General features: G+C 37.4%; 6 protein-coding genes and 1 long non-coding RNA gene across 8 annotated transcripts; 4 read left to right on the forward strand and 3 right to left on the reverse strand.

Annotated features, from left to right (window-relative positions):
* Positions 1 to 2,312: 2,312 nt before the first annotated feature.
* On the forward strand, positions 2,313 to 10,586 carry LOC120332795 (uncharacterized). The gene has a single exon (XM_039400110.2). The coding sequence runs from the start codon at positions 3,466 to 3,468 to the stop codon at positions 7,318 to 7,320; it is 3,855 nt and encodes a 1,284-aa protein (XP_039256044.2). The 5' UTR covers positions 2,313 to 3,465; the 3' UTR covers positions 7,321 to 10,586.
* Positions 10,587 to 22,862: 12,276 nt separating this feature from the next.
* LOC120332363 (histone deacetylase 8-like) lies at positions 22,863 to 25,750 on the forward strand. 2 transcript variants are annotated; one of them, XM_039399594.2, is made up of 3 exons: positions 22,863 to 23,144; positions 23,915 to 24,081; positions 24,568 to 25,750. In XM_039399594.2, exons 1-3 carry the CDS (start codon positions 22,915 to 22,917, stop codon positions 24,795 to 24,797), a joined length of 627 nt encoding a protein of 208 aa, XP_039255528.2. In that variant the 5' UTR covers positions 22,863 to 22,914; the 3' UTR covers positions 24,798 to 25,750. The 2 variants fall into 2 exon arrangements, with proteins under 2 accessions (XP_039255528.2, XP_039255527.2); XM_039399593.2 differs by having other exon boundaries at positions 22,865 to 23,144; positions 23,915 to 25,750.
* Positions 25,751 to 27,113: 1,363 nt separating this feature from the next.
* On the reverse strand, positions 27,114 to 40,369 carry LOC120332288 (CBY1-interacting BAR domain-containing protein 1-A-like). Its single transcript, XM_039399501.2, has 10 exons — positions 40,206 to 40,369; positions 39,850 to 39,982; positions 38,570 to 38,671; positions 36,872 to 36,940; positions 34,757 to 34,858; positions 34,169 to 34,279; positions 33,146 to 33,259; positions 32,477 to 32,594; positions 32,109 to 32,186; positions 27,114 to 30,900 (listed from the first exon to the last, which is right to left on the reverse strand). The coding sequence occupies exons 1-10, from the start codon at positions 40,256 to 40,258 to the stop codon at positions 30,749 to 30,751; spliced, it is 1,032 nt and encodes a 343-aa protein (XP_039255435.2). The 5' UTR covers positions 40,259 to 40,369; the 3' UTR covers positions 27,114 to 30,748.
* Positions 40,305 to 43,530, reverse strand: LOC120332287 (intraflagellar transport protein 81 homolog). Its single transcript, XM_039399500.2, has one exon. It carries the CDS (start codon positions 43,401 to 43,403, stop codon positions 41,424 to 41,426), a length of 1,980 nt encoding a protein of 659 aa, XP_039255434.1. The 5' UTR covers positions 43,404 to 43,530; the 3' UTR covers positions 40,305 to 41,423.
* Positions 43,531 to 60,226: 16,696 nt separating this feature from the next.
* LOC144431432 (uncharacterized) lies at positions 60,227 to 77,866 on the forward strand. The gene is made up of 9 exons (XM_078119572.1): positions 60,227 to 60,580; positions 61,394 to 61,618; positions 62,194 to 62,439; positions 63,503 to 63,754; positions 67,409 to 67,672; positions 70,639 to 71,028; positions 71,983 to 72,378; positions 72,985 to 73,080; positions 73,682 to 77,866. Exons 1-9 carry the CDS (start codon positions 60,559 to 60,561, stop codon positions 73,795 to 73,797), a joined length of 2,007 nt encoding a protein of 668 aa, XP_077975698.1. The 5' UTR covers positions 60,227 to 60,558; the 3' UTR covers positions 73,798 to 77,866.
* Positions 77,867 to 81,138: 3,272 nt separating this feature from the next.
* LOC120333343 (uncharacterized) lies at positions 81,139 to 88,058 on the forward strand. Its single transcript, XR_013479919.1, has 4 exons — positions 81,139 to 81,269; positions 82,474 to 82,562; positions 86,432 to 86,468; positions 87,120 to 88,058. It is a non-coding gene; the product is annotated as an uncharacterized LOC120333343 (long non-coding RNA).
* A 3,424-nt stretch (positions 88,059 to 91,482) lies between these two features.
* Positions 91,483 to 92,693, reverse strand: LOC144431315 (uncharacterized). The gene has a single exon (XM_078119295.1). It carries the CDS (start codon positions 92,636 to 92,638, stop codon positions 91,538 to 91,540), a length of 1,101 nt encoding a protein of 366 aa, XP_077975421.1. The 5' UTR covers positions 92,639 to 92,693; the 3' UTR covers positions 91,483 to 91,537.
* Positions 92,694 to 117,625: the final 24,932 nt, after the last annotated feature.

The raw sequence follows: 117,625 nt of genomic DNA on the forward strand, positions 1-117,625 counted from the left end.
GGTACTGTGATATAGAATAAGGCCAGTCACTCTTATTTCTTTTGTAATATCCCTTTATTATGTACCGTATAATTATTACCGACACAGAAATAACTTTTAAACATAATTAAGTACTTCGTTGAGATTGGATATGCCATGATGAAACAAGGTTACTATAAGTTAGGGGAAATGCTATAGATAGATTTGTATATTACGGTACAGTATTAGGTTTATTGATTTTTGCTTCCTCCGGAAACGGCAGAACTGAGTGATAGTTTTAAGCAGTCAAGTCTTTTCTGCTTTTACAGATCAGTGTTAGGAAATGTTTCAGGTTTTTGAAGTCTTTGTTTAGAGTTTGTTTAGTTTCCGGTTTTGGTTAGCTCATTTGTAATAGTATAATTGAAGGCTTAAGCCTGTAAGCGAAGAACAGTAGGAAGAGGCTATTTACTGATGCTGTAACTTGATCAGTTGATGGTAATTTAAACATACCGGTAGCGTATCGTGGCTTTTGATGCGTAACTGTCTGCGCAAGTACTGTCTGTTTTCTAGATGATTTCAAATGAAAATTGACATACAATTTCCTTTTTCTGTTCGTTCGAATTGTGTGGAAAACTGGCAAAGCATTCTTTTCGCCTGTTGTTGTATGTGATATTATACTGTTAAAGCATTTTCATATCAAGTCTATGTAAAATTAACCTTTATAACTGTGTAACTATAGGAGGTCAGATAGGTTTTATTCTCATTTTTGTATTACTGCAGTACTGTAACGGCCTAGAGATCAAGGCAAAGCATGTAGAAAAGTATTACTTATCCTATAGTTCTGTAGTTCGTTAGTAGATGGTAGAACAGCTGTTATCATTTTTTTAAGTATTTACTATTTTTTTATTAGAATATATTAGCAGACTAAGTTGTGGAGTTTGAAATATAGATTATACAGTAACATTGGTAGCGTGTGAAGGGATAAGCAGGCATAATGAAGCTTCATAACTCTGTAACTTTAGGCGACTGCCAGTAATAACATATTGTTCTAAATTTTCTGATTCTATTTAGATATATAGAAATTTTCTGTGGTTGATACTCATTGCAGTACGGCACACTATACAAATCGGGTGAAATTGTCCTGTTTCAGAGAAACCCATTTTACAGATGATCAGACACCCCTCCTTTGGGAGACGGCTGGACATTGTTGTCCCTCAATATTGGTAATAATACAGTATAATGAAGTTGCGCAAAATACTACAAAAAAGCGCAATCTAGTAAGGTCATCATTGAATTCCTTGGGTAAAAAATGAGCCGATTTACCGAAAATAAAAAATCATGTGAAATCATTGGTCATGTGACGACCACGATTAACTTGGATTATTATTGAGACAAGCATGGTGTGATATGATGCATCTCACGTGGTCCCAGACGCCCGTTGTTTGTGATACCCCATAATTCATTTGAAATGTTAACTATTTAATTCCTTTCAGAGATTTCTTTCTGGTGTTGTATTATGGTTTATTGTGAAATTTGTAGCTTCATTGAGTAGATGTATGAAATTTGCTATAGTTGAGTAGGTAGATCATAGTAAGTCTGAATAGTCTTTGATTTAGTCGGAGTTTGTTAGTTTTCTGCTTTTGTAGATAGACTGATTGGTTTTCAATTTTTGCCTATTGAACTACTTTTGTCATTTTGAAGAAAATCAAGCATTATCATGTTTAGTTAGTGCCAAGCGGTTGGACTTGTGTGTGGTAGTTTTGTTATGTTGCCTTTTTATTTAAGAAAATTATCTGGTGGAAGAATGTGTTCATACAGACTTTATGTTTGTTTATATTTTTTGTTCGATATTATGTTGGATGTTGTTGAATTGTTGTTGAATTTTTAAATTTGCTGAATATTTGGTTTCATATTTATAGTCAAAAAGTTTTTGTAGGTGATAAGAATCATATAATCTAGGTTTTTTATTTCGAGTTTTATTTATTTTTTTTTGAAAAATATGTCATAAATTTCGAATGTACTGGTAGCAATTGGACCACTGTAACCATTGTGGAGTGGCATACTGAGCATATAATAAAATTACTTGGGGTTAAAATCCATGTAATTAAGTTTGGAATAAGGTTTCATCTTTGAATAAAAGATTTAGCGAATTGGAACAGTATCTCGTAAATTTTCACCTAATTTTTTAAAGGCCATACTGTGATTTTGGATTTTTATATGTTTTAAAAAAATTATTGCTTCATAATATGAGAATTCTATTTTCAAATTTAGGATCTTGTTAAATATATTATTAATCCCATTATTTTATTACATCCTTTTTTTGTTTTATGTTGTGGTCCACTATTTATGGTTGAATTCAGATATTATTATTTGGACGGTATTAGTAATGTAAAACATTTTATTAACATTGCTTTGTTTTTTTACAATATGAGAACTTGATTCAAGTTTTTTATTTGATTCACCGTTTGTGTGAATTGCTCAGATTGATAAGTTTTTAATTTCCAAATTATTTCTAGAGTCAATTATATTGATTGTAACTAATTTTCCACCGATTCAAATCGACACCTCAAAACCAAACAGTGCTAAGTCCACTTTTCCAAAAAATGACATTTTTCAATTGCTGATTTTCCTAGACTTAGCTCTAACATTTTGGTCTATTTGCCTTATCTCTAGGTGCTCTAGATCTCAAGACAGCTATGGACATAACCCTGCTTTTTTTAGGGGCATTTGAGAACTAAACAGAGCTGTGTCTACTATAGTGGACTTAGCTCTGGATAACTGCATTGTAAGTTGGGGCTAAGTCCGTTTTTTGGACATAGCTCCTCTCAAAAAATATAATACAAAGCGCTAAGTCCATACCAGCCTCTATAATAACATAATAAAGGGGCCCTAAGTCCAATAAAATTGTTTCTGGTCCAGAAAATTGAGAGCCAAAAAGGTTCAAGTCCAAAAAAAACCCCGCCAAAAAAAAATTGGGGCGGAGCACAAATTTTTTTATACCATCTAAATATGGCCTTCATTGTAACTTTGGTGGACCATAAAAACTAGACATCTTCGATGTAAGGTATTAGAGAAATAAAAACAAAAAACAAAAAAGCGTTTTTTTGCGTTTTTCTCAAAACTAGAAAAATGGACTTAGCCCAATTTGGATTTCATGCGTCGAAATGTTTGGTTGATTATGGCGATCCATGGTTACGTTGAAACTCTAACTCACCACATTTCAGCCAATCCTAATATTCCTACTGTTAGATTTTGAGGGGATTTCCTGTTGATATGGCTATATATGTATGAGTACTGGTATTATATTTGAAATTACAGTGATTTATTTATGAATTATAATAAAATGTTAATTTTTTTGCATAGAGTACGAGTACACCTAACCAATTTTCTTTGCAGATCATTAGATAATACTATTGATTAGGCAAAACTTAAAATTTTTGAAATCTGAAAAACCAACTTTTTTGTTTTCATTATAGCATTCTGGTTTACTTGTTACAGATTACAGAAATGTCAACCGGCGTTGTTATACGCCTCAGAAATCTTCCCGTTTCTGCGGGAACGATTGATATCCGTAGATTCTTTAGCACCTTATCAATTCCGGATGGCGGGGTTCATATTATCGGAGGAGAAGACGGCACAGCTTTCATACTATTCACCACAGATGAAGATGCTCGCCAAGCTATGTTACGAGATGGACAAAAAATCAGTGGTGATAAAGTCAAACTTATGTTGAGTAGCCATACTGAAATGAGGCTAATGATTGAGGAGAGCCAGCGAAGGTACGAGGAATTGAGAGGTTTAAGACCACCGGAACCACCAATTACTAATTTGACAAGTCGATCATCAGCCACTGGAGGGGGTGCACAAAAAGGCCAGGCCCAACCAGACACTGCCGATACAGTTTCTGATTTATATTGTGAAATGAAAGGCATGCCTTATAACGTTTCCGAGGAGGATATTGTAGAGTTTTTCCAGCATTTACCAATCTCAGCGATACGTTTTATGCGAGATGAAAAAGGCCGACAATCTGGTCAAGGATTTGTAAAATTTAGGTCTCCGACTAGTAAACAACAAGCACTCAAAAAAGATCGTGATTTTCTTGGTCCAAGATTCGTTCGTGTTATACCTGCCACAGAACGTCAATGGGTATCATCTGGATCTCAGATGTGTGATACAGTACGCCCTTCAACTGATGAATATAGCAGAAAAAGGGGTCAAAATTTGACACCGACGAATGAAGGTACGCCGAAGCGGTCTCGAGCTTTATCACCAATACGCTGCGATAATTGTGTTGAGTTACGCGGGCTGCCTGTGACGTCATCTTACAAAACAGTTCAAGACCTTTTTTATCATTTAAAATTTGTTGAAGGCGGACTTTTTCTTGAATTGGATGGTAAACATTGTCGAGGTCGTGCGTTTGCTGAGTTCAGCACAATTGAGGAATATAAGGAAGCTCTTTTAAAAGATGGCGAAATGATAGAAGGAAAACAAATTCGCGTTATTTCGATTTCTCGACAAGTTATGGCCGAACAGATAAAACAACATAAAAAATACTTGAAAATGAAACGAGAGGAAGAATATAAACGAGAACGAGAAGAAATTGAACATAAAGAAAGATTGAAAGAAAGGCAAATGAAAGAAGCGCAGTACGAAGAACAGAAACGTAAGGATGAAGAAGAACAAAAAAAAAGACGGGAATATCAAATGAAAAAACAACGAGAAATGGAAGAATGGTTGGCACGGCAACATGCTAAAGAAGAAGAAGAAAGAAAACGTAGAGAGTTGGATCGACTTTTTGAACAACGCAGAATGCAAGAAGAGGAAGATCGTGCTCGGCGCGCAGCGTTAGAAGAAAAACGCCGACGAGAAGAAGATGAATTAAGAAGAAAAGAGGAGGCAGAAATGAGAGCGGAATTTGAAAGGAAAAGACAAATTGAATTACAAAGACTCGAAGCCAAAATTAAAGAAGAGGCTGAAATGAGAATTAAACAGGAATATATGAAAAAAGAACTGGAAAGCATGAATCAGAATGGAAATGTAAAAGAAGTTGAAATGGATCTTGAAGACCAGAACCCGAGCCCTGCCGTGCCGAAAGAGGAATACGTTGAAGACTACCCTCCACCACCGAGTGACGCTCTTCTGCCTGTTAAACCCGCAACGTCTCAATACTCCTCCGCTTCGAGTGATTCTGGTTTTTCACAATTTTCTAGAGGTTCATCTGGCACTCCACAACTTCGTCCTGGTGAGCCGCCACTAACAAGTCACGCATCAGTGCATCCGTATCAACCAATGGCGTACCAGCACCGGTTCACACCCCCGCCTCCTTTACCTAGCCCTGGTACGACTCCATTGAACCTTCCAGCATTACCACCAAGCACGGCACTGCCACCTCCATCCGTGGCACCACTGAAACTCCCCACGGCACCGGCAGTGATAATTGCTGCCACACCTCCACCCCAGATGTTGACAAGCTTGCCTCCACCCCCTTTGCCACCAAGTATTGGGTTAGGTCCTGTTGTCAGACTCCCGAGGGCACCGAACCCCGCACTCCCACCAAGAATTCCAACCCAAACTGGCAGTGTGGTTGCACCTGCTACATTGCCGCCACCTAATGGCCGATTACCACCGACTTCATCTACCACAGAAGCAAGACCGCCAGCTCCCCAAATGCGGCCGCCACAACCGAATGATCCAAATATTCCCACAAAATTCGTTAGAATTGCAAATTCACCTTTCACGATATCCGAGCACATGATTCGTGAGTTCTTTCATGGACTGCCGATCGCTCCCCATGGTGTTCAATTTGTGATAAAAAACGGAAAACGTTCCGGACACATTTTCATAAAATTCATGCATGAAGTTGACGCTGAGAGAGCATCAAGACAAGACAAAGGTCATCTCGGAGGTCGTGAGGTTCTCGTTCAGAAAACGAATCCCACACAAATGACGCAATTACTGAGAAAATTCGAGTCTCGTAATTTGGAAGATCTATTTCCACTCTCAGATTTCGCTGGTACAGCAACAGCAAATTACAAGCCGCAACCACCAGGGGGAGCCATGGGGCTACCACCTAAACCTTCGCATAGAGATGATCTCAACCTAGAAATGAATATTTTAGTAGATAAACTAACGTGTGTGAGACTTGGTAGCGTCCCGCCACACACTATCCCAGAAGATATAATGCGAGCGTTTTCTGGCATCAGCATAATGCCAAACGGGATTCATATTCTACATACGCCTGATGGTAAATGTAACGGAAATGCTTTCATTGAGCTCGTAACTTCAGAGGATTGTGTACGAGCAGCAAATCTTCATGCTGTAGCTCAAATACATGGATCTTTGATTCGAATTATGCCAGTTAGAAATGGGGAAATGGAAAAAGAAATAATGGATCATAATATGAAAGTCTTCGGGCGCCCACCGCATGGACCCCCACTGCCGTCAAATCTACCCCCACCGCATCCTGATGAGTTGCGCTTACAGATGCCCCCCTCGTCAATGCCTGATTTACCGAGAGGCCCAATGGACATGTTAGGCCCACGTCCTCCACCCCCTGTTCGGTTTCCTGAATATGATTTAGCTTTACGTCACCCCGAAATACATGGGCCCCGATTCAATGCCCGGGAACCCCCTCGGCCTTCACTACCCCCAATGGAGCCACCTGGTGGTGGAAGAAATCGTGGACGTTCACCCACCCCACCACATATGCAAATGCATCGGGGCCCGTCCCCAAGAAACATGCCCCCAATGAGACCCCGGTCACCCCCAAGGGGAATGTCTCCCTGTCACCCAATGGGACGCAGGAGCCCCAGTCCGTCAATGCGGCCCCCTCCCAGGGAGATGAGCCGACAAGAGATGGAACACAGGGCTGAAATGGATGATCTTAATCGTAGAATCGACCACGAGAGGGCAATGTTGAGAGAACGCGAGCTAGCACATAGACGGCCCCCATTTGATATGCGCCCTCCATTCCCCCCTGGCGGTCCACGTTTAGACAGACCCCCTTTCCCTGGCGACGGGCCACGTTTTCCTCCCGGTATGCCCCCTCCAAGATTTATGGGGGACATGCCGATGCGTCCCAGACTCCCTATGGACATGCCACCCTTCAGAATGCCAATGCATGGACCCGTCCCGGTCAAAATGTCCAACCTATCCTTCCACATCACCCAAGAAGACATTTTAGAATTTTTTATGAAATTCTCTCCCATCCCAGACTCTGTTAGACTAATGTACAATCCAATTGGGAAGCTAACAGGTGAAGGACTGGTCGCTTTTCCTAGCCGTGAAGCAGCGGAGGCCGCGATGTCAGATTTGAATCAAAAAATGTTGTTAAATCGTAAAATAAAGCTTGTGTTAGCATAGGTTTTATTATGTTTATACCAAGTTCATTTTTAGCCCTTTTTTATCAAAATTTGCGAATTTTTTTGTTTGCCATCTTAATGTTAAACTAATTTGTACTTGTTAAATCATCAGTTTTAGTAATTAGGAATGAATTATCCGAAATGTTTCGAGACTTGTCCAATGAATTTAATCTTAAAGTCTGAGAAAATGTAGAAATATGTGTCAGACTGTTCACTGTTCGCAATACCGAATGTGCAAATTAGCAGGCTTGCAAAGGAAATTTATCGATACCATATATTGTTTTGGCCCTCACAGATATATTAAATGAGGTAAAAATACTTGAAAAATTACTGATAAGAAAAACAACAAATCTGGTTAATAAGATATATTGAGAACGGACTTCATAATAAAATTGAAATTGCAAAGGGACTTTACGGCCACGCTGTATATCTATCAATATATATATCTATCAATATATGTCAACATTTGGCGGATTATTTTGTTGGGAGTTTTAGGTAGCATACTGCAATTTTGTAATCTGTGTTAACATTTTTACCATAGCATTGCGGTTCATATTCGAAAACTCGAGGCATACTTTTTCTGTTTTTAATTCGCCTATTTACAAACTGATTCTCGCATGAGCGTTTTCTGTTACTGAAATATTTTTTTAGGTCCATTGTTTATAGCGCAACAGTGCCTGTAGATTTGTTAGGCAATAATTTAGTGTTTTTTAAGTTTGACTAATATACAAAGCGCTACTCTTTATGTTGCAGAATATAAATCGTTAGGCCACTTGGTGTCAGCATTGCGATGAATTTCATTCTGAACATTTGGTTTATTTTGCGGAAAAATTATGTGATCGGCATTGCTGAATCGAGAGATTTCATTGCTCCCAAATAATAAGTATCTCCTCGCATATTGTGATATATCAATGGCCGCTTGTTCAGGGCAAAAGGCATGCCAATTTTTGCTAATTTCAACATAAAATTCTGCAAACAAAACAAAAAATTATTCTTTAATTTCAATAAAATCTTCCCAAAGATCACGTCGCTCACTATGTTATATATCTTCATTTTGTTTTGCTAGTATGTATGCTACGGCCACACATTCGCTTGTCTCTCCGTCGTCATAGTTTTGCAAAAATGATGTGTTTAGACTGTATGCTTACGATCAGTTTACCTGTTATTTATTTAGAAGATAGATACTAACCTGGTATGATATCTATAATAGCATTAAAATTTGGATTGATTAGCTGTCCAGAGATTCTTTTGGCTTTTTATTAATCAGTCAATTTGCCTAACTCACCTTAATTTCTGTATATGGATACTTCGGATGATCTAATTCCAAAAAATTGATAGTTGGAAGAATTTACATCGGGAATTCAGTTAATTCAATTTTTTTTTTGTTTAAGCCAACTTTAGCTATTGGGTTCCAAGAAGCTACAAATAAGCAGTTATTATGTTAGGACAGGGGTGGGCAACTTCTCTGGTCGGCAGGCAAGATGTGGGAAATGAAGTCCTCGGTGGGCCGGATTATTACATGAATAGTATTCAATATCTTAATCACATATTTATTCGCTAATGCAATAAAGAAAATTATAAATCGCGATTAAAGTAAAGTTTAAACTTAACAAAAAATAGAGACCAAAAAACACATAATGAATTTATCATAATGTACTAAAAGTGTAATAATGTAATACCATAATGTACTGATGTATAGTCAGCGGGCGGGTCAAAATCTCGTCGCGGGCTGTATGTTGCCCACCCCTGTGTTAGGATGTTACATTATTTTCGAATTACTAGATTTCAGGGTCAGCAATCCTAAATTCTCCAACAAGGGCGAGGTTGTAGGGTGTACAGTAATTCCATAGGATTAATTCTTGAGTAAAAATTATCCATCCAAATGACTCGAGACAAATCTTAGATGCTGATATGGTTATAGATGTGATTTTTCATCTCGCTGGAATTCCATCTTATATGTTTGCTGTAATTAGAAACTCAGAACCATCACCAATTCAAATATGCAGAATTATTGACTTTTGAAATCGAACATATGTGCAGTTACTTCTAATTCATCTCAATGTTGGATTAGATAGATAAATACATTTGGCCAGTCATGTTTTTTTTTAATGGGCTATGGAATTACCGTAGGTCTGTCTAGTTTTATAGTACTGTGCATGCCAAATATTTGTTGTGTGCCATTCCATTACCCGTACTGTTCCATTTCACTGTCATGTGACTGTATTAGTGTGGATATATTTTTAGTACTGGTTAAGTTTTCAAGTTGTCCCAAGTGTCTCATCTGATACTAATTCACGCTTTGCACTCAGTAGCCGGTAATATCTATTGATATGTTAGGAATTACCATTCGAATAAATGACAGTATTTTAGCCTTATTAAACACTGATTACTTACAATGCTATTTTTGCTTGGATATGTTTAGGCTGCCAATCTTAAAAAATATGTTGCCACATCTTATAAGACTGTGCTGTTTATGGGTTTATGTTAAACGCATGTGTTATATTTTCAGTATTGTTTTTAAAAATTGGGCATCAAGTTGAATATTTAGAAATTCCTGTTACATTTTCCTAAAAGTATGTCTTAACGCCATTTAACTTCTTAATGAAAATTGTCGATATGAATTGAAATTAGTAATTGGTTTTACCTTTTAGAGTAGTGTAACATTTTTTTGGCACAAAATTTTGTATATATATACATAGTCTACCAGTACGTTTCATTAATAATTGGAATTAGTTGAAGTGAATTTTATGTTGTTGTCCTACCCTAGTCATTTTGAATACTATGTTAATCACAATCACCTTACTGCAATTTGCATTTTTGTGTTGTGAAATTATTTAGTATTTGTGATGTTTCATTCATCGCTACCTGCCAATCTACCAGTACATTACATTAAGAATTGGAAAAACCTAGAGTGATTGCTCTATTAGTCGCCACTACCATACTCAAAGGAAGTTACCGCTTTGGAAAAATGAATACTATGATTAAGTCACATTTCTGATGTCAGCTTATAAAAGTTTTTGTTTTATTATGTTACTTCACCAGTCACTACCTTCCTCCCTCAGTGATGTTTTATTAAATATGCTAGTTAAATTATCTATTGCCTAAATATTTGCATGATGCATGTTGTTGTGCTTTTATTGTATTGTTTTGTATCTTCGAGTCTTGGAAGACACTAAATGGATACTACAAGGAATGGACCTACTGGCCGCAACACAAAGGATTATGTTATTATTGTACATATTGTATATAAATCAATTGTAATGTATACTTTGTTGTTTTTGGTTTGATAACTGTGAGAAAAGGAGAGACTTATTCCGACGCGCTAGTTTTTAGTGAGGATATACTGGTGTAGATCATGTTAGAACAGCAGTTTCCAGCGGGGTCACAGCGTAGTTGGATAGGAACCATGAGAATAGGTGCAAAACTGTTTTACTTTTCGAAAACTCCCAGTTCTTCCGAGTTACTTATCGATCTTGATCGGTAAGTATGTTGATAGGTATTTGTTTGTTTGTCTGTTAGATTGACGCGATATCTCACGAAAGCGAGGTTGAATCACCTCCAAATTTTGCATGTGCATTCAAGCCAATTGATTTTGGATGAAATATGTCGTATAATTAACGAGTTAATAATTAATTAGTGGTGTCGCTATGGAGTAAGTAATTAACTTTTGATCGATAAGTCTTCGGTCTCCGACCGATATTCTCGTTCATTACTTGACAAGGTTAGTTTTCGCTTTTTTTAGCACGAGTTGTTCAAACTTATTGGGATTAAGAATGATAAACAGGGGGCTATATGTGCTAGAAGCCTACGGGAGGGTGCCACAAGCTATGAAACGTTGGGAACCACTGTGTTAGAAACTAAGACTTGCAGGTTTTCTGTCGCGATTCCTCAATTTGTTTATTCTCTTACTTCCCTTCTGTCCCGCAATAACTTAGTGTCAATGGTGCTGTTATAATCAGTAGGATTTAGAAGCTTTTGTTAGGGACTAGGACCTTACCATCGCATAATTTAAGATATTGTTGGCCAAATGTACCTCGTCAAATCTTATTTACAGGTGAATAGAAAGTTAGACTTTGTCAATTATGGAATTTGTATTCTGCGTTTCCTACTATATTTAGGATGAAATATTGTGAAGTAACAAAAATAGTGTTTTCTATTAGAGCTGCTATGCTTAAGACAAATATTCAAGTTTGGTTGAGCTCTGAGAATACTTCATTTTATAACTGGTTTAGAACGTTTATTCAGAAAAATACATTGAAGCTATGTTATTTAGTTAATTACGCATAAAAATCCAATCAAAACAATTATTTTTAACTCTTCAGCATTACCCAATTCCATCTGTATCTATCATCGTATTACCAGCATTTCTCAAACTGTTTTCCGCAAGCTTCTTCGCCATAGTAGCCATCCCATATCAGTGGCGCTTATACAGACTCTATTTTCAGTGAAGAAGTATATATGGTTGTATGATCATAGGACGATTTGTTACATCATGTTTTTAGGCGTTATCTTTTGAATTGATTTCTCTATCATGCCTGGTCCCACACAAGAAAAATTTCACTATTACGACACAACATTACATCTATTTTTACACTGGCAACTGTCACACCATTTTTTTCTGTTTTTCAGGATTGCGACGGTTCTATCGTACCATGTGTTTCAGGAATATTCTCACATTGTAGTATTGAGCGCTTATTACAAAATCAGGATTTTTGCTAATTAGCTGTTAGAAGTTATAACCGGCCTCCCGCATATGTGATTGTAGAGTTGTATTTACATCTATCATTGACAGAGAGTCTGTGTTAGGTAGGGTGTCAGCTACTCTTGTTGCTTTTATGGGGCCTGAGCAGAGACGGAGTAACGTTGCGGGCTTGCTTTGAGCTAATGGCGATATGCTGTTCGCAACGAAATAAAATAGCAATTCATTTACCGGTATTCGTCAGAATAGGAAGTCTGCCCTGATTTGCCCAATTGCATATAAACCGCTGCTAGGTATGGCTAGCGGAGTTATATTCACCTATCTAGTGTATAATTAGTTGATTAGCTAAAATTGATCTGGCAGAAGACACACCATGGGGATACGCAGAAATACTTGGAAATTATGATATAATTTGAAATGTCTTAATGGATGAGAGTGGCATTTTATTGGCACACAATAAGGCAAGATTATGCATAATATTGGGGAACGAACCGGATATCAATAGTTATAAGTATAGAGATAAATGGTATCTTTTGAAAAAGATAGATGGCTCAATCTTATAACAAACAATGTTGGGCAGTTATTCCAGAAGCCCGAGGACATCCTATCTCTATGCAGTGAGTTTGAAGGTCTAATTATAGATCTGAAGTATGAATAAATATGGAAGTAGAACTAACACCGGCAAAACAAAATGATCTGTGAGGTGTAGGAATTCATTATAAGTAGAAAGGTAGTAATTTAGCTTCAGGATTTGAATGGAAACTGGCAAAAATCCTGGGCTGTAGTCAGGGAGTGGAAGTGGTGACTCCTCTTCAGCCCGTGGGCCGGGGCCACGGCCCATCAAGTTGGGCCTCGGCCATCAGGCTATGGGTGGCTAACACAGACAGTCCCCAAACTCATAATAGAACTATAATGTAAAAAATCTGGACAAAATTTTGCCCTAACCCTAACCTAGTACACATACTACAGGAGTTTATTTTTTGGTTGGAATATTGACAGTTTTGTAAAAATTGAAAATTTTGGTAAGATAATTTAATTTTTCCTGACGAGGCCGAGGCCCATAGCTTGATGGGCCACGGCCCATGTGGCCCAATTAGATGGGCCGTGGCTCTGGCCCATGGGTCGTAGAAGAGTCACTAACCCTGTAGTAGTCAGGCGCGTAGCCAGAAATTTTCAATTGGGGGCTTCTGAAATTTTTTTTTGCCAAGGTAGATCGAAACAGCTGGCGGGTCCGTCTTGGGGGTTTAAATGCTATCTATGATACAGAAAAATAACTTTATTTGTTTTTACATTTTAAAGGGGGGGGGTTCACCCGCAAACCCACCCCCTGGATACACTTCTAGCCTAGTACTAGTGGAACCTCTGCCCTGACCGACTAGCAATAATTATTTACAACAACTGTGTTGACAAGCATGTTGCAACCGGTTCCATTACATTTGAACCCACGACGATTGCACCTATGGGAATTTTTGTTGTTTTACGGATATTTGAACTCATACTAACCCATGGGTTTAGCACCCGCATATAGATTGAACCCGCGAATATACACATGGGTTCAAATGTACGGTCACCGTTGTAACCAGTTTGAGTTTTTGTAACCCCTAGTTTAAACATAACCTAGGCCTGTGATTTATTTTCCCCTCCCCCTCATAAATAAAATGTATTTGAATATCCACAGAGCTACCACCCTCTCATTTTGGAAACACCACTCCCCCCCCAATAAATGAAAATCTGGCGAAGTACTACATACGGGTCATTTAACATTCATGCAATGGCACCTGACGTCATGTTCAGGGGTGCATTCATATTATATGTATAGAAAAAGGTCCTTATATTTAATTATCTGCTTGTTATTATCGAATTGGTTCCAACGCATTGTTATTTGTTATTTAGATTTAAAAATACAGCCCCGTATCGCGTTTTAAATCCTTTTTACTCAAGAATTTTATGAATCAGTTTATGCTTTGTAGCTACACATCAAAACAAGTACCGGTTGCGGTATGAATGAATACCAATCTAGGCAATTTATTGATGGTGCGCCATTTTCCGTAAAATGCCGTAATTGAGTGATGAGCGAGCGACGTTGATGCGAGGCAAAGTTGTATCCATATATGGGTATAAAAGGAATTTCAGACGTTCCAGAATTAACTATAGTTATCCCAGCATAGAGGGAATCAAAGCAGGCACTTACAAATGCTTACCGCTTACAAAATTTGTTGTAATCGCCCTGAATTAGTTTTGTTTCAGCTTTATCATGACGTCATCAATAACGCGTATTAGTGGTAGATTAAAAAATGAGATCAATTTTGTTTTGTTTGAAAACTGATACTGTTATATCCCTATGGCGTCAAGGATATCATATGACGCGATGTGGAACTAATTTACCACCTATTGCGATTAATTAATTGGGGAGACGAAATATAGATATCGTCAACGATAAATTCAGGGAAGATGTGAATGAAGCGGAGCACTGCGATTGGCTGGCGCTGTTAGATTATTTAGCTACTGTTTTTAATATAGATTTGGTTATTATAGTCTTATTTTCACATTTTTGGCCGAGAGAGGGAAAACCGATAAAATGATTTTGATCACATGACGAAACCACGATCTCTTGTTCGGTTCTCAATCTTGTCATGGAAATTGGCCCGATGCCAGATTTTGAAGCATCACAGTAACATTTTCTGTCGGGCCGGTTGGGATATTATTTAATAAATATTTTAAAATAACGATGCGGAAATATTTATCGCACTTTTATTGAGTTATTTTGATAGTATCTGTGTTGCATTGTTTTGTCACTGTTGTATTTGTTATTACACGCAGTACATGAGTAGCGGTACATAATCAGCAGAGAATATTCGCGCAATTAATCAGAAGAATGGCTGTGAGGAACTTCCCAAATAATGTAAGAACTACGATAAATGAAATCAAATATCATCAATACCTATTGTTCAAAACGCTGAGGCGCCAAGCATACAGAAAGCACTTAACTTTTTTCAATTTTCACAGAAATGAATGTTTTGAGAGTATTTTTATCTTTTACCTTTTTATATGCGCTGCTATTGTGTTTAGGTAGTTCTCCTAATAGTGGAGATTTTGATAAAACTTGAAAATGGAAAAAGCACGCGACGTGCTCGACTGCAAGGTTAATAAAGATTAATGGGTGCCCCAGAAGTATGCGCACCAAGATGTCGCACAACCTGAACCCAAACTGGTACACACACATACTATTTTCAGGTTGTGCGCCATCTTGGTGCTCATACTTCAGGAGGTCCGATTAATGTTTAGTTTTACACTCCGAGAATCGTGAACGATAGAATTTATTCTCCGATTCAGCGTCCCAAAACAGAAATGGCTTTGGATAAGACGGAAACGATCTTTCATTTCAAAATTGGAAGGTATATAATCACGGGATGGCAATAATAGTCCACCGGGCAGCTGGTTTTAGAGGGCAGCATATTAATGATTTTGTTCTTACGTATGTGAGTTTGATGATTTAATCAATAATACAAACATTTCACTCTCACTCGACTTTTAATAGAGCGTCATTCAATCTGTTCATTCCCCGAATTGTTTTCAAAGTTGGGTATCAGAAACTCGCCCCGGGCAGCAGAAAAGCTTGGTACGCCTCGTGTACAATACTAAGGTTTTATGTAAGAAGTTAATTGTAAGGATCAGCGGTTTAGATTAATATTATACGTTACTCTCAGGGAAACAAAATCATTAGCCAACAGGATGCGATGAAGATTACTGTCATACGCGGGGATTACCGTAGTCACTACGAGCTTTCCTTATGGGAAAGTCCGTGTAAAACAAGATATTTCTTTAGTGATGTTATCAAGCGTGGGTAGAAGTTTTCGTGAATGTTATTTATTCTCTAACACGCGGCGGCGTCCAAGGAACTCATCGCGTTCGTTGTCAATGCCGGACTTTCTCCTAAAATCGACAAGCATTGTCAGAGAAACTGCAAGTCACTGATACGCTAAGAGAAAGATTTATTGTTTGCTCAACCAGAAAACATTGCAACAATTAAAAATATACGAATTACACAAAGTTATTTGGCATGGAGCGATACGGTCATCAGTTAGTTCCATCCAAAAGAGAGTAGTAGGTGGCTCTTTAGTTAATCTTGGGCTAGCGCTAGACCATAAATGATTCACTTAAAGCAGGGGTTCCCAAACCGCCGGCCAAATCCGGCCCGCGTAACGATTTAAAATGGCCCGCCGAGCTTACGTGAAATACGAGTGTTGTGTTCAACAGATTATATTTCTACCTTTTTGCGATCTAGATAGCGCTAATTTATGTCATTATCAGATTTCAAGCACGTGTTTATTGTAACAATTCAATTATACCAGTATATAAAATATAGATACTGGTGTTAGGATTACATAGGGCAGTGTTCGTATTTCTCCATTAAAAAGTATCAAACTTTAGAGATTTGTCTTCTTTTCCAACGAACTATTCCAGCTCTGAAGGAATACAACATTAAGCGCCATTATGAGTCAAACAAACATGTTTCAAAAAATGTCAAATGAAAGTGAATCCACTTTTGGGCGCTACATTCTTCCGGCCCGCGAACATCTTTCCGATTCTAATTTTGGCCTGCGGCCAATAAAGTTTGGGAACCCCTAACTTAAAGTCACCATGTCCCAAAAACGACCTGGCAAGCGGGGTTCAGAAAAAGGTTGATACTTTTGTTATTGCATTACGTGGACCAGTAGAAAACTCCATATCGAAGGAATGGTGTTTTTGGTTAATTGATAGAGTTTGAGTCGAGATACAGACTTCGAAAATCTATTTTGACAGCCAATATATGACGGCGATCCATATATATTTGTTACAGTTTCAATATCACGATGATAGATACCATGTTTCCCCGAAAAAAAGACTTATAAGTCCACCATGTTTCCCCGAAAAAAAGACTTATAAGTCCTCCCCTAAAATAAGAAATAGACCTAGTCGATAGCGCGAAATATTTTTTTTGACCTAGTCGATAGCAAGAAAATTAATCTAAAACGTGTGAGCGAGAAAAGGAAAAGGACTTCAAAAAACTAATATCCCAGTCGGGAGTTTAGCATGACCACAACAAAAACTAACTAGTATGCCCAGTACGTAATATCACTATACCGTGTGTACGGTTAAATCCATCTGAAGATTAGCCTTAGTCAGGCAAGTATCACTGCGAATTTTCTTACGTCGGCCAATATACACAATGGAACCCATTGTTTTACGTGCTTGTGGTGGATAAAACGTTGTTATACAATTTCGAAGACTTATGTATCCTATCGACTATTTACGCTGGCCGGTGCTACACGTCACGAACTCTTTAAGTGTTGGAATTGTTAGTCAGATTATGTCGGCATGTATCCGAAAATTAAAAGTTGATGTAATCGGTAGGGAGATTAGACGGACCTATTGTATGAAACGGAACAGGCCAGCGCATCTATGACAATTGGTTAGTCTGGCAAAGGAGTTCAGTAGCCGGGCCCTATATCGCATGTTTCTTGTCAAGAGGGATGTCCGCTTGTATTGACATTTGGTTTGATTTGGCATGGAGTAGGTCAGATATTTACAGGTTATCGCTAATTGGCCGCATATATCATTATTCTGTCGGTATATCTTATCTGGCCATCGGTGAGATTAATTAAGGTATACTAATCAATGCCTCTATGTCAGTCCATGTCATTCGTAAAGTTGTAAACGCTTCAAGATGTACATAAGTCTATTCTTGATACACATTTTTTCACTATTCATCTCTCCGACTTTATCAACGGATGCTGCTAACTGTATAAAGTCGAAATATATTCGCATATTGAAAGTGATATTTTACTTTGGTTTGAGCTGCACAGGGGTGACCGTACATTTGCACCCGTATGTCCGCGGGTCAATCTATATGAGGGTGATAAAATCCATGGGTTAGGGTTAGTATGAGGTCAAATATCCGCAAAAAAATATTTTCATAGGTGCAATAGTACGCTGGTGCAATTGTCGTGGGTTCGAATGTAATGAAACCCTGCACAGGATTGGATTGAGTTCAGCATGTGTCTTGACTGAGGTCGCACATGAGAAGCAGTGAGTATTTTCGCCTGTACGTTGGTGTATTTTCCGCGTCTTTTTAATTTTTGTTTATGTATCTACACGCAGTTAAGTCTATTGTTAGATTCTAATCAAGTATTGCACAATTAAAATAGTCTTTGGGATTTGTCGCATTCAGTTTTGAAATGGGATCTTCGTTGAAAAGGATGAAAAAGAAGCCACGGGACGAGTTTGTTTATGTTTCAACTTTCAATTAAAAGTGATTATCAAGTGTGAAAAGAACTCATAGGTTGAGGAGTTTTCTACCAGGACTGCGAAAATTCACAGGTTACTCCCTGTTGAGGAAAATGTGACTCTGGCTTCGAACTTGAGAAAACAAAATTTTGATAACGAGAAACTAGGCGTACGCATGCCTCCTTTGGCAGACTGTTAAAAATGCTTGGTAGAATAAATGCACTTTAGGTTTTGGTAGGAAATATTTGCTTGAACTGTAAATTTTGAATGTTAAAAATGGTGTTTCATGAGAATCTGGCTCTTGGCGATAGTTTCCGATAGGAATCATTCGAAAATGGTGACTGTACATTTAAACCCATGTGTATATTCACGGATTCAATCTACATGCGGTGCTAAAACCCATGGGTTAGGGTTAGTATGGATTCAAATATCCGTAAAACAAAAAAAAAATTTCCAAACGTGCAATAGTATGCAGGTGCAATTGTCGTGGGTTCAAATGTAATGGAACTTTCGAAAATGTATGAAATTCGTGGCTATTTTGATGACGCTAGTTTGAAAACGTACCATGGAAGAGTAACGGGCAAATTTTATACTTTTTATAGTTAAAAATGAACGTTTTAAGACCAGTCAGGAATCTAAAAATAGGTTACTGTGTCCTCATGCTATCGAAAACTTTTTTCGTTTTCAACGTATATATTGCGCTTTCATGGCATCATTTGCGATAAAGTTCGATGGGTCCCTCGAAAACCAGTGAAGATCTGTCAAAGACTTCGTCTACGTACGTATGTGAAAATACGATAAATGATTGTTATTAGGGAATTGCCAAAATTAATAACTGGTAGAGTGAGACTTGCTTGAAACTTGGATTTTAGCGATTTCCTAATTTTTATCGTATCTCAAATGGTCTTTCAACACCCGATCGTGCACACTTAAATTTATACTTTATGTGTGCGTTGTTTTTACTTATATTATAAAATGCATGCATTCGCGTTGGCTGTGGGCGGAGATGGCTACTAACCAGGAAGGGAATACTAATTAGGTTTGTGGATTGTTGTAACTCGTATGGTCAGCGTTTCGTGGGCCTTCCGTATATAGCATATTGGACTGCTATATTATAATAATTAAGACTGCAATAGTACAGACTAAATTCTCTCTTGTGAGCGAAGGAATCCACAGACGGCCAGGACTGCTGAGACAAATTGCTTGTAGCACACATATGTAACGGGGATATACACAGTACGTAACATACGTACGTACATTCGTTTTATCAATACTTTCGAAAAGCAGGGTCTCGGCTAGGATAGATTTATTTTTAATTTTATAGTACGCAAAAAATAATAATGAAGAATTCTGGAAAGCAAGCAACACCTTCGGAAAGTTTATAACATGATAAATGTAGTCTTTAGCGAAAAAGTCAGTCACGGTCGGAGTTGCAAACAACATTTACATATAATCAAAGCGCTATGGGTTATACTGGGTTCATTCAAGAGAAGGGCAAAGTAATCGTGCGACAAAACTCGTCTTACCTTCGGTTACCTCGGCGACTATGTAAACATCTAACCAGCCACTTATACTCGTTGCAGGTTAGGAGCAAATTATGAGAAATGCGATAATGCTCTCGCCTTCAATCATACTTTAGCAAGATAATTAACGACCACGAGGGTCTGCGCAGTACCTCGACGTCCTGTTTAACGAGCGCCTTCAGACATCAGGCACTGGTGGGTTTTGATGTTGACCGTACATTTGAAACCACGTACATTTGAACCCATGTGTATATCCGAGGGTCCAATCTATATGCGGGTGCTAAAACCCATGGGTTAGGGTTAGTATAGAAGAGCCCCGAATAGGTTTCAAGGCCTAACAATTTCGATGGAAATTTTAAAACTAACCACGTAATAAACTTGTTGAGAGACATTTAATTTGTTTAGTCGAAATAAACGTAACGTATTATGATATATGAACAAAAAACCATCTGTCAACAATATATATGTAATGTTGGATTTATACAATTTTTTCGTTAATCATTGTAATCATAGGGTCGGTCACCCCCTAAAAACGGAACCTGGGTTATTTGTAACATATTCTGCAACACTGGTACTTGATATTGTCGTCTGGTATGAATGCAATGCCTATTTATCGATCGATATCTGGTGTATGTACTGGTTTACCAAGGAAAATTTGATGCATAAAGTCTGGATTCTGCGGCCCCGCCACCGGTCACGGTTGAAATTTAGGCTTCGAGAGAAAATTTTACTTTTTCGTTGTTACTTTCGATTAATGTCTTGTGTCATAAAATGTTGCGATAGTTCAGCAGAGATCAAATTTATTCAGATTTTATTTACAAGAATCCGCCTGATGTCCTTTAAAATTGATACAGTGAGATGTAAGATATACGTTGATCATTCACACAAATACAACCTAACGTAAAAGATAGAAATAGCGATGTAACCGCGATTGCTGACTCGTAATGAAATGTATGGAGCAGAGGGATGTAGCAATTGCGTGTGACTGTTTTATTATGGTCGCTGCATGTCTGGGTGAACTAGAACAAGGCTACTCAACTCTTTTCGCCAAAGGTCCGCACACAAAATTTAAAAATTAACGTTGCGCGGTCATTCCAAGAATACATTTTAACTGGTTCCATTACATTTGAACCCACGACAGTTGCACCTGCATACTATTGCACCTATGGAAATGTTTTGTGTTTTACGGATATTTGAACCCATACTAACCTAACCCATGGGTTGTAGCACCCGCGGATATACACATGGGTTCAAATGTACGGTCACCATTTTAACTATGCAAACGAAATTTCAAATACATCGACAAAGCACAAGAGCAATGCTCAATATCGCGCTTCGGTGCCGATATGACAAGGCTCCAGTTGTGTAGGGGAGGGCATGATATATCGTAAAATATCCCCCCCCCCCCCCCCATATATGATTAAGTCTTCCAGCGACTTACAGCTGCGGTCCAAATTTGTCACTCGAATGGTCCGCCAGTGGGCTAACCGTGAACGAGACCACTGCTGCGATTTGTTTGCCCGTATTCGGATACAGGTAGGCTTGAGTTCGTTTTGCTTGTCTTCCTTAAAATTATAAATCAAATGGAACCGTTATTCCGTAGTCGTTGTTTTGCATCATTCGCGGTAAGGTGTAAGAACAATAACGCAGTTAGCGGGACAAGTAAGGTGTGCTTCCGGAGTGTTTGATGCAAATCTCAGATCAATCACGTGATACAGTTACAGCCAATTAAGCACCGCTTGTCGCGTAGACGGGGCGTGGTGTGGGAGGAAAAGGAATGCGCGCGAACAGGATGCGTGAAAAAGTGATGCAGGGTTTGAAATGAGAACATAAGTTGGTCATTATATTTTGAACGAAGTATATTCGTACGTAAATCTTTGCGCGAAGTTGAATCCAGACAGTGTAATTTTAGATAGTATGACAAAGGATCGGCGATACTGCATGAATTTGAATTCGTTATGACTTATGATAATACTCTGCAAATGGTGGTTCACATAATCAGTTCTATTTTTGCTATTCAAGGGACCTAATAATAATTTTTGCACATACTGGTAGGGTCTTACTACCTACTGAATACAGCGCGAAACAGCGCAAAAGAGCGCGAAACAGCGCAAAAGAGAGGAAAACAGCGCGAAACAGAAAGAAACCAGCGCAAAACAGAGGGAAACAGCGCAAAACAGGAGACGCAGTCATTACCACCTCCTGCCACGAAAGAACCACGGCGCCTCTCGCCATGGTTTTATGGCGCTATTTCCGGCATATTTACAAGGTTATGTACCGGATTATAGGTCATCATGCGAAATTTTATCTACCTTTTTGGTGCTCCAGAAGTATGTGCAGCAATATGTCGCACAACCTGAATCCGCTACACACACACACTATTTTCAGGTTGTGCGCCATCTTGGTGCACATACTTCTGGAGGTCCCTTTTTACCTAACCCTAACCCTAAAGCCAACCATATCCATATGGAAAATGTTCTAAATTATGGTACCCAAAATGTGTCACCAGCAGGGGCAGACCTGCCATTACAGCATTACTGGCTACATACGCTGGTTTGTGTTTTTAATTTGCTGCCGTGGTACTCCAACTCAAAACAAGATTCCCCAAAGTCATTGCAAAATTTTTTTCTGCTTCACACTGTTTCCCTCTGTTTTGCGCTCTTTCGCGCTGTTTCCACACTGTTTTGCGCTGTTTCCCTCTGTTTTGCGCTCTTTGCGGTGTTTCGCGCTGTATTCAGTAAGTAGTAAGACCGCATACTGGCATATTCGCCTACTTTACATCAAGTTGTGTAAAGGTACTAAAACCTATAGGCAGGGGGGTATATTCACATGGCTAACACAGACAGTCCCCGAACTCCTAACCTAGTACACATACTACGTGAGTACCAATTTACTTAATATTAAATGTAGTCAGTATTTGACCTTCTCTTGTGGCCCATTAGGGCAGTGGATGGCCCATTTTGAGAAAATCCCAGAATAGAACCATGAAATGTGATATTCTATGTCTCCATTACCTTCATACAAAAGTAGCCTAGTTGCATTGGATTGTTTCACATTTTATTCTTTTCTCTTTTCACAGATGTTATATTTATAAATTTAATCTAACATGGCAAAACCAGAACCAATCGCCTACATCTGGCATAAGGACTATGTGAATGAGTCTGACAGGTATATTCCGACAACAAATCGTAATGTCATGGTTCATTTACTCATTGAAGCATACGGATTACTGGACAATATGATGACTGTTACACCAAAGAAAGCATCAATCCAAGATCTGGCTGCCTTTCATTCGATGGATTATTTGAATTTCCTGAGTAATCCTAATTCTAATAGGTACGAGGTTCAATCTACTGTAAAATGATTTGGGTTAACTTTACCAGGAAATTAGGGGAAGGTAGCAATCAACAAATCAATTTGGTTAATTGTATAATCTAATTTGGGGTCTGGTATAGTTTAGTACCACATCCATTTCTAGTTGGCCTGGCTCAACAATTTTTGCATATGTCAATCCTAACCCCCACCTGACTACGTCACCGAAAAATTACGTCATTTCGACGTCACAGTGGCGTAATAAGGCTCACCGAAGTATGCGGATGGTCCTCCAAAACACGCAGACGATAACCCGAAATCGAGCAAGCTATTTCTCTCGTTTTCTCGTCGCAACGAACACGATAGGAGAGAGATCGCCGGCTTTAGCAAGTTCTTATCGGCGGCGCAGATGCCATTTCGGGCGATCGTAATTATACTTTGGCAATCCCTATGACGTGATGGTGACATCGTAGTGGCGTAATTTTTGGATGGCATAGTCAGGTGAGGGTTAGGACTTAGGAATAACATATGCAAAAATCGTTATGCTACGCCCACTGGAAGTACTTGTGGTACTAAACTATACTAGACCCCAAATTTGTTAAGTTATTTCACTTATTTGCATAATTTACTCGCTTGCATCAGTTTGAGTGGATTTATTCAAAGCAAGGTCACAAGCAAACTCTCAGAAGACTCATCTGAGAAAGCTGTGTGAAGCTACTGAAACTATATAATTACGGTCCTGCGTGTTGATTGACGCAAGATTTTGCTATAACCCGATTTTTGTCTAATTTCAGAGATGAAGATTCTATAAATGATGAAAATGATGACTATGGTTTGGAGTATGACTGCCCCATTCAAGATGGAATAATTGAATACTGCCAGCGAGTGGCGGGAGGAACAATAGAAGCCGCAAGAATGTTAAACAATGGTTTTTGCAAAACGGCGATACATTGGCTTGGAGGTTGGCATCACGCAAAACGAAGCAACGCTGCTGGGTTTTGTTATGTTAATGACTGCGTATTAGGCATTATAGAACTTCGGAAAAAATTTGAGCGGGTTTTGTACATCGACTTAGATTTACATCATGGTGATGGTGTCCAAGATGCATTCTGTGGGACTAATAAAGTTTTAACATTTTCAATTCATAAATTTGAGCCTGGCTTTTTTCCGGGTACTGGGTCAGACAAAGAGATTGGTTACGGCAAAGGCAAATACTACACTGTGAATGTTCCTTTGTTAGATGGCGCTAGAGATGACACATTTTGTGATATTTTTGATAAAATTGCACCCACTGTTTTAAAAAAATTCAAACCTGGGGCGATTTTGTGCCAACTAGGTGCTGATGGTCTTAACGAGGACCCCATGCATTCATTTAACCTAACCCATAAGTCACAAATTCATTGCATTAGAAAAATACAAAACTGGGGTATTCCCCTTTTAATTTTAGGTGGGGGTGGATATAACCCAGCAAATACAGCCAGGACTTGGACGAGCGTAACTGCCTCGTTGATTGGTAAAGAGATTTCGGAGGATATACCAGAACATGAGTATTTTCTTGAGTATGGCCCTCACTATGAACTGCCTGTCTCACAAAGTTTGAGAAAAGATCTTAACACAAGTAAATACATTGCGGAGGTTGTTTCTACTGTTGAGAATAATCTAGAACAAATTAATTGATAACATGACTGGGAATCGGGTTATTCACATTTAATTCCAAAGTCTAAGCCATTTAGAAATGACCCTAAATATGATGCTGGTTCCGACTCCAACGCCCTAGATCAATTCGGAAAATTAAATGGAACACTGTGACTGTATATATCTGAGTGGAATTATTAACTAAAATTTTTTGGCGCTCCAAGAGTATGTGTATCGATATGGAGGCAACCAATTTTGTTCGCCTACTTTACATCAAGTTGTGTAAAGGGAGTGAAACCTATGGGTAGGGGGTATGTTTATTTGGCTAACACAGACAGTCCCGGAACGCGTAATAAAAAAAATTATGCCCTAACCCTAACTTGGTACACATACTACGAGTGTACCAATTTTTGTATTCTTACTAAGCTCCCTAACTGAGTATGGGCATCCAGTGAAATCACAGTAAATTGCTTTGCTATATTGGGAGAAAATTATATCAACACATTTGCTGCTTGTTGATATAAACCAGGTGAAGTTACATTTCGAGCAATTTTTACCAGAATATGTAAATTACTAGACTTGCATTCGATTAGTTTTAAGTTATAACTCTTGGTATCTCATTGAAGTCTCTTTTGAAAAACATTTTCTAGTTTCTGTGGGCATCCACGTTAATGCATTAGTCAATAGTTTTATTGCGTTTTGTCACCTCATTTCAAAACATTGAAATGCATTGCATTTAGGTTCTACTCTTTTGCTAATTTCAGTTCTAATTAATCTCCACCAGATATACACTCTCGCCTCGTATTTTGCACTAATATGTACTAAACTTGGAGATCTTGACCTTTTCACTGTAGCAATTTATGTTAAAGTGTTTACTTGCTATGGAATTGTTACATCACAAATCGTGATTTATATCAAAAGTTTAATGTCTGTTTGTTTTAGTTTCATATTATCATTCCCTGTTTGAATTTGCAATAAATTTATTTTTCCAATTTGGACGTTTATAAATGGAGATGGGTTTGTTGAGAGGTCTATTCAGTTGGTTAGGGTCTCCGGATTTACATATTTATCATAGTTGATTTACATATCATAGTTGTAAAATGCTTGTCTGGAGAAGTCGTCTAACCTTGGTCAGACGAAACGTTACATGAATTATATTTATGTAAGTGTGCAGCAAGACTCTTGGAATTAAATAGAATAGTCATTACTTATCGATCTTTAGATTGGTAAGTATGTTGATAGGTATTCGTCTGTCTGTCTGTTAGATGCACGCGATATCTCACGAAGGCGTGGTTGAATCTGCTCCAAATTTTGCATGTGCATTCATCATATCTCAAACCAGAAGCCTATTGATTTTGGATGAATTATGTCGTATAATTAGCGAGTTATTAATTAATTGGTGATGGGACACGCGGTGTCACTATAGAGTCCTGAATCGAAACCGCAGTTTCTATCGATAGGTCTCCAACCGATATTCTCGTTTTCACTCTTGCTACAGCCTACAGCATCCTTGCGTTATACGCATACGGATCCACCTGCGCAAAGGCATATAGAACAAGAAAAGGTAGTTAGTTTCCCGTAGCCCCAACTGTTAGTTTTCCCAGAGTAAAGGAATGCGGATTTTACTTGTCAGCTCAGCATCACCCAGAAATAAATAAGATCTTGAAAAGCCAAATTATCTTATCTAGTTAAGTAAAGCTTTGATCAATTTATGCACATGGGTACTCTTAAGTTCACATTTTTCTGCACAATTCTGGCTGGGCTGAACCCACCGAGAAACATCCAGTACACTGACTACCAAATCGCTGATGTTCCTGTCAAAACGCAGCTATTTTTAATTCTGATGACGCCATCAAACAAATCCCATGGGGTCCGCAGAAGTTTCTGGAATAAATAAAAGTGCTTGTAGTGACAACAATAATCTTTAACCCTGAAAATGTCAGAACAATAATTGGCCCTGTAGCTAAGGAGAAAAGCGATATTTTTCACAAGAAAAATACTAACAACAATATAACGAGAATATCGGTCGGAGACCGAAGTCTTACCGAGATTCATGGACTCTATAGTGACACCGCATGTCCCATCACTAATTAATTAATAACTCGCTAATTATACGACATAATTCATCCAAAATCAATAGGCTTCTGATCGGAGATATGATGAATGCACATGCAGAATTTGGAGCAGATTCAACCTCGCCTTTTTGAGATATTGTGTTCATCTAACAGACAGACAAATACCTATCTACATACTTACCGATCTTAAGATCGATAAGTAGTAACAAAACCATCCATAGGTCACTTTGTGCACGATATTACCTTAAAATATTCCAGGCCAACACATGTAAGCACAAACGCATTCATTTCATACTCATTTTATTTTAAAAATAAAAACACCATTTTATTTGGCGTCATTATTACAATGCAATAATAATACTAAATATGCAAACACACAATACAATGGTCTAACATAGACAACAGCTATAAAACGAGAATCATCAAATTTCATGTCCAAGTCATGATTCCTCCAGAATAAGTCGAGATTATTTTTCCAACTAGTAAAAATCGCGTCTCGCGTAGTTTTATACCACAATGACTAGTGTAACAATTTTTGCACATGTCACCCTCACCCGACTACGCCATCCAAAACTACGTCAATATGAGAGAGATCGAATAAGTTCGTTTTCGTCGACGCAGATGCCATTTCGGGTGATTCGTAGCTATTTTATATGATGTGATTGTGACGTCGTAGTGACATAATTTTTGAATGACGTAGTCAAATCGGGGTTAGGAATGACATGTGCAAAAATTGTTTTGCCACGCCCAGTAAAATATATTGTGGTACGAAATTAGACGAGACTCTAAAATTTAATCGTACACAAATTATAAGAAAAAAGTTTACACAGTATTACTGGGTAAAGCAAGTCGTGGGAGAACCAAGACTGGTTATTAAGCAGCGACATTCGAGGTTCTGTTGCTTTGGAAAACTGTCAAGCCACAAGCTGAAATGCATATTCAAAAGTTTGACAAAATTAGGCCTAAAAATTGTTGGCGTTTAAAGGTCATCGGAAACGTTAAAATATTCTAAAGCATTATGTGTACCAGGTTAGGGTTAGGCCATATTTTTATGGCAATTTTCCTTATTTTGATTCTATTACGAGTTCAGGAACCGTCTGTATTAGCCAAGTTAATATACCCCCGCCCATATGTAAAGTAGGTGGACAAAATTAGTTACCACCATATTGGTACACATACTTCTGGAGCGCCCTTTCCATAAACAAGAGCTCGGCAAGATTTTGAAAATTGTTTTCAAACTGGATAGTCATAAAATATTGTGGGACATCTTGCAAATTATAATTCATTCAAATTCCATGTTGATTGAAACGAATGTGTGCTATGATTCCAATCATGCCCAAAAAACAAGTGATAATACAGCTCGTTTTTTTTTCAAAAAAAGACAAAATTTAAAAAGTAAAAATAACAAATTAATTCAATAATAAAACGAGGTTAGCATTTTCACAGCTGAAGAACTTTTAGGTTTTTAGTAATAAAGCAGTGTGTTATAGTTTCTGACACCAAATATTGAAGATTTTTTCCTGTTGTAAAGTATGCTAATTAAGAGGACGGAGGGGCCTTTGCATCGAAAAGCCCTGCCATAATATTTCCCAATACAAACAGGCCTGCTCAGGAGCATAGCCAGAGGCTCGGAACTCCTCCCTTTTGAAATTAAAAAAAAAAACATTTTTTTGTATTATACTTAGCAATTTTTCATAGATTGAAACGCTTTTTAGACCCTTGAGACTTAGAAAACCTATGTTTTCCGGCCTTCCTGGCTACGCCATTAGGCCTGCTTCTCGCAAAAATTAAAAAAAAAAAGTTTTTATGATGCCTTTTGCTCCAAACAAGGCTTCCTACAAAAAGCCACTGATATTGAACGATATGTTGAAAAGTTATTTTTTATCATGAAGAATATTCAGTAGCAACACAGCTAGACACCCTGACAAGATAAATTTTTGTTTCATTTCTTCCAAAATACAGCAATTTAAAATGTAGTGAAGCCATGGTTTGCACGAAATTAGCATTTTTTATGATGTCTTACACTCAAAGATAAAATGAACTCCAATGTAGCATTTTGTAAAATCAACTATATTAAAAAGAATACATCTATGTACCATCATGCATGCAGATGAAATACCAGTAATTTTAAAAGTGAAAACTGTTTTTTGATGAAACTAATAAAAATACATTATCACAAAGAATACAAGTGTAATAGATAGGGTAAGATACATATAGTGTGAAAAAATTTAACTATTAAAAATTACAATAAAGTTCTATAAGCAGCAAAGATCATATCATTTCATCAAAACTGACAAAACTCTGCTGATATCAAGCTGACCCAACATCATGTTTTTCCCAAGAGAAAAAAATAAAGTCCATTTCGTTTCAAATAGAGAAAATTTTAGAATTGAATAGGGTAAAGTTAATATTTTCAACTGATTTTTTGTTTTCCTAAACATTTGTTGACTTGCGGGTTAAATTTTAGCGCTCAAACGGCGAACGAAACCAAAACCTGCCCTCTAGTGGATCATAAAACAACCACCTAAAAATTATACAAAGTCATCTACTTAAATAGGATGTATACACTTGCCGACATTGTAAAATATACAAATAAAAATAATAAATAAACAAAACCATCACAGTTAAGAGATTAATAATAGGACACAGCTTTTCATTAATTAAGCGTCTAGTTAATTGATATACAGCAGTAAAGTTCATGAACTGTGTGACTAAGAGTAACGACCAAGGAAGTTTTTTCAAAAAAATTGCTTTTCAATCTTATCCAATAATATTAAGCGTTGGGTTTTTAGCCTCTCGTAGAGAGTGATTGAAATCGTATAAGGATAATTAATGCTTACGATACTATCTGTATAAAAACACATTTCATTCTCATTGGTTGTAGAATAACTCTCTTTAAATCAGGGTTTCCCAGACTGGGGTTCAAGGACCTCCAGGGGTCTGTGCTGCATGACCGCAACAATATGAAAAGGGTCTTATACATATACAAATAGAGCAGGGGTTCCCAAGCTTTTTTCAGGACGACCCCAAAGACAACTTTCAAGTGTCCAGTGCGACCCCAGGTCAATATATATATTTTTCATGAACCTTTAGAGCTTCTTTCACTGGACTATTGAGTTTGGTCATGTGATGGTATTAAGTAAAATAAGCTAAAACCAAACAGTGATGTCACAATATTCACCTACATTTTCTATAGCATAAGCATATAGCGATGCATATGGGCCTGTTTTACATTAAGCCATGGTTCAAACTGCTAAATTTAACATGGTTTGTCAAATCTTAGATGAGTTGTACATCCATCCTCTACCATAACTCAGCGACCCCACCAACCCCATGACCTGTTTGCGACCCTACCTAATTATCACCCCGACCCAAATTTGGGTCGCGCCCCTTGGTTTGGGAACCCCTGAAATAGATCATAATCCTATCGGATTGCCTTCAGCCTACCAGTATTTAACGTTAGTATGTATTGATTCAGTCTTTCATGAGTTTTATTTCATCAAAGAAACATTATCCTTCCTCGTGGGTTAGGAACAGAAATTGACACGGCTTAGGATGGGGCGTCCAGTCCGTCAAAAATAAGATTTACAAACAGTGGTTCGCGGCCCAGAGAGTTTGGGAAACCTTGATTTAGTATAATCTGTGAAACGATGATTCGGAAATAAATTACACTCCATAAAATTTAAAATGTCCGCATATATATGTTGTTTATATGTATCGCTTTTGAACGAGCATTATTTAAATTTGCACATCCTTGGTTCTCGAATGCATTCACTATGGGCACTATTATATTATTATGATGTAACATTTCATTTTATGACTTCATATTTTCCTTTATGATGTCACATTTTGCTTTATGACATCATGTTTATGAATTATGACATCACTTTCACATCAAAATCTACCGATGTCCACCATTTACCATGGTTTTAACCTTTGTTGATGTTGTGGGGGTGGGGAATCCCCCTCCTCATCTTCTTCATCTTCCTCCTCGCTCCCGTATTCATCTTCTGTGTATTCTTCATCCTCGTCGTCGTATTCTTCCTGGTCTTCATATTCTTGGTGTTGCCCTAAATGAAATTATGAAATTTAAATGGGAACACTGTATTTATCTGAGTGGAATAATTGAAGGAAATTCTTTTTAAATATGGCTCAATCATATCACAATGGTTGAGATGTGCTAGTAGGTAAGTTGTTCAGCTTTTCACATCTTAGACTTTGATAGTGGACGAAACCATCTCTCGGTTATATGGACCACCGTACACTAGCACAGGACTCAACTGGCGGACCGCGGTCCGAATCCGGACCTTTCGAGTATTGGATTTGGACCGCACCTAATTATTTATTTTGGATCATTAGCCCCACTTTTTGAATTTCCCATTATAAAATGACTTTCATAGTTTTGTATATATATATACGAAAAGAACTATAACACCATAATAAACAATTTTAATTTGCTACTAATCATTAGTCGGTCGAGGAAGTGCTCGTTTAAGGATGCCGAAATATCATTTCTGTAAAGACCGGACCCAAATATTCTTGAAGTTTTGTTTGCGGACCTTCGATAAAAATAGTTGAGTATCCCTGCACCAGCGGATGTTTTCGCGCCCTACAATGGGGGCGTAGACAATTTTTTGAGGGAATGCGAAGCTAATTAAAAAAAAAAAGATTTGAGCTTGCCTGCCTTATTTTGGATATTTACGCTCCTTCCACATATTTTCAACATTCGAATAAAAAATGCTTTTGCCCTACTATCTGTTATTTGTATTTAAAAAATATGAGAAGCACTGATCTCGTTATTCATGCCCATGCAATGGAAACCGTGGCATGAAGTACATTCCTGACCTTCTTAGCACAATGAGACAATGTTAATGATATTATACGAGACTTATTTTAGCATATTTTATTCCAGGGCTTCCAAAACTTTTGAAGTTGTGACCCCTTTCAATAAATTACTATTTTCCGCAACCCCTGTTAACGTTTGAAATCTTTAAACAGTTAGATGCGAGCGTGTCGTTTCTTGGGTCTTATGATCAAAGTCGGTATTGTTATGCAGGCACGCCGTTTTTCTGCTCTAATGTATTCTTTCGAAATCATGAGATTTATGTTTGGCACTAGTTTTGATAATTGTGTTTTCAAATCAAAAGTCTAAAAAAATACAATAGATGCAGTACTTTGTGTAATATTGTTGTACTCTTTGTCGCCCCCTAAAATTTGTTGAGCGCCCACTTGCGGGGTCGCGACCCCCAGTTTGGGAAACCCTGATTTATTCAACTACCTCGTGGTCTTGTTGGATCATGAGACATCGGTGTTGTATCTTGTCTTTGGGGTGTCGTGTATAAGTCTCCTAATGGTCCTGGAAACAGCGAAGGATTAGTAACTGTTTTTTATTTATTTCATGTGTATGAATGCCTTATATCGATTCTTGCATGATGGAAATAAATATCTATATCTGTATCTGAAATATCCGGCATAGAACACAGTAGTACAGGGGTTTCATTGATTGTGCCCTCATTCATAAGGCTTTTAGCATGTTGTTCGCAATATGATTAAGTCGTCTTAACTATAGGTTGTTGACTTTCCTCTCCTCCCAGATAAATAGGAAATCCGTATCCTATTCATACATATTAGAATTAGATTTCTTACCTTGCTGGTATTGCTGGGGTTGTTGTTGTTGTTGAGCGTTCAAATCCATTCCAGCTGTTTGTCGGACGAGATCAAGTCTGACTTGGGCTTGAGTTGGACGGAGAGAGTTTCGGAACAACTGAGACATGAGAAAAAAACATTATTGTGGGTGCCCTCTCCTGGCCCGCGAGTATCTTTCCGTTTCCAATTCTGGCCCCTGGTCAATCAACTTTAGGAACCACTAGAGCAGGGGTTCCCAAACCAGGGGTCGCGACCTCAAATTGGGTCGGAGTGAGAAGTAGGTAGGGTCATGAACAGGTCATGGGGGCGCTGAGGTATGGTAGAGGATGGATGTACAAAACATCTAAGATTTGACAAACCGTGTTAAATTTAGCAGTTTGTACCATGGCTTACTGTAAAACAGGTCCATAGGCATCGCTCTATGCTTATGCTATACGAAAATGTAGGTGCTCATTGTGACATCACAGTTTGGTTTTAGCTTATTTCACTCAATACCACAACATGACCAAACTCAAAAGTCCAGTGAAAGAAGCTCTAAAGTTTCGTAAAAAAATATATATATTGACCTGGGGTCGCACTGGACACTTGAAAGTTGTCCTTGGGGTCATCCTGAAAAAGCTTGGGACCCCTGCACTAGAGTAAAGTATTTAATAAAATGCATCTACTCACCACAAGATGATCATCGAGACTCATCTTTTCCAAGTCGTTGTAGCACATTGTGAATCTCTCGAGAGCTTTGGCGTGAAATAACATCTCAATTTGAACAAAATCCAACAAAATTTTCTAAAAAAATATAAAAACAGTTTTAAAAACATTCTTAGATTCAAAAAACGTGCAAAAATGATTATAATATTTGGTTTTGGCCTCCTAAATCATCCAGAAATCCGTAAAATTTGTCGCAACTTGGCTCAGTTGTTATTTAGGGGGTCCAAACTAGAGCTGAGATCTGAAGCCCAACCCGACTCGAAATTGTGGCCTGAAATGTCAATCATTATGTTTAGATCGGGCTTCTCTATCGCTGACTTTTTTTTAAATGAGGCGTTTTGGCCACGAGAAACTGCAAAAAACAGAAGTTGCCTCATCAACACATACTGTACTGAACTTTTTCGATGACAATTAAATGAACTCCTAAATAAAATATGAAATTTCGGGTTTGGGCCTGCAAATCCAGTTAATTAGACAGGCTGATTCGGGTTTAATGCCCACGGGCCTGGGGGGTCGGGATGAAATTTTTGGGCCCGATCTTACCTCTGGTCCAAACGCGTCGATTTATTGAGGGTATGATAAATTGAATAGACATGACTAAATCAGAAAGGTTCCTTTCATTCAAGTGATATCTAATTTGTTCAGAACTGAGAATAACTCAATATGTTTCACCAACTCTTTTCATTTCAGTGGGTGGCAGTCAAACTAGGATAAGATGCATGGACTCGATGGTGGAAGAAGGTGTAACCGCCCAGTACAGGAACCAGCCTGAATTTTGTTCAGAAATGGGTGCTCCCGAAGTATTCGTACCAAGATGGCGCACAACCTGAACATAGTATGTGTACCAGGTTAGGGTTGTTCAGGTTGTGCGTCATCTTGGTACAAATACTTCCGGAGCGCCCAGAAATGAGTCTCTTTTACACCTGAGTAATTCTTGTGATCTAGCTTTGAGCAAGATCAGAGAAAAAACAAAATTTTTCTTCCAACCTTAATATCTGTGACTCGCTTCGACTCAAAAGTATCGATAGTTTCTTCAAGATTCTTCGTGCTGCGTTCCACATCGATTGTAGCTCGTTGAAGTTCAGTTTCAGCTCGAGTCTGAGATGTGGGAGTCAAAGAAAAATTCAGTACAAAATGAAACCATTCCAACACGGAACGCTGAAGCAGTGCTCCAGTTATAGGTGCAATGGACAAGTAATGGTTAACATGTAAAGCGAGGGTACAGGTAAAGCTGTGCGAAAGAGAGTTGAGATGGTTCGGAAATCATTATCGCTGCTTTTAAAAAAAAATGAGCTATAATTAAAACACTTCCTAAAAAGAAGATGATTTTTCTGTTGCAAAAAATATATACAATTCACGATTGGTAATATCCTGTTGAATACTTGTACAATTTTACAAAGGCGTTCACAGTCCAAAAACACACATAACGCTGAGGAAATCAGGTGAACTCGAAAATCTTCAAAGGTTTGAGAATTGAATTTTCGTGGTATTAATCTATAATAAAAACAATGAGCCAAAGATTTGGGTCTGTCAAAAATAAAGTTGACCACACTAGATTGTCTGTATGAAGGATACAATCTGTTGTCTATCACTCGGTGCTTTATTCCGGTAGGAATCCAACTGCTTATGTTTTTGCACGACTCGTCCACGAGACTTCATTGTGTTGTTGAGGTCAGTCTGTAACAAGAATGTGAAAGGTGTTACATTGACTCACTGGCTGTTTTATCGTGCCAAGCGTTAGAAATGAACTTGCAATTGAGCTCCTGAATATCCTGTTCGAATCCTATGTAAGATGATTATATGATTATTACTTATCGATCTCGATCGGAAAGTATGTTGATAGGTATTTGCCTGTTTGTTCATTTCACTTTCGTATGTTACGTGATATCTCATGAAAGCGAGGTTGAATCTGCTCCAAATTTTGCATGTGCATTCATCATAACTCAGACCAGAAGCCCATTGATTTTAGATGAATTATGACGTATAGTTAGGGAGTTAGTGATGGGACACGCGGTGTCGCTATTGAGTCAGAGCGAAGGAATCGAAACAGCAAGATCGATAAGTTGGCGGTCTCAGATCGCTATTCAGTATTTATCATGAGGGGCTTGATGGACTGCTTACTGCCATAAGATGAGACGTCTTTACTCTCCCTCCAAGATGAATATCAAAATCCTGTTCCTATAGTGAACGTGAAAAAACCATGGACAATATGATACCTTAAGTTGCTGAATAAATGGCGCTCCAGAAGTGTGTGTACTAATATGGAAGTAACTAATTTTGTTCGCCTACTTTACATCAAGTTGTGTAAAGGAACTGAAAACCAATGGGCAGGGGGTATATTCACTTGGCTAATACAGACAGTCCCCGAACTCGTAATAGAACTAAAATAAGTAAAATATGAATAAAATTAGGAGCATACTGTAACAATTAGTAGCCCGATATCTCTCTACCAAGCAGATATTTTGAATGCTGAGCGGGACCACCTATCCATATCTATTAAGACTATTCCTATATACATAGAATCATATAGAAATAGACCAATTTGGCATGAGCTGCGAATCTGCGATATATCAGAAATTTCAAGACAAATACAATAGAACTATACAATTAAATTGGTGATTATAAAAAATAGCAGGGTAATAGAAAATATTTTTACCAGAGTCAGCGTTCAACAATATTGAATAAATGATTGCTTACAGATAATCCCTATTGATTTTGGCTTACCATTAGCCAGCAACCAGCAATATATTTAAACTAGTAATGCACATGAAGAGATAGGATATTGTACAATTTTCATTTTCAATGGTTGGCATTTAATGCCCTATACCACAATATGTTCTCAAAGTGCTTCATAAGGAGCCACAGCGCTCTGTGGGAGAAACCTGGGGGCTATCTGTTTACTTATTAAAATACCGACTTTGCTAATTTCGTAACTGTTCAAAAAAGCAATAAACCTAACAGCAATAATGAAATATTTTTTAAATACGAAGCAGAAAGATATCCGAGTCATTAAATAAAGTTATTTTAATTTACTCAGCAACATTAATCGGTAAGTAACAATAACAATGTGGTTTTTTGTTTCTATTTTGATAAATTCATTGTGAGCTCCTTGAATATTAGTCAAGCTCTACACATGCTCCATAACACCAAAAGGTTGATAACCCCTTTCCTAAACTACAAACATACACCATATAGAAAATCCAAAAACTAATCTAATCTTAATCTAATATTATCATTTCAAAATTTGATACTTTAAGCTTTTGACATCTGACGTTCATACAAAAAATAGAATTCAATAAATTATTGCATGTCAGTGACTGCCTGTATGAAGCCACGTTCAGAGAGAAATACATGTAAAAACATCAAATAAAAAAGCACATGCGACTTTGTTTAACTTTTCACAATAATTCTGTTAACTCCTCTATTTCAAAACATCTTAAATGAAATATAAAGAGTTCAATAAATCGGAAATATTTGAGAGTTGTTGGAAGCAAAAACATGAAATGTTATTATTGATAATTATTTCAGTTTGCATCACATTAGTTGAGTTGTTGGGCACAAAATGAGTCAATTTTTGTCGATACTGACACCTTCACAACGGCCGATATTGCATATATCGCTAAATCTGTACCTTTTTAATAAAGATATCATTATGAACAAGTACTATCATGATTCATTCTATAAACATACCTGAGTGTGTTTACATGAAGATTTGTATTGGCTTAATGGTTGAATGACTTTTCCATCCATTCTGTCAATCTGAGAAAGCAAAAACTGTGATTAGGTGCCTTTGTAAACAGGATGGATTAGTTCAGGGGTTCTCAACCTGGGGTTCCCGAGAAGATTTCAGGGGGTACTTGGATGGCAGTCGAGTTTTTGTGTGTTGCTGTTTTTTAATATCTTTTATTACTACCAGAGGAAAATGCGTGTCGATTGAAACTGGATGCCAATTGAAACATAGATTTTCCCTGATCTTGCGTTGTTGTGATTGTGACGTAAACAATGTGAAATTCACGGCTTTGCAGGAAAACTGAAAATTACAAATACAGTGTGCTGCAAGTCAATAAATTGTTGTTTCAACAATGTGTTAGTCAAAATATCACAACTTTGTTCGGTGTCAGATTACCGGGGTTCGCGTTGATTGTTTCGTGAGTCGGGGGGTACTTGACAGAAAAAAGGTTGAGAACCCCTGGATTAGTTGTTAAAACATTGGACTTAACTATCTTGTTGTCGCAGGTTACACACATCGTGTTCAATCGCCATGCCAACTTCCTCCCCAAAGATAAAAAAAAAAAAAATTTTTTTCTTCAAAAATAGTAGCTCATACTTATCAGTGCCTCCTCCGGAAAGTATTGTATAAAAGTAACAATCAGCAATGCAATTACGACATTTGCAACTATCATTTTCGACCCAGAAGAAAAATAAAGTAAAAGCTGAATTATCTGTGGGAGGATTTTTTCAAGAAAAATTTACTAAAAGCAAGGCCATGTACACTCACTCAGAAGTAAAAAAAAAACTCGAAGAAAGCTCAGCTGTTCCACCTTCTAAGAGAGGGGGTGTTTATTGGGAATAGGGCAGGGGAGAGCCCTCAATATGGAAAACTAAAAACCGTTTATTTAGAACAGCTGCAAAAAAAACATACTGAATTATGGTGGCACATAACACTTCGAGTAGTTGAAGTGAATATGATTAGGTCAAACACAATATCATGTAGAAGTGCACATAATTGAAGTGGCGTTCCAGAAGTATGTGTACCGATATGGAGGTAACTAATATTGTTTGCCTATTTTATATTAAGTTGTGTACAGGGACAAACGTATGGGCAATTCACTTGGCTAACACAGACAGTCCCCGAACTCGTAATAGAACTAAAATAAGGAAAATCGGATTAAAAAGATGGCCTAACCTTACCCTGGTACATATACTACGGGAGTAACCATCAAAAGTTTAATAAGTGTTCAAGTTTGTAGAAAAATGATTTCAGCCCAAAGATTTTTTTTGTCTTTGGAAGCTCGAAACCAAAATCTTTTTTGGAGAGAAACAATAAACAACAATAGTACCCAGTCCAATAGTAATAAAAAAAATCAATCCTCTGGACTAGTGGTTTCCAAAGACTGAAGGCCAAAACTGAAGGATAATCGCAGACCAGGAGAGAGGTGCGCCTGCAAAGAGCTGATACCGGTACCGGTATGTATAATCAAGATACCAAATTGTCAAGATACCGAACTGAATTGTTACTATTATATCTAGGACACAAAAAGAAAAAAACGAAATATGTTAAACTATTTTACTCAAGTTCGGCAGGCCATATTGGATTGGTTTAGGAACCATTTGAACAGTACTAAATTTGTTTTACCTGAGAATCAGGATTACAAATGTAAAACTCACCAAAGCTTGCCTGTAGTCCTGGACAGCAGAGATATGTTCCGCGAATTGAGTTAGTGTTACTTTCAATGGTCCTGGCTCAGTGTTGGCGTAATTCAGCATAAACTGGTAAAAAAAAATGAAATTCGTAAAAAGATATGAAATTTATGTTAAGTTTTATACTTTTCCTCCTAGGTAATCTGAAAAAAATGTTCTCAAAGATAACACAGGTTTACACAAACAACTATTTGTTTGAGTTGGAAGATTATTTTCACAAAATTTGGTAATTAAACAAATTTAATTAAAGTTGACTAAACTTTATCCTGAGTCAGCGATCGGCAACCTGCATCTCTTTGTTCACGAGCTGTGGTTGCCGAGAATCAAAGTGGCTACTGGCTACATCAGTTTATTTTAAAATAGTGGGGATTCAATGAAAATCATAAAGAGAGCATAATTTTTTTTTGAAATCAGCAAAATCGAATGCCATGGATATCAGATAGAATTGGGCAATGTATAAAGAAAGAGTATAAAAAGTCTAAATACGAAGTATAAAGTATAAAAAGTCTAAATACGAAAGTGAATCATTGAGTATTGAAAGAGCAATGTGTTTTTTTATCAGCAAAAGCAAAATCAGCTCTCTGATAAAATTTGAAAAAATAAAAAAACATTTTCATTTCCAATTACTATAAATTCGGAAGCCTTTGGATAAATAGTTACAAAAAAAAACTATTTGTCCCAGCAAACTGCAAAACAGTGCTGGCTACTTAAACAGAGCATTGTTTGTAGGATAAGTGTAAATATGGCATAAATAAGTGTAAATCGGTGCGGCGGTGTGGCTCAACGGGCTAAGCGTTAGGAATACGCTCGCCACCGCACCTCTAATTACTCTGCGTGGGTTCGCAGGTTCGAATCCCATGCAGGGATGGTTATGTGCGAGAGGATTGCTGGACTCCTCGCCGTCGCTGGGTGGTTCACGTAACCGCTGGTCGGTTACGGCTTCCTCCACCACCAAGTCCATGCTTCCGAAAACAAACAATACAGTAAAACTAATCCCATACCCGACTTGGAATGGTAACCGGACGAGAGGCCGTGGTTCGCCATATGGATAAGTCGTCTTATCGGCTTTCCTCTCCCCCGGGATAAATATGTAAATCATATCCATATATATATATATATCATGTTTTGTATAGAAAATATTATACTGGTAGTTGTCATGGAATTCAGTTGTTTAGGCTCATTACTTTTTACTAAGCGCACATGCTTGATTTGAGCAATTCAAAAAAATTCTATGTCAACAATCCCACCTTTGCCATTTCATCAAATTTATCTCTCAATCTGCTGCTTCTTCTGTTCACAGCTCCCATTTGTCCACAGATTGTCCCAAAATTCTTCTCTACTTTGGTAACAGCTTCGCGAATAAATTTCGTTTGATTGTCCCTAGAAGATATGATATCAAATTATTATGAAGACAAAGGCAGGCAACCGGACGAGAGGTCGTGATTTGCCACGACTAAGCCTTCATACGGGATTCCATTGGAATAAACATGTTAATCCTCATTATGACTATTTGTTATGCATTCCCATAAGAAAGCCAGGATATCAAAATGTTTTACTTTTCCAAAGCTGTGCTTTCAGGAATCATTGAAAACTTAGTGCCTACCTTGCTCTCGCTTCAGGAGTCTGCGCCGCAGAGTTCTTCGACCGATTCATCATGAATTGCTAGTTTCGATAAAAATAATTTAAAATATATAATATAGAATCTAACAAAAATAACATTTTTATTAACAAACATGAACATCAAATCATAGTCTACTTAGTACTGTTCCTAATATGCACAAAAGAAAAGCAGTGAAGTGGAAATAGCAGCACTGACACTTGCTTATTAGGACAAGGTCGTTCTGCCCTGGTTGCTTCAATGGTTTCTGGTTGTTAAAAAGCCAGAATGGATTAAAAGTCTGACCAAATACTGTATTTTGTAAAATACTTCAATATAGGCGTGTTTGAATATGTACAATTTTGCTAGGAAGGGTTCCCAACTATTTAGATAATAAAATCTGAACTTGTTAGGGTTAGCCCCCAATTTGAAACAACATTGCATTCAGAGTAAAAACCGAAAAATTCACATTCAAACCTTGCACTCGGTATTACACATTTCCAAAACCGGGAACCAAATAAGCATCTAATTAGATTCTTGGTAAATTAAGACGAATCTTTTGCTAGCCTTATGCATGGTGATCAGAACAAATTTAAATCACATTGCAGTAATAGTGAAAATAAAATAAAATTACGAATTCATTTTTGTTACCAATATTAAACACTTTCTGAACCAGATATCAGAGAAATGTCTACAATTTATAAATGTTAGCTCATTAGAAGATTTTGGGATAAATCTTGTACTGGGCCGATGACATTTTACAACAGTCAGATAAGCAACACAAGGTTAAAGGCTTTGAAATAAAATTATACAAAAAGGCTAATATTTCAACATAACTTGACATGCACAAAGTACTACAATAATTTGTGTACGGTATCTAATAAATCCCCCCATACCCAGAGCAGAGTGTAATGAATTGATGCTGAATCAAAAAAGAATTCTAGTTCTTGTAAAAATAATAGTTCCTTTCATTCCTTTAATTAGGGATTCAATAATCAATAATAGGTCTTTAAACCAAGAGTCAAAGGACATCAGCAATTCTGGAGATTTTTCATATTGCCCAGGCTATGTTGCTTTTTACTATTTTCATTGTCTTAAAGTATTTGTTGAATTCAACATCAAAATACGATACCATAATACAAAAATTTGAAGCTTATATAGGAGTAATGTACCGTCCCCTGGGCCCAATATCTTCTCAAAATACAGTCATTTTGATGAATAATCCTAGTTCATCATCTTTTTAGCACAGTCCAATTTACATTGCATTATTTTATCTAGATCCGACCACATTAACATTTGTTTTTGATTCTGATCGTGATTTTCACGAACTTGCTTCTGAGATTCACGAAGTGCTTTTGCTCTATTTTCTTGCTCTTGTATCTTTTTATTGTAAATCTCTCGATAGGATTTCTGTTTATCTGCTCCAGTCGCGGACATGTACGTCCGTAATTCCTTATTTGCTCGTTCTAATTGGACTTCGATAATTTTATTCATGCTTTTCAAGTAAAAATATCGGCTCTCCGTTTCTGAGCAGAATTCTCGTAATCCTGTAACTGTCTGTTCCAATTGAGCACGGTTTGACTCAAGCCCGGCAAGAACTCCATCGTAATGCCCCTTTTTCTCAGTCCATTCCTGCATCAATTCCTGGTTCTTTTGACGTAAAGGTCGTAGTTCACGGATCTGCGGGGCAAGGTCAGATTTCTTGTCTTGGATGATTGAATTAAGACGTTTTACGGCATCTGACATGTCATCTAAAGTACGATGTTTTGCGTCATCAAGTTCACTTTTCATCGACGATACTTTTTCCAAGTCATCTTGGGTATCACGAAAACCTGAAACTCCACTTTTAAGTTCTCGAGTGCGGAGAGTTTTTTGCGCATCTTCGTGTTTTTGTTTTAGAAGCTGTTCAGTGCGAGAGAGAACACCATGCTCTGCTCTAAGGTCTGATAACTCTTGTCTGGACTTTTTGTAATTGTTACTTTTTCCACGTAACTTTGAAACATAATTTTTAAACGCTTCTCCACGGAGAACTTCTCCCCCCATTTCAGTAAGCTGTTGTCTCTTTTTTTTAACATCACTTTCCAGTTTTTGAAACTCTTCTTGCGTTTCTTGCAATGATTCCGACACAGTCTCTTTCTTATGTTGTAGGATCGAAGCTTGTTGGCGATACATTGTCAAATTATCTTTCGCTGGGTAATTTTTGACCATTCGTTGTTCGACAAGACTGTTGATATTATTTTTCATGTCTTGAATATCTGATTCAATCCTGTCCAGATCGTTTTGCGTGATCGCAGGCTCCAATGCAACTTGTTGTAAACTCTGTAAAAACTTTTTCCGACTTTTCATTTCTTTCGGTAACTTTTCATCGATTAAATATTTATTGACACGGTTGTCTTCTTCCATTCTCCCAATTATCGATTCGGGGTTTGCGTTCGAGCCAGCCTGTCGTGCGTCTTGGAGACTCTGTCTAGCGTTCTGTAATCTTTGTTCGCTGAGTTGTAACTGACGTCGTTGTTGTTGTATTTTTAACTTCAAATCATCTGCTCGTTCTTTTTCTTTACGCATGTTTTGTGCAGTGGATAATGCTTCGCTAAGATTTGGAAATGTTTCAACTTTTTTACGAAGTCGAGTTACACGTTTTGAAAGGTTTTCTTTCTCTTCTTCCATGGTGGTAATATCGCTGCGGATTTCACCGGTACCATGACTTTGTTTTTTCAGATCAACGTACTCCTTGTGGCAGTTCAGAAAATGATCTTGAAGTTCTTCGTACCGATGCCAAGCCTCTTGCATTTGTGCATCCGAAAAATCTTGAACAAATTCAGGAGGAAGCTGTAACTTCACCAAAAACTTTGCTAAGTAGGCACGAGTTTTCAGTGAATCCAGATTTGTCAGGAGATAAAATAGAATTGGGCAATAAACTTCCTTTTCCCCCAATACAATTCCTTGTCGAAAACTTGAAACATCGGCATTTGGAGGCGGTGAATATTTCAGATTTTTCAAAGCATTCAAAATTCGACCTGCTCTAGCGTCCGGAGCTTCTTCCCGTATATCCCCTGCATGTCTGCTGTCAATATGGGCTAAAATATCATTCATCAACTGAATAAGCTGCTCAGATCCAAGCGAATGAAACGCAATCGCACTAAGTTCCTTCTCAAAGGGCTTCTTATTCAATATTTCAACAATTTTCTTCACTTGATCATTCATTTTTGTTGTTAATTTCCAAAATTACACATAGAAACTTCACAATTTGTGGACGCTATTCTGAGAAAAACAAGAACGCGTCAACGAGAAACGTTCAGGAATGCAGGTTGCTAACAAACATAGAACGCGGTCAAGGGTCACTGAACAGCTATAATAAATAATTCAGAGTCTTCGATGCACAACGGTGCTTAAATGAAGCGGTTAATAAGGACAGTGGAAGTTTCCGCCGGGCATCGATTTCCTGGTTTATTTCCGTAACCATAAACAATCAGCAACAAGTTCACAATACAGTAACGTGAAAATTGCAATTTTTGAACCGCTTAGAAACTAAGTTAGTTCAAATAAATATTCCGCAGGCTGAAAGACAAGTCGGCTAAAATGGGTATGTCCGCCATGTTCATACTGAAATAGCTATGTTCCTACCAAAATGGCTATGTCCCCACTAAAATGGCTATGCCCGCTATATTCCTACTAAAATGGGTATGTCCCTACTAAAATGGCTATGTCCGCCATGTCCATATTAAAATGGCTATATGTATGCTATGTCTTTACTAAAATGGCTATGTCCGCCATGTTCATACTGAAATGGCTATATGTCCCCGCTATGTCTTTACTAAAATGGCTATGCTCGCTATGTATGTATGTATGTTTATTCGTCTCGTAAAAGCAATATAAAAGAGTAAGTAATTATAAATACTGAAGACGGGATGTATGCACAAGACCATATTGGCCTAAAACACAAATGTGCGGCATGCACCCCTTTTGATATATGTTCCTACTAAAAGGGGTATGTCCCTACTAAAATGGCTATGTCCGCCATGTCCATACTAAAATGGCTATATGTCCGCTATGTGTTTACTAAAATGCAGTGGCAGCGCGTGGTCATTTTGACAACCGGGGCAAGCTACTGCGGGACCAAGTCACCCCCATCTACGGGGACAGGATGAGCGCTGTAAGTTCTCCCATCATTTCATGAGTATAAAAACCATTCCATCGGTAACAACCAATCGGCAAAAGCGACAATTTTTAACGATAAGAAAGTGTCTTTAAAACCGGTCCAAGTCAAGGGATTAATATATATAGACATTGTTTTTGAAACCTCTTTCAAAAGGAAAGGCAATATTTACCCAGATAAATACAATGACATATTAACAGAAACTTCGGGAAAGCAGACAAAACCTAAAATAAGGTTTAAAACGTTACTACGAAGAAAGAAAAGATAATGCAAAGATAAGGACATGCGTCGCTCACTCATAGATATATATGCTGCTAGACTTCTACTGCTTGAACATATATGCAACACGCCGCGGTTTCTTGGAAGCAAAATGCTCAATAACACGCTGATTAAAGTCATGCATCCCAGAAATAACGTCTCTGTGAATGGATAAAACAGCCAAGGAATTTAATCTATCTTGCTTCATTGTGTTTCTGAGATACGTTTTAATACGCTTCAGCGTGCTGAATGTTCGCTCTGCGTCGGCGGAAGAAATAGGCGTCGTCAAAACGATGTCCAGAAATTTTGCAGACGCCGCAATGGGAGTTACTAGAGTGTTATCTATGAGGAACCCATAGAGCGCGCAAGTTGATGTGATGTTCAAAAAAGTTTGATTGGTGTATATACATCGCAATTCATTTTCCAATTTACCCACGTTTATCATGGGGTAAAATTTGGAGACAGTAGCCAACAAATGGATGGGAAATTGACGTGCAATTTTGAAAAATTTTTGGGGTTCATCAAAGAGAACGCGGCAAGGTGTTCAGTGCGCAGACGATCGCCTATTTGATTCACCAGAATGTCACAGCATTCCTTTGCAGACAAATGCAAACGCTGCGTTGTTTGCCCGCGGCGTAAAGAAGCACTCCATGTGTCGTCGTATATTATTGTTTCCCGGATACGAGATACAGCATCGCAGAAGTCTGAAATACACGACTGCACAGACGCTCCATCCATTAGCCTTGACTGCAATGCGCCGTATAATACATCCACGTGATAGAATATTGTGGAGAAAAAATGAAAACTCACCATCTTCTAGCAGACGCTTTAGACCTGCCGCCTCCCTCACAGAGCGTTCGTCCCAAACCGGAGAGCTCTGAATGCCATTGAAACATTCAATGAGCTCAGACCTAATTTCGGACACGCCCTGCACCACGCGTGATTGGAAGTTCCAACGTGTTGGTGCACAAGCTGGGAGACGGCGGCTACATATCTGGCGAAGGAGGTCAGAGCGCTTCGGCGAAACGGAAAAAAATGAATAAAAACCCCGAAACATTTGCAAAAAATATACGGACGAGAGGGGTATCAAGAAACATATTTTTAATAACGAGGTTAAATTGGTGTGCATAACAATGTAAAAAATGCGCATGAGGAAAATCCAGTGGCGGCGCGTCAATAGGGCCAACCGGGGCAATTTTTCGGTATAATAAAAAATATTCGAAAAATACCTCAATATCGGTTGCATAAGTTTGAGCTATCAATTTTGACTTCGCGTTGTAAGGCTGTAACACTTCTTTCAGTACAGCCGATATCCCGCAAGCCGTGCGATCAACGATTGGTACAAAGCTGTGAAATCTCTCGGTAGGTTTACCATCTTTCACAAACCGAAAAATCACAGCCAGTTGGGAAACGCACGTGATTTCAGTTGGCAATTCTCAATTTCCAGAGCCAAATGCTGTAAATAAATTTTATACATTGAGTCGAGCAAATCATTTTGGATATCCTTAGATGTCCCTTTCGAAACAGTTGCGGCATCAAGATGATCTCTCAATACTGTATCAGGGATGCGGTGTATTCCACCATATCCAAAAATACCCCTCTATTAGAAGAGCCAGCCCGTTCATCGTGCCCACGGAGGGACAGCTCGTGACAACCAATGAACTTCAAAACATCTATCAATCGACCGAGAACATGGCGGTTTTTCTCGACGTTTTGGTTGTGCCGACGAATAGAAACCGCGCGTCCTTCATCCAACCGTGCTGCAATATTAACATTTCCGAATGTTCGGTATTTTACTGCATTGTCCAGATGCTCCATAGAAGATTGATGATCCCTGGCACGCTCGGAAAGATGTTTAAAATCTCTAAAACCAAATTTACACCAACGTGAGTCACGGGCGGTAGCAAAAGTAGGCAATAAAAACAAAAAAGTGCATTTTTGTCCTCGCTGTAACACAACCATTCGTGTTTTTTATACCAAGTTTTTGCGCAGAATGTACGCCGACGCTTTCCTCCGTCATGGGATTGTTCCAGTGAACATTTTTTTGGTTGGTAAGGCCCAAGACGTGGTACCTCTAATTTTTGTTCCAACGGCAGCTGCGAAAACGGAGTGCGAAGTAGTGCATCAACCTTATTCATTATGAGGTCTAAGGCCAAGAAATGCGAAGCCGGAAAGAAGTGAGGAGCTTAAAAGGAATGTGGAAAATCGAAAGCAAATGGACTAAAGGTCTCTAACTGATTCAAATAGCGAAACAAGCGACAAAAACGAAGGCGAGGAAACTATCAACTCTTCAAGCAACCAACGAACGAGAAGGAATGCGTGAATATGTCAACACGTTGTTGTAAGAAACGTCGGCATTGTGTCGTCATAATTTCGGGGCTAGCCCCGATGATTTAGTAAAAGAAACAGAAAACAAACGAGACAAACGCGGCGAGTGGAAGATAAAAGAGAGAATACGATATACAATGAGCAACCGGGGCAAAATCGGCGTCGCCCTGTCGACGTTCGGCGAAGGCTTTGCGAGCGAAAAATGAACCATGTCGGGAGAATATGGCTAGTGTAGACAGTGTGTGCAACCGATATTGAGGTATTTTTCAAATATTTTTTATTATGCCGAAAAAACAACCGGGGCATTGCCCCGGTTGGCCCTATTGACGCGCCGCCACTGCTAAAATGGCTATGTCCGCTATGTTCCTACTAAAATGGGTATGTCCGCCATGTCCATACTAAAATGGCTATGTTCCTACCAAAATGGCTACGTCTTTACTAATATGGCTATGTCCCTACTAAAATGGCTATGCCCGCTATATCCCTACTAAAATGGATATGCCCACTATGTCCATACTAAAATGGCTATATGTATGCTATGTCTTTACTAAAATGACTATGTCCGCTAAGTCCATACTAAAATGGCTATATGTCCGCTATGTCTTTACTAAAATGGCTATGTCCACTATGTTCTTACTAAAATGGCTATATGTCCGCTATGTCTTTACTAAAATGGATATGCCCACTATGTTCTTACTAAAATGGCTATGTCCGCCATGTCCATACTAAAATGGCTATATGTCCGCCATGTCTTTACTAAAATGGCTATGTCCGCTATGTTCCTACTAAAATGGGTATGCCCGCCATGTCCATGCTAAAATGGCTATGTTCCTACCAAAATGGCTACGTCTTTACCAAAACGGCTACGTCTTTACCAAAACGGCTACGTCTTTACTAATATGGCTATGTCCCTACTAAAATGGCTATGTCCGTTATGTGCCTACTAAGATGAATATGCCCACTATGTCCTTACTAAAATGGGTACAACGCCATGTCCATACTAAAATGGCTATGTTCCTACCAAAACGGCTACGTCTTTACCAAAACGGCTACGTCTTTACTAATATGGCTATTTCCCTACTAAAATGGCTATGTCCGTTATGTGCCTACTAAAATGAATATGCCCACTATGTCCTTACTAAAATGGGTACAACGCCATGTCCATACTAAAATGGCTATGTTCCTACCAAAACGGCTACGTTTTTACCAAAACGGCTACGTCTTTACTAATATGGCTATGTCCCTACTAAAATGGATATGCCCACTATGTTCTTACTAAAATGGGTACGACGGCATGTCCATACTAAAATGGCTATGTCCCTACTAAAATGGCTATGTCCGTTGTGTGCCTACTAAAATGAATATGCCCACTATGTCCTTACTAAAACGGGTACAACGGCATGTCCATACTAAAATGGCTATGTCTCTACCAATATTGCTATGCCCGCTATGTCCCCACTAAAATAGGTATGTTCGCCATGTCCATACTAAAATGGCTATGTCCGTTGTGTCCCTACTAAAATATGGTGAGGGGCGGGTGTGTCATCCTGGATACAATAGTAAAGGTGGTTAAGAGGTGTGTCATGTGGGTGTGTCTCAATGTATTATCATAAATGTGATAGTTGATGTGGGGGAAGTTAAGGGGTGGGTATCATGAATCCAATTTAAGGGGGTGAAGTTAAGGGTTTGACATGTAGGAATGTGTCATTAGGAATCCGATAGTTAAAGTGGGGGAAGATAAGGGGTGTGGCATGTAGGTGTGTCTCGATGTATTACCAATAATCCAATAGTTAAGGTGGGTGAAATTAAGGGGTGTCGTATCGTGAATCCAATTTAAGGGGATTCAAGTTAAGGTGCGTGTCATATGAGTGTGTATCAATGTGTCATCGTGAATTAATAGTTGAGACGAGTGAAATTAGGGAGGTGGGGGGTGTCATCATGGATAAAAAGTTAAGGTAGGTAATATTAAACGGTGTAGCACAGGGGTCTGCAACCTTTTGAACTCAGCGTGCCAGTTTATGAATAATGAGCACCTTCGCGTGCCAAACATTTTTATGTGTATGGTTTGCATAGCCGACTACCTGATTTGAATAGTAAGCGGATGAGAAACAAATTCATTTTATTGGATAACGTGCATGGAAATTATCTTACGAGAGATTTTCAATTATGGGCAAAAATAAAGTAATTATTATCATTGTCGTGACATAATTGTTGTGATTCAGGGAGAATAAGCACCAACTAAAAGTATTTACGGCCTAAATAACACGTCACGCTGATAAAAACAGTCAGGAATTTTAGCAAAATTTGAAAGGAGGAGGATGATCGACTGCACACGCTTACTGCACCCTACACCGATTTTGGGTACAGATTTCGGCCTCTCGTCGATTGAAGTTAAATATTGCATGTTTTTTCATTGAATTTGTCGATTTGTTATATTCTGTTCAATTGTAGAATGTTTGTCGCACTACGAAAACAAATATCTGAATATGGGTCAAATCGCTTGGCGTGCCATGAGAAATCCTCTCGCGTGCCACAATTGGCACGCGTGCCAGGGGTTGCCGACCCCTGGTGTAGCATGTAGGTGTGTCTCAACGGGTCATCATGAATCTTAACAATTAAGTTGAGGGGCACGGAATGTGGGCGTGGCATCATGAATACAATAGTCAAGGAGCGTGACATGTAGGTGTGTCTCAATGTGTCATCGTGAGAATGTTAAATTGTCAGGGTGGACCAAGGTTGTTGGGTCTGGGGGCCACAAAATTATTTTTGCATTGTTCGCGGGCCACAATAGTGCCAAATATAGGTAAACGGTGTAATACAAAACAAACACTTTTATTGTGCAAACACATTGATCAGTATTTGTCATTTGTCATGTATATTTATTTAAGTTAAAACAAGCAAAAACCACCGAAAAACTTACTAAAGCACGCAAAAATCTTTCTATATTTAGTGTAAGATTTCAAATTTTTCATAACGGGAAAATTGTTTCTGCGAATGTATATACTTTCGAACATCCATAATATGTTCAAAGCAAAATCTTAACTTTGTAAAATGTTCATTGCTCACAAGATTCCAAAACGTCGTTTTAGATTATATTCTTTAGACATCGACACAATTTGCTGACATATCAAGCAACAATTGTTGTTTTTCCCTCCCACATCCAGTTAAAAATCTGTTTAAATTTGTCAACTTTCTTTTCAAACTCATGTTTACAAAATAACCGCAGATTGGTTGATTAACAAATGTGAGGTACAGTAGGGTAATTACTAAATTTTCTGACATACAGACAGCATTTTTTGTAATATCGTTTAGACCAGTGGTTCTCAAACTTTTTTTTTTTTCGTGGCCTATTTTTGTTGCCCAAAAATTCTTGTGGGAGAAATTGCAAGAAAAATCAAAATCTTTTTACGATGATGAACACATAAACGTTTATGTGGGCTGTCTGCATAAAAAGCCCAGCGTGAGTTATATTGTTTAGTTGTTAGACCAGACATAGGCAAAGTACAGCCCGCGGGCCAAATCCGGTACGTTGGGTATTTTAATCCGGCCCATCTGATGCTGCCACAACCAAACTGAAATCAAATTTTTATGTTTTTCATGCTCAAGGAATTTGTTGAGATTGCGATTAAATTTAATTTTGGCACTAGGCTCATTGTTTTCCACCTTTGCTTTATAACACTATAAATATTGTTCATAAAATGTAGCCCTTTGCGTCACACTTACATGGCCCGCCAGACTAGGTGGGCAAAATTTTTGGCCCCTGGTTCAAAAACCTTGCCCAACCCCGTGTTAGACCATAATATTAATATTTAGTTATCTGAAGATAAAAGATTATTTATTGCAGCAACAAGAGCAAAAAAACATTATGTATTTATACCAATGTGGGCCCCTTTTTAAACATAAACTGTTGGATTCAGATTTTAAGCTTGATGGGAAAAATTCTAAGTGTAGACATGGGCCACATTAATGGTCCTGCGAGCCACCTGTTGCACCCCCCTGGTTTAGAGCAGTATGTGTTGGCAAATTATAATCTTGTGACCAACTCCCATGTTCCCCTTCAGGAAATGCCAAACTGGAAAGAAACTGTCTTCATTCAGAAACTCCTTAATCATGGTGTAATAAATTGCGTAGAAATCCTTTTGAATGACAGTTGTCTCTTACATATAGAGCTGGGCATTTTTGAATACCAGATGATTTCAGAATCGAATATTTTTTTCGAATCGAATCTCGAATACTTGGGAGTCAATGGGAAATATGTAATTGTATGCGACTTTTTTATTGAAAAGTGGTCTTGTCAGCAAATGAATTACTGAAAGCATAGAATACATCACTAGGATTAATTGCGGAGCGTTCACACACAATAACAAAACGCTAAGTTATCAATAACTCACTACAGAAAATAGTCATAGATCGAAATTGGATTGAAAAAATATGACTTCAATAAAAAAATTGGGTAATTCACCTCGACCATTGGCGGAAAGTAAAAAACAAGATGGAGATGATTTGAAATTTTGCTCTGAACCGATTCAAATAATTTACTATTCGAATTGATTCGAATATTCGATTCAAAGTGCACAGCCCTACTTACATATCATTAAATATCATTGTTTTGTGTAGGGCCTTGTTCAGAGCGAAAAACGTGAAAAGTGTCGAATGCGAAAAAACATATCTGAACCATGAATCACTTACCGTACTAAGTTTATTATTAAAAAATGGCAGTGACACATTAAGACCAGCCAATGTATGTAGTCGCTTCACGTTATCTTAGAATGGAAATTTATCTCATCTAATCAAACAAGGCTTTGGTATAAGTGTTTGCACAAGTCAGTCATCCGGTTATTTTAGTGTGTCGAATATTTCGCACAAATATACAGAAGATAGTATTGAGCTAACTATTGAGCTGAATTGTATAATATTTGTAATGATGTGTTTCACACTTCAGGTTTGGATTTATTTATCGTTTTATCAATAGTTTGGTCTATTAATTATACCAAGATTGAAGTTGTTGAGTTATAACAAAAGTAATTTGATTGATAGATAAACTCTAGTTATCTAACAACATCTATACTTTGTTTATCCCCCGCATTGTTTTTGAAGTTAGATAGAAGGGCCATCGTTATCAGAAACTCACCTTGGGCAGCAGAAAAGCCTCTGCTTACAGTTAATCTGTGTTTGTTGGAACCTGGGAAGTTGGTTTTATTTTATTTTGCTTCGTTTTCTTTTTGTCAAGATATCTGAAGTCACATACCAGTTAAAGGGGCCACAATGTTAAGCACAATACTGATTTAACTTTTCACTTTACAAGGAAACTCCCAGTTCTTCCTCGTTTCAGTGGTTGATAAGGTTGTTTTAGGGGGTGTTTTCACTTTGTTGAGCATGAATTGTTTGAACATAATGGGATTTGAAATCTACTAATCAAAGTAACAGACTCTGTGTGTTAAAAGCCTCCAAAAGGTGGTTATGAAAGGTTGGGGACCACTTTCTTAAAGTATAAATTGCTTGAAGCAAGATTTTGAGACTCAAATTTGAATTGAAACAAATTTACAGGTTACCACTGTAATGCCAAGAGATGCTGAAATGCTACTTTTCCGACCATATAGTTTACTTTTGTATGTGGTTAGGTTTGCTGTAAAATTTAATCATTTTTTCAATAGGTTTAGGGTGTTCATAAAAGTCTCTTTACAGTTTCAATTTTGTTATGAAGTCAGTTCTCAATATATTTAAACCAGGTTTGTTGTTTTTTAATCAGTAATTGTTTAAGTATTTTTACTTTATTTAATACATCTGTGAGGGCCAAAGCAATATATGGTATCGATAAATTCCCTTTGCAATTATAAAAAATTTTGAGACTTTATGAACACCTATATATAATAGGTTTTTTTATGAAGTGTAGACTCGAATGTCATTAGTTTCAGGAAATTTTGTTGCTCATACATATTAATGTATGATTAAGTGTGCAATTCATAACTTTAAGTTGCCTGATGAAGCATGAAGCATCAACCTTTGACTGTATGTTTATTGGATTCAAAAATTCAAATTCTGGAATTTTCAAGCCTTCTACATTTATTTTTGAAAGAATCAGAAACTGATAAATGCCTTAATGCCCCGTAATTCCTTCAAATGGAAAATATTGAGAATAGTTAAATGAGTGTGTGCATTATTTTTACATCAGCAATTAGGAGATAGGCTTATTATGTGTCCTCATTTTCTCTCGTTTGTGAACTTTGATCAATGACATGAAAAACTTTTGATCTAACTTGGGCCTTTGATTATCTGTGTTTCTCTCAAATCACCATCCATGACCCGGGGGAGACACCACAAAATGAAGAAGGTTGTCTGTCAGAATTTATCAATGCTCACGGTTCGTTTTTAATTTCTTTGTTCTCTATTTCTCTTCTTTTTATATATCACCTCACATATTCCAACTGTATCAGTTGCTTCGATATTTTTTTCTTTTTTTAAACATATTTCGATATAAAGTCATATAAAAACATCCATTCTCACATTCATCAACATTTTTTTGCATGTGGAAGGTGGGGGTGAGATGGGGGTTGGGGCAGTTTGGAATTGGTGAATTTAAAAACAGAAAATAATAGTTAAGTTTTTTTTTAATGGCTTTGATGAGAAATTTATGATAATCTCAATTAGGGCTTGCTAAACTTTTCAACTCAATTGTAAGTAGAATTTTATAACCTTGCCTTAACTACTTTACTCCTGTCCCAATAAACTTGTTGGCAACTGTGGGAAGTGACTTTTATTGATTGTAGTTATTATCGCCTTGCGTATCTGTTAGCACTAAGAATGCAATTCTTAGAAAATGGTTGTTGTTTCTTGACACATGTTTGAAAAGAGAAGAAATGGTACTGTCGTAGTATGTGTACCAGGTTAGAGTTATGTCATAATTCTGGAGCACTTCGGCACTTTAACGTTTAGTAATTAGATAGAGCTGATTTTTCCAACTTTTTGGGCTGCAGACCCCTGTTTGTGATATTATTTTTGCGGACACCCAACCTATACCTAATTATGTGCGTAACCAAGAAGGAAGGATAATGATCCATTTGGATTTAGAACAACACAAACGACATTAATGTGATGAATCAATTTGTGACAAGCAAACTTGTAGGCCCAACTCTACGACAACTAATTTAATTATGTAAACTTGGATAGTCTCACACAATTATTTGGGTTTGGAGCCTCTTTCTTGCATCAACAGGGCTCAAATGACCTTGGTAAAGTCGCACATGTTATCGATTGGTGATAACTCAATAACAATCAATTATAACCGATGATGTAGCTCTGTGACAGAGATCTACCTCACAGACGTTAGAAACAATGGTCGTCTACATTTACAACAACTACAAGAGGCAAAAGCTGTAATTAGAAGTATAAGTTTGAATAAATGGAAATTTGAATACCAATCGTCGACCATCGCAGCACACTTCAAAATGTTCATTCCGACAGCAGATTCATATCCGAACTTTTCTTCAACGCGATATCATCAATCAATTATATTCAGACTAGACATTGCAGGCTCTTCCATCGTCTTCTTAAAGTAGGCTGTCACCCAGATGGTGAATGTGATACTTGCTCTGTACAAGAAACTGTAGCCCATTTTTTACTATTTTGTCCAAAGTATATTAATGAGAGAAATACTTTGATAAATCATGCACATAGTTTAAATATTCCATTTCGAATTAAATACCTACTATATGATTCAAAAGTTATCCCCTTTGTAATAAGGTTTGTTCATTCAACCCGCAGGTTAACATAGACATAGCTGATATACATATGTAATTTTTTATATTTTCGCGAGGCTTGTTTTTTACATTAATTCCCTATCATACTGCAATGTATTAAAGTAGCGTGTTGCATTATTGTGTTCGGCTTTATGTGGAACTGTTTTTGTCTAGAAAATTATTTTCAGTCTGGCGCACATAATCCTGGAAATTGAAAGCGCCATATCTTATAATAATAATAATAACAACTTTTTCACTCCCACTGTTAAGGTCTCGTAACAATTACCATTTGAGATTGTGTTACCTTAAGACTTTATCTCGTTTATGAATGTCTATGTAGCAGCGGAGATGCGTTTAATGTACATATTTCTGACTCTTAATATTGCTGCGGAACCCCTGTGTAGTCGTCACGAACCCAGTTTGGGAAACCCTGAGGTAGAGCATTGGGTAACTCCTGTAATGTGTGTAGCAAGTTAAGGTTAGGACGTAATTTTATTTCGATTCTCCTTATTTCACTTCTATTACAAGTTCGGGACTGTCTGTGTTAGCCAAATGAATATACACTCTGCCCATTGGTTACACTACTTGATTAAGATAACACTACTTAAAGTAGGCGAAAAAATTAGTTACCTCCATATTGGTACACATACTTCTGGAGTGCCGAGGATTTAAATGAAGTGGAAATAAATCGAAAGTTAAGAGATCACTTGAGAGTACCTAATATGTCACATTGTGTATTATCTGGTACAAATTGTTTCATATGTTTTCTATTTATTTTCTGTATCATTTATCTTTGATCAGACATGTCTGAACATGTCTTCATGCTTAACCCCAAGCGCCTGATGAATAATTTAATCGTGTTATAGGAAAGTGGAACGGGGCTTGCAGAGGTATGCCTTGGGTTATATGGTATGGTATAACTATGGTTTTTATGTATAGCACGGAGGCTCACAATCATATTGGAATTGAAGCGAGCTTATATATCATATTTATCTGAGTGTACATTGTAGCGATTTAACCTGGTTAAATTTTCTTTTAATCGGCCTAGTCCTATCGCATATTCATTGCTCGGTTCATAATAATTTGGTCAATTAGGCTTTGTCCAGATTGAAGTTAACTTGACAAGTTATGAGAGAAGAAAAGTATTTGATAAATGATAGGCATAGAGTCTAGAAAAGTGGTTTTCAAACTTTCATAATCCGTGGTCCCCTTCCAAGGACTCTTGGAGGTAATAAATTACTCTATTTCTTGGCAAATAAGACAAATTCTATTTTTAGCACTAAAAAAAAAGGTTTTTCCATATAGTCCTTCAATAAGACCGGGTAGAAAAATTGTTTTTCTGTTGATCAGTTAGGCACTAATAAATTTATAGGGTTAGAAACAGATCACGTTTATTTGGTAGAATAGGACTGACAGAATTAACTATTCTTAACAATAAAAGCGGTAATTTTAAGTTGAAAAGCGGTAATCATTTTGAATAACCTATAATTTTATTTGGTTAGAACCAGATCATGTTTGTTTGGTAGAATCATACTCACAGAATTAATTATTCTTCAATAATAAAGTGGTTATTTTCAAGTTGAAAAGCGGCAATCATTTTGAACAACCTATTAAACCTACCATTGAAATAACTATTGAATGCGGTGTGATAAGTACTACACTGAAGGTCCATGGGTTGTTAAAAGTTGTGTTTTCCTGTCTGTGTCGTTTTCCCTCGAATCGGCAAAACAGAAAGATTATAAATCACTTTATCTCGGTGCCCATGTTTCTCTTTAAAATACGAATAACAGGCGGGCGTAAATAGGGAGTGCTTCATGAAACCAGCCAGTTATGATTACAAGGGAGTTTTTATGAAGAATGTGACAAATAACAGCTGCCAGTACAAAGTCAATTAAATACCATGATCGGCAGACCCTTTGGGGTCATCCAGTACATAATAAAATATATCAAGCTGAATATAAGGTTAACACAAATCATGTTTGAGAAGACTCCTGCGGAAAATAGGCTTACCTGCCCAATAAGCCCCCCTTCCAAATCAGGCCAAAAATTAGGTCTAGAAAAGCGACGGGAAATACAGTATCTGTAGAACACCCTTTGCTTTAAGGCTAGAGGTGTGGCGAGTGCTTTAACTGTGTGCATGTATAATATTTAACGATTGAGAAATAACAGACGTTTATTGTTCTCATGTGATCAGCGTTTGTGTACTTTTGTGGACTTTGCTCAATAACAACTCTCAACTTTTGAACCGTTTGTCCCTTCGATTACCTGTGTTCCTCTCAAATTACCTAAATTGGCGTACCAGGGAATGCACCAAAAAATGGAGGATGTCATTGAGAATTCATTAGAAAAGTTTATCTAATATGCTTACCTGCTACTGCTATCTGATTTCTTTGTTCTCAGTTCTATTGCGTAACAACTCGTATATTTCGCAACCTTCACCTGTTGCAATAATGTTTTTCATTTTTATGGCTCTTGCACAACACACTTACACATAGGGTTGCTGGCAGTCAGTTTTAAAGATATATCTATTTATCCAAAATCTATTTATTCTATCCAAGATGAACTGTAACATGGTGCTGTACCTATGGTGATATCTGGAAAGAATGATTGTGAGAAACTAGTTTAATCCTCGCCCAAAATATTTTTTGCGCAATTCTATGAAGTTACTTTCATTGATTGTAGTTTATGTGATACTGCTTTTCAAACCATCCTTACCTGACATGGGCAAACTTTGGCCCGCAGGCCGAATCCGCCCGCTGGGTAATTCAATCTGGCCTGCCTGATGCTGCAACAACCAAACTAAAGGTTTTGATGCTTTAGATCAGGGGTTCTCAAACTTTTGGTGTTGCGGAGCCCTCGAAAATGTTGACTTTTATTCACGGAGCCCCAAAATAAGTGTTAAAATTGTTACTTTCAGATTAATATTCCTGAGCAAGTAAATTAAAAGTACTTCACTCAATTTAAATGCTGAACCTTTTTTAATAGGGTTTATACAAGTCATAAATAAATCTAAATTTCAAACCTAAATTATATATTCTAAAGCTGTAAATTTGACACTTGACAAACATACTGATAAATTAGGGGTCGAATCTTTTCCCCTTTTGACACTTTTGGAAGACTTAAAAGGCCGCTAATAATGTGCGCGATTGCATTTTGTTACAATCGTGTTACAATTTGATTTTTTCCTCAGCATGGCGTGTTTTTGAACCTTTAAACATTTTTACGCCAGTGTTTATTCTCCCTAAATCAAAAATTTTCCTCGACATATACATGTATTGTTACACAATGACGACGTTAATTGCTTTTTTGTTCTCTGGGGAATTATGAGTTTAATGTGAAAAATATGTTACCATGTTATAGTCATCCGTGACGAAATGCTAAAAATAATAATTAATAAAGAGGTAAATCCGCAACTCAAATTTCTTGATTAAAAAGCGACATTCTAAAATATTAAAGCTAAAACTTAAAATGGAAGATGATACGTTTGGTTTCAGCAGACTCACCTCAGATTGACAACGCGTTTATAGACATTGTAAATCACAAAGTTTGGTGTTATGTTAGGTTTTCATCGTAGTAACTGCGAAATCGAAACACAGTCAATGGTGCGCGCGGTGTACCCTTTTCCCATTTTGAAACTTCCGACGGAGCCGAACGCCGCATCAATTGTGCGCGCGATCCGCGATGTACATTTTTTTTATTCTAAAATTACCGACGGAGCCGAATGCAATAAAATAAATGTCAATTGTTCGTATTTTGACCTGACATTGTGATTTTTTAAACGGCGATATCTTGCTTAAAAATGATCTCAAGTGCGAAAGAACAAATCAAGTTTGACAAATCCCAAGATCGCAAAAATTAGACTCCAATTTATTTATAGTTGTCAGTTTATCACATATTTTATGTAATTTTAGAATAGTATTCTTACATTTTAGTAATCCTAATAGTAATCTCGAATCAAAAGTGAGTAACGATGAGCACAGTTACATTATAACGACGAGACAAGTTAAATGCTCGCATCGGTCATGGATTGTATATTTTAAGCAACAGAAATCTCGTTATCCGTTTTTTTAATCGCGAAGAATGTTGCGCGGAACCACCTCCCTCTTAACAATCCTGGCTGCGCTCCTGCTTATAAATAATGTCATTTTTCAGTTTCACCTTTTTGCCATATTTCGAGAATATATTGTTGTCAGATTTTATCAAAGCTGTTATTGCTTTTTTGAACAGTTACAAAATCAGCCAAGTCAGTATTTTGAAAAGTACTCGAATAGCTCGTGGAGCCCCTGGGGCTCCGTACGAAGCACTTTGAGAACCTATGCTTCAGATAACAATAGCTCAAGGAATTGTTGAGATTGCAAATAAATTTATTTTTCGCACAAGGCTTATTGTTTTCCACTTTTGCTTGAGTAATACTGCAAATATTGTATATGAAATGTACCGTGACTTATTACGTCACACTTACATGGTTCGTCTAAGTAGGCAAAATTTTGGGCCCCTGGCACAAGAACCTTGCCCACTTCGATCTATACCAATATTTGAAATATAGTATTAAGTGATGGCCTTGTGGTTAAAGTGCCAGACATGGCTATGAAGTCTTATCTGCTTATTAAAAAGCCCAGCACTTGACCCAGAGTGTACTCACTCGAGTAGGCAATGCTGAACTTAAAAGATTTTAGTTCACTTTCAAATATAGTGGCCTCTTACAGTAGACGCTTATACAGGGCCTTGTTCGGGGCAAAATCATAAATAGGCAAGCGTTGTAGACAGTGGCGTATCTAGGGTGTGGCAGCCATGGCCCGAGCCATGGGCGCCGTTTGGACAGGGGCGCAAAAATGGCAAAAAATTTGGATTATAAAATGTTTCATTAAATTAATTTCAAATTGGAAATAATTGAAACTCCTATTTTTCCTCAATAATAACGTAAAAGTATCTCATTCAAACGACAGTTCTTAAAAATTGTCTGTTAACAATCAAAGGGGGTGCATATTCAAATTTTGCAATGTGCGCCATTTTACCTAGATACGCCACTTGTTGTAGAGAATCACAAGTTTCTAATACTAGTAATTTCATCAAATGCAACGCCCGCTTCTTGATTCTTAATACTTCCCATGTCCTCCACCGGTTCTGTGTCAGATGACCTGTATAATGTCCATAAAGTCCCTTTACACTTGTAATTTTGTTATGAAGTCAATTCTCAATAATATTGATATTCAATATATTATATTATATCTTAACCAGGTTTGTTGTTTTTTTAATCAGTAATTGTTTAAGTATTTTTACTTCATTTAAGTGAAAGCCAAAACAATATATGGTATTGATACATTCTCTTTTAATTTAAAAAAAAATTAAGACTTAAAAATTAATTTATAGTGGTAATTTGTTCATTTCAGCCAAATAATCTCGAGTATATTCAAAATTTTGTTATTTTCATTACAAAACAAAAATATTTCTATATCATAGCGCAGGGCTCTCCAAACTGGGGGTACTGACCCCCTGGTAGGTTACAAAAGGGGAATCATTGAGCGTCACCTATCCATTTTCAGACTGTTGTCAAAAGTAGCCACACTTATACTTTCTCCTTTTGCTTCTACCAATCTTTGTAAAAAAATCCTTTTCAACACTGACTCATGTTAAAACTAAATATCCATTAAATTTATAAGATTTTGAACTAGTACTGAGACCCATCATCACCGAAATAGAGCCAAGATTCGATCTTTTGTGCGAGTATTCGCAAGCACATCGGTCTCTGTAAAATGAAACTATATCGTATATGAAACCATAAATTCTTTTTGCACATTTGCAGTTCTATAAATGTTTTATTTGATGCTAATTTTTAAAAATCTAATATAAACTGAAGCACGAAACAATATTTTGGCTGGACATGGGAGCGAATCTAAGCAAAGGTAAGAGTTCATGAAATTTTATCATTATTTTGATTTATGTTGGTCTTTGAATGAATAAAATCTTGCCAACTCCTAGCCCATCTCGATCTCGATAACTGCCCTGTTTTATATTTTGACAATTGACATTTAATAAGGATTGAATTGCTTGGTGGTTCGAAGCATAGTGCTCAGCATGAGAAATGCACTTGCCGCCATAAGGTGGTCACGTAACCAGCTACGACTTCCTCCACTATCCAGTCCATGCATCTGAAAACAAATACCTGGCTAGCTATAATCCCATATCTAACATGGATTGAAAGGCCGTAGTTTGCCATAGCATTAAGCCGTCTTATCGGCTTTTCTCTCTCCCAGGATAAATATGCAAATCCTATCTTATCCTAAAACAGATATGAATTTTTCAAATGCACTAGTCTTTTCCTAGGTGTCTCAAATTATAAATATCAAGTTTCAGATTTTCATATATTAAAATCAATGTAGGACTTCCAACCAGTCAATGAAATTGTTGGCAGTGGCCAGTGGATTTTTTCATTTCTCTAATAAACTTTGCTTAATTTGATTGGTATTTTGCCTATCATGGTGCTGATAATGTAAAGATAGGGTGTCATATTGAAATGACTCAATTATATGTAAACAAGATTCTGGTATGTCAATACTAATATTTTTTGATTGAATTATTTAATTTATACAATTATTTGTCATCATTATTCGTATTTATTTTAAGTTTTAACCCCTCTCCTCTGACCTCCGACATAAATTTAATGGCATCATGTTTATTAAACTGATAATAAAAAACCTATTGCTATTTGTTAACAGAATTAAATGTGGAGGTGAAGGAGCACAACATCGTTGTTACACCAACAAAAAATGTTTCAAAAAGGGGGTACATAATAAAAATTCAAGATGACAAGGACGAAGAGGTGCATTCTAGACCACTAAATCAGGAGCCACTTACATTTGAAGTACAACCGTCAAAAACATATCAAATTATTGTGAGATCAGAAAAAGATACATTGACCCCTATTAAAAAAGTTTTTACAGGTTGGTTATGGTTTTATGCAGTGGTGGGATTCAAATTTTTCGTCAGCCGGTTCTGAAGTCGTTTTTTTTTCAGTAATGCTAACCGGTTCGCCCATCTCATGAAATTCCGTGAGACGGTTCTATAGAACTATAGAACCGGTGCAAACCGGCTGAATCCCACCACTGGTTTTATGCTTTTTTATTGTGTTTTTATATTTAACTCAACCAAACGGTCATAAATGAATGTGTTTTTAAATAGGAGCACAGAATTTTCAGTGGGGGCAGCGGTAATGCTTAAAATGACAAATTCTCATGGTGCAACTTCTGAAACTGTTTCTCTGATTATGCCACTTGTTGGGAAAGGAGTGGATAATGATTTACTTGTTGCATAACATATTTAAACCATGTTGTATACAAGCAATTAAGATATCAAATTAATTGTGTTCAATGTAAATTTATCCTTGGAGGTCTATTTGACATGCTTTGGGGGCCAACCCCTAATCTGGTACATATACTACGGTGTCCGCCATCTTGGTTTACATACTTCTGGAGTACCAAATCATGCTATAACAAATACAATATTTTTTATACACCAGTCGAGCACTCATTAAAGCCAAAAGCTAAAGTTTATGGAGCTAAAATTAAGTATACATGGAATGATGTTGAGAACAAAGAGTTTGAGATAAAAATTTTAGAAGATGACAACTTGACACAGAGTTCCAAACTCAGAAACAATAGTTATGTGACTGAATGGAAACCGGGTGTCAAACATGACTTCAAAGTAAGACTGGTATCTGATGGCTACGATGATATTTGGGAATCAGCTTCAACAGTTCGAAAAGGTTAGTAGTTTCATTCTGAGAAACTAATAAAAAAATCTTCTGACAGTACTTGAGAACATTTTATCTCGAGATAATAAACATCTTTTCATTAATCCAGTGCTTACATACATATAAAGTGTATAAAATGGAAATATCTGAGATTTCTGATTATCAAATGAAATCCTGGCGCTCCAGAAGTATGTGTACCAATACGGAGGTAACTAATTTTGTTGGCCTGCTTTGCATCATGTGAGTGAAGGGACTGAAGCCTTATGGGCAGGGGGCATATTCATTTGGCTAACACAGACAGTCACAGAACTCATAATAGAACTAAAATAAGGAAAATCTGAATAAAGTTATGGCCTAACTCTGACCTGGTACACATACTATGGGAGTCACTGTCATTATCTGACTCAGATTAAGAGTGGTGATTTTTGCTTCATGATTACTTCATCATCATATCGACTTTCCCACCAGGAAGATTAAGTTCTTTCACATAAAATATTTGGTTTATACTTATCCCTGGCTGCTTGTCGGCGGTGTGGCGCATCGTGCTAAGCGTTAGGAATACGCTCGCATCTCTGATTACCCTTCGTGGGATCGCAGGTTCGAATCCCATGTGGTGATGATCATGTGCGAGAGGATTGCTGGACTCCTCGCCCGTAGGGTGGTTCACATAACCGCTGGTCGATTACGGCTTCTTTCACCGTCAAGTCCATGCTTCCGAAAACAAATAACTGGCTAACTAATCCCATACTCGACCTGGACTGGTAACCGGACGAGAGGCCGTGGTTCGCCATATGATTAAGTCGTCTTATCGGCCTTCCTCTTCCCTGGATAAATATGTAAATCCTATCTTATTTAGATAAATTTGATTCCTATTCTTGTCCATATTGTCTGAATTGCCTTGTGTTCATAACAAAACTTCTACATACCATTTTAGATCTACTACATTAAAAAAACAAATGCCACTTTCAATCAAATAACATTCAACAAATATTTATAAATACCATATTCCCTGATGATGATCGCAATCTTTTAAACAAAATTGCAAAACAGCAAATTAAAGTTTTTAACATTCTAGTTGATGCTGGCCTCAAGCCGAAGGTTAAGGAAACTGGTAAGAAGCTGAAGTGCACATGGACATGGGATAAAGATCAAAAAATTGAGTTGAAAATTATTGAACCCGGAGAGCTTGATCAAGTACTCACATGTAGTGGAAATGAATATTCGTTCGATTGGAGCGCATCAACGGAATACAAATTCGAAGTCAGACCAGCTTCGACGTCTGATGATCATAAATACAAGTGGGAATCTACTGACACATTCCGTACCCGTGAGTTAACAATTTTACTTTTAGTTTCAGAAAACTTTAATTTTAATTTAAAAACTGTTAGGTTATATTGACAACAGTCATGTCTAGCCCGGGGGTTTTCAACCTTTTATGACTCGTGGCCCTCTTCTGGGGAATTTTAGCACTCATTGCCCCCTGTTTATCATTCCAGCAATATTTATAGTGTTAATATAATTGGTAGATTCCAAATCACAGTATATTCAAACAATTCCTGCTCAACAAATGAAAAACGTTCTGTGAAATGACCTTATCAAGCAATAAAGCTAGAAGAACAGAGTTTACTTGTAAATGGAAAAGTGAAATCAGTTTTGTTTGCACCTTCAGCTGCTCTGTGGCCCCCTTGGTGGGTCACGGGCCCTCCCATTCGGGAACCACTGGTCTAAGCGATATTAGTCCTATGAGATCCAAAATACCGCTGTTAAATAGGTGTGGTTCAAGGATTCAATTGATCAAATCGAGTGTTTTATGGAATATTTAATATTTTCTCAAAGAAATTCTAATGTACCGTATTTATTCGCAAATACGCCGAGTTTAAAACTCAAAAAAAAAGTTGCCCAACTAAGGGACCGTCTTATGCGCGCATAACTCTGATAGCACCAAAAAATCGGCTCATTCGCGCATCGAGACTTTGATCACGCAACGAAATGATATAATGCTGACTTGCCGGTAATTGCAACAGCTACAGACCATGCTTAATTCTCACGATAAAGAGCGTGCACGCACACACCACACACGCGATCGCTTGTCTAGGTGTGATTGTCTGATCATAAACGTGACCGCTTGTATTTGATTAAATTTAATTGTATCTTTTGCATAAGAGCAACAGCATTGATCTATCAGCCGTCTCGTGGTCAAAACGTTATCATTTGTGCACAAGTAAGAATCAGGTAGAATATTACTCACAGCATTAATTCTTAACAATAAAACTGTAATTTCAATCATTTTGAACAACCATTTACGGTAACTGATGAATAGGATGTGATAAATACTGTGCTGTATGTCCATGGGTTAGGCAACAGCTGTGTTTTCCGTTTTTTCCTGAATCAGCAAAACGGAAGGGTCATAAATCAATCACTTTATTTCGTGGTAGCCGTTTTCTTTCTGAAGTGCCGTTATCGGGCAGGGAGTGCTTCATTGCACCGGCCACATTTTTGTTTTTAGGATTAAGACAAATAACGGTGACCGTACATTTGAACCCACGTACATTTGAACCCATGTGTATATCCACGGGTTCAATCAATATGCGGGTGCTAAAACCCATGGGTTAGGGTTAGTATGGGTTCAACTATCCGAAAAACAAAAAAAATTCCATAGGTACAATAGCATACAGGTGCAATTGTCATGGGTTCAAATGTAATGGAACCCAAATAACAGCTGGTATACAAAGTCAATTAAATAATCGGCAGACACTTTGGCATACATTATAAAATATATCAGCCCATATATGAAGATCACACAAATCATGTTTGAGAAGACTTGCGAAAAATAACCAAATTTATTGCCGTGTCCGCTCAGGATATCTCGACTACCTTAATGTAAAATAATGATTGTAAAATATTTTCAATCAAAAATGTCCTCATGTTATACGTTTGGTACTTCAAGTCGGCGCTGATTTAATTCCTTTCATGTTGGCAGTAATTTAGTTGTACCGAAAAGTGCTGTCTTCCATTACCATAAAACAGAAAATATAATAATCGAAAATTGTTCTAATCAAAATGTGGACAGCGGCGCTAGAATGTGTGTGCCATATACAAGAAGGTAGCGAATCGCGATATTTGAATTTTGAATTGAACATCATTGACTGTAATAGATGCGTGCGCCGTGTTACGATTTGTGGAAACGGCGTATATGCGAATTTTTATAAATTCACTATTTCGAAGCTGTTATTAGGGAGTCGGCTTATCCGCGTGATAGGCGTATAGTCGAGAAAATACGGTATGTCATTTACTTCAGAGTAACTACTGGTTTGCAATTTCAGCTGAAAAATATAGCAGGGGGTCAAAACTTAAACTAATAGGATATTAACTTTTATACCCAGTTGCCTATTTTACAGGTCCACAGTTGAAACTTAACATGTATAACTGATAAGGCAACTTTTCCATGAAATAACAGTCCACAATTACCGCTTCTTAATTACCGATATTTAACACGAGTATATCGGTTGGAAACCGAAGACTTATCGATCGATAGTTAGGGGATCCCCCAAAACAGAAACTGCAGTTTCGATTCATCCGCTCTTGTAACTTGCGCACTGCGCATCGCACACACACACTCGGCGGGTTTCAAAATTCTCTCGCTTCACAAAAATCTAGATCACTATATCAATAATTGATTGATAACTCGCTAATTATACGACATAATTCGCCTAAAATCAATAGGCTTCTGGTCCGAGATAAGATGAATGCACATGCAAAATCGGGAGCAGATTCTATCTCGCTTTCGTGAGATATCCCGTGCATCTAACAGACAGACACACAGACATACATACATACAGACAAATACCTATCAATATACTTACCGATCTTAAGATCGATAAGTAACAATACATTAATTGGACTAGTGCAGTGGTTGTCAACCTTTTTTATGTTGTGGCCCACTCTCGTTGCACAAGAAATTGCCCAATATTAACGTTCTCATGTGAAGGAAAAACTACAAGAAAAACAAAAAAATCTTTTTGCAAAGGTGGATATTTTCACTTGAATAATTACATTAAAAAAAATTACTATATAGTATAAAAATGTCATTAATTTCTAATACAATCTAATTTATCTAAATAAGATAGGATTTACATATTTATCCCGAGGGAGAGAAAAGCTGATAAGATGGCTTATTCATATGGGGAACCACGGCCTCTCGTCCGGTTACTATTCCAAGTCGGGCATGGGATTAGTTATATTGTTTGTTTTCGGAGGCATGGACTTAGTGGTGGAGGAAGCCATTACCGATCAGCGGTTACGTGAACCACCCAATGACGGCGAAGAGTCCAGCAATCCTCTTGCACATAACCATCCCTGAATGGGATTCGAACCTGCAAACCCGCGCAGGTACGGTGGCGAGCGTATTCCTAACGCTTAGCCCGTTGAGCCACACCGCCGCGCCTTTATCAATTAATTACTCTAGCAATTTTTAATAGATTTGTGGCCCACCTGGAAATGTTTCATTGGCCCCGCTGTGGGCCGTGACCCACTGGTTGAGAACCGGCAGACTAGTATTTCCATACCTTTTTCAATACATTCCTCTTTGTTCCAACTTTTAATCTCTTTATTCCTTCCTCACCATGCATGAAACGGTTCTCATAATTTGCTCATCTTCAGTGCATATTGTATCATTTCTTTTGGTAATGAAGCAACTTGAGCATACCATGAGCAATTTAAAATTAAATTTTTGGCACGCCCGAAGTGTGTGCACCAAAATGGCGCACAATCTGAACCCTAACCTGGTACACATACTATGTTCAGGTTGTGCTCCATCTTGGTGCAATAGAAAAATAGATAGAGAATTTTATGGTTTCATTAATAGCATTGAGAAAACAACATTTATTAGGAAGAATATTGTTCACTTTAATGCAGACTTTACCCCCTAACTATCTTTAAACCCTTTGTGCCATTGTTCTATTTTTTGAATAATTTCTTTCAGGTTCACATGAAATTGCCGGCGTTAAACTGAAGCAATATAATGGAATAGATATAGATTGGAGATCCCAGGGACCAAACACAAAATTTGATGTGAAACTACAAAACAAGAAAGAAAGAATTATTGATGAGAATTTCGACATGAAGGAAGCTCATTATTTGCATGATGCTGAAGGGCTGTGTCCTGGAGAAACATACAAGTATAGTATCTCCGCAAAAAGTTTTTCGATTCATCAAAGTCCATTGTTCACGGACGATTTTGAATACAGTAAGTATTGTAGGATAGATTTACATATTTATCCCGAGAGAGGAAAGCCGCTAAGACGGTGTAACCGTATGGCGAACCACGGCCTCTCGTCGGGAACCACTCTACAGCGGCGAGGAGTCCAGCAATCCTCTTGCATGCGCATAACCATCCCTACTTGGGATTCCAACCTGCGAACCAACGTAGAGTAATCAGATAATCAATCATACTTAGGGATGGGCAATATAGAATACCGAATCCGAAGGATCCGAATCCCAAAGTATTCGAATCAAACAGGATCCAATAACAGGATTCGGTTTCCTCCTCTCCGACGCCATGGGTCAATTTTGTATTTTGGGTTTCTAATTTATCAATTACGACATGCGTCTACTCGCGGAGAACCCGTAAAATGGTTAAACATCAAACACTGTAATCTCAGTCGGCATATTCAAGACAAGAAGTAGGCGAAGTACACCTTACGGCGAGGACTCATTATTGCACTATTTTTGTGTTTTCTTGCTTTGCTATCTAGCTAGCGTATAATATTTATTTGTAGTGCTCGCTGGTACAAATAGATAATGATATGTAACGATAATCATAGAAAATGAATTCGTCTTTAGATGTTATTACCCAATAACTAAGTACGAAATCACGTTTACGAAAACTTGGTTTTACGAGTCTTACTCAATGGAGGCAAAAAATATTGTAATTTTCCTAAATTTTATTGTCCTGGGAAATGCCTGTTTAGTATCACACATAATCCAATGTTCAGGACATTTCCAAATAAATAATACATTTACAATTTTTCTAAATTCTAGAATATTCTAGAATAGTAAATTATTCTAGATTGCCCATCCCTAATCATACTACGTATGAACTTAAAGCAAAGCCACTGTTTCTGGCTCTTGACGTTTTTTGCTCTTGACCGCGACTAGCTAACTTAAAAATGCTCCTTTTAAAAAAAAAAAAGACAACATATATTCGGATATGCGATATTTTTGATACATAATTTGACAAATTTCTGAATGCAGATCTTCTGCTTGTTAATGAATCATTTTTTTTGGTTATTTTTATCTGTACAAAATAGTGTAAAACTTTGTAAAAATTAAAAATTCGGCGCTTCTGTAGTATGTGAACCAGTATGGCGGACACCGGAGCATAGTATGTGTGCCAGGTTGGGGTTGGAGCATAGTTTTATTCTAATTTTTTATATTTTAGTTATATTACGAGTTCCGGGCCTATTCAAGTGACTCCCGTAGTATTTCTACCTGAAAGTATGGCCTAAAGCAGGGGCCACCAACCTTTTTAAAGCAGCGGGCTACTTTCTGGGTGCCGACTAAGCTAAGAGCGCTCTTCTGAAAAGCCAATTTGATATTAATGGTATTTAGCCAAGGAGACACTGATACTGTTAATTATTCATGAAACTATCAAAAGTAGTTGTGCTATCAAATGTTATATTCTACCAACACATCTAACAAATCTTGAATATCATATTTTCATCCAAGACCAAATCTGGTGTATTCCTCCTCAGTACGTGGGACACCTGGTATTGCATGTTCTCCACTCTTGTGTTGTATCTAGTTTGCAACTTGACACCGAAACTCTGAGTGAGTCTTGTTCATACACCACGACACTTTCTGTGTCAACTAGAGCCCTAAAGTGTGACAGGCCCTGATTGGCTATGAGGTGGAGGTCATTTAGCAGTGTTACAATTTTGGGCTCCATCTGTCCCACATCAATGCTGAACGTTGCTCAACAATGCTTGACATGTCCAAGTTCCATTAAAAAAAGTTAGGAATGAACGACAGGCATGGTTCCACCTGACCTAGTGTGTGTGATGTCATAATTGGAATGACATGTGATGTGACATTACCATACCGATGTCACCTATAGAGAAGGTTGACCGTTCCAACAATTAATATATTGTCATTTCCATTTTTCATATAAAGTTTAAACAAGAATAGCAAGAATAAAATTAATAGATGTAGCTTACTGATAAGCGCCGCTATTTCAGGTATTTTAAAACAGACCAGAAGGCCACTCGTATGGTCCCTGCGGGCAACTTAGTGCCTGCAGGCAACGGGTTGATGACCCCTGGCCTAAAGTATGAGTTTACACCAAAAATTCTGTGAAAAATTCTCCGGTTATTCTTTAACACACAGTACATATCTTCTCAAACAAACTATGAATAAGACGATAGCTTAGTTAGTCTGTAAGCCCTACAATACATTAGGATAAGATTGGATTTACATCTTTATCCTGGGGAGAAGGAAGCCGATAAACCGCGCAATCATATGGTGAACCACGGCCTTTCGTCCGGTTACCAATCCAGGTCAGGCACGGGATTAGTTAGCCAGGTATTTGTTTTCGGATGCGTTAACTTTATGGTTACGTGACTACCGTATGGTGGTGAGGAGTCCAGCAGTCCTTTTGCACATGATCATCCCTGCATTGGATTCAAACCTGCGAACCCACTCAGGTTAATCAGAGATGTGTGGCGAGCGTATTTCTAACACTTAACATGATGCGCCATGCCGCCTAGGTGCTAGAAATACACTAGAAGTACATTTTATATAGTTACATTTATTATATACAATGCTCTTTCAAAATATTTGTACTTGCATAAAATTCAATCATATTTGTTAAATGCGTCCGTGGGTTGGAATTTATATGATGATGCAATGGAGACTTCTCACAATATGGCTTGCATATTCCAAACTTGTTGCCAACTTGGAATTAATAGTTGTAGGCTAAGTTTGTTTTTTAATAACCTAAAATCATGAGTCTGATTAAGATATTCTGTGATATCTCTGCCCTGTGATTTCTTTTAGAAACATTTCACAGTTTATTGCCAACATTCAAAGCACTAGTTATCTTTTTTGTTTCATAATTTATAAACTGCGTCTGTGCAGTTTGTTTGATGACCACATGAACCAGAGGCATCTCTAGTCCTATTGTATTTTTATTTATTTTTATTTTCTCTTGTTTAGCTGGAGACCTTCATGTTCGTTACTTTTTCTTTCGCAACGAAGAAAAGATCTTAGTTCTATATCATGTTGACGGTGTGAAGCCTGAAAAAATGGAAGCCAGAATAAAAAAGTTGGAAAACGACGATTTCGAATTACTCGACCAACAACAAAGAACAGTACGACTGAAGGCAGACATGACTCCCCAAACAACATTAAAATGCAAAGGTGGTCCTACAATCATCAAAGCCATCCCAGAAGGGCATCAAATACAGTATAAAGATCTGCAGGCCTGTCATCTTATGGAGAAAGAATTTATCATGAAAGATCCCTCCGTAGAGGGAAAGTATATATTGGAGCATATTATTATGCCAAATGAAATTGCTAGTTTTGAATGGGACTATAAGAAAACAGGTTAGATTTGAAATCGTCAAAGCTGATAAAAAAACATCTTAATGCTCTAGAGCAGGGGTGTGCAACCCGCGATTCGCGGGCCAAATCCGGCCCGCAAGGAAAACTTGTGCGGTCCGCGGAGAAGCGTCACTTTTGAATGGTGTGCGGCCAGTGAAGCAAGTTTTTAGTTAAATCTAGTATGAGCGAGTAATTCCTATTACTTTTCGTTGCAATGCAAATATCTAAGCTTGCGCAAAGCAAACAACGCATGTCATAAGATCCATAACCAAAAGTTTTGTGTTTGCAACTACTAGAAAGCCTATGCTAAATAAAGGTTCAGTCCGCAGTTTAATTCAGTTATTTGTATCTGGCCCTTGTGTATTAAATGTTGCAAACCCCTGCTCTGAAGAAATATGGCTCTACTGGCCAGCATAATAGATTGGATATAAAAATGGAAATATGTTATTAATCCTATTTGTATTGATTTGGGTGGAAATATGAAGAAACCACACGCATGTTATCCTAAATTATTTAATCTGTGAACTCATGCAGTGCATTTGCAGGGATATTCCTTAGGCTTCCCAACCATTGAGACAAAGAGTAACAACCACAGATTCCCGAAGAGCTTCTATATTGAAAGCACCGGAACCTTTCTAGTCCGGCATTGCCTACCCGATTTATTATACCACGAGAAAGATGGGTGACATCTTCTTTTCCAAAATCGGAATCAATATTTTTTTTACGGAGGTCGAGTCAAAAGTCTAGAGTTTAGAGTAAAAGTTGCGTTATATGTCGTAAAATTAAAATTGGTTCAGCGGTTATTGTCTGTCTGACTGTTTGTGCTCAAATTTGAATGAATAAATGAACTGAACATGGTATGTGTACTCGGTTAGGGTTCAGGCTGTGCGTCATCTTGGTATACATACTTCCGGAGCGCCCTGTGAATAATAAGTATTGTCATTTATTTTTAATTAGAATCAAGAACTATTGGAGTGAAGATCATGCTATTCAGAAAAAAAGGACAAGTGGCCGCACTACTTGGCAAGAATTCATGGGATGTAGATCAAACCATAGCAAAATATGTCAAAGAAGGCTACAAAGTTCTTACTTTGACCCCATTGAAGTCAAACCTCTATGTCTCCAGTGAATCTTTGATATACTTAGAAAATGGCGATGTCCAAGTTCAACCGCCCCGTGGCCACACTTTTTCACCCGACCTTCTTCACGGCAATGACCCCATACCTTACACTTTCACCTACCCTATCAGTTATCGATTACCCCAACAGACTTCAAACATGAATTTTATTGTCAAGCAGCGTGACAATCAAAAATGTGTTCACCCATTTCAACTTCTTCCTAACGAAACATCAGGTGGGAAATTATTTTTTGCAGGTTGTTGAATACGGCTTCTTCCCCAGCAAGCCAAATTTGGTGCTCCCTTAGTGTGTGTACCAGGTTAGGGTTAGGCCATAATTTTATTTTGATTTTTCCTATTTTAGTTCTATTGCGAGTTCAGGGACTGTCTGTGTTAACCAAGTGAATATACCCCCTGCCCATAGGTTTCAGTCCCATTATTCAACTTGTTGTAAATTAGGCAAACAAATTAGTTCCCTCCATATTGGTGAACACACTTCTGGAGCGCCTCAAATTCATGTTTTCATAACAATTGTCATACTGTCAAACTAGTCTGGTAACTGAACACTAGTCCACAGTACGCATTTGATGAAGCATTTACATTTGCTTTTATCATCTAATGAGAATTTTTTGCTTCTGTATAATGTATTCAAGCTGAATAAGTTGACATTACATGTTATAGATTCCAACCTCATAATAAATAAGTTACGATAAAACATCCGTCTTGTAAGTCGTAACCAGTGATGAAATTCAGGGGGTTTGCATGGAATTGTGAATTTATTCATTATAAATTATTCATAAATATCATTCAAAATGATGACCAATTCTTTTCACAAATTACAGGCTACTCTTCATGTGATTCAGAATATGAATCAGGCATTAGTTCACTACCCGACACTTCATCTAAAAAATGGAAAAAGCATAGCAAAAGATATGAAGGTAAGCAATCATCCTATTTCTAAGTTTTAGGGATATAAATGCATTTGATTGAATACTGAAGTTATCCCAGCGATCTAAACTCACAGCGGTGGTTAGCAAATTCACTATCCCTAATTATTTGCCACTAAGCTGTTTTCCTGACAATGTTGAATGAAAAAACTTTAATTTTGTATAATAAATATTTACTGATGCCTCCATTGTTTTAACTAGTAGACTCCCATGTAGCTCATATCACATGCAACTCTCTCATCAATAAGCTGCTTCCTTTTTAACTTTCTATATTTTTCACCAGCGAATTGATTACACATGATTTGTATTCTCTTTTTGATACACCCATTTTGTTATAAAAATGTACTTAATTCATCAAATATTTCCTCTACCATCAAGTCCATGCATCTGGAACAAATAACTAACTAATCCCATACCCGGCATAAACTGGTAACCGAATGAGAAGGTTTATGATTAAGCTTTCCACCCCCCCAGGATAAATATGTAAATCTTATCTTTTTTGCTTTCCATGACTACTTCATTCTAAGTTTACCCCTCAATGAGATTGTCTCTGATTTCTGTGATTTAACAAGTAGGTATTCCTATTTTTTAGGTGAGCATGGACCAGTAGATGGTGTTGGATTATGCAACTTCGACATGGCATCAACTCCCAGGTCCCCCATAAAAAACCACCAGAGTAGCTCTGATGCCAGAAGTTTTGCGAATTGAAGAAGAATGATCCAATGTATAACCCTAATTCTACATGTCAATTACATTACAACTCTAAAAAAGCCTAAAAAACATTTGACTAAAACTCCAGAATCTGACCTCAGAACTTCTGTTTCAAAGCTGATTTTGGAGCAGGTTATTTTCATGTATACCTCAAATTTTGGCACTCCCGAAGTATGTGTACCAATAAAGGAGAATAAATATGTGTACCAGTATGTGATGACAGACAACCTGAACCCTAACCTGGTACAAATACTGTATTCAGGTTGTGCGCCATCTTGGTACACATACTTCAGGAGCACCCAGATTTTCAATAATTCCTACATGACAATTTCGAAGTTTTCCTTTTATGAGATATCATAGCCTCTGAAAACGGAGCAAGGGTTTTATCGCTGAATTGTAATTTCTGCTTATGACCTCATTTTCAATTTTTTTTTGTTTTACCCATTACAGTGTTTGTAGCTCAAAGCTTCTTGCCCTCATAGTATTATATGCAAAACAGAATATTTATAATTTTCAGCGCCAACAATAAAAGAAGATTCAAATCTTTATGAGCGCGCAGCCACTTATATGCAGAAAACTACTAAATTTTTAATTTCTGGTTTATCACAGCCTGCCCAATTAAATATAACCTTTGTGTGATAAGGCAGTTGATTCCAAAAGATCAAGATAGGATTCAAATATTTATCCTGGGGGAGGAAAAAGCCACTAAGACGACTTAATCTCATATGGCGAACCACGGCCTCTCGTCCGGTTACCATTCCATGTCGTGTATGGGATTAGTTAGTTATTTGTTCCAGATGCATGGAATTTATGATGGAGGAAGCCGTAACTGACCAGTGGTTACCTGAACCACCCTACGGCAAGTCCAGCAATCCTCTCGCACATAGTCATCCCCCACGAGATGTCCAGTGATGTTCCATGTCTAGTGATGCACCTAAATGCTTTTGAGAATATCATATGATTTTAAAGAGTAGTCCGGTGAAACCAAACTTTTGCATTTATTTGAGCGTATGTATCCCTTGTTAGTAAATGGAATAAATGTAATTTCAATTTTAAATGTAAGTTGTGCCTTTTTGATGATTTACATTTTTGTTTTAGTTTCTGTGTTTCCTTTTGAATTAACATATTATCTTTAAAATATCCCTTAACAAACAATTTTCAGCGATCCAGAAGTGTGTGTACCAATATGGAGGTAACTAATTTTTTTTTTTCCTACTTTACATCAAGTTGTGTAAAGGGACAGGATCCTATTGGCAGGGGGTATATTCAGTTGGCTAACACATACAGTCCCCGAACTCGTAATAGAACTAAAATAAGGAAAATCATTGCAAACTTATTACCCAACCCTATCCTGGTACACACACTACAGGAGTACCCAATTTTCAATTACCATGACTTTCTAGTTTAATTTGATTAGATTTCATGATGCAAATTTTAAACCAATTAGTCTCTTTTGACTTGCAGCACATGAGCACCACCTAGTGTTGGCAAAATAAAAGTGTTCTCATGCTCCTTCCAAAAATAAAAAAAATAAAACTTTCAAAGATCTAGCTAAGAATGAATGAACTTAATCAATCATTTAAGAAGCTGCAGTGAAACTAAGCGTTTTCCAAAATCTTTGATGTCTCCATCCTGAACAACACACAGGATTAGCGACCATTGGTGCTATAATGCCCAGATTTCTTTTTGAAAAATGATATTTAATTTTTTAAATAGAATCTGCCCAAAACATGACATTAGTCCCCAATTATATGACATTCGGCCATGGATATATGGCATTACATTCTGTGATATTGTGTTCATCTATTGTATTACCATGCTGCATTTTTTGAATATTATACTCTAGTTTCTGACATATTTTCATCAATTTCTTATTTTATCTAATGATTTGTGTGATTTTGTGTGAAGATATACCTATTTATTTTTGTTTGTGAAATCTAAACTAATATAGTCACCTGTATATTTATGAAACATCTTGATCGTAGAATTATTTTACCACTATGCATTCGGTGCTCCAGAAGTGTGTTACCAATATGCAAGTTAGTACTTTTGTTCGCCTACTTTACATTCATCAAGTTGTGTGAAGAGACTGCAACCTATGGGCAGCGGGTATATTTATTTGGCTAACACAGACAGTCGCCAAACTCGTAATAGAACTAAAATAAGAAAAATCTTAATAAAATTATGGCCTAACCCTAACCTGGTACACACACTAAGGGGCGACTATGCATTCTACTAATGGCACTATGCACCTGTGATTAATTTTTACATTTTATCGTATTTTCATTTCTGTAATCAAGTTATGTATTCCAGTTTTATTTTATCGAAAGCTTGATTGCGTTTACGCATTTTTGACAAAATATCATGACAATAGCCTAATCAGATTTAAATTGTGACTCCAAGACTTTGATATCTATGTTTCAGTAGTACAGGACTCTTTTGCTGTTGGGATTAAACTGTGGGGAGGGTGGCCTGCAAAAATTTTTAACACAAGATCTTTAATCAGGTATATTGCGCTATCCTATCATGCACAGAGCATACCATACCTGAAAAAAAAACGACGGACACCCCCTCCCTACTTCTGAAAAAAAAAAAATTCTGTATTTTTTTTCCTTAGCTTGAATAGCTTTTTAGATCCTGAAAACTCTTGAAACCATGTTTTCTGACCTCCAACCAGACCCTCTAGCTCAGGGTTTCCCAAACTGGGGTCTGGGGACCCCTGGGGATTAGTGATGATTGCACAGGGGGTCCGCAACAATTGGTCAATGTTTTGATTTATAATAAAAAAGCTGTTGCATCTTTTGGTTTGGGCGTTTGGCAGTTTTGCCTCCTTTCATCAATTTTCCTATCTACCTAGTCATTATGGAGATTTTGTGTGAAGATCGTTTATTTTTTGTTGTTGAAATCTGAATCATTTATATATATATTACCTTGATTGAAAATCAAATATTATATTTAAGTTTGCTGAAATCATGCTATTGCTATGCAATGGTATGCTATGCTATGGTACTATGCAATCTAAAATCAATCTTTTTGCTTAATGGTTGTTATTTCTTGATTACAAACCAAATATTATGTCTAAGTTTGCCTAAATCATGCTACTACTATTTACTATATTTAAAGTACTGTGCAATATACCCAATCTTTAGATTTTATTGTATTCTTGTTTGTGTAATATGTATAAACAGGGTGTCCATAAAGTACCTTTACAATTTCAACTTTGTTATGTAGTCAGTTCTTAATATATCTTAACCAGGTTTGTTGTTTTTTATTCAGTAATTGTTCAAGTATTTTTACTTCATTTAATACATCTGTGAGAGCCAAAACAATATACGGTATCGATAAATTCCTTTTGTGATTTTAAATTTTTTTAAAACTTTATGGACACCCTATATATATTTGAATTCGTATTGGGGTTACTCATGTGGCCAGGTTTCCACTCAAAATTTTGCTATTTTATTTCAATTTTGGGAATACTTTACTTAAACATATGGGAACACTATTATATGAACTTTGATTTTTGCGTCCATTAATTTTTCTAAAGATTATTTTGATTAATTCCTTGTTGAAATAATAACTTGACAATGCAATAAAGAGATTTGAATCAAGACTCAAATATAGTTTTGGGACAGCCCTAGAATTGTAGATATAGTCATCCCATAAAGCAGTGATTTACAAACTGCGGCCACGCGCCAAATGCAGCACACAACCACTTTTGGGTGGCCCTCAAGCGACTTCATTTTTAATTCAGGAAGACAAAAAAATGTTGTTCATATACTTTTCATCATCTGCACTGTTGTGCGGCATTTGTTTTGTAGTAATTTGCTGAACATGGCTACCCCAAGTTGTAATTAACACAGAAAGAGAAGTCGCACATGCGTCAGGATTTAAAATCTAATGCAATGATTGTTTATAGGAGGAAATTTGTGCAGACTGCGCACTACCGGAAATGTGTATATTCGGCCCAGTAGCACGTAAAGTTTGCTGACCACGAATGCCATAAAGGGCCCGATCTTACCTCTAATACACGCCATTTCACATAGATATGCCATGCTCACCAAGATGGCGCACAACCTGAACATAGTATTGTACCAGGTTAGGGTTCAGGTTGTGCGTCATCTTGGTGCACTTACTTCAGACGCCTTTTTTTTTAGTGTACCATCATCCATTTTCTTCAAATAAACCATTCGAGACAAAGAAAAAAAAGTTTTTGCTTTCCACATTATGATTGATATTGAGTTAAATTAAGAATGTCGTCAATTCAGCGATTAGTCAAGATTTGTAGCAGCTCTAGATAATTGTTTTAGATTGTTTCAACAATATTCAGCTATTCCGTCAAATGGACCAATCAAGACAGGAAAAAGCCCCCAACACACGCGTTTTAATTTTCTTGCCTCTGCTTTACTTTTATGTAGGTTTGTTATATTTGCTATGACCTTCAATTTATTCACTCTCGTGTATAACAACAACAAAATTTGGTGCTCCCGAAGTATGTGCACTAAGATGGCACACAACCTGAACATAGTATGTGTACCAGGTTAGGGTTATCAGATTGTGCGCCATCTTGGTGCACCAGATTTTTTGAGCGCCCAAAATTTTGTTCAACCCCGAATTATTTTTGAAGTTAGGTAAATAAGGGGCGTCGTTATCAGAAACTCGCCTCGGACAGCAGAACAGTTTAGCATACCCCTGTTCTGATGAGTGCTTCTAAAATGTCGTATAGTTGCCTCCCAGACATAAACCGGAAGCATTTGTTTATTTATTATATTGTAGCAAATGTAGAATGTTCACTATCAATTTTATTTTCGGCGCTCGAAGTACGTGTACCAAGATGACACACAACCTAAAGCCTCAACTCAAAAAGGTTGAGGTATGTAAATGGTAGTGTGATCAAATCATGGGTGTAGCCAGTAAATTCCGAAGCGTGGAATTTCTAATTGCCACATTAGACCGTAACAGTTAGCGGTTAACTCTTTTGAAATTCAGTCATTGGGAGTCAAAAGTGCGTTATAATTGTTCAACATGGGATACATTTCTTGGCATAGGGATAAACAATTTATTCTGCGACGCTTATTCACGTCTCTCGTTCCGAACGAGCGGTCAATGGTGTCTAACGGTATGTGAGAAGCTACTATTACTTGAAAGAACAGTCAGGCCAAACGCTTTTACGGCTGAGCCATCGTCCCCAGTTTGGGAACCCCGGGTGGGCAAACTACGGGCATGCGGGCCAAACCCGGCTCGTTAAGTAATTCAATCTGGCAGGCCTGATGCTGACACAACCAAACTAAAACCAAGTTTTGATGTTTTAGCTAAAAATAGCTCAAGAAATTGTCGAGATTGCGATTACATTAGATTTGGCACGAGCATTTGCATTTGCAACACTGTAAATATTGTGCATAAAATGTAACATTCTACATCACACTTATATGGCCCGCCAGTCTAGAATGGGCGAAATTTTTGGCCCCTGGTTCAAAAACCTTGCCCACCTTCGCCTTAGATTAAACAATTAATTGAAGTTAACAATGTTAAAGACAGTTTAATGGATGAACGAGAATATCGAGGCGCAGTTCTTACTACTTCATGGCAGCTCCTGCCACGAACGAACCGCGGCAGCTCTTGCCATTGTTTTATAGCGCTATTCAGTAATCAGTATTAGCGGTATATTCACAAACTAATGTACCAAATTCTAATTGATCATGCGGAATTATATCTACCTAAACCCTAACCCTAACCCCAAATCCATCAAGACTGTATCCATAAGAAAAACGTTCCAACTTGCCCAATATTTGTCACCATAAGGGACAGCCCTGTCCTTACGACCCACCTGCCGCGGTTACGGCAGCAAAATTTTACCTGCCATTGGTTTTCAATTTGCTGCCGCGGTAACGGCAGCTCGACATTGGTTTGTGGCAGCTAAAAAGTCAGTCGCCATAGGTTTGGCCGTAGCGGCCATGGTATGGAAATACCGCCATGGTTTTGCGGCAGCTGCAGACGCCATAGAATACTTAAAACTGCACTTGAGAATATCGGTCAGAGACCGAAGATTTATCGATATAGTGACTCCATAGTGACACCGTGTGTCCCATCACTAATTAATCAATAACTCACTGATTATACGACATAATTCATCCAAAATCAACAGGCTTCTGGTCCGAGATATGATGAATGCACATGCAAAATTTGGAGCAGATTCATCTTTGCTTTCGTGAGATATCGCGTGTATCTAACAGACAGACAAACAAACAAACAAATACTTATCAACATACTTACCGATCAAGATCGTGAAGAAATAATACATCACGATTTGGATACCCAGTGTTACCATTCACCTAAATTTTCAAAGTTAGTTCTATTGAAGTTTCATAAGCATATATTTTTTCATTGAGCGTCAAACCGTGATTTGCGTTGTGCGGTTAAAAGTTTATTAAAAGAAATTTAGTTAGTTGCGAGGCTGCCCATCGTTAGCTGTGTTACGAGAACTTCCTATTTACCTAGATTTGAAAGTTATTTTTATTGTTTTTTCAAAAGCATATATTTTTTCATCGAGCGGTCATAAACGTGATTTGCGTTGCCTTGGTTAACGCTTTAGAGTTTAGTTAGTTGCGAGACTGCCACAGCGTTGGATGTGCTACGAGAGCTCCCGCTTGAGAGTGTGCAGTGCGTTGCCATTTTTAAACGGGGATAAACGTATTGATTGATATAGAGTTGAATTTTTGGTTGTGCGACGCTCATTTACGGCTTTCGCGACGAATACGCCCATATAGGCGGTCACTAACATATTACCATATTAAATAGCGACTATTATTTGGGAGAATAGTTAAGTTATTGTGACATCTCAAAAAAGGGCGCTCCAGAAGTATGTGTAATAATATTGAGGTAACTAATTTTGTTCGCCTACGTTACATCAAGTTGTGTAAAGGGACTGAAGCCTATGGACAGGGGGTATATTCACTTGGCTAACACAGACAGAATAAAATTATGGCCTAACTCTAATCTGGTACATACACAACATGAATATCCAAAAATGTTAATGTATGTATATGCTTAATAAGCATTCCCAAAGTATGTGAACTAAGATGGCAGACACCGGAACGTAATATGTGTACCAGGTTAGGGTTAGGCCTTAATTTTATTCCAATTTTCCTTATTTTAGTTTTATTACGAGTTCGGGACTAGCCAAGTGACTCCCGTAGTATTTGTACCTGGAATTATGGCCTAACCCTTACCTGGTACACACACTACGTTCCGGTGTCCGCCATCTTGGTTCACATACTTCGGGAGTACTTATTAATCATATGAAAATACGTAATTAAATAATCAATTTTAATTTGTCTAACATATGTAGCCTTAAAGAATTAAACCTAATATATATAAATCAGATTTCCGACTTTGTCAACGAAATCTCAACATGGGAGTGAGACTTGTGATTGCACTCACTATGATTTGCTTCTATATTGGGTTTGGGAATGGTAAGTGAATATTTTATGAGGCTTCATTTCGTACAGACGTAATTCACAAACAGCCACTGATAAAGGACGAGCTTTAAAAAAAAAAGAAATCTTTTTGTTTCGGCTCTTAATCAAATATCTCAACTTGCAAAGTAAAGAAACTTTTATTATAGCTCTAAACAATGTTTCATAATTGTATCAGTATTCGGTCAATTATTTGTGTAATTGTGGCATCATATTTGATATTGTAGGAAGACAGTGACGTATAAATGGTTTATTTTGAACAAAATTTTAAATCATATTTGATAATGTCATCATTTGAATGAGATAAGGTAGGGGTATGCAACCTTTAACACACGAGGGCAGGATACAAATGACTGGATGAAACCGCCGCAACAGGCCGCACCTTTACTTAGCATAGGCTTTCGGTGACCGTACATTTGAACCCATGTACATTTGAACCCATGCGTCTATCCACGGGTTCAATCTATATGCGCGTGCTAAAACCCATGGGTTAGGGTTAGTATGGGTTTAACTATCAGTGAAACAAAAAAAATTCCATAGGTGCAATAGCATACAGGTGCAATTGTCATGGGTTCAAATGTACGTGGATTCAAATGTAATGGAACCTAGGCTTTCTAGTAGTTGCAGCACAAAAATAGGCATTGCAATGCAAAGGAATTACTAGCACATACTAGATTAAATTAAAAACTTGTTACGCGGCCGTACATCATTCAAAAGTGGTGTTCCCCCGCGGGCCGCACAAGTTTTCCATGTGGGTCGCATTTGGCCCCTGAGATTCAAGGTATTTTGAATCCAATCTTGGATATTTTCCAAAGCATATATAGGAGTCAAATATGTGGTCGTTTCAACGTTAATTATCTAGTCATGTGGATACAGGGCTGTATCATTTTAGATATTTTGATAAAATAAGTAATTTTATATGACGTCTCACTCCAAACAACACCCTGTATAAGCACAACTGATAAGAAGTAAAAAAAATATTTGTAATCTAAAATTAAATTGAAAGAAATACATATATTTTTGAAAAAATTTTTGGTGCGCAAAATATTTCCCGATCTCTTTAAATCAGTGTCGAATTCCAAAATTCGTATCCGAACCACCCCAGAAAATTACTTTAATGCTCCCTAGAAGACTATAGGAGCCCGGTTTGAGAAAGCCCAAAAATAAACCAATATTTTTCAACATATTCTTTCACTTTCAGGCAAAGATTGCGCTCTTTCAATGATTTGCGCGGGAAACGATGGATTGGCTCGTCCAATATGGCGAAACATGTCTGACGCTGGACTTCCGGTAGGTAAACAAAGCGATGAGGAATACAGCATATTCATAATTTTTCGCCAGTATATAAGTATTTTATTTAATAATAATTTTCCCCATTTCTGGCATATTTCACGATGAGGATGGGACGTTTCCGTGGAAATTCACAAACAATTAACGTAACAATATAACAATGATGTCATGATATACTGTTTGAAGGCGTCTGAGTAGCAAAAATTGCGCGGTTTTTGACTCTTTGTTCCATTGTGGGTTCTATGACGTCACTATTCAGACGTCAATTGTTTATTTAACTGTTTCAGATCGTTTACGGATTGTAGAAAAACCTAAATTTTGTAAATTATGGTGGTGCTTTTTCGGTATGTGATATCAGCGATTGTGTGATCTCCGTGATATGGTCGGTAGCCCCAGTTTGCAGAGACCTGCATTATGTCATAAACTGTATAGTGTTTCGTAAGATCTTCAGCGTTTCATTGCTTGATTAAAACGATTCCCAAACTCAACGTATTTGAGTAAGCCATCAACCAAGCTATCCCGATGGTTCATTATGTTTTATGTTCAAATGTTGAATAGATGCTTATGATGGTGAAAATTTGGCGCTCCGGAAGTATGTGTACCAATATGGAACTGCAACCTATGGGCAGGTGCTATATTCACTTGGCTAACACAGACAGTCCCGTAATAGAACTCGTAATAGAGCAAAAATGAGGAAAATCGGAATAAAATTATGGCCTGACCCTAACCTGGTACACACACTTCTGGCTCCATGATAATAAAATTTAATCTAATTCTTCTCGCATTACATTAAAACCGCATTATGGCACCACAATTTGTTTATTTTGCATTTTTTTAAATTAATGTACCCTTTTATGGCGTATGCATTTCCATACACCTATTTTAGATTAAATCAAAGATTCTATTTCCTCTTACAAAAAGAGTTTCCTTATTAAAATTCCAGTGGAAAATTTAACAGGCACAATTTTCGGTTTTTCCCAGAAATAGTTGACGCACATCGGAATCATAACACATACCATCCATTATACTGTAGAATTATGTCACGCGTGCTTTGACCCGGTAAGTCGTTTCCGCGTGAAAGAAATTTCTAAAAGATAGTTCAAAGCCTCATCACGAGTTGAAATTGATGTTGCTGCATTCTCGATTTATATATTTCGAGTTATTATTATTTCAAATCGGGGGTGTGCAACCCGCGGTTCGTGAGACCAATGCGGGCCCACAAGAAAAACATGTGCGGCCCGCGGCAAAGCGCAACTTTGGAATGGTGTGCGGCAGTGAAGCGAGTTTTTAATTTAATCTAGTATGTGCGAGTAATCTCAATTTTTTGCGTTGCAAAGCCTATATCTGAGCTTGTGCGAAGCTAACAACACATGTCACAAGATCGATAACCAGAATTTTTCGTGTCCACAACTACTAGAAAGCCTATGTTAAATAACGGTGCGGTGTTATCCGGTAATTTGTATCTGGCCCTTGTGTATTGAAGGTTGAACTCCTCTGTAATTTAAATATTTACTTCAAGGTATGTAATTTACATATCGGGTACTCAGTGTTGCTCTAAAATTGTAGAATTTGATTTGCGAATTTACTCTCAAAATAAGACCCAATTCAGAATATTTAAAATCACTGAAATGCCACAAAAACTTACCTATTTTTAAACAGTATCTGCTCCGTTATATAAAACGAGGAAGCAACTGCGAAGGTCGTGCGATGAGTATCGCGCAGTATGAATACAAAAAATATTATAATGAGGTCGATACTTTGGAAATGTGCTATATCCTGGTTTATATTAAGAATTGAGGGTACTCCCGATGTATGTGAACCAAGATGGCGGACACCGGAATATAGTATGTGTACCAGGTTAAAGTTGGGCCCTAATTTTATTCCGATTTTCTTTATTTTAGTTCTATTACGAATTCGGGGACTAGCCAAGTTTGTCACGTAGTATTTGTACCTGAAATTATGGCCTAATCCCAACCTGGTAGACCGAAGACTTATCGATCGAAAGTTAGGGGATCCCCCAAAACAACGCTCTTACTCCATAGTGACACCTTGTGTCCCATCACTAATTAATTAATAACTCGCTAATTATACGACATAATTCATCCAAAATCAATAGGCTTCTGATCCGAGTAATGATGAATGCATATGCAAAATTTGGAGTAGATTCATCCTCGCTTTTGTGAGATATCGCGTGTATCTAACAGACAAGCAAACAAACAAACAGACAAATCCCTATCAACATACTTACCGATCTTAAGATCGATAAGTAATAAATCATTACATACAAAAAATATGACTCCGAGCACCGTCGACCAAGGTAGCCATTGCCGTCACCCTAAACAATTCTTTCAATAGTTACATTAAAATTAAATCACGGGTTTCGCTGCTCGATAACCATAGTAATGGTGTCTCGCGCCTCCTTGAAGTACCATTTCTCATATTTAAGGTATTGTTTATTTATAAAGTTTACTTTAGTATGGCGGAAAAATAAATTACTGAAGATGCATTGGTGTTTTTTTTGCGTCAATTCTGTTAATCGACGTCCGCGTCAAAAAAGTTCGGTCGTGTAAAAGTTCTAAATATCGATGCTTCACCCTGTATCCTAATTGTTATTTTGTCTTCCCGAATTTTATAGGGTGTCCATGAAGTCTTAAAATACTTCAAATTTGCAAAGGGAGTTTATCGATACTATATATTTGGGCCCTCACAGATGTATTAAATGAAGTAAAAATACTAATTAATAAACAACAAACCTGGTTAATATATATATTGAGAACTGAATTCATAACAAAATTGTAAACTGTAAAGGGACCTTACGGACACCCTTTATAACGAGGCCAATACTTTGGAAATGCGCTATATCCTGATGTGTACTAAGAATCGAGTGACGTGAATCAATGGGAACGATGCGTTTTCTGCGTCAAGTCTGCTAATAGATGTCATGCGCGTCTCAAAAACCTCCGGTCATGGAATAATTCTAAATACCAATGCTTACTCCTAATTGTTATTCTGTCTTCACGTGTCCATATATCTGTGCATTTCTCTCTTGTTTTATATAACACAGGAACACGTATTTATGACATCGTAACTGTCTTCCATGTTTTTATGACATCGTGACAGGTGGTACTAGTAATTTACTGTGACATATTATATACCCGTACTAGATAAGATAACTTTATTTCGACTCCATAATCAGCATAAACGGCGATAAAACGGTTGATAAAAACAAATAAATACAAGAGAGCTACGCACAAATAGATGGACACGTTAGACCAGAGCGAATCAGTCCTTACCGGTACCTTTGACGCTACCGGTACCCTCAAAAAAGTTCTGAATTTCCAGTAGCAAGAATTTTGCAGAATCAAAACGTACAGCCAGTCATGACACTGACTAAAATCCGTGTTCCCATGGATAAAAAATAATACAGCAAAATTTTAGACGAAATATCAAATTTCATAGAATTCACGCAAAATTTTGAAATAAATAAAAGTAATAGCCTTCTAGCGAAAAAATTAATCTTTAACCACTGAAAATTTCAAAGCAATTGGTCCAGTATTCGAAGAGAAAAGCGACTTTTTAAAAACGTGTCAAAGAACAAGAACAAGAACAACAACAACAACAACATAATATTGAAACGATCGTTATGGCCACTAAACGTGTCCAAAAACTGATTTTGAAATCAGGAGAGTAAACAAAACCTTGGATACGGTTTAAAACTACTACTATGTTTTGACTTTCGTGCCCTTATATTTTAGCATCGCTCTCTTGTCTTCCCCGTGTAATTATTTCCACTGGATTTAAATCTGTGTTACTCACTGCTGAAAACAAACAGAAATATAGTTTTAACTAATTTCAATTTTATTTTTCAGTCGGTGGCCTGCGAACCCCGGATCCAAGCTTTGGAGGGTGAGTGCAGTTGGCCTGGTATAATTTAGGACCACTAGTACTTCCAATGGGCGTGGAATAATGATTTTTGCATATGTTATTCCTGACCCCCACCGGACTATGCCATCCAAAAATTACGTCACTACGACGTCACAATCACGTAGAGAGCTGGCCAATGTATAGTCACGATCGCCCGAAATGGCATCTGCGCCGACGATAACGAGCTCACTAACGCCAACGATCTCCTATCAAGATCGTTGCGAAGAGAAAACGAGAGATTTAGCTTGCTCGATTTCGGGTAATCGTCTGCGCGTTTTGGACGACCATACGTATATTTTGGAGGGCCCTATCACGTCACTCTGAAGTCGTAATGACGTCATGGATACCAGGATTCAATCAGGATAGGTTTCCATATTTATCCCGGAGGGAAGTCTATTTAATAATATGGCGAACCACGGCCCCTCGTCCGGTTACCAGTCCATGTCGGGTATGAAATTAGTTAGTCAGTCATTAGTTTCAGATGCATGGAATTGATGGTGGATGAAGCCGTAACCGACCATCAATTACGTGAGCCACCCTACGGCGTCGATTATTACAATTATATTTTTTTCCATTAATTTTGTTGGCTCTCTAGCTTTGGTCCACATTTTATTTACCTCTTTCTATTTACAGCCGAAGTAGCCGAATTGGACAAAAAATGGCAAAACCTAAAACAAATGGCTGCCGAACGCGGCTTTGACCCCACCGCCACTTCTGCTCCGGCATAACTTCAAGAAATATTATTTTATTTTGAAAAAAGAATTTGAATTATTTTTCGTGCTCATTTGTTCTTGTGTATAATATTATAATCGTATGCACCAGTTTTTACCTTAGCCATTTTCAACTGCTAAGAACAGTTTGGTGTATTAGGCTTACCCCACTTATTTTCGCTAATTTTCCCCTTTTTCTCGCGAAAATTTCTTGCAAGATATCCATCACGGTAATTTTTACATTATTCGACCTTTAATTTTCACATAGTTAAAAACATTACACTTTTATGCCGGTAATTATGAAGATTTTTTAGTTTCAATCTTCATATTTCTTTTTGTGTTAAAAGTGTCCAAATCCAAAAATTATTATACAATTACGTACATTTTAAGTAAACACTCCGTTTTAGTCTACGCAACGAGACTTCTTTTTAAATATTTCCAAGTTCTACTATTTTGTATTTCTGTTGTCATTATAAATCTAGTGTTTCAAGACAAAATGGCGAATGTTAAAATTTCGATGAAAATCGTCTGTTTCAAAATATTATATTATAATATTGATATATCGTAGTGTATGTACCAGGTTCGGGTTAGGCCATAATTTTTATTTCGATTTTCCGTTTTTTTTTTAGTTCTATTACGAGTTTGGGGACTGTCTGTATTAGCCAAGTAAATATACCCCCTGCCCATAGGTTTTAGTCCTTTTACACAACTTGATGTAATGTAGGCAAACAAAACTGTTTCCTTCATATTGGTACACACACTTCAGGAGCGCTAAAATAGTTGTGCTTTTTGAGCTGATATTCGATCATAGTTTGAAGCAAATTTCACCAGAGTATTTCAATAAAAGATTGAAATTTAACAATTGAAAATTATACATTTTCCTCATTTTTTCAAAACTAAGCCTTTTCAAGTTTCGTTCTTTTGGGAATACTATATATATATATATACAGGGTGTCCATAAAGTCCTAATTTTTTTTTAAATTGCAAAGGGAATTCATCGATGCCCTATATTGATTTGGCCCTCACGGATGCATTAAATGAAGTGAAAATATTTGAACAATTACTGAATAAAAACAACAAACCTGGTTAGGGTATATTGAGAACTGACTTCATAACAAAATTGAAATTGAAAAGGGACTTTATGGACACGTACATTTCTGCCTTTCAAATTCAACATGTAAACATAGATAGCATATATTGAAAACTGACGCCATAACAAAATTGAAATTGTAAAGGGACTTTATGAACACCTCGTACAGTTTCTGCCTTTCAAATTTGACATTAAATCGTTTTTACTATTGTCTCTTTGTGCGAGCAAAATATATTATGTAAAGCAAACTGTATTATTACTTATCGATTTTAATCGGTAAGTATGTTGATAGGTATTTGTATGTCTGTTAGATGCACGCGATATCTCACGAAAGCGAGATTGAATCTGCTCCAAATTTTGCATGTGCATTCATCATATCTCGAACCAGGAGCCTATTGATTTTGGGAGAATTTTGTCGTATAATTATTTAATTAGTGGTGGGACACAAGGTGTCACTATGGAGTAAGAGCGCTGTTTTGGGGGATCCCCTAACTTTCGATCGATAAGTCTTCGGTCTATGACCGATATTCTCGTTAATATCTTGGTGAGATCGAGGCGGAATTTTGGCCCCCATGGAATAGGAAAGTATGCAAAACTATATCGTAATAACGTTTTCATTTTGAATATTTAAATTGCATTGCGTCATATCTGATGATGTCATTCTTTCTCGTTGATTTCGGAAAAAGTTAGGGAACGGAATATAATGGGATTGCCATAAGAGATAGATAGAGTCCATTATTGCTATTTTTACGCTCACCTTTTATGTTATGGTGTCACATTGAAAACAATTAGACCTCCTGAAGTGTGCGCACCAAAATGGCGCACAACCTGAACGCAGGTTGTTTACCAGGTTAGGGATCAAGTTGAGCGACATCTCGGTGCGCATACTTCAGGAGTACCCAATTCTACTCTAATGATCTTTATGACGTTTCTGGCCCGCCCATCATTATGTGGCCCCCCACAAATCCATGTAAGCTCAATTCGACTTAATCTGGTATTGGTTAAACCGTGGTTTTTATGATGAATGCTGTTTCACAAGATGAGTGTTCCGTATTTTGCGGGCAATGAGACGCTCTGACGATAAATTGCTTACATTGGGTTTTATTAATACATATATGGCGCGCGGGACTGAGCAACAATGGTATTAGGAAGCTACGAGAGATGGTTTGATTATAAAACAATAGCACTGCTACTGGTTTTGAGTGAAGTAAAGCATAAAGCTCTGCGGTGTGGCGCATCGTGTTAAGCGATAGGAACAATGCTTTAAAGCCGACGGTAATGACCAGTAGTGGAATTCAGCCGGTCCGGACCGGTTCTATAGAACCGTCTCACGGAATTTTATGGGATCAGCTAACCGTTTAGCATTACTGAAAAAAGCATGACTTTTTGTAACAGAACCGGCTGAATATATGACATTTGTGTCTGATGGAACCGGCTGACAAAAAATTTGAATCTCACCACTGGTAATGACACCATATTGCGTATAGCAGGCCTGCACAACTAAAATTATCACGAGGGCCGCAAGCATAAATCTTGAGGCCTGGCGGGCCGCAAACTTTGCCACATACATATTTCACAAGAAGAACTATAAATCAAAATAATATTGTGAAACAGTCAAATTTGATGAAACACTTTCATTACTGGGGAGCTTAAAAATGGGAAGAATCTTATTTTCTTGAGTAAAAGCAAGGAACAGTATTGAGATGGCAAATACATATGTATTTAGTGGTTCATCTACCTTGAAAACTCTTCATTTTCAATATTTCTTTTTTATTAGAATTAGGTATTGTGTGTTGCAGTATAAACTGACTGCAGGAAAATATTTTACTCAGGTTCAGTTTTGTAAAATCGTCCCAAATATATATATGACAATTTATTTAGTCATATCTAACATTTTTGGATATTTCCATTGTAGGCTGGACAAGCAATCCGTTTAGTAGCAATAGATCTTCCTCTGTTGTACTTTTTCGACTGTTAAAAAACATTTTTCTACAAAATCTGCTCCAATTTTTTGAAATTTTACAGTAAATAGCAATATCTTTTGTGCGAGAATTTCTGCAATATTCATAAAAGAAGGAATGTTTATTAAATTTGAAAAAGAAACTTCAGTTTCATAAACTGCTTGCAAAAGGTAATGGGGGTTATTAATAGGTTGCTAATATGCACTAATGGGTGTGAGATTGTTTACCGATATTATTTTAAGCGTGATTCAGTTTGAATACTGAAATATTTAAATCAGGGTTTCTCAATTTGGGGGGCGAGAGGTCGAGAGACGGATTTTAGGGGTCGCGAAGGCCACACCAGTTTCACACAAAGTTTGAAATTTATTGAAACTAGTGCAAAACATAAATCTCACGATTTCGAATATGATCGGAGTAGCGGCGCGCTTGCATAACAATGCCGGCTTTGATTGTTAGACCCGAGAAGTGGCGTGTTTCCAAATCACCCGCGGGCCGCACAGTATTCAGCGGGTCGCATGCGGCCCGCGGCTCATATGTTGTGCAGGCCTGGCGTATAGTGACGTGACATCTTACTTGCTCTCTATCAGTCTTACCTTACGCCCCGCTTTAGGCGGGACAGTCCCACTTTTCAACGTCTTGTCCCGGCGTCCCGAGCGCATGACCTCTCGATGACAATAGGGTGACAATGAAGACAGCCGGGATGGTTTTAAATGTATACCCCTAATCAGTAGCGGAATTAAGCCGGTTCGCACCGATTCTATAGATTAGAACAGTCTCACGGAATTTTATGAGATCAGCGAACCGGTTAGCATTACTTGTTACTCTCAATGACTTTTTGTAACAGAACCGGATGAAAGATATGACTTTTGTGATGGAACCGGCTGACAAAAAATTTGAATTCCACCACCGCCCCTAATGTAGAATCGGTGAATTTGAAGTTGAAAAAAAATCACAGCCATGGTCCTTAGGGTAAGAAAAAAAATTACTGGTCAAGACAATCAGCCAAAATTATAAATTCAACCCAACCCAGAACAAATCATTAAATCGTATTTACCTACAGGTATTAGCCCTCAAATCAGTTCGTCTCACAAAATCTAGTAGTCGAGACATATTTTAACAATGGATTTTTCAAACCCAATGGCTTTCCTGATTTTGTAAACCTTTTTTCTATTTGTCTTCTCTATCTATTATTCTATCACCTGTTATGCTTATTATGGAGTCGAAATAAACATATATTTGGAGTAACATATTTTATTGTTTTGTTAGTATAATAGTTCAATTCAGAGTTCATTATTGCAGTCTTTCTTTCATCCAGACTTCATATTTTTGCTCTGTAGTGCCTTCTGGCGGTTCGTATTTTGCACAGATCCAATAGTTTTCCCAGGTCCAGACGTTGTTTTTCAGCAAATCTAAGAAAAGGACGCCGGCTTGTTCGTTGCAATATGCGGATGTAAAATTGCCAGAATAAGAACGCACGTAAAACATTCTTTCGGGAGCTTTGAATGATGTGATCGTCTTGTCCTGGGTTTTGGGCGCATACTTTGTCAGCGGTATTGGTAAATAAAACTGTGTATGATATCTGATAGGGCAAACTTTCACTGGCTTCTTTGGTTTTCTTCGTCGATTTCTTCGCTGCTTTTTGTTTAGCTTTGGTTTGATGGTCGTTTTTGGTTTGATTGTTGTTTTTGGTTTCATCGTAGGCTTTGGCCTTTTGTCTACCGTGTCTAGGATCGGATAAGTCAGTGAGTGATATTGGCGCTGGTAGTTGAAGCCGTTGAAGAAAAAGTAAAGATTCAAATACCCATCGCCTGCAGCCTTCTTTTGACCTAGGCATTGTTTGAACGATTTTGCCCACCATTGCGTTGGGTATATTCTGACCTGGTACGTTCCATCTTCCGGTTGTTTTTCCGCCAGTCTCCATTTTGGTTGATTGACTAGTTGTTTAGCAGAGTAAGCGGCCTTCCACGCCTCAGTGAAAAATTTGGGTTTTTTCGGGGGAGGTTCTGGAACTGATACGCCAGCATCACCCATTGTGTCATCACTATCTGAGGTATCGTCACCACCCATTGTCACGTCATCACTGCCTATTGTTGCGTCGTCGCCACCCATTGTTGCGTCATCACCGCCCATTGTTGCGTCGTCGTCACCCATTGTTGCGTCGTCGTCATCCATTGTTGCGTCATCACTGCCCATTGTTGCGTCATCACTGCCCATTGTTGCGTCATCACTGCCCATTGCTGCGTCATCGCCACCCATTATTTCGTCTTCACCACCCATTGCTGCGTTATCATGTGATGTTTCAACAGCGTCGCGGCATTTCCGTCCTTTCCTCGCGCCTACCAAAGCGACCATTGCCAACCCAAGTAACAGTAATACCGTATAAGACCTCATACTTTACTGTTTGTTCGAAAACTGATGCAAAACGAGTGTTCTGGAGGGTATTTATACAGCTATCATCTCGGTTTACAATATTTAATACCGAAAAAGGTTGCTTTACATAATGAAAGGTTGTTCAAACAAATTATTTAAAAAAAGCGTAAAAAACGTATTAATTCGATTGATAAAATCTGCGTGAAGTGGACTACTAGCCCTGAAGCTATTTTAAGTCACAAAAGTCGATATTTTTCACGACCGACCGCCTTTTTTCGTCTCGAGCTCTCGTTCGCAGCTGAACTAGTAATTCTGGATTGGATTAAATCTAATAACTTGTAAGATAAGACTGATTCCGCTATACCTGCCATATGTTGCGATAAGTTGAAATTGACATGTCTGAAAAACTTTGGTTACCCACGAAAAAGGGGATTTGAATATTATTAGATCTTTTGAAGTATATTATTATATCACATTATTGATGTTTTATTGTGACGTAAAATAAACAAATTATGACGTCATTTTGTTTTGACTTCGTATGTAATTGTAAATAACTATCCAAATATTTATATAAATATTTTAGAAGTCTGGGAATCAGACCAACAAATATTATTTTTTAGTTTGAATACTTTAAATAGATTAATTTTGCTGCTTGATCTTGATACATGCCAAATTTTACAAAATAATATATAATTGCTAAAGTGATAAATGAATTTAAATAAAAAAAGAAACACTGCTTCGTGTCCCCTTGAGAGGGGGAGGGGCTGGGGGGCGGGCAATAGACCTTATTTCTACATAAATTATTTCTACACTAATTTTTTATTACTGCAATTAAATTAAAACTCTTAGGAAGACAGAGTGATCATTAAATTATCTGATTTATATTTAAGTTTCCGAAACACAACTGAAAACTAACGAATAGAGTTCAAAAACGCGAAAACGATGTAATGTTTACGACTACGCTTGAAAATCTGTCCGAGTAAGAAAAGTGTCTGAGCGGATGCGAAAAGTGACCTTGTTACGTCACTTTTTGCATCTTGCTAATTGGCAAATGGCACGAAGTAAACAAAGAAGTCGATGCTCAGGGAAAGGTTCATGCTCCCTCTAAAGTGCGCAACTGCGCCATGGCGCTGTACCACCAGACCATTTGCGCAGTAGAACATCGTTCCCGCGCACTTGCAACATTACGTTATCATAACGAAGCCCCCAACTCAAATTTTCTAACCCCTAGCTTGAATGCCCGTTCCATATTCCATGTGTAATTCGATTGCCACTGTTCATTGTGATGTCACATACGCGTCTGTTACGGAACAGTTCATTGTGATGTCACACAAGTGTCTGTTGCGTCCAAGTACCTTGATTTCTTTGGAATCATTTGGAACGGACTATTTTTTAGCCGATTCTACAATGCCAGCGTTGCCCGGTGTCGCATTTCAAGAAGCTATTTGAGTTAAATGTGTACTTTGTTTGCATTCTAATGATATATTATTGCAATATTTCTCATAGTTTGTAAATCATTTACGACTCTGCTCAGCCTTAAAATATTCACGCGCAGTAAAACAAACATTTGCTCAGTGTAACATTTTTTTGGAGGGAACACTGGTCACGGGCCCCAGGGTGGGGAACCGCTTCCCTATCCCCTTATTGCCCAATTGCTAAGTGAATCACAAACAAAAAACTTTGAAAGGTTTTCATCACTATATATTTCGGAATATCTCTTATACAGAGATGGTCGTATCGCTTATATATATATATAAGGCTATCCTTTCGGCTCCGAATGTAGTAACCAGACGAGAGGCCAGAATACGTCATCAGGCCATGCTATAAGCCGGCGGTTCATAAATGGGGGCCCCCTCTCCCCCAAGAGGGTCAAAAAGCTGGTGGAGGGGGACTGCTAGACGCAAAACGGATTTTACTAGGAAACTCCCCGTTTTTTCCTAGTTCCATTGCTTGATAAGATTATTTCACATAGTGTTTTCACTTTGTTGAGCATGAATTGTTTGAACATAAAGGAATTTGGAATCTACTAATCAAATTAACACTATAAATACCACTGGAATACCAAACAGGGGACCATGAGTGCTACAGGCCTTCGGAAAGGGACCACGACTCATAAAAGGTTGGGAGCCACTGCTATGAGCGTTCTCTTCGCCCTAGAAAACATGTAAAATCTAATCTCAATATCCTCTCACTGCCTACACAATAAATTTTGATACATTTTTTGATAATGTTACAATATATTTATCACCGTAAATATATCTCATTCTAATAATATAACACAAGATAATTAAAACACTGTTATGTACTTAATAATATACATGATCAACAGTTATGAAATGCACAATTTAACTCATGGGAAAATCATTTGAATAAACAAAACGCAAAATAAGCTTCAACAAAAATTGAATCGAAGCATGGCACTCGATGGTGAACAGAATTAGACGATATGTTAAGATTTTGAATTGCTATACGATTTTCATTTTTATTCCGAAGGAAGAGAAACTGTCCAGAAATATATACTGGTTCGCATCTTTCTCGAGAAAATCCTTCATAAGTTTTGCCAAGAAATTTAAATAAAATTTGCTCATTGCACTATTAAATATATATAATCAGAAGGTATTAGAACTCATCTTTGAGTACTCTTGTAGTGTGTATACCAGGTTGGGGTTAGGCCATAATTTTATTACGATTTTTCATATTTTAGTTCTATAACGAGTTCGGGGACTGTCTGTGTTAGCCAAGTGAGTATACCCCCTGTCCCTAGGTTTCATTTCTTTTACACAACTTGATGTAAAGTAGGTGAACAAAATTAGTTAATTCCATATCGATACACACAATTCTAAAGCGCCCATCTTTGAGTTGCCGGAGACCCCCACAATTACAGAGCAACCGGGATAATAAAGAATTATGATGCCGCATTACCTGCAAGGAAATGCCAATTGACATAGACTTGAAACGTTTCAGTCAAGGCAATCAGCAAAAACTATAAATTCAACCTAACCCTTGACAAATCGTCAAAATGTATTTACCCACGAGTATCAGGCTTCGAATCAGTTCGTTTCACAAAATCTAGAGTTTGAAACATTTTTTTTTAAATTTAGGATCTGTATGTGTGCTCTCGTGATTTGTAATCAGTTTTTATCTATTATTTTATCACCTGTCAGGCTGATTATGGAGTCAAAATAAACTTATATTTAGAATAACATTTTTTATTGGTTTGTTAGTATGAGAGTTCAATTCAAAGTTCATTATTGCAGTCTTTCTTTCATCCAGACTTCGTATTTTTGCTCTGTAGTGCCCTCTGGCGGTTCGTATTTTGCACAAGTCCAATAGTTTTCCCAGGTCCAGACGTTGTTTTTCAGCAAATCTAAGAAAAGGACGCCGGCTTGTTCGTTGCAATATGCGGATGTGAAATTGCCAGAATACGAACGAACGTAGAATGTTTCTTCGGGAGATTTGAATGATGTGATCGTCTTGTCCTGGGTTTTGGGCGCATACTTTGTCAGCGGTATTGGTAAATAAAACTGTGTATGATATCTGATAGGGCAAACTTTCACTGGCTTCTTTGGTTTTCTTCGTCGATTTCTTCGCCGCTTTTTGTTTAGCTTTGGTTTGATGGTTGTTTTTGGTTTGATTGTTGTTTTTGGTTTCATCGTAGGCTTTGGCCTTTTATCTACCGTGTCTAAGATCGGATAAGTCAGTGAGTGATATTGGCGCTGGTAGTTGAAGCCGTTGAAGAAAAAATAAAGGTTCAAATACCCATCGCCTGCAGCCTTCTTTTGACCTAGGCATTGTTTGAACGATCTCGACCACCATTGCGTTGGGTATACTCTGACCTGGTACGTTCCATCTTCCGGTTGTTTTTCCGCCAGTCTCCATTTTGGTTGATTAACGAGTTGTTTAGCTGAGTAAGCGGCCTTCCACGCCTCCGTGAAAAATTTAGGTTTTTTCGGGAGAGGTTCTGGTACGTCAGCATCACCCATTGTGTCATCGCTATCTGAAGTATCGTCACCACCCATTGTTGCGTCGTCGCCACCCATTGTTCCGTCATCACCACCCATTGTTGCGTCATCGCCACCCGTTGTTGCGTCGTCACCTCCCACTGTTGCGTCACCATCCGATGTTTTGCCGTCGCCAAGAACTTTTCCTCCTTTCATCGTGACGTCATCCTTCCCAGTCCCACCTTTATTCCCACCACCACTCACTGGTTTCTTGGGCTCTTTCATACTGGCTGCGCCTACCAAGGCGACCATTGCCAACCCGAGTAACAGTAATACTGTATAAGACCTCATACTTTACTGTCTGTTTGAAAACTGATGCAAAACGAGCGTTCTGGAGGGTATTTATACAGCTATCATCTCGGATGACAATATTCAATACCGAAAAAAGGTTGCTTTACATAATGAAAGGTTGCTCAAACAAATTATTAAAAAAAAGCGTAAAAAAATCCGATTTATACAATTTGCGGTGAAGTAGACGTACTAGCCCTGAAGCCATTTTGAGTCACAAAAGTCGATATTTTTCACGACCGCTTTTTTTTCGTTACGAGCTCGCGTACGCAGTTGAACTAGTATTTCTGGATTGGATTCAATCTAATAGCTTGTAATATAAGACTGATTCCGCTATAACTGCCATATATTTTTACCTGCTTTAAAATTTGACACGTCTGAAAAACTGGGGGTACCCACAAGAAAAGGGATTTGAATATAATTCGATCTTTCAAAGTATATTATGACATCACATTATTGATGTTTTATTGTGACGTCAAATAAATGAATTATGACATCATTTTTATGTATATTTCATCACATCACTGTTTAGGGTTCGGAAAACGAAGTATATTTCGAAGTTATTATGATATCACATATCATGCTTTATTGTGATGCAAATAAATGAATTATGACGTCATTTTTATGTACATTTTCATCGCATCACCATTTAGGGTTCGCAAAACGAAGTATATTATGACATCACATATCATGCTTTATTGTGACGTCAAATAAATGAATTATGACGTCATTTTTTATGTATATTTTTATCGCATCCACATTTAGGGTTCGCAAAACGAAGTATATTATGACATCAAATATCCTGCTTTATTGTGATGTCAAATAAATGAATTATGACGTCAATTTTTAAGTATATTTTCGTTGCATCACCATTTAGGGTTTGTAAAACGAAGTATATTAGGACATCACATTATGATTTTCTATTGTGACGCCAACTAAATGAATTATGATGTCATTTTTATGTATATTTCTACCATATAGGGTTCGCAAAACGAACCAAATTATGGTAGTGCCTCGTGTTAAGAATCTCAGATACAAACTCCTTGCTCGTCACCTAACCCAGGGTGTGATAATTGGACACGAAATGGACCTGTGAATCGTTTTGTTATTTTGTTGTTGTTGAGCATCATGATAGTAAGTTAATTCTTCGTCTTTTTGTGAAAAATCACTTTTCTCCTCAACTACTGGACCAATTACTTTGAAATTTTCAGTGGTTAAAGATTGTATTTTTTTGCTAGAAGCCACTTCTATTATTTATTTTCAAAATGCTTCCTGGCCTCTATGGGATTCGATTACGATTACGGCCGCTCACATGGTTGAAAATACATAATGTTTTTGCTATTGTCGCAGCACTGAAGCTTTCCCCGTTTTCCCGTTGCCTTTATTACTGTAATTCGTTGTGCTCATGGAAAAACTAATTTTTGTGTGGCCCAGCTAAACGTCTGAAGTTGTTTATATGGCCCATCAACAAAAATGTCGCACATCCCTGATTTGAGTCATCGTAATATCTTAGTTACCCTTAGTGTCCGAACAAAAAGATAGCATTTAAACGAGACTTAGGTCTGTTGATTTATTGTATATGCCCGATTAAATATAGGGCTAACTCAATGGCAGGTCTCAACGGGAATTGAACCCCGGGATATCTAATATGTAATGCCAACACAGTAAAAGTCAGGTATGAACAACGACCAAAAAGCGTCCGATTTCGCAATTTTACAGCGTAGAACGAAATTACGAAAATTACGTGTAGAATGAAATGCCGATTACCAATCGGCAAAGTACCGTAGATGTTTATTTAGATAACCCGGGCAAAGACACGATTCGTGTGTTTTTTGGATTAAAAATAGTGGTTTTTAACGTCACAATGGCGTCAGCGTGGTAGACTAAGTGTCTATCTCGCCATCATATCACACTTTAACATATATTTTGGACACAAAATATTTCAAAAATAAACATTTCGGACCAAATATGAACCGAATTCGGACAAGTATAACCAAGTTATATATGGTCCGAAGGTTTTCAAAATTGTTATCTGATAGTTAATGATTTCATATTATCCTTTTCATAATTACGTATCGGGTTTTATACTTGCCTTGTCATTTCGGACGAAAATTTTTAACTGTGCTAATTTCGGACCAAATTTGGATCAAGTATAATTGGTTAAATAGGACCAAATTAACTGTGGCCCAAATTTTTTTATTTGTATAGATAATATTACATGATCGCCATTTTCATATTTACTTGCTAGATTTTATCACAACCTTGTTATTTCGATACGTTGTGAGATGAGTAAGATGCCTGGGGCGATAGAGATATATCTAACGTTATGAGACCTCGTCTTTGTCTGCGTAACGCAAAGTTTAAATGTTGGACTCGTCTGCAATGTCATTTCAATGAACCAGTGTTTCTCAATCTTTCGTTGCACAAAAATTTCTGTGGCCGATCAAATTTCTCAAGCAAGGGAAAAACAGAAAATTAAAGACACTACCACTTTTTTTTACTCAACATGAAAAAAATCCTCTCCACTTTCAAAAACAGCATTATCATTCATTGCTTTTTCAATCAAAATATATCAATTTATCAACGACAGGTTGAGAACCGTGTCATTGGCCGAAATTGAGCAAATATGCTCCCCCGAGCGCTAATAAATATGAATGTAATTTGCATGTTAAACTCATCTTGTTTAGCTACCTTAAAAATCAATTAAATATAGGGTCCAATAGCTCTCTACTGAGCGACCATATATTGATACATATTCCTAAATAGAATAGAACTTACATTTTCATCCCAGGGGACAGGAAAGCCAAAAATACGACAATCATATGTCAAACCAATAGAGGCCTTAAGACTTGATAACCTGGAATATTTTACAATTCGCAGAACTGAATGACCTAATGTTCTGGGTCGCCCTTTTTACCGTATTTAGTATGTTTTACAGACACGATTCAAAACTCAAAAGTTAAATAAATTTGCCTCTGAGCAAATATATGAGCAAACACTACTAACGATAAGACGGCTATTATGTCGAACCACGAACTCTCGTCCAGTTACCAGTCCATGTCCGGTATGGGATTATTTAGCCAGTTATTTGTTTCAGACGAATGGAGTTGAATGTGGACAAGCCGAAACCGATCAGCGGTTACGTGAAGGCGAGTGGTCCAGCGATTTTCTCGCAACTCGAGATTCAAACCCAAACCGGGTGACCTAATGCTTAAGCACAGGCGTGGGCAAGGTTTTTGTATCAGGGGCCAAAAATTTTGCCCGTCTGCAACGGCGGGCCATGTAAGTGTGACATAAAAAGTTACATTTAATAAACTTTATTTACAGTGTTTCAAAAGAAAAAGGGGAAAACAATAAGCCTCGTGCCAAAACAAAATTTAATCGCAATCTCAACAAATTCCTTGAGCTATTTTTTTGCTAAAACATCAAAATTTGGTTTTAGTTTGGTTGTGGTAGCATCAGGCGGGCCAGAATGACTTATCCAGCGGGTTCTGGTAGTTTGCCCATGTCTTCCTACAGTACAATGTGTACTGTTGCCCTTGTCAACACTAAATGGCTTAACGGGCCGGGTTGTGGCCCGCGGGTCACCTGTTGCACATCCCTGAATTCCTAGTTGAATCTTTTTATTCTGGTTTAGCCTTCCCATTTATTTATGACATTTCTAATAGTCAAATTTTAGCAAATAGCGTGTACGGGTTTTCAAGAGTTTTGACTCTTGAGGGTCTAAGAAGAGGGCTCCCGAAGTATGCGAACCAAGATGGCGGACATCGGAATGTAATATGTGTACTAGTTTAGGGTTAGGCCATAATTTTAGGTATAAATACTACGGGAGGCTCTTGGCTAGTCTTCGAACTGATAATAGGACTAAAATAAGGAAAATTGAAAAAAAATTATCGCTCAACCCTAACCTGTTACCCATGTTACGTTCCGATGTCCGCCATCTTGGTTCACATACTTCGGGAGCACCCTAAGAAGAGCTTTAAGAAAAATTGGCTATGTATGATACAAAAGAATGCTTTTTTTACGTTTCAAAACGTTCCGATTACGTTGCCTACTGGTACCGTAATCGAATCGCCGAGTACATCTACATGAATTACAAAGTCGGGAGGGGGGGTAAAATTTCCGAAATATTACAACCCGGGAGGCGGTGGACTTATAAATTGAAGTTTAGATTAATTTCTTATTACAGTGCGGTGGTTAATGATTCTTACAATATTTAGCAACTTGTCTCGTTGTTTTTCAATGAAATTGTAGGATTAATATGCGAGATGCTAGGATAAGATGCGACTCAAGTCAAATTTAATAGGATTAAATGACGTGACTTTCATATGAGGTAACTTTTAGTTTCGAAACATCTGTTCTATGAACAATTCTTTCTTCGATTAAAATACACAACCACATAAGGTTGATAATATTTCAATTCACTGTGTTATTTACAAATAGGGAGTTAATTGAATGTTCTTGTGACCTGAAAGACTTTTCAGTGTAGGGTTGCCAGATTTGCTTGTGTTTTTGTGCCCACGATAGGGTTAAAAATATTTTAAAATTTTTATTCACAATTCTACGTTCTTATGGCCAGGAACTCACATTGGTGAAACAGGATTTACATATTTATCCCAGGGAAAGGAAAGCCGATAAGACGGCGTAATCATATGGCGAACCACGGCCCTTCGTCCGGCTACCAGTTCATGTCGGGTATGAGATTAGTTGGCCAGTTGTACCAGGCATGAACTTGATTGTGGAAAAAGCCGTAACCGACCAGCTGTCACGTGACCCATCCTACGGTGACATGGAGCTCAGCAATCCTCTCGCACATAATTATCCCTTTAAGGAGCCTTTCAGACAAACCAAATGTTAGGGCCTGCTAGAGATCTTATTTTTGCCTAAAATGCTTAGCTTTAATTCGTGTAAACGACTTAACTAACCGCCGATCCTTCAGGCAAGTTAAATGTCAGAAATGCTAGAGATCTTATTTTTGCCAAAAATGCTTAACTTCAATTCGTGTGAAAGACTTATTGCTACTTAATACCAACGTAAATAAAACTTGAAATAGAGTCATTGAGCTCATTGACCTTCCTAAGCCATACAATTTAAATGCTGAATATTTTCAAACCCATCAAAATTTTGATTAAAAAAATGTATTCGGAGAGCTATTCACACATAGCATTAACGTAAATACCGAACCACAATAAAAATAGCAACTTAGTGCCCTGACCTTCTCAAGGACAACAATTTGAATGTCGAATATTTTTATTTTCGTCAAAGTTAGTTAAAATCTAACATTATTGACTTAAATTGTTGCGAATTAATTGGTATGTTTGTATTGATTAAACATAATCTCATTGCGAGCCCGGTATTCGAGAGAATTACAACATAAACCTTGATTATAACGGTTTAAAAATAGAAATTCGCTGTTTTTTGACGTCAGATGTCGCAGCTGCGGTTAGGATAATCGAATACTACAAGAGATATGCAGATTTGATCCTGCAAATGTTCAAAATTTCAAAATCCATAAACCAGTTAGAAAAAGTTATTAATATTGCAGTCTATACTTATATCACAACTATTTCATCTTATCCAGCGGTTTTCAACGTTTTGTCTATTGTGGCCCAGTGGCCCTTTTTCTTTCGTAGACCATTTTCGTTGCATAAAAATTCTGTGGTCGACTGACTTTCTTTCGCAAGGGGAAAATTACAACAAAAACGAAAGACTCTTTTTGCAAAAATAAACATTTTTACTTTAATATTAGGAAGAAAGGCATCACCATCATTCATTGTTACTACAGTAAAAATTTGGGCGCTCCAAGTTATTATATTATTAATTATGGTAATCCATAATAATGGGTTGAGAATTCGGTACTCCTGAAGTATGCGCACCAAGATGGCGTACACCTGAACATAGTATGTGTTTCAGGTACAAATACTGCGGGAGTCACTTGGCTAGTCTCCGAACTCGTTATAGAAATAAAGTAAGGAAAATTGGAATAAAATTATGGCCTAACCCTAACCTAGTACACATACTACGTTCCAGTGTCCGCCATCTTGGTGCGCATACTTCGGGCGTACCGAATTCTCAACCCATAATTATAGATTACCAGAATCCCCACATCAAGATAACATTTTGATATTTAACCCAGGAATGAGATGAATTCCCTTGGCGTCATCCTTTCGCCAATGACGCCATAAGGCTCTAAAATTCTGTTTTGGCGTTATAATGGTAATTATACATTATAACTTCCCGATTAAAATTTCATATTGCGAAAAATACAAAATTGTAGTTACAGGAAAACTTCGTACGCTAAATCGCTCACGACGATTGGATAGTATGTTGAATTCAACAACTGTTTGACAAACTCAAAGATGTAAGACAATGGCGGAGGATCTATGGCCAACTACTGATGAATAAAACATTACTTACAAATGATTCTTAGATTCGTTTTTGCTTGGATAGACCAGTACAGCTATACGTCGATATTTTCCCCCTTTGCATAAAATAAAGACATTATCACAGTACGAACTATTCGAATATATATTTAAGTTAGTGTATTTTCTGTTATACGAGCATAGTTACAACTTTGATAGAATTCTTTTGTTCGACTGTTCAACTTTTTAAACGGTAAATATTTGAAAATTAAAAACGATTTTAAAATAAATAATTTCGATTCCCCTAAGAAAAGCGTAGCTAGCCCAATTTTTTGTGAGTAAAAGAGTGTTGGAAAAGGCGTAAGGATTTTATTTTAATTTTTTCACTGCAAAGGCCGCAATTCTTGTGGTAATTCGGAATAGTGGCCTAAATGTCCTGAAGTCAGGTGTAAATTTCGGACCCAACCAGTCCAGGGATATTGTAACTTCGGACGAATCCAGGGTGATTTGCTATTTTATTACGATGATGCATGATACGTTACCTATGACGTTAGTTAGCTTTAATTATAGTTTTGCGGAAATCAAAGCATTGACTAAATAAAACGTTTAAATTTGCATATCTCGCTTGTAGTATTTGAACTTCTTAACCGCAGCTGCGACATCTGACGTCAAAAAAGAGAGAATTCCTATTTTTAAACCGTATAAACGAGGTTTATGTTGAATGTAAAGCACTCGATTACCGGGCTCAAATGAGATTATGTTTAAGCAATACAAACATACCAGTAAATTCGCAACAATTTACGTCAATAATGCTAAATTTTTACTAATTTTGACGGAAATGAAAATATTCGACATTTAAATTGTTGTCTTTAAGAAGGTCAAGTCCCTAAGAGACTATTTTTGATGTGATTCGTTATTTGCGTTAATGCTATGTTCGAACAAATCTCCGAATATCTATTTATTTAATTAAATTTTTTATAATTTTGACGGATTTAAAAATATTCGGCATTTAAATTGTATGGCTTGAAAAGATCAATGGGCTCAATGGCCATATTTCAAGTTTTATTTACGTTGGTATTAAGTAGTGGTTAGTCTTTCACACGGATTGAAGCTAATCATTCTAGGTAAAATTAATATCCTTAGCATGCCGTGACATTTAACTTGGTATCGGCGCTTGGCGCATCGTGCTAGGAGTTTGGAATACACTTGTCATCTGATTACCCTATGTGACTATCCTGCGTAATTATGTTTGGGAGGATTTACAGACAGACTAGTCTACAGGCCTGTGGAGTAAGGTTTTCATTTTTTACGAAGTGAAATGTGAAAACAAAGGAAAAATGTGGCGCTTCCGAAGTATGTGCACCAATATGACGCACAGCCTGAACCTTAACCTAGTACAACTACTATGTTCAGGTTGTGCGTCATCTTGGTGCACATACTTCTGAAGATCCAATAAGTTTACGAATTGTTTCTGACTTCGAAGATGTTTAGAAGCGAAGTGAGCCCAAGATTCGTTAAATTGTTGATGTTCTTGTTGTGGTTGTTTCGTTTGTGGTGTGAGAAAAATCCCGTTTTCCGCAATTTACAGTAGGCTTACTTAAAGGAGAATACAAGTTGGCCGACATTTTACTGATATTGCGGTAGCCTACTTGATGTTCATATGTATGAGTATATTTTGATTTTCCCGCAAAAATCATACACAAAACACAAACAATGAACACACAGAAGATTGGGAAAATCGGTGAAACAGGCAAAACCTTTATGAAGGTTAAATATACATGCGCCAGTTTACCCACTTTCAACACACAAACATATATTCAAAATGAAAAAGACACGAACGGGTATCGTTCGGGCGTCGAAGTTGTTCAACATAAACACTCGATGGGTCCCAACATATGTCTGAACATTGCTCACTTCTTCAGTAATTTGCATATCTCGTATGTAGCACTCGATCTTCTTAACCACAATTACGACCTCTGACGTCAGGTAAGAGCAAATCTGCAAGATCAAATTTGCGTATCTCGCTTGTAGTATTTGAACTTCTTAACCGCGGCTGCGACACCTGACGTCAAATAAGAGCGAATTTCTATTTTTAAACCGATATAATCAAGGTGTATGTTGTAAATCCACTCAATTACCGGGTTTGAAATGAGATTATGTTTAATCAACGCAAACATACCGGTTAATTCGCAACAATTTACGTCAATACTGTTCAATTTTAAATATTTTTGACGGAAATGAAAATATTCGACATTCAAATTGTTGTCTCCGAGAAGGTCAAGACACTAAGAATCTATTTTTGTTGCGATTCGTTATTAGGTTGATGCTTTGTGTTAGCAACTCTCCGAATATTTTTTGATAAATCTAATTTTGGGTCCTCCTGTGTACTGGGTTAGGGTTAGGGCATAATTTTTTTTCTTATTTTAGTTCTATTACGAGTTCGGGGACTGTCTGTGTTAGCCAATTGAATATACCCCCTGCCCATAGGCTTCAGTCTCTTTATACAACTTGATGTAAAGTAGGCGAACAAAATTAGTTACCTCCGTTTTGGTACACATACTTCTGGAGCACCGATTTTTTAATATATCCAAGTATTTAATTTCGACGAATGTGGACATAATTGAATTGTTCTATTTGAGAATGCCAATGGGCTCAGTGAAAATATTTTAGGTTTAATTTACGTTGGTGCCTTGTGTGAATGAGCATTTACATAATTTAAAAAATAAACAGACGCACGAGCAGATTTGTGGGATAAAGTTGCTAAAAAAGAGACAAGTACGCATACGTAAGAATTGCGCGCTTTCCACGTGTTTCACTCCAAACGAGACTCTCCGAATATATATTTTTTAATTAATTTTTTTTTAAATTTTGACGGATTTGAGAAGATTCGGTATTTAAATTGTATGGCTTGAAAAGATCAATGGGATCAATGACTTTATTTCAAGTTTTATTTACGTTGGTATTAAGCGGGGATAAGTCTTTCACACGGATTGAAGCTAATCACTCTAGGTAAAATTAATATCTTTAGCATGACGTGGCATTTAATAATTTGGAAGGCTCTATGGTTGGAGCATCGTGCTAAGCGTTAGGGATACACTTGTCATGTGTATACTCAAGCTCGAATCCAGTGAACAATAAAAGCTCATCTTCCCGCCTCTGTAGGATGGAACCCCCCCCCCCCCTTTTTTTATTCAAATGTAATTTTTTTCGTATTTTGAAACGCTTTTTAGACCCTCAAGACACTTGAAAACTCACGGACCCGCTAGATTTTTAGACCCCCCCTCCCCCCATCCTTGAAAATTCTTGGCTACACCCTGGCTGTATATAAATTTAACCCTGGGACATTGAAATGCTAGTGGACACTAGTTCACAGGGAATCCAAAGTTGTATTCATCCGTCATGTGAATTTGTCGATCACATTGGTATGACGTCAAACAAACTAAATATAACAGTTTGAGCGGGAATTGACGTCACAAAGCCGTAAAAATCTTTAAAAATAGAGGATCAGATTTTAATTTGAAGATACAAGTATTTAGTGATTATTTGATATCTGCATATATTTTCGGCTTACATTGGTATTTAAAACAAATAAATCCGGCCGGAACTCTATAAGAACGTGAAATTGCTTTGTTGATACAATAATAAACGCTGTCATAATCACTTGTGATAAACGACATAATTGAAGGTATTATATCATAACTTTTGCAAACTTAAGCTTGCAAACATCATGTCGCAATTCTAAATATTGTCGTGGCATTTTACTTTTTTAAATTTATAAAGTTTAAGGAATTCAAAACGTACTGTATTATATAAGAGGTATATAAGTATAAGCGTCTTTACTTTACTAATGAATATACTTTGATTGCGGACAACGTAAAAATGGCAGTTAAGACCAGACACATAACTATTTCCAAGTCAAGTTGACAGCAATACAAATTTGTCACTCATAGTGGTATGACGTCAAAACAAACTAAATATAACAGTTTGAGCGGGAATTGACGTCACAAAGTCGCTAAAATCTTCACAACAGATAATTCGATATCTCAGCATATATTTTCGACTTACATAGTATTTAAGACAAATAAATCAGGCTGAAATTATATAAACAAGTAACTTTGCTTTGTTGATACAAAAATATACGCCGTCATAATCACTTGTGATTATTCGACATAATCTTTTCACTTTTTTAAAAATTTAAAGATTAAGGACTTCAAAACGCACTGGATTATATTAGAGGTATATGTATATATATATAAAGTATAAGCGTCTATACTTTACTATTGAGTAAACTCTAATTGCGGACAACGTAAAAATGGCAGTTCACACCAGACACAGGAATATTCAAGTCAAGTTAACAGCAATACAATTTTGTCATTCTTATTGGTATGACGTCAATAAAAACTAAATATAACAGTTTGAGCGGGAATTGACGTCACAAAGCAGTAAAATCTTCACGACAGAGAATTAGATTTTAATTCAATGTTTTTAAGGGATTATTTTATGTCTGCATATATTTCCGACTTACATGGTATTCAAGACAAATAAATCCGGTCGAAACTATATAAGGACGTGAATTTGCTTTATTGATACAAAAATAAACGCCGTCATAATCACTTCTGATTATACGACATAATTGAAGGTATTATGTCATAGCAGTTTTGTATTAGGACGATATTTTTAAACTTGCATATATCTTGCCGCAATTCCAAAAACGATTGCAAATGTGTCATTTCACTTTTTTAAATGAAGTTTAAGGACTTCAAAATGTACTGCATTATATTAGAGGTATATGTATATATATATAAAGTATAAGCGTCTATACTTTACTATTGAGTAAACTCTAATTGCGGACAACGTAAAAATGGCAGTTCACACCAGACACAGAGCTTTTCAAGTCAAGTTAACAGTAATACAATTTTGTTACTCACATCGGTAAGACGTCAAAACAAACTAAATGTAACAGTTTGAGCGGGAATTGACGTCACAAAGCCGTAAAAATCTTCACAACAGAGAATTTGATGTTAAATTTGAAGACATTAAGTTATTATTTGAAATCAGCATATGTTTTCGACTTACATGGTATTTAAGACAAACAAATCCGGCTGGAATTGTATAAACAAGTAACTTTGCTTTGTTGATACAAAAATAAACGCCGTCATAATCACTCGTGATGGAGTGACATGATTAAAATTATTATGTCCTAACAGTTTCATATTAAGACGATAGTTATAAACTTGCAAACTTCATGCTGCAATTTTAAATTTGGTTGCAAATGTGACAATTCACTTTTCTAAGTTTCTAAAGATGAAACGCTTTCAGAGCCTCAAACTCTTAAAACCCCACTTTTCCCGGATCCACTAGATGTCACAGTCTAACTTGGCAATTAGAAATTTCGGAACCCCCCATTGAAATTTTTTTGGGTACGCCTGTGACTGTAGGCTATATACTTTTACCCTGGGACAATGAATTGCTCGTGGACAGTAGGTCACACGAGATCTATAGTTGAATTCAAGTCAGGTCACCCGCCATTTGAATCTGTTGTTCACATTGGTATGACTCTAACTAAAAAAAATCTATATTAAATGCGGACAAAGTACAAATTGCAGTTCACACCAGACACATAACTGTTCAAGTCAAGTTATGAAATACAAATTTGTCTTTCATATCAGTATGACGTCAAAACAATCTAATTATAACAGTTTGAGCGGGAATCGACGTCACAGAGCAGTAAAACCTTCACAATAGAGAGTTAGATTTTAATTTGAAGATATTAATTTTGATTATTTGATATTTGCATATATTTCCGACTTACATGGTATTTAAGACAAATAAATCCGGCCGAAACCATGAAAGCGCGCAAATTTGCTTTGTTGATACAAAATAAATGCTGTCGTAATCACGCGTGATTAAGTTTTCTATTAAAAAATAAACTTGTAAACATCTTGCCGCAATTCTAAATATGGTTTCAACTGTGGCGTGTTACTTTTCTATCTAAAGTTTAGGGACTTCAAAACGTACTGCATTATACTAGAGGGATATATATATATATGTTATAAGCGTACACTTGATTACTGGCTATACTTTGATTGCGGACAACGTAAAAATGACAGTTCACACCAGACAGAGGAATATTCAAGTCAAGTTAACAGCAATACAATTTTGTCATTCTTATTGGTATGACGTCAATAAAAACTAAATATAACAGTTTGAGCGGGAATTGACGTCACAAAGCAGTAAAATCTTCACGACAGAGAATTAGATTTTAATTCAATGTTTTTAATTATTTTATGTCTGCATATATTTCCGACTTACATGGTATTTAAGACAAATAAATCCGGTCGAAACTATATAAGGACGTGAATTTGCTTTGTTGATACAAAAATAAACGCCGTCATAATCACTTGTGATTATACGACATAATTGAAGGTATTATGTCATAGCAGTTTTGTATTAGGACGATATTTTTAAACTTGCATACATTTTGCCGCAATTCTAAAAACGATTGCAAATGTGTCATTTCACTTTTTTAAATTCTGAATGTCAAAGAATTCAAAATACTAATTAGATATAAAAAAAATGCTAAGCGATATTTAATTGTGACTGGTTAATGATGTAAATCAGCAATTAAACTGGAATAAACAGCGATGTTAATTCTTATATGATTCAAATGTTATTAGTTTAGCGTCAACTAAAGAACGTGAAATGCAAACTTGTGTTTTTCTATGCTCAGAAAATAATAATTAAAGCGCAGAATTAAAGAATTATAACCTGCATAGACAGCCTAACGTTAAGGACTGCAGGGTTCCATGGACATTGCTGTTCTTCTATGCGACTTAGGTTAGGTATGCCTATTTCCTAGCAGACGTACATTCTAAGCGCGATTGAAAATGTTAACTTGTCTAAATTTCTGAATGTCAAAGACCTACTTGAATACAGGAATGCTGAGTGTACTCTCACTGCGGTCAATATAAAATGCCAAGAGGAGATTAAACTTAAATAAATAGCGATTGCAATTTTCATACACTTCAATTATTATTTTACTAAGAACGCGAAATGCAAATATTTGGTCCAGTAGGTAATGAGCAAAGATTTTTTTTCACAACTACAAGATACAAAATGACAAAACGAGCCTTAGCCATTTCGTGTCCCAAATCGTCCACAACTTGTATTCATACAGTCTAAATGCATGGTTGTGCAAACTGCAAAGGAAAATTTGGTCGTGGCCCGCGAAGAAGTGACAAATTTGAAAGGGGTGCCCGCGAGACGAGTTTTTAGTTTTAGTTAATCTGTTACGTGCGAGCAATTCCAATCTCTTTGCGTCGCAAAGCACATACCAGTACCAGAGTGCCACTGTCATATTGGTAAAATAAAACTAGCAAAATCCTGCTGCAAAATGCACAATGTTTTTTTAAAAAAAAAGGGTGTTTCTCACTGAATTTGTTCAAAGTCGGTGCGACAATAAATCTGAATAGCAGTTTTTTTGAGAAATTTATGCGTTTTACCTCACCATTACTGCAAGGACGTAAGATGCCGTAACAACAACAATGCCGTAAGATTTATTACAAAAAGGAACAACTTTTTGTGCCGTTAACTGCTAGAAAGGCTAATGCATGCGGCCCACGGATTCACCCAGTTACTTGTATCTGGCCTTCCTGTAATAAATATTGCACACCTCTGATGTAAAGAGCAGACGTGCAGTTTTCGGTCTGTGATTCTGTTGAAGCGCTGTCTATCGTCTATTTGGGGGGGGGGGGGGGGGGGGCTCTGATGAACGTATCGTTCCCCCCAGTCTATACCGAAAAATTTTGAGGAGGTGGTTGTATATCTTTTTATTGTCGTAATGCTTTTTCCTGGTGGTTGACGAAAAATGAATCTCTTTCTCTATCATACAGTAAACGTTCCGGGGACGAAAACTCAAGACAATTCCAAGAATGAGCAAACAGCGCCACCACAAGAAAAGCCGATTTCGGAAGAAACTTCACGTGAAATTGGATTGAATTATATGGCAAGGCTTCCTTATCAGATAACTTTTCGTTTCGACTGAATACGATTCTGAGAATGAACCACCGCAAGAAAAAAAGATTTTGGGGCACTCATGTATTATGTGAACCGAGATGGCGGACACCGGGACGTAGTAAGTGTACCAGGTTAGGTTTAGGCCATAATTTCAGGTACAAATACTACGAAAGTCACTTGGCTAGTCCCCGAACTTGTAATAAAACTAAAATAAGGAAAATTGGAATGAAATTATGGCCTAATCTTAACCTGGTACACATACTACCTTCTGGTGTCCGCCATCTTGGTTCACATACTTCGGGATACCTAACTTTTAGTTTCGAAAAAAGACGATTCTAAAATGAGCAAACAGCGCCACCACAGAGAAGCCAATTTCGGAAGTAATTTTAGATGAAAGGTTATCGAATCCCTGCCCTCATTGAAAATTGTCTTGTAGGGCTCATCCCACCGTTTGAGAAACACTGCACTACCAATAACTAAACGAGAATATCGGTCGGAGACCGAAGACTTATCGATCGAAACTGCGGTTTTGATCCATGACTCTATAGTGACACCGCGCGTCCCATCACTAATTAATTAATAACTCGAAAATTATACGAAATAATTCATCCAAAATAGGCTTCTGGTCCGAGATATGATGAATGCACATGCAAAATTTGGAGCAGATTCAACCACGCCCTCGTGAGATATTGCGTGCATCTAACAGACAGACAAATACCTATCAACATACTTACTGATCTAAAGATAATCGATCTAAAGATCGATAAGTAATGACATCTTTTTCAGATACGACGCTTACTTACTTTTGACCTTTTTAATAGTATCGAAGTTACGGTGGAATGCTATTCAAACATTTGAGGACTGATACTTTTTAACAGTAATACTAATAAAAAGCATCAGTCGTTAAACATTTGAATGGCATTTCGCCGTAACTTCGATACTGTTAAAACGCCTCAGTCGTTAAATGTTTGAATAGCATTCCGACGTAACTTCAACACTGTTAAAAAGCCTCAGTCGTTAAATGTTTGAATAGAATTTCGCCGTAATTTTAATACTTTTAATATTCGATTTCATTTAGATATTATTTTGAGTTTCAACGAGAGAATAACTCTATCTAGTCTTGTTCTATTAAGCTGACAGACTTGTAAGCGTATAATAATGCAAGGGTGTTGTAGCCAGGACTGAATTAACTATTAAGCGACATAAGCACATGCTCGGGGCACCAAGGAAAGGGCGGCACCACAGAAATTTTCTTAGCCAAGTTTTAAATAGTACCTCAGTGTTTGATGAAATGATTGGTCGATTCAGACCTTGATATTGGTCCAGTTGAAATGAATTTTGATTATTTATCGTTCTCAAGTACCATCTTAATCCTCTCTATAATTGTTTGTTAGTATGTAGTACTTTTTCCAAACAATATCATTTAAATTAATCATAACTTGATCCCCAATTAGCAATGAATACTGAAACTTACTTATTCAATTTCATATAATACGGAACACCAGTTACATTCTTATTTTTATTTGTATATATGGCCTCAAATTCTTAACGCTGAAGGCCAGGATACGGATCTGCGTACAGAGAGAAATACAGATTTCTTATTTCGTCAACCAAAGAAAAGCAACAAGAATAAAAATATACAACAATTCACGCAAATTCTTTCGGTATAGACTGGGGGAAGCGATACGACCATACGGTCATCAGAGTCAGCTCCGCCAATGTTCACGCATATCAGACTCACGGTTATTGTGAGTGAATGGAACAAAAATGGCTAACTGTTGTAAACTTGTCTAGTTTTCTACGGGATATTTTCAGTTTCAGCTGTATATTTGATTAGGCTTTGGACGCTCCCGTAGTATGTGAACCAAGATGGCGGACACCAGATCATATAGTCTGTATACCATGTTAGGGTTAGGCCAAAATTTTATCCCAATTTTCCTTATTTTAGTTCTATTACGAGTTCGAAGACTACCCCAGTGACTCCCGTAGTATTTGTACCCGAAATTATAGTCTAACCTTAACCTTGTCCGCCATCTTGGTTCACATACTTCGGGAGTACCCATTTTTCAGCAATATTGGACACGAAATGGACCTACGAATCGTTTTGCTAAATTGCTGTTATAATTTTTTATTGCGTTCTGATTTTTGTTTGAAAAAACAGCTTTTCTATGCAATTAACGAATCCCGAACTAAGCGGCTTCAAATTATTAGTAACTAAAGATTGAAGAATCGGTAAAATTCCAGCCGAATTTCATAAATATTGAGACGCGTGTCATATAGTGTCCGTGAATTGAAGAATCAGCAAAATTCCGGCCGAATCGCATAAATATTGAGACGCGTGTCATATATTGAACGAACCGATTCCTAACTTGGTACACATGCTATGTTCAGGTTGTGCACCATTTTGGTACACATACTTCGGGAGCACCATAACGACGGCTATAAAGTGTCATTATTTTGTTACTTGTACACTTGATTGATATTCTATACTGGTACAATTTGTGTACTCTTGACATTCAGTTTTAACTTGACCTTGACAATTGTATGTACACAATCGAACGTTTGATGCACTTTACAATTGCCTACCCTATTTACCTCGCCATGATAACATTGTGAGTTCGTCTGGTCTCGCACTTTAATTGCCATGGTTACCTAGACTGTGGTGCATGGAGTCGACTTTTTGTTGAAACGGCAATTGCTTGGTACGGTATGTACCAGGTCGCTTCGATGTACCTATTGCCTTGTATTATTTATTAAATAACATATTTTTGTTCGATTTTATTCTAATAAAAATTCAACAATAATTACTGCTGATAGGTTTGGAATTTTTCTGTATTTACGAAACTCAATGAGTAATGAAAAAGAATTGAAACAATTACCATATTTATTCACAGAAATAGAAGGTAAGCACCGCTGTTCGAAGCGCGATGGCCCAGCGGTCAAAGCTGACATGGACAAACTACAGTACACAGGCCAAATCTGTCTCGTTAAAGGTACTCCTGGAGTATGCGCACCAAGATGTCGCATAACCTGAACCCTAACCTGGTACACAACATGAGTTCAGGTTGTGCGCCATCTTGGTGCGCATACTTCAGGACCAGGAGGTCCTCGTTAAGTAATTAAATTTGGCCCGCCTGATGCTGCCACGACCAAACTTTGATGTATCAGCTAAAATAGCTCAAGGAATTTGTTGAGATTGCGGTTGAATTTAGTTTTGGTACGAGGCTTATTGTTTTCCACTTTGCTTTTGTAATATATATACTGTAAATATATGTCTGCAAGAGACCTGGCACATTAGGAAGAATGTTATGTCATTATATCAGTGGTTCTTAAACTTTTTCGAGCGCGACCCAAATCTGAGTTTTATGAATACTCGCGACCCAATCCTAAATAACGCAAAATGTGTTTTTAATGTTAGTACAGTTTGACTCAAATACAGACAACTATTTATTAGAAACAGTCCATTGACTCAGTGAGATTGATGAAACTGAAATTTCCTTTTTCATTATATCTTCAATACACAGCTCTATTTTACTTAACGCAATACGCAAGCTGTCACGGGTATCGAAGCGATTGCGAGCTTAGTTTTGATAGACACCCATTTTTGGTTATTTTAATCCACTAAGACGACATTCCATGCGGTCAACACAACGACAAGCGACGTGCATGGTTACCGATACAATAAAAATAATACACGTGACTGGCATATCAGAATTGTGATGTAACAATGAGCTCAAGACAGTTCTCTCCGTGAATGAAATTTTTTTTTTCATTATTTTTAAATACCAGAGTTTAGAAGCTGAATTGAAACATTGGGAAAGCTGAAAATTCGTCCTTCTCCTCTTAGATTGCCCTTGCATTGACGACCTTGTCGCGACCCATTTTTAAACCTCCCGCGACCCATGTTTGGGTCGCGACCCATACTTTAAGAACCACTGCATTATATACTTGAAAAGAACGAATCATACTCAGATCCATTTTTTACTATGAGTGGGTACTCATAGTTTTTCAGACGTATATATTCTACTTATCACAACATATGGAAGTTAAACCAGTGGTATATCACCAGGTATTAGATTCAATCAGTGGTGGGATTCAAATTTTTAATCAGCCGCTTCCATCACAAAAGTAATATTTTTTTCTGTTGCAAAAAGTCATGTTTTTTTCAGTAATGCTAACCGATACGCTGATCTCATAAAATTCCGTGAGACGGTTCTATAGAACCGGTGCGAACCGGCTGAATCCCACCACTGGATTTAATCAATCCAGAATTACTAGTTCCGCTCAGAACGAGAGCTCGAAGCAAAAAAAGCGGTGGCAAAGAACATCGAATTTTGTGGCTCAACATGGCTTCAGGGCTATTACGTCTACTTCACAGCAGATTGTGTAATTCGAGGTAAAACTTTTTTACGCTTTTTTAATAATTTGTTTGAACAAACTTTCATTATGTAATTGTAAGGCAACCTTTTTTTGGTATTAAATATTGTAATCCGAGATGATAGCTGTATAAATACTCTCCAGAACACTCGTTTTGCATCAGTTTTCAAGCAGACAGTAAAGTATGAGATCTTATACTGTATTACTGTTACTCGGGTTGGCAATAGTCGCCTTGGTAGGCGCAGCCAGTATGAAAGAGCCCAGACTAGTGGGTGGCTCCAAGAATAAAGGCGACGAAGAAGCATCAGATGACGATACAACAATACGTGGTGATGACACAATAATGGATGGTGACGACACAACAATGGGCAGTGATGACGCAACAATGGGTGATGATGATTCCTCAGATAATGACGAGATATCAGTTCCAGAACTTCCCCTGAAAAAGCCTGAATTATTCACGGAGGCGTGGAAGGTCGCTTACTCTGCTAAACAACTCGTTAATCAACCAAAATGGAGACTGGCGGAAAACCAACCGGAAGATGGAACGTACCAGGTCAGAGTATACCCAACGCAATGGTGGGCAAAGTCGTTCAAACAATGCCTAGGTCAAAAGAAAGCTGCAGGCGATGGGTATTTGAACCTTTACTTTTACTTCAACGGCTTCAACTACCAGCGCCAATATCACTCACTGACATATCCGATCTTAGACACGGTAGATAAAAGGCCAGAGCCTACAATAAAACCAGAAACAACAATCAAATCTAAGCGAAACGAAAAGCGGCATAGAAGACGAAAAAGCCCAGTGAAAGTTTGCCCTGTAAAGTATTATACACAGTTTTATTTACCGATACCGCTGACAAAATATGCCCCCGAAACCCCTGACAAGACAATCACATCATTCAAAGCTCCCGAAGAAACATTCTACGTGCGTTCGTATTCTGGTAATTACACTTCTGAATATTGCAACGAACAAGCCGGCGTCCTTTACTTAGATTTGCTGAAGAACAACGAACAGATCCGGGAAGACTATTGGATCTGTGCAAAATACGAACCGCCAGAAGGCACTACGAAGCAAAAATACGAAGTCTGGATGAAAGAAAGACTGCAATAATGAACTGAAATAATGAAATTAAATTCTCATACGAACAAACCAATAAAAAATGTTACTCCAAATATAAGTTTATTTCGACTCCATAAAAAGCATAACAGGTTAAAATAACAGATAAACAAAGAAAAATAAAAAAATCCATATTGAAATATGTTTCAAACGCTAGATTTTGTGAAATGAACTGATTCAAGGGCTAATACTCATGGGTAAATACATTTTGACGATTTATTCTGGGTTAGGTTGAATTTATAATTTTTGCTGATTGTCTTGACTGAAACGTTTCAAGTCTATGTCAATTGGCATTTCCTTGCAGGTAATGCGTTATCATAATTTTTTATTATCCGGCATTTTGGGGGTCGCCAGCAACTCAAAGACGGGCGTTCCGGAAGTGTGTGTACCAATATAGAGGTAACTAATATTGTTCGCCTACTTTACAAGTTGTGCAAAGGGACTGAAACCTATGGGCAGAGGGTATATTTACTTGGCTAACAGAGACAGTCCCCGAACTCGTAATAGAACTAAAATCGGAATTAAATTATGGCCTAACCCTAACCTGGTACACACACTACGAGAGTACCCAAATGTGAATCTCCATTATTTCTGATTAAAACTGTTGAATGCGCTTTAATCGAATTTTGTTGGAATTTTACGGCAAAACTTATATTCCACACAAAAGGGTTTTCTCACAAAATATACAAACCAGCATAAAAACTTCCGACTTTTGGATATTTTCTTTCCCTCCAGAATAAATATGACAATCGTATAGCAAATGAAACCCCGAACATATCGTCTAGTAACTCTATTTCATTGGTTCTCAAACTTTTTAAGCCACGCCCCTTTTTTTAGAATTTGT

This window comes from Styela clava, chromosome 13 (assembly GCF_964204865.1).
Source record: "Styela clava chromosome 13, kaStyClav1.hap1.2, whole genome shotgun sequence".
Taxonomy (NCBI): Eukaryota; Metazoa; Chordata; class Ascidiacea; order Stolidobranchia; family Styelidae; genus Styela; species Styela clava.

What these genes read in the sequence shown, in the direction of transcription:
- LOC120332795 (XM_039400110.2), top strand. Translation starts at nt 3,466, where the DNA reads ATGTCAACCGGCGTTGTTATACGCCTCAGAAATCTTCCCGTTTCTGCG.
- LOC144431315 (XM_078119295.1), bottom strand. Translation starts at nt 92,638, where the DNA reads ATGAGGTCTTATACGGTATTACTGTTACTTGGGTTGGCAATGGTCGCT.
- LOC120332287 (XM_039399500.2), bottom strand. Translation starts at nt 43,403, where the DNA reads ATGAATGATCAAGTGAAGAAAATTGTTGAAATATTGAATAAGAAGCCC.
- LOC144431432 (XM_078119572.1), top strand. Translation starts at nt 60,559, where the DNA reads ATGGGAGCGAATCTAAGCAAAG. An exon ending in AGCTTCAACAGTTCGAAAAG is followed by an intron (nt 62,440 to 63,502) that starts GTTAGTAGTTTC and finishes TTAACATTCTAG; the next exon opens with TTGATGCTGGCCTCAAGCCG. An exon ending in ATGGGACTATAAGAAAACAG is followed by an intron (nt 71,029 to 71,982) that starts GTTAGATTTGAA and finishes ATTTTTAATTAG; the next exon opens with AATCAAGAACTATTGGAGTG.
- LOC120332363 (XM_039399593.2), top strand. Translation starts at nt 22,915, where the DNA reads ATGGCAAAACCAGAACCAATCGCCTACATCTGGCATAAGGACTATGTG. An exon ending in AGTAATCCTAATTCTAATAG is followed by an intron (nt 23,145 to 23,914) that starts GTACGAGGTTCA and finishes GTCTAATTTCAG; the next exon opens with AGATGAAGATTCTATAAATG.
- LOC120332288 (XM_039399501.2), bottom strand. Translation starts at nt 40,258, where the DNA reads ATGATGAATCGGTCGAAGAACTCTGCGGCGCAGACTCCTGAAGCGAGA. An exon ending in CTTCATGTAAACACACTCAG is followed by an intron (nt 34,859 to 36,871) that starts GTATGTTTATAG and finishes TTCTTGTTACAG; the next exon opens with ACTGACCTCAACAACACAAT. An exon ending in AGCGAGTCACAGATATTAAG is followed by an intron (nt 33,260 to 34,168) that starts GTTGGAAGAAAA and finishes ATATTTTTTTAG; the next exon opens with AAAATTTTGTTGGATTTTGT.